Consider the following 138,664-nt stretch of genomic DNA (forward strand, 5'->3'; position numbering starts at 1 on the left):
CATCAGACCACCACCATCAAACACATAACCAGCCACCACATACCCAATCGAACCATCACCATCACCCAATTAGTCAATCAAACCATCATAACCAGCCACCACATACCCAGTTAAACCACCAGCACTACCCAATCGAACCACCACAACCATTAATTAGTGGAACTAGAGAGAGAGAGAGAGAGAGAGAGAGAGGGTGAGTTGATGGTTGAATCTGTAGTGGCATGAAGAGAGAGTCAGAAGGAGGGAAGGAAGAAGAAAAGATAAAGGAAAGAATATGAAGAATGAAACAAAGAAAAACAGAAATGGCCTGGGAATGGAAAGAAGAAGAGAGGATGAAGGAAGGAAAAAAAAAAAAGGGGCTTGGGAAGAAAAGACAGAGGAGAGAAGATGAAGGAAGAAATGGGGGAAAAAAGGGGCAGAGAAGAAAAGAAATAAGAAAAGACAAAGAAGAAAAGAAATCAGAAAAGATAAAGAAGAAAAAACAAAGGAGAGAAGAGTATGGATGAAGAAAAATAAAAAGAAATGTGACAGTTTCAGCCTTTCAAAAATATTAGAATTTTATTTATTTTTAGGCTAAAATTCTTAATTAAAATTTAAAATTTTAAAAAATTATTATTTTTAGTCCAACACAACACCAAACATAAGTCTTCACTATTTTCACAATCCAGTTTTTTAGTCCAACGCAACACCAAACGTAGGTCAGTACTTAATCCAGCTTAATCCAATCCGAGCTAATCCAAGACAGTCCTAGGATTTAGTCCGGTCCATAACAGTCCGCCGTACCAAACGACCCCTTGTTATTTTAAAAAAAGAAAACTGAAAACTAAACACAAGATGTTTGGTAACTGATTTTAATTTTCAGTTTTCAATTTTATCTGAAACTTGGAAATGGAAGTTTTTGGAGTCCAATTTTGAATTTGGGATCATATTCAAAATTGAGCGAACGGGTCCAAGTCGGGAGGTCCCAAATACCAAATTTTGATAACTGGAGTGCATTTCATGTGTCGTGATGTAAAATTAATGAATGAATGAGCACCCAAAAAAAAAAATAAAAAAATCCAAAAACTGAAAATACTTTCAAGTTGTCTTCAAAAATAAGGGTGATTTTGAAAACTAGATTTCATTTTTCTGAAAACTGAAAACAAAATCTGTTACCAAACATGCTTTCAGTTTTCAGTTTTCAAAAAAGTAAAAATGAAAAATGAAAAGTGAGAATGAAATGGTTATCAAATAACCCCTAAGGCTTTTAAAAAACAAAGGGAAATGAAGTGCAAATGAACAAGTGGGAAATATAATTAAAGCAGAGAGCATAGATGTTGAAAGCTAGTGGCAAAGACTAAAAAGAATGGTCGATGAAGTCAAGTCTCGCCACCACCAGCTTTTATAACAAGTTTTTTAGACCCTTCTGTATTAAAGTTTTCCTAAACGTTGCCGATAACAGTCGTGCAGGTTTTGCTTTAACCCAGTGCACATTACTTTTTGACAAAAAAACCAGTGCTTTCCTAACTTCACGTAGCTTTTTTGGCCTTTTGTTTTGCTTTAATAAAGTGACTGCATTATTGATGCAAATCTTTTCTTCGCGTATCATTTATCTCCCTATTCATAATGGAATGCTATATGCTTTTCTGGTAGGAATTGGGATGCTTCTGGAAGAAGATAATGAAGGCATTGCCTATGTGGATCATCTGCCACAGTCTGCATTTCGTGTGCTACCCTGTAAGATTGGTATTTTAATCTTTATCTCCTCTCCTTGGTTTTTCCCTGATCCTAAACTACGGCCTCAAAAATGTAATTTAAGAAAGAAGGCCTCTCTTAGTCAGATTATACACTTCGTTTTCATGTTTTTCAAAATATTACCAATATTTTTACTTTCCAATATCTAAATCATATCCACTGTACTAGAAAGAATCTCTCTCTTCTCAACCCAAATTCTCAATAGAGAATCCCCAATTACACCCATGACTCACAAGTTCACAAGTCCTAAACCATACACCCTAAACGTAGGGGAAAAAAAACAAGTGTATATCCACTCAATTGGATTTTCTGCAGAATGTTCCTTGGCACTTTTCTTGAGCTGATTAAGCACATCCATGACTGAGCAAACTAACTTCTTTTTTATTTTTTACAAAAGTGAGCAAATCAACTCCACATGCTCCTCTTGATTGAGATGCAATGATCCCATCCTAGCACAGTTTGCAAAAATTTGAAGGTGCCTTAAAAAACTGAAGTAATTTCCACTTAATAGAGTCTCCATAACAAAAATGTAGTTGCTTTATAAGGCCAAGTTGATGAGAAATTCAATTGGAGCTGAGACACACCGGAAGAATTGAAAACTATTTTGAATATGATTACAAAATTTGAACCTGCAGATTATATCAAAATTATAAAAAATTTGGTTCGATTTAATGCTCATGTGTTTTTGTTCTATTTATGTTCCTCTATTTGATTGTCAGGGTTAGGCGTTATCCACTTCTTTGCACGCTGGCTAGCCTTCTGAGCCTGCAAAATTGATCCAACAGTATAAATATTGGATGGGAGAATAACTAGACTTGGGCTAGCAAGCATTCAGAACAAGGACAAGTAAATACAAATTCTTATACCTCCTTTTCCCAATCATGTCGTATTAGCACGATGCCCAAAATCACCGTTTGCACAGCAGTTCCACCAAAGATCATCCCACCCCATATACCCTGTTTTATAATAATTTGCGCAAGTCAATCAATTATTTAAATTTAACTAGCCACTTTAATAAGTCTACTCCAATCATACTCTATACTTCTTTGAACATTTAATTATTATTATTTTTTTAATAAGACTGAATCATTATTTAGAAAACTAAAATTTACTTATGGATAGCTAGCATGGTGGATGATTTTTATTTTTATTTTTTATTTTTATTTATATTTTGGGGGGGTGAATTTGGGTATAAAAAACAAACCTAGAAAGGGTTTAGCTAATCTATTGAAGATGCTCTTAATTGGCGCAATAACAAAGAGAAACATAGCGAAATGTACCGAAACACCCAAGTGGCGGATCCATCCCATTACAAGCGCAAGTGGGAGCCCAATGATATAGTAGCAAAAAAGATTAATGTATGCAACCCATGCTTGCAATCCTGTGCCCACAACTATTCCTGTGAATACAAAGACAATTGTTTTACTGATTTAATACAAGGGAACACACCAATGTTATGTTTGACAGTGATTTCAGAAGGGATAAAATGCTTTCAAACAACTAAAACCACTTCTAACATCGTTTCACATAAAAAAGTTTAATGTGTTTTTGGGTTACAAAAATATTTTTTAGTCATTTTGGGCAATGGTAGGTGCATTTTCAGGTTTTTCACGAAGCACTTGTATTTGCAATAGAACTTTAAAACAGTTATGAGTAAAAATAAAATTTTGGGTAAAGTACTAGCACCTCGTAGAACCAATATTAAGGTTCTACTATGACTAATTTGTTGTTAATTAGGAGCTTCATGAATTTTCAAAATTAACCTGTCAGGACTGGTTGAATACTGTTAAGTAGAATTGCCATTGCCAAGAGATACGACATCTGACCAACTTCTCGGATGAGATCAGTGCTGGATGTGAATATGTATGCAAACTTGTCATGGAGTATGATAGTAATTACACATATGCATAAACCGATGAAGACAGATTCTGCCATAGAAACCTTGGCTGCAAATTTAGTTGCCTTCCAGTTTCCAGCCCCCAACTCATTTGCCACTCTTACTCTGTGAATTTCATCACAAGATTTTCAAAAGGCCGGTAAAGAATTAATTAGAAAGAATTAAGGTGTTGAAACCTTAGTTAGTAAATTCACGTGTAATACGCCTATAACATGCATATGTACATATTTTTCAGAAGAAGATAAAGAGGTCAAAAAAATATGGTACCCTGTTCCAACCAAGAAGGCCCAATGAATCATGAGCTCCCACCCACTTATAGTCATGCTGCAAAATGGAATCCAAGTAATATCAGAAGGAAAAGTTAAAAACTTAAACCTAATTAGGTGTGGATTTTAAAAGATAAATCCAAGCAATATATAGTCCCGTTCACAGTCCCGACGGAGAGGTCTTGTACCAAATTGTCAAGGCATCCACAGCAAGAGTTGCTTTCTCTAAGGATCCAGTCATTATAATTAGGATTCTATAGCTCCAGAATTCCAAACTGCAGAAATCAAAAGGTAGCACTATATGTACATATAAAAATAGCTGAAAACTCATTTACACTACTAAAATAAATAAATTCAATGGACATTGGGTATTGGTGTCCACAAAAGAAGTTTGTATTGACATTTGTATCCATAATATAGCTAGAAATTAATATACATCTTATAGTTGTATCGACATTAATTTCCTCAAGTACCTACCCTCAATCTATTTAAATTTTACTAAACTATCTTAAAGTTAGAGGGTATAGTTGGAATCTTCCAAAAAGTGGTTAATAAACCATCTTTTCTTAAAGAACTAGCCTTTTCGAACGCGTTTTCGCGACTGTGATAGACTTTTTTTTATAAAAAAATTTAAAATTTATTTTAGAATTAAAAAAATAATGAGTAGTTGTGTTCCATAAAAATAGGATCCATTATCTGATTTTTCTTTTAATTTAATTTTATTTCAATATGAAAAAGTGTGAATTTACCATATTATCCTCATTTAATTAATAATTTCAATTCTTAGTGTTTGCATTAACCAAAGGTATTTTCTGGCATTTTGAATGTTTCACCACTCTCTGCCTTTTGCTTTATATATATAGATGATATAGCTAGAAATGTACATAAATTTATACATAAAAATTTAAAAAAATAAAGCAAAGGAAGAGATTCAATACCAGCGCATGACCCCAGAAGCAGCAGAAAATTTGACAAATTCCCAAAGCCCAGAAAAGGCCTGCATGGAGAAACCAGCCCAACTCTGCGGACATCTACCAGACGAAACATACCAAAATAGGCCGATCCCCCAAACCCACCATGAAATATCCAGAGCCATGGCCACACCCGCAACCCCAAAATCCAATTCATACACCAAAACCCAACTCGTCACTGCATGAAGCACCAAAACCGCCAATGAAAACCACAATGTCACTAAGTTCTTGAGCTGGCTCTGCAAGAACCTCTGCAATGGGAACTGAAACGCATAGCTGAATTGCAAGGGTATAAGCCACAGAGCCACCACGCCGGACTGCTCTGCCACATCATCGGACTGTCCCATTAGTTTTAGAATCGGGGAGGCGAATATGTACACAGGCAATAGGAGAATGCAGCAGCAGAACAGCACAATCCATGACCTTTGCATGTACGTCCCCAACATGTGGTACCTTTTAGCTCCAAAGGCCTGCCCACATAGCGTCTCTAGGGCGCTTGCCATTCCTAACTAATTGATTGTCAAAACAAAACAAAAATGAAAAGAGTCATTAGTTATAGTTTGACATAGAAATGACTCATTAAACATATAAAATGAAAAGAATTTGTGCATTGTGGTTTATTTCTTAGGAAGAAATTGTCTCCTCACAATTTTTCTTTTGAAATTTCAATTGGGCCAATATTTTATGTTTGTAAGTTTGGTATACATTATTGGTCCATGTCCTTTCTGTGACAGCTTAAGCTTTTGGAGATGATAATTGTCTAATATGGTATCAGAGCTTTTCTTTGCAAGTGATCTTAAGTTCGACTCTTGTTCCCCACTTCTTTGTCGGTTTACAGGGTGTAGGGCGGCTATATCTATATGATTGTCTCTCTTTTCTTATTTGTCACATATGGCCAAATTGAACACCAAAATTGCAATCGACTGAAAACCCTAGACGAATGTAATTGGCCTAACAAAGATACATGCAAAATGTCAAGAGTGAAAATCAACCAAATACATATTAGAGTGAGTTGAGAGATTGAGGTATGCTAAACTAAATGTATAATTACCAAGAGAGCAAAACCGAAGCCAACAATGATATTGGTGGCAATGGAAATGGAAGCAAGTTCAACGTTGCCAAGGTGGCCAGCAAAGGCTTGGGTAATGACGGTCATGGAGTAGCCAGCCAAGCGGTTGATGATATTAGGACCTACTATGCGCCATAGCTTCTTGGACTCTATCCACACTCTTAATAAAAGTTCTTCATTTTCTTCATCTTCTGAATAATTAGTGTTTTTGCTCGACGATTCTTCCATGTGGATGCTTCCCTGCGTAGAAAAAATGTCTTGTCTAATGGCCTAACAAATGCGGAACATTTGCAATACGGTGTAGAATCATCAGTCAGAGTTTGAGTTATAGGATGTTTATTTATTTGGAACTGGTATTAGAATTATTCAAATTCCTGATTTTCCGTGTGTTCATTAACACATGGGTATCGTAGTTATTCCTACGTTTATTAAAACATAACGAATGAAAAATTATGTAGGTTTCACATTAAAATTTATAATCTAATGCTCGAAAAAATCTTAAATTAGATTAATTAGGGAGAGTAATTGATCTCATATCTAAATATTCTAATTTAGTTTTTTTCGTCTCAGATTAGTTAACCACCTAGATTTATGTTTTGATAATTGAGGACAACTATGTATAAGATTGAGTATAAACAAGATTTTCTCAACACGTCCGTCCTTTAAGAAAGAACAAGCGTGGTGCAAAGTGAATCAAAATATATGAATAACCAAAATGTCAGATATTTACATATGTATGGTATCCCCGAACTTCAAATTAATTAACCGAAAATAAATTCACACCTTTGTTTGAATCTCATGAGTTGCGCACCTTTCTTTGAAGCCGTTCATTGTAAGCAAATTGAGAGGATTCAGTCAGTAGGATAAAGACTCATTATTTAAGAGCAAAGGATAAACGGAAGAAGCGTTCTTCTTCGTAAAAGAGCAGTTGGGCTGGTCTTATTAATGAGCTAAACGTCTCTTTTAAGATTAGTTTAATTATGGGTACTTTAAGGGATCTTTCGTTCCTTCTAACATTTAAAACATCTACTTGTAACTCAAATGGTTTTATATTGCAGGATTTAGTTATCATTTAATTATGGGATTTTTGTAGACATGTTACTTGAACTTATACCTCAATTTCAATTTGTCACCTTAAAGAAAAATTTAAGAGAAATGTCACCGTAATTTTTCAAAATTCATGATTTGTCATATGACTTTAACGCAATCCAATTTTCGATCCATTTTAAGGGTATTTTAGTCTTTTCAATTTTCAAGGGTATTTTAAAAATGGAAAAATCATTATAAAAAAATTTATACATGGTCAGAGAGAGAGAGAGAGAGAGAGAGAGAGAGAGAGAAGAGGGGGGGACGGGGGCTCCTGTGCAATGTGTTTTGGGGGCGGGCGAGGTTGGGGTGGGGGAGAAAGGGAGAGAGAGGTCTATTTTTTCTCTTTTTTTTAAAAAAAAAATGGAAAGACTAAAATAGCATTCAAAATGAATGGAAAATTGGATGGTGTTAAAGTAAGATGACAAATCATGGAATTTGAAAAATTAAGGTGACATTTCCCTTAAATTTTTCTTTAAGGTGACAAATTGAAACTCATGTATAAGTTCAAGCGACATTTCGTACGTACAACTGAGATTTCCCCAGTTACCACTAAGGCTGACTTTCGTACGTACAACTGAAATTTTGTTCTCGAGTTGCACTTGCAGAAATGTTGATGGTCATGAGAGGAGATTTATATGCAATGCACCGTTTCCTGAACCGGTGAAGACAAAAACCAGAGGCAGATTCCTGATGGCAGTCCCAGAGTCACTATCTCTTCCCCACGGAAATCACTGCAGCCTTGGCAGCATCCAAGGACAGATACATATAAGATGCACCCAATAGGAGGAACGGTGTCGAATATCCAAGACTTAAGTACCCTTGAAAAAGAAAAGAATGAATGAAAGAATGAGAAAAAGTGAAAGAAGGTTTTTAAAAATAAATAATAAAAAAAGGTAAATGAAAAAACCCACGCAGGAAGTCGATAAATCCTGCCCTATCAGCATTCTTTCCAAATGAAAGTAGTCTCTTTTCCCTTCATCATACAGGGACACCCTTTCAGCTAGGATATGCACACCAGAGACAATGATAAACTGGTAATGAAGCAAAACAGATTTTTATAAATCACTGCCCTGCTCATAAAATATGAAAATGCAAACAAGACTAGACCTTGTCCAAGAGTAGCATGGTTTCCTTCTGAGCCTTGTGAGTGTGAGAGAAAAAAGGCATAGGCTATATCAGGAAGAATGATCCCCACCTGCACCAGAGGTCCAAAGTCAAAATATTGTGTCTATAAATTGGTGATCCACTGACATACTTGATGTTATATTATGTTGAAAGCCAAGCAGACAAGAATGTAAACAAAATAGCACCTTTGGCTTTTTGATGCCCAGGATGTGATCGCATTGGGATAAATCCTCAGAGAGTTCACATCCAACATCCTCACACATTGCCAGTCCCGGCCCTCCCATTTTTCTGCTTGAAATGAAAAGAAAGCTGCTCGACAACCTTCAGCTTTACGGTCAAAGACCTCCCAACACATCCGTCGACATCTCTTGCACAATTGTATTCCTCAGCCACTCCACATTTTTGCCAATTTATAATCCATGGGTTTAATTTCCAAAGCAACAACTTCATGTAAAAGTAGTGAAATAAGAACATTTTAGTACTTTTACATGAAGTACAAAGTTTTAACAAAAGACCATTTCTTACAAGCCAATGTATAAAAAAGGTGAGAAAGATGCACCTGGTACTAAAGTATTGCATACGTATATCTGACAATGTATGGTTTTGGAATCTTTCAGATTGATAGGAAAGTGGTGAAGTAGACTTTAATGACTTCAGTATATGGTGTTACTTATGCTGGGGCACGCGAACAAATAAAAAGAAGATTAGACAGACTACTATTCACTGCGGCTTGCTATGCTGCTAAAGTAAGTGAACAACCTCCTAAGTGTTCCAGCCACCAAATTTCAACCTTATATATGAGAATCAAGAATTAACTGCAGAAATTTCTTGGTTTTATCATTTGGATTATTAGCTAAAATTAAAAAACGTCCTTCAACATTTGTTATTAAATCTAGATTATCTTTGCCACAGGTTACTCTGACTGCCCTCGGAGAGGTATTCCAAGCTGCGCGTGGCATAATGAGCTGGCTTGGTGATTGTGCTAAGGTATGTAATTTTGTGGTCATGTTTGTTTCAGACACTAAATGATAGGCTGGACTGCTTGGTAGATCTGAGAGTTAAGTTGTGTTATGAAACTTTTGCAAGTAATTGCTTCAGAAAATCAACCTATGCGTTGGACTAATCCTCTAGCATAGGTCTTCCTGTAGTGACGTTGGCCTACGTTTTGCAGGTTTGTCTCAGTATAAAGACTAAAATACCATTCAAAATTAATGGAAAATTGAATGGTGTTAAAGTAAGATGACAAATCATGGAATTTGAAAAATTAAGGTGACATTTCTCTTAAATTTTTCTTTAAAGTGACAAATTGAAACTGAGGTATAAGTTCAGGTGACATTTCGACAATTATCCTTTGAATTATATAACGGAGTAAAATGAACTGCAAATTACACTAAATAATCAATTAACCGCATCACCTCTCTATCTTGTTTTGTTTTGTTTTGTTTTATTTTGTTTTTTCTTTCTTCAGTGGTTGAAAAAGTAGCCTCAGAATTCAAGCGAAAAATAATGGACACTCAGAAGCACAAACACATGAAAAATTCCAAAGTTTGCAGCTAATGGACTTGTTCTTCTGATTGATTGTCTGGTTTAGGGGTTGACCACTGCAATACACGCTGGTTGGCTTTCTCAGCCTGCAAAATTCAAGCACCAATTTTGTGTTTGTATGAGCACGAGTTTGAAAATGACCAACAAGGAGAGGGTGACTGACCATACCACAATTCAAGAGGTAGAAGTATAATTATTGTGTTCAATATCAATCGTACCTCTTTTTCCCAATCACGTCGTATTGTGATGATGGCCAATATCAATGTTTGAATACCAGTCCCACCAAAGATCATCCCACCCCAAATACCCTGTTTTTCATCAATTGAACAATAAATGTCAAGATATTGTCATTAATCCTAACAATGTTGGGTGGAAAATACAAAAATAACACTTTTAATGCTAACAATGTGACACCAAAATTTGTCTCCATCATGTGACAAAACCAGCTAATATGATGATAGAATTGGTACAATCAGCGGATTTTTGGTACTATAAAGGACTAAAACTTCCCCATTACGAATTTGATCACATAATAGGCCACATGACGAGAGAAATAAAAACGCCAGGAGAAATAGACAAAAATAAGTTACATACACATTACAGAATAGTGTAGATGCAGGGAGAGAGATATTTATGAGCAAAACTTACCCCAATACTCAAGTTGAAGACCCATCCCATTAGAAACCCAAGTGGGAGCCCAACTATGTAGTAGCAGAAAAGATTTATATATGCCACCCAAGCTTGCCATCCCGAGCCCACAGCTACTCCTGTAGATTGTAAACCCACGAAACTCGAGTGAGAAATATAATCAGTAAATTATACACCCTCCTAGAACAAAATTATTGTTCAAGTTCATTGCTAAAATATGAAATGTGTACAACCACTTTTCTAATAGAAGCGAGACACACTTAAATTGATGGATCAAATTTTTATTAGAATAACGGCTAAAAAGATGGTTTGTAAATGTGTTACAAATGAATAAAATGAAAAACAAACCTGATAAAACAGGTTGAACGCTATTAAGTAAAATTGTGACGGCCAAGAGATAAGCCATCTCATCAACTGCTTCGAGGACAGCACTACTGGAGGTGAATATGTATGCGATTTTGTCGTGGACTGCCATTATAAGTACACAAAAAAAGACACCAATCACGGTGGATTCTACCACAGAAACCTTCGTTGCAAATTTCGCTCCCTTCCAGTTTCCAGCTCCTAGCTCATTTGCCACCCTTACCCTGTGAGTTTCATCACAAGAATTACACCACATTTGCCATAGAGTACAAAAGAGCATTAAAATGCCTTTTTGGTGACAAAGAAGTTGTTTTCATGTTGGGTTTTTCATGCTTTTTGGCTGAAGTGAGAAAAAAGCAGCACATGAAAAGAGTACTTTTGTTTTCATTATATTGCCGCATATATTCAAGTAATTTGACTGAAATGGGAGGTTTGAGAACCTACCTAACAATCAAACATGTCTTGCCTCTCTCTCTCTCTCTCTCTCTCTCTCTCTCTCTCCACTTGCCAAGGCTGCTCACTAACTCTCATCGGCATTTGCTAGCTACCCATTTTAATACGAAAGTGATAATATGAAGTGATAAGATTATCAACAAGCATTTGCTAGCTACCTCATAATTTTACATGAAAAGTAATGGTACCCTGTTAATATAATTTTAGGTTTATTTCTAAATGATCAGTTTTATTATAAAAGTGAGAAAGTTAGAAAGAGGGTTAAGAATGGTACCCTGTTCCAGCAAAGAAGGCTAGAGGAATCATGAGCTCCCATCCATTAATAGTCATGCTGCATGATAAAGTCCATTAATACAGTAAAGGAAAAGGGATTAGCTAAACCAGTGATTATTAAATCCTACCAAACTGAAACATAGAATCTCATACCAAACTGACAAGGCATCCACAGCAATAGTTGCATTTTTCAAGTTTCCAGTCATCAATATCAGAATTCTGTAATACCAATTCTCCAAGCTGCATAAATAAATTAGAAACCACCCACAGAAAATCAGCAAAAACCCAACAAAATAAAAATACTGAAAATAGAAAATACACGTACCAGAGCATAACACCAGAAGCAGCAGAAAGTTTGATAAATTCCCAGAGCCCAGAAAAGGCTTGCATAGAGAAACCAGTCCAAGTCTGAGGGCACCAACCGCAAGCAGCATACACATAGAGCCCAAAAACCAAAAACCACCAGGAAATATCCAAAGCAATGGCAGCACCAACAACCCCATAATCCAATACATAGATGAAAAGCCAACTCACCAATGCATTAACCAATAAACCCGTTAAAGAAACCCAAGCAATAACAATGTTCTTAAGCTGGCACTGCAAGAACCTCTGCAATGGGAACTGAAACGCAAAGCTGAAGTGCAGGGGAAGGAGCCACAGAGCCACCACCCCCGACAGCTCTGCCACGTCATCGGTCTGCCCCAGCAGCTTCAGAATTGGAGTTGCAAACACGTAAACAGGGGTCAGGAGAAAGCAGCAGAGGAACAGCACAATCCATGACCTTTGCAAGTATATCCCAAGCATATGGTACCTTTTGGCTCCGAAGGCCTGCCCACACAGGGTTTCTAATGCGCTTGCCATTCCTAACTAATGGGCACATAAGCAAATTGTAGAACAGTTAGAGATCACAAACTCAAATTCCGGGTAATGTTCTCTTGCCAGATAAAAGGCATTTCAAATAATTTTTTTAATTTAAATTGACAGTTCAACAGGGTAACATTTGTACAGAAAGTATTTGATATATTAATTACGTACCAATAGCCCAAAATTGAAGCCGACGATGACAGTGTTGGCAATGGAAATGGAAGCCAATTGGACCTCACCGAGGTGGCCAGCGAAGGCTTGCGTAATGACATTCATGGTGTAAGAAGCGAGCCTGCTGAAGATGGCAGGACCCACGATTTGCCATAGCTTCTTGGTCTCTATCCAAACCCTTATTGAAAGGCTCTCATCTTTGTTCTCATGATCACCATTTTGGGGCAATGGTTCAGGCAAAAGCGATAGGGTAAGGTCATCGCTTTCGTCCCTGTAGTTGCTGCTTGCCATTAGAGAAAAAGAAAGAAAGAGTGTCTATAATTATTGGCCTGCTGCTGCCTCTACTGGTCTATGAGAGAGATTGAGAGCTTGGGTTTTGGTGACATTTGAAGACCAAAAGAGTGTAGTGAAGAGAGAAAATTGTTACATACGGGTACATACCAATAGAGTGAACGAATAGAGGGGTTGAGATCACAGGCTTGTGGGGCTACAGACTAGAGGGTTGGCCAATTCTTTCTCAAAGAAGTTGCCAACCAAATTGAATTCTTGTTTGAAAAATTGGTGAGCTGCAAAAAAAAATTAAAGAACCCGCAGCCATCTACGTGTGTGACGGCCAGGAGAGGTCTAAAGAAATTGATATATATATATCATTTTCAGTCTTGTATAATATAATTGTGGGCTTTCATTGAGGGCTTATTGAAGATGATCTGAGCCACACACTGTTAAGCAATATTTAGATCCTACTTGTAGAATTGTCCTGCCAAAAACCCAGTCTAATAGAAAACTATTTAACTATATTTGATTATCACCAAACTTATTTTAAGATTTACTCGTTGTTCATTTATTTATTTGACCACAATTAAACGTTTTATTGTTTTTTGACTTGTTTAAATATTTCCAAGGATCGACGATTCTTGATTGTAGACTTGAAAATCTGACAATTCATATCATTGAATTGGAATACGAAATAGGCCTACAATGTGTCCCTCAAATAACCCTATGTAACCGACTATAACAATAGAAATTAACTGAATATGCTGTCAATCACTAAATCGAAATAATGTTTTAACTGATTATGTCGTGAATATTTTAATTTTTAATCAAACTTGCGTGACAAACCATAGCAAGCAAAGCAAGATTAGAAGCCAAAATAGATACTAATTTTTTTTTTCTTTTTTTTGAGAGGAAGAAGGTACTAAATATTTACGAACATAATATTGTAGGGTTTTCAAACATAACGGGTGTAAATAATATATTGAAGGGCTGAACATAAAAATATTAACGAACTTTGCATCAGGTCTTATTTTATTTGCAAGGTCAAAGATTAATTAGAGTTGTAGTTGGTAACGCCACCAAAAGATACATAAAAGTCAGACTGAATAAATATTTCAAAGTACCTTGGAGTTGCATATTACAATTAGTAAATTATGTTGTCGTACAAACAAGATGTTGGGATGCCAAAAGAAGACTGCGATCTGGATTTTAGCTTTCGAAAGGAGGATGCTAAAAGATAATTCTAATGACTTGACTTATATGTTTGTCCTTATCAGAATATTTAAGTAATTTCTATCGAATTACCTCGTTATTAGTTGATTTGGCCTCTATGCTTATTCTAATTGGAGCATCTGAATTAAACAATTTCATTACAGGAGACTATATTGTATTTTAAAGTAAATGTGGTATAAATATTAATTAAATATATATACATTATTAATTGAATATGCATGCAAATTTGAGAATGGTCATTTAAAGAAAAATACAATATACGATCACGATCCACTCATGTTATAATATAGAGATATTTAGTGATATATCCATTTCTAGTACTAATATTATAAATAAATCCTACACAATTGAATTCCTATAAACAAACCCAAAAAAAACCCAAAAAATGATAGCTAGCCTTATTGAATTTAATATTGATTATTAAATTACTTTGATGCCCTATTGAGTGCTTTGGGTATTTTTATGAGATTTTTGGGTTGGGCTTGTTTTAAGAAATTGATGGCAGTTTTGTAATTTATAAGAAGTTAAAAGCTTTTTTGTTATGTTGTAAATGGGTTTTGGGTGTGTTTCTAAAGTCCATTTTATATAGGGTATTTTTATAATTTGGGCCCCCATATTGGGTATAATAGTGAATCTCCCTATAATATATATATATATATTTATTAATACAATATACTATACTCTTGAAATATTAGCAATAAAATTATAATATGTGGACTCATAACAACATGTGGTGGTGTGTGTGACTATACAATAGAAAATTTATCCCAAGGTGTGGCTGAAAGGTGGGATTGAGCAGGGAGAGAGGGTCGGCTGGGTAGGAGGTACGGGAAGAGAGCGGAGATATTTTTTAAAATTTTAATGATTTTAATGTGATTTAAACGAGTCTGTAAAGTGAAAGGTCAAAAAATATTAAAATATTAAAAACTTATTTAATAATGTGACATAATCAACTCAACAATCACATCAATCAATACACAAATACACAAATATGATATAAATATATGGTCTCTCTAGCATTACCAAGAAGTCAAGAACGATTGCCATAAATGATCCAACTGCTAAAGTTGATTAATATTTTGGCAGCAATAGTCACCTTCACCTTTGGCTTGGCTTTTGTTTTATTCGTGCATATTAAAAGTTTTAGTTTCTTCAAAATAAAAATAAAAAACAACATTGGTAATGTTGAAAACTAGGTGGTAATTGCCCGCGTTTTTTGTAGTGTGAGGACAAGTAAAATGATTTCAGTCTTGTGTATAGTTTGATTTTGTGATCATTTGAGAAGTTGGAGTTCAAAAATTTATAGGTTACTTTTCCCTCGTGGAAGGAATATGGCACTGACAAGAATGTAATCTTTTATCATTCCATGTTACTGGAACCGGAATTGAAGCTCCTGGCATCATTGGCATGGGCGACTTTGACTGGTAGTTGGATGTTTCCGTGTTGTAAATGACCATGCCCATTGTCATCGTTTTTGTCCCATGCCGCTGATCACTTACCTTGTCGACGGTGGCAATAATGGTGCTTTTACGTTGGCAAATTACAAACCTATTGCAACTAAAGGACAAATATCGAAACAGACTCCTAAGTCATGGAAATTCTTAATTGTCGTGTCGGTCCTCCACAATTGCATTGAACATCTAAAAAAATAGATAAAAGGAGCTCATATCTTCAATATAAAAGGAGCTCATATTGTCAATCAAGGGGAGCTCCACGAAAAGGGTGAGTTGATTTGGGGCCATTGACTGCGTGGGGGATTCAATGGATTGTTCACAAAAAACAACCCTAAATTCCAAAAATATATTTTTCATTCCCCTCCTTTTAACTCCATATATGTCTCTTTGACTGTTAGTTGGGGTTTTGTTCAAGCCCTCATGTATGTTATATTTTCTTTGGTATTTATTTCTCAAGCCCTCATGTATGTTGACTCCATTTGTGTCTTCTTGTTTTATTTTCTGATGGGAATCAGTTCGCCACGAGTACAAAATAAAGACTTGGAAGTGAACGATATGTCTTTGTCAGGTTGTGCAAGGGAAATTGAATGAAAGAATGTCATGTCTTCTTCGAATATACAAAGAATAGTGATGACGACGACGTACCCGAACTTGATAGGGTGGCCCATCAGCCATGCAATTTATATCATATTAATTAACCAGCTTATATCCAGAGTTTGGGTGGCACGTACACAGTATAAAGTAGACGTGTTATTTGGACTGACTCTTCCAAGTAATCTTGCGTTCAAGTCCCAATAATATCCCTGCGCGAATTTCTACCCTCCCCATTCTAACTTCGGCCAAAAGAAAGCTTCAGGTTCATTAGCCAAAACAAGACTGATAGGATTGGTTCTCTTTCTTTCATTTTTTTTTTGGGTTAGAAAGGTTTGGAATGCCAGTAAACAGCTCCCTTCTTTAATTAAGGAAAGAAACACCAACAAAATTATAAATATTTGAATCCATGTACAAGGTAAAACTAATTTGTTTTATTATAAAATTATGATAATAAGTAAATTCAGTAAAAGAAAGAAAACAACCACCATCAGGCAGAAATTGGGATAGCCAAAAGAGAAAATGCATACAAGCAGGGCAACAGGCCCAACACAAGAAGGCCAACATCAGCATCAAAGGCCAGGAGAAACAAACTAATAGCAAAAAGAAACCTGAGCCATATTACATCAACAACTCACAATCAGACTAACAAGGAAGGAACATATACTAGCAAAAAGCAGAGGTAGCCAATAGCAGCAAGTGGAAGAAGCCTTCAAACCACTGGAAGGCAATGGAAACCGCCAAAGAAAGCAGAAGAGACCTCCAGCAAAACTGGAGCCAACAATTACCAATCTATGTTCATTTAGTATCTCTGTTCAACACACTAACAAAATTTCTGGTATCGCTATATCCATATCATGTCGTAACTCTTGTTCTGTACCAGCTCACTAGAGATAATCAGGCAACCATCATATTCTGATACCTCTGTGGCACTGTTGTCACTTCTCATTACCTGATAATAAGAAATTGCACATCAGTCTCCAAGTCTAAATTGATTGAAACTATCATTTTATAATTCAAATTAGACATGAGATAGTTGGACAAAGAAATCACTAACACTTTGAATGGAAAAGTGGCAAACGATTACTGTTGAGCTGAGATCCTTGGTTTGGAAGTTGCCTCCTTTGCTATTTGAATTTGAGCTCTCTGTGCCTGTTCACAAAAAAGTTCAATTACACAGAAAGTGCCAAAAGGACTGTCTTTCACAGGATCACCATTTGAACTATATATTACCTCTTTTTCCCAATCCAATCTCATGGTGATAATGACTAATATCAAGGTTTGAACCACAGTTCCACTGATCATTCCAGTCCACAATCCCTACTTATTCGTTTAAACCACATGCAAGATCAAGAAATCAGATTAGATTCTCAATTTTGCATAACATTTAGAGCAATAAGTGAGAAATTTCTCACTTAAACTTAACTATGCAGTTAAAACATGCCATAATTGCAGTTTATTCAACAATAATGAGCCACCATGTACATTTCTAACTTTCTACAGTTTAATTAAAACCATGATAATTGAAAATCTGAAGCATGTGTCCCTTCAGATACTCAAATCAACACACATGTCCAAATGCGGTGGTATGTTCAGGATAGGTATATACCTTAAAACCAAACAACAGCAACCACCCCAAAACAACACCAACAGGAACTCCTACAAGGTAGTAGCTACCTATATTTATAGTAGCTACTATTGCTTGCCAACCAGATCCGACTGCTACGCCTGTAGAGCAACATATGATCACAAATGCTTCAGTCAGATACTAGACATGAATTTCAAACCACAGAAATCTATATATACTGCTTCTTTCTAGTTTCTCACCTGAGAGCACTGGTTGAATGCAATTAAGGAGAATGGTAAATGCCAACAAGACTGATAATTCATTGACCATTGTGATAACAGGACTACTTGAGGTAAAGATCATTGCAAGCTTCTCATTAAAGGCTCTAATTATTAACCAAAATAGAAGTCCCACAGCTAGGGAGGTTAAGACTGCAACAGTGGTTGCAAATTTTGCAGCTTTTGTATTGCCTGCACCAAGTTCATTTGCTACGCGCAGTCTGGAACAATAAGGGAAAAGTAATTTAGATTTCTTGCATGGGTGCAATAATATGTAAAAGAAACATGTATATATGCAGGTTTATATACTGATATAACTGTTCTGATAATCATAAAGGTTCTTTTAGTAGATCATAACAACATTATCAATCAGGAAAGTACCAGTGTAGTGTCAGAGTTGCAAAGAAAAACTTCATGTATAACATTATTTGCTTGATACTCTTGTTCCGAAAGTGTAAAGTGAAAGGGGGTAAATCCTATCTGGAACATTCAAAATATTATGAGGCCAAATGTAGACCACAGAAAAGTACAGAAAGATCCATCTCATTCACTTCCATAGCTTTTAACTAATTCCTAAGTCCAAAGAGACTTCCAACCAGTAACATACCCAGTTGCCGCCAAAAATCCCAGCGGAATCATGGATTCCCAAGCATAGATAGTCATGCTGCAAAAAGAGAATAATGGAATTTACAGAAAAGTAATACACAATTAGTATTGTATATTGATTTAAACAATAAAAAAATAATTTGAAGCACGTTATAGAAAGTTAGAAACACTAACCAGATGGAAAGGGCATCAACTCCAATCTCAGTATTGTTGAAATATCCAGAAACTATCACCAAAACTCTATAATAGAAATTCTCCAACCTGAAACATAGCATGAATATATTTAAATTCAACCAGTTATTAAATATATGAATATACCTGCATAGGGAGAGAGAGAGAGAGAGAGAACACATACAAGAGCATGACCCCAGAAGCCAGAGACAGCTTAAAGAAATCCCAGAGCCCAAAAAACGCTTGAGTTGAAAAACCGGTCCAAGTTTCAGAGCATCCACCAGAAACAGTGTATGCAAAAAATGCCACAACCGATGCCCACCAAGCAAAACCAATGGTAAGAGTAGTCCCCACGATCCCAATCCCCAGCTTGTATACAAAAAACCAACTTACAAACACATGGAGTGCCAAAACCCCTCCACACACCCAAGCTATTACCCCCATCTTCAGCTGGCTCTGCAAGAATCTCTGCAAGGTCAGCTGAAATGGGAAGCTCAAGTGAAACGGAATCGACCACAACGCCACCAAACCAGTCCGCTCGGCCACCGCCTCCGACTGTCCCATGAGCTTCAACAATGGCGTAGCGAACACAAACAAGGGCAATAGCAACAAAGAGCAGAGAAACAAAACTACCCAAGAACGCTGCATGTATATGCCCAGCATATGGTACTGCTTAGCCCCATAGGCCTGGCCGCACAGTGTCTCAAGCGCACTTGCCATGCCTAGCTAGACAAAACCCAACAAAGCAAAACATATTTAAACAAACAAAAATGCGAAATTGGGTTCTGATATTTCACATTTGTAGCGTTAAGTGGCGTTACCATGAACCCGAAGGTGATGGCGATGATAACGGTGTTGACGATGGAGATGGCGGCGAGGTCGAGGCCACTGAGGTGGCCGGCGAAGGACTGGGTGATGACGGTGACGGAGAACAGGGCAATGCGGCTGAAGATGGACGGGGCTGCTACTTGCCATAGCCTCTTTGACTCCAGCCATGTCCGTTTGATCAGATTGCCGTCTTCTTCTGCGTCTTCTTGTTGGTGTTGGTGGGGAGAGAGTAACAGAGTGAAAGGGTGCTCCTCTCCCTCTCTCTCTGCTCTCATTGTCGGGACCCTCTCCCTCTCTCTCTGCTCTCCTTAATGTAGCCGACCCATTAAATTATGCCACGTGTTATATTAATTAAACCATGGTTAACTTACCTTTGGTGTAAGGAGTGGCTCACTAACTAACTTTTGTTGTGGAGAGGTTTTCCCTCCCAACTTTTGTTGGGTTTTGTCTACTCTTTGCTGTTGCAAGGGTTTGGTTCTTCCCTCTTTTCTTGAAGGTTAGTTTCCCAGTCTTTTGGGGCTAGTTTTTGGCTGATTTTGCTAGATTTGCTACTTGTGTGGTAGATCTAGTATCGATCTCTCTGTTTTGGAGGTGGAGCTATTGATTTTGGTGGATCTACTACTTTATTGTGCTTGGGGTTCAAGGAGGATTAGGAGATGCTGTGATATTCTTTGGAATATCCTTGTGGAAGTTAAGCGGTAATGCCCTCCACTCTTGGGGTATTTATTGTCCCATGAAGTTTGAGAATTTGTTCTTTGTCTTGATCTCTCTTAAGCACTGGTTGCTGCAAAAATAGGATCCTCATCATATGTAATTCCTTGTTAGCTGGGTTTAAAGTTGTATATTTGTTTTCTAACTATCTTGTAATACTTGAGCTTAGTTGGTGTTGTTGTTACAATCTGTATTGCAAGAACCTCCTTCCAGGGCTGTGTTCTTATTGTTGTAATATGGGTTTATGCCCCGTTTCTTCAATTGAATTGCTACTATTTCACACACACAAAATTAACTACTCTAATCCACGTATACGAAAGTATGAAAATTAACGATCAATTAGCCTAACTCATATATGATAATTAAGGAGGGAAAAGTGAGGCTACAATAGAGTTAGGGAGTGTTGCTTTCATGAGTTTAAAATATCCTTGTCCTTAATTATTTAACTAGAACCAGGGTAAATGGTCAAAATATATATTTAATTAAATGGTCAAAATAAAAATTCAATTCAACACATAAGTTTAATGAAAATTATTAAAACTTATCAAATGTTAGAAAATAAAAATTACCACATTTGTATACTACATTCTCATACTATTTTATATGGCAGATGAGGTGAACAACTACGTCAATTAAAATTAATTTAATATTTTATTTTATTTTATAATTTATTAACACTTTTTAATTGACGTGGTTGTCTACTTCATGTGCCACATAAGATAGTATGAGAATGTAATATACAAATGTGATAAGAGTAGCGTTACTCAAGAATAAAATGCATAAAGTCCAAAACGTCACTATAATTCTACAGGGGTGAGAGGTGCCAGAAAGAATCCCAGCCGTTGAATTAACGTATTATAATCCAACGAATGCAATGAGTTCGATATGCACAACTATAAGATGGTGCTCAAGATATTTGGCAATTCGTGTCTAAGCTGAAGTTCATCTTGACCATTTAGGAATATAGGGAGCCACTTAGCAGACTGTTTGGGAATGCGCTTAAGATTGTCTTTGTGGTCAACGTAATAAAGGCCGAACTTTTGCGTATAGCCCATCCCCCATTCAAAATTATCAAATGGGGTCCAACAAAAATACCCCTTTACATTCACACCCTTCTCCATTGCCTTGTTGATCCAGAATAAATGCCTAAGAACACTTTGAATTCTATGAGGATCCCTTAGTGCTCCATCAAGCCCATTCTCCTCTTCCTCCACCTCACTGATTCCGTTTTCGGAAATGTAAATCTTAGGGTTCTGGTAGTTTTGCTTCATGAACACCAAAAGTTTCTCCAAACCTTGTGGATAACTATAGATCATGAAGCTTCCTTTAGCCGGAGGACCAATTTGATCTCCATCTATATTTTCAACCAATGACAAAGCCAAAGCATCATTGCGGTAGCACATTGCCTTGTTTGGACTTATTGGGTCGTGTTTAGCATACCTTGCGGTATAATAATTGATCCCAATAAAATCAAAGGATCCATTGATCAATTTCTTCTCTTCCTTGGTGAATTTGGGTAGCCTTTCCTTGACCAAAACTCTCATACTCCTCGGATATTGGCCCGACACCAATGGTTCCATGTACCATCCAAGTTGGAAGTCCAAAACTCTTATTGCTGCTTCTCTGTCTAGGAGTGATTCTGAATGAGGCTCAGCATATTGCCCTACAAGACTAATTCCAATTTGTCCACCTTGCCTTTCTTGAAACTTTTCTCTGTAGAGCCTAACCGCTGTGGCATGGGCAAGAAGAAGGTTATGGGTCACAATGTAAGGCTCAGTAGAAGAATTCCCACTTGTACATGGAAATAAGGATGGTACAGAACACCTCCCTGGTGGAGAAACCCCGCTATCATACCCCATTACGGCAATAATATACGGTTCATTGATTGTAATCCAATTCTTGACCCTATCTCCAAATGTTTTAAAACAAATTTCACAATAGTCCTTGAAATCGTTCACAATTGAGCGATTCAAGAAGCCTCCATACTTGTCCTCCAAGGCTTGTGGTGCATCAAAGTGGTATATGGTCACATAGGGTGTGAGGCCATTTTTGATTACTTCATCAATCAGGTTATTGTAGTAATCAATACCCTCTTGGTTTATTCCTCCACTCAAGGTTCCGTTAGGAAGAATCCTAGTCCAGGAGATGGAGAATCTGTACGAATCGACTCCGAGGTCTTTCACAGCCTTCACATCTTCCTTGTATCGTTTATACGAATCGATGGCTGTGAACAAGTTAGAGTGGTCACATATTATTTCTGGATTTTTCTCAATGAAGTGGTCCCAAACACTTGGTCCTCTTCCTCCTCCTTTTGTTGAGCCTTCTATTTGTGCAGCAGAAGTGGAGACTCCAAACGCAAAATCTCTAGGGAAGTGAGACCTCTTGACTTGCAATTCTTTAGGATTCAATGCATTGAGCAAATATTCCTCAAGATCAGCATTCACAGAAACTAACTGTGACAAAAAGGCAATCAAAACAATGGCACACATACCATGTGAAACTCTTAAAAATGTCATGACTTTTGATCAATATTGTGAAACAACCATTTGAAGCAATTGCTACATAGCAACAAGGATATACTTCCTCTTTAACAAGAAACAAGACAACAATTTTTGTGCAAAATGAGATCATGTTTTTGATGGATCAGCACTATAATAGGAGGCAGGTATGTGGGCGGTCCTGGGAAATCCCCCGGTGTGGCTGGGCTGCATGGTGTGCATGGGAGGTGACTATATTAGGCTATATTTGTATAATGAGCCCTTAAATTGATGAGTGGTGTTCAAGACTAAGGGACATTTAATTTCATGGTTAATCTTTCTTCGGCCTCAAACAATCCACATGTTATTAATTAATTCTTGAGCATAAAAGTTTGGGAGATTTTGAAAAAGGCCAAAAGAGAGAGAAATTTTTTAAAAGAAGCCAAAATTGACAAAATTGACCTATTTATTTTTGGATTCCCTAAGGAATCCTTTACATTTGCATGTATTTGGTTTGAAAGTTGAGAGGTTTTTCTGTCTTTTTTGTTTTTTTCAAAAGTGAAAGTTTTTCTGTGGCTAAAACTTAAATTTACTTAAAAGTTTTGCCCCTCGGTAACTAGGTTTCAAAGTGGGCTGGGCTGGAGCTTGAGAAGATGGGCTTGAATTGAGAATTAGTTACAAAGTTATTTGAATTCATGGAGAAATAGACAATTTCATTAGATAAATTGCAATAATACAGTGAATAGTCCAAAAATGTAAAATTAAAGCGGAGAAAAGCCACACAAACAATTACGAAAACCTATGCCAAACCCAAAATATTTAAAGATGTTGATATTTGAGAAGGTATCTATTCACCTAGTTACTTACCACGGCCCAGAGCACATGCTGGTCAACCATGGTCGATGAATTCGTTAATCATAATCAAGCAATAAATTAAAACAATAGTTTTTTAATTACAACTGGCACATGGCCATCAGTAGAAACGATTAAATCATTATTAATCATCCTTCGATCGATGCTTTGTGTTATGCAAATGCAGAAGAGCAACCAGCAGAATGATTTTAGTGGTCAAACTAATCTCTTTATTTAACTAAATTATATGTTCCATTAGCTGCCAAATCTGCCATTGATAATTTGATATTGGTAATTAGGGGTGTACAAGATTCAATCTAATTCGTTTAAACCAATCAATCTAATTTAATCTAATTTAATTTTAATCGGTTTTAAAGATTTGATAGATTGGATTGGATCTGTAATTTTCAAAACCGACATGATTGGATCGGATGACGGATTTTCTTATGAGAATCCAATCCAATCAAGTTAGTTTTATGCTTATCTTGCTCTTGTAGGTATTTGTGGTTGGAAATGTTATGAATATTTTAAGTCATTTAATGGAGTTATGTTTAATATATTATTAGCCTCTCAAGCGCTTCCGCGAAAGGCTTTTATTAAAAAATGTAAAATTTATTTTAGAATTAAAAAAAAGATAATGGATAGTTGTGTTTCATAAAAATTGGATCCATTATCTGATTTTTCTTTTAATTTTAAATGTTTTACCATTCTCTGCATTTTAATTTTAAATGTTTTACCATTCTCTGCCATTTTATGGTATTTTGAATGTTTTACCATTCTCTGCCTTTTGCTTTATATATATATAATCAAAACAATTTTCTCTAATATTTTATTTATATTTTGCATTCTATTAATATGTTTGATTATATTAAAAAGAATAAATGTTTAATATTTCATTATGTCTTTTTCTATTATCAAAATTGATCATCCAATCTAATCTAATCTAATATCAATTGAATTCGATGGAACTGGATTTAAACATTTAATATGAATGGATCAAATTGAAAAAATACGGTCTAATCTATATTGAATTAAATACAAATTGATTAAATTGTATTGATTTCGAACCGAGGTTCACCTTATTGGTAATTACTCATACATTAATGTAAATTTAGTTATTACAATGTGTACGTTATGGAAATTTAGTGCATGTTGGCAGAATAAATAAATAAGCTATAGGATGTGATATCATTAGTTGGCCTGCTTTTTATTTTCTTTGGTCAGATCATTAGTTGGCTTATCCAGGCGAAACATCAGGTGCATATATCTTTCACATTTCTTTTCCCACCTTCTTTATCAAAGTTTTGTTTGTTCAGTTCAGAGCAATTTATTATTTTGTTTTTCTGAATTATATCTTTCTTTAGTCGGTGATGATTGATTGTTTTTTATTTTGGTCAACGATGATGGTTGGTTGTTATATACTAATTATATTAAGGATGTATGCATGGTAGTGGTGCGCAAGAAAAAATATTATGTTTATCTTCCATTTTCTCTGTGTAGTAGAGCCAAAAATCGTTCAAATCGTTCAAACTGGCTAAATTAAATTAATTTGAGCGGTTTGGTCGAAATTAATTTTGTATTTGGTTGGTATTTTAGTATTATTTAGGATTCACTATGTAAGGGGCAAACCACCCGATGTCACTTTTGTTTGGGAACTGACGTATGGTTTTATTGTGGTTGATATTTGCGTTTAATGTTTAAGGGTTTGATTTGGATTGGTTTGGTTTATTCCTTCGCAAGCCAATGTTTTTGTCTCATTACATTTTTTTTTTCTTGTAAGATTTTAAAGAGGCAGTTTTTGTGCATCCAACACCATTATTCTTACACATATACATTTACCATATTGAAGAGCATCTTTAGCAGAGTTGCAATACTTTGCTCTTTAGTTATTTTGGCTAGAATGAGGGCAAAACGCAGCTTCAGTAGACTTGCTATCTGGCTCTCTATTTTGGGAAACTCCCTACTTAAGTTTGATAACTCTCTACATTTAGAGAGGAGGAAAGAGAAATTGAGGGTTCTCCATTTCTTTCTCTTCTCTCTCCCAAGGCTCACAAGCACAACCCTCTCTCACCTCTTACTTTTTGTTTTTTTTAATGAACTTTTAATTTAGAGAGGAGAAAGAAATAATAAAATATTAGAGATTAGCCAAAATAGAGAATATTACTGTAGAAAAATTTGCTATAATAACTTTCTAACCATTTTAGCTACAATTTAGAGACTCTCTTGAAGATGCTATATTGTATTTTTTAATGACAATATTTTGGCTATGCTTATTTTACTATTAGGCGGAGTCTAAGGGAAAGGATTGTAAATGCATGCATATGCTATGTAGATGGGCACCATACCTTCCACCTTTGGATTTTCTTTGTTTTTGTTTCTCTTTTGTTTTCAATACTAAATGCATGTAATCTGTGATAACTTGCAAACGCATGTAACTCGTGACTTTTAATTTTCTTTCCTTATTATAAGTCTATATATAAAAAATGGGTTTTGCCAACATGACATATATAAAATTAAAAGTAAATTTTAATTATATACTCTATTTTCCTCTCTCTCTACTTTTCAATCCCAACTTTAGCAAGAGTTGCTTCTTTTTTTATCAGCAAACAAAGAAAAAAGAAGAAAAAAAAACACAGAGTAGGTAGGTTTTTATTATTATTATTTTTTCTGGTCTCATAGTGACACTCTGGCCCCAATTAATGCCATGTGGATGTTGAGGGATAATATGAGTTGTTCCGAAACCATCATTCATGAACGGCAACCTCAGAAGAAGAAAAATTATTCAACGTACAAGTGGATTACTGGATATATATGTTAAGCTACGTACCATAAGTAGGTCCAAGCGGTCGCTGTTGAATTTCATAATATATGATTATTCCCTTACATATAAAAATGTCCAAAACCTCCTACTTGCTGTAATTTTATAAATTCAATAGGGGGTTTAAGTATATGTCTCTTTCAATTTTTTAAAAAAGAGACCAATGATGTGATGTTGCGATCACAAATGCGTGTATACTTAAGAATTTGAGATCTCAACATTATAATTCAGAAGAAGAATGTTAGGTTTTATTGCCACGTTTCAGCATTGTCGAATACATAGCTATTGGGGATACTTTTTTTATTACAGTTTTAAAAAAAATGTGAAAAAACACTTAGCTATTGGGGACATAACCAAGTGATTAACAGGTACTTAAGGCTAATATTTACGTTAATGTGAGCCTAGTGCTACATGTCCTCTATGCCTTCCCTTCAAAGTTCAGCAATTGACTTCACCTTTATAGTCTTTTAGGGTATTTGCTATATATTTAAGCGGTTCTATGTCTTTGTTTTGTTGGGCTTGACTTTATTTGTTGACCGAAGATATACCAAAGGAGCAAGCAAACTTGTTTGGTTCAACACACCCAAACAGATGCTCAAAAAAAAATTTATGAGATTAATTTGTTGCAAACTTCATTTTGATCACAATCAAAGACTTATAAGGGCACAGTTCTTTTTCATGAAGTTGAGAAATATATAGTTGAAAAAATGTGAACAATATAGATTACAGAAGAAGGAATTGAGAAAATGTAAATTAAAAGTTTCAGGAAATTATGTTCTGACAAATATGAACCTTTTTTTTTCTTTTCCATAAATGAGAATATTTATATACTATTTTTAAAATGAGTCAATACATTCACAAATATACATCGTCATCGCCGTTTGTGTGAGTCGAATCTAAAATCTTGCCCAACTAAAGTTAAACAAATACTACTAACCAAAGGCCTAGTTAGTAGTACAAATTTATACTTGACTAACCTCCTTAAATCACATGGGGTTAAGTAAGATATGCGAAGGAATGATGCGATAGCGTCAAAACATGACAATCTGCTGTGGGAAAGGTTGCTAGTTGCTTAATTTATATTATATATTTCATAGAACAGCAATAGAGCACTAGAATGCAAAAATAAAAGAAATTTCCGCCGATGATGGCTTGCAAAAGTGGATAATTTTTGCTCATTTTCGTCATGTGATTATATATTATAAAGGTGGTTGCCCAATAATGTATGATTGGTGGTGGTGAGCATCCAGTGTGGACTCATCACCCCAATAAAAAAAACCCAAAGAAAAGAGACCCCAAGACTTGTAGGTTTGCAGCCTTTGCATTCAAAAGTCGCTAATCAATATTTTTTTAAGTAATTAATGACAACTCAAAGAATTTACTTTAGAGCTCTCAAGTTCAATTATTATGTCACTGCCAAAGTTGAAAATATTTTAATAAAGACTTGGAAACTTGCAAGAGCTTCTTGGTTCCTTCATTTACTAGTACAAATATAGGCTGCCTGTCCTTCATTCTATCCATCTGTTGGGTAGCATTTGCTCCAAGAGAGAGTGAGAGAGAGTCATAGGGCACATTTGTTCGAATCCCCATAACAAGGATGAGTTACCCCTACTACTCTCCTCCACCACCTTCACCACCTCTGCCATGCTCTCCTCCACCACCACCGCCACCTGCCCCATGTAACCCTGTAAGCTCACCACCGCCACCTCATCACCACCACCACCATCACCACCATCCACCAAAACACTACAATAGCCATCCACCGCCACCACCACCGCTACCTCCGCCGCCTCACCACCACCATGATTATCCGAAGCCACCAACTCCGTCACCACCACACCACCACCATGACTATCCAAAGCCACCACTTCCCTCACCTTCTCCACCACTTCCACCCCCACACCACCATGACTATCCAAAGCCACCAACTGCGTCACCACCACCACCGCACCATCATGACTATCCTAAACCTCCACCTCCCTCTCCTACACCCCCACATCACCATGACTATCCTAAACCACCACCTCCTTGTCCTCCACCACCACATCACCATGACTATCCTAAACCTCCAACTTATTCACCACCTCAAGCAGTACCACCCTCAGTTCCAGCACAACCACCAACCAAACATGAGGCTCCACCACCTGAACATGTACATCCACCAAAGCCCAGCCCAACTATTCCACCACCACAATCACCTCCGAAAGCTTATCCACCAAAGAGCAACCAACCTCCAGTCCACCCTCCAAAATCATCACCACCAAGCCACCCTCCAAAGCCATACCCTCCAAAAGCATCACCACCAAGCCACCCTCCAAAGCCATACCCTCCCAAATCCTCACCACCAAAAAGTCAACCTCCAGTCCACCCTCCAAAGCCCTACCCTCCCAAATCATCACCGCCACAAAGCAGCCACCCTCCAGTACAACCACCAAAGCCATACCCTCCAAAATCATCACCACCAAAGCCCAGTCACCCTCCAAAATCATCACCTCCCAAATCATCGCCTCCCAAAGCATCACCTCCAAAAAGCACCTACCCTCCAAAGGCAGCGCCACCAAAATCCGCATACCCACCAAAGGGTGCGACCCCACCTGCATTCCCTCCTGGTTACTACACTCCTCCTACCCCTTTCAACGCTGTCCCGCCTTCATCTGAAATCGTGGCACCGCCACCGGGGAAAAACCACACCACTGTCATCGCTGTGTGCGTCTCCCTGGGTGGTGCCTTCTTCCTTGCCTTCCTCTTAGTCGGCCTCTTCTGCTTCGCCAAGAAGAAGAAGAAGAGAGTGATGGTTCCTGCAGCAGTTCCTTGTATTGAGGAAGAAGAACATCAACCAGAAGCAGTGCCAGCAGTAGGAGGAGGCGCATATGGTGCTGCGCCACCTCCAGTAGCGGTTCCTGTAGAGCAACACGGATATGGTGGCGGTGCAGCTGAGATCGGGCCTTCTGGGGCGACAGCTTATGCTCCTCCTGGTCATCATCCAAGTTATTGATAATGCCACGTCATTCTCGGTTGCAATATTCGTACACGTTCAGTGTGATTTCATTGCATTATTCTTTAGGGTTTGTAATAAAGTTTGGTCGATTTGTTGATTTTTTTTTAGATTGTATTTATTCATGTTGTGTGGATCGTCAAAGGAGAGGAATGTGGTGGCCATTGGCCAGCTAATAAGAAGGGGTGTCCTATGATTCTATGAAGGCAAAGGCCAAATTTGTTCATGTGAAGTGCTATATATATTGTGGATTATAATAAGTTCATTATCAACAATCATTACAGTGAGTCAGTGACAGACAAGAAGTGCATGTGTTATTAATTGAAATTATATGCTACACTTGCTTGCTCTCAATTAACTTTAATTTGCACTATTATATGATTTATGCATTTGATGTGTGTCATTGGACATACGTCGCATTTAGGGCTTATTTGTTAATGCCAAAAACACTTTCAGATAATTGAAAGCATTTTTATATTATTTAGCTGAATTACACAAAAAATGTCTATTGAATTTGTACAAGTGTTTGTACGATTTTGTAAAGAAACAATTTATAGATGCTCATAAGATGCTTCTTGAAGAAACGCTTTTAAAGAATCGTACGTAATCAGTAGTTGAATTTCAAATAAATTTATTATTTTATATTTATGCAAGCATTACTAACAAAAGTCTTACATATATAAACACTTTTACACTAATTTTGAAGTAGCATAAAATGAGATTGTGAATAACCTCATAGAATAAGACCATAAGCATTAAGATAAAGACAAGAGCAGTTTTCCTGCCAAATTAAATTATTCCTTCGCTGTAATCGATTAGGGTTAAGACAAAAAAAGTAGTTAAAAAGAGCACGTAAATCTGAGGCAAAAAATTGTTTTAGGGGATATCACTTGATGTTGGCAGTCGTAATTGGCGTGGAATTTATTATATTTTGCTGGAGATTTGCAAAAGAATATTATAAGTTAATGAAGTTTTCATTGAAAATTCTCTTGCAATCATAGCTTAGGCGGCCTAATGTATACAGTAAAAAAAATAAAAATAAAAATGAAAATAAAAGATAAAACTAAGAAAAGGATAATATGCCTGCACAGCTAGATATCGAGATGTACATACAGAATTTGGTAAGATCATGTCAAAAAAAGTCTAGTTCTTTTTCTAAGTATGGCTTTTTTTTTTCAACTCTCTCATGAGCACATTTGACGTACATACATGCACTTGACTTTTCTTTTTTTTTCTTTTTTTAAAACAAGGAAAAAGGAAATTGCACGTGGATTTTTTTTACTTTTTTGTATCATAAAGGTTTTAATATCCCGCTCTATCTAAAATTGCTAAAAACATCTTCAACTAATATGTCAATTTGTAACTTCGAACATATAATTAAAGGTAATATCCTTCTTCATGATGATGAAGATCTTGTAATTTTTTTTTTCTTCATTATTATTCTGTATTTATTGAGATTTTAGATGAGTTTTTTTATCTGAACAATATTGGAGGGTGGATGATCAAACAAACAGATTCAGATGCAAAATGATGATTACTCTTGACCAATTAAACTCGGACCAGAGGCTGATAATATAGAGTTAGGACACTTGTCATCATGAAATATTGACAAGTGTCATTCTGTGATTAGTTGCTTGTTTATATAAGTCTGTTAGAGAGTTAGTTGTAATAATTAGTTTAGTGAGCCGGTAAGAGCACATTAAACTCTATTTAACAGAAACAAGAAAAATCAAGAGCTAAGCTTCTTCTTCTACAAGTCTCTTTTGTAATTCTTTTTTGTTTTCAGATGCGTGCCTGGAATTGGCGGTTGCGTTGGGCGGAGGATGGTTTATCTGGGACGTTTTTGGAAACAAAATTATGTTAAGTTATTAACGACAGATATTAGGGGGGAAAAGAAATTCCCATTTGGCTGAGCATGGCCTGCCGGTGACAAACTGTTAATCAATTTATTATGGCTTGAATTCACGGACTCAACTTTTATAATATATGTCTAGCAGGTTGATTGCTTGTCTTCATGATTTTTTATTATTATCAAATGTCTCCATGATTTTAATTTTGATAAAGTGTTACACATTTAAATTGCATTTAGCGGTTTCATTATAAATAAATAAATAATTACATTTGGTGGGTTTTTTTTTTTTATTTTTTATAATTAATTGAGGAGGGAGATTTAGACTTGAGATTTTTTTTTTCTTCTTTGATACAAGCGATATTGAGGAAAGAGAGAATCAAATTTAAGATATCGGGTGCATGAGTAAATACTCTTAACCATTTGAGTTTTTTTGTATTATAAACTTGGAGATATTTTTGAACATTGTGAAGAGAAGTACCACTTAAAAACTAGTTAGTGTATTTGAGGTTGAAATATTGAAAGGTTTATTATTAACATTGTTACTGTGCAATTACATGTAACTTGCTCAAATTCAGTCCTCTACTTGTGCAATTACATGTACCTTGCACCCCCAAGTAAGTTCGTGTTCTTTTTACTTATGTTTTTGGGTGCAAGGGGGGCAGAAGCCCAACAGGAGGAAAAAATAAACAGAGAAGGCCCTGCTCAATAAAGTCTCAAAGCATCATTAGTGTAGAAAATTAATGTCCAAATCCAAGTTAAAGCCCATCTTGGAAAGTCGATCAGCAACACCAACACACAGATACTTTGATTGGAGATGGGGAATTAGTTAGTTGTTCCAAGGCCTGGCTCTCCAACTCCAATATAAGTGTTGATTGATGACAGATTTTGCCTTGATGGTTTCTCACAAACAACAAATTAAGCCCAATGGTTCTAGACGTGTCGATCGACCAACCCAGATCACAGGTTACTATCATATGCAGATAAAGACAACAGAAAAGCATTCTGAAAACATAATCCACGACAAATGATCTCCTGTTCATGATGAGAATCACATAGGGTAAACTGTTAACAGTTATTTTCAATTGGCATTAGCTAAATCCCAATTAGTTAGGGTCTTTGATTCATAATAATATTTTGACAAAGCCAAAAGGATGTGCCACGTGCCCACCTCTCGCATTTGGGGGAGGCGGTATGAGTTTTTGTTTTTGTTTTTTTATCTTTTAGTTATGGGCAATAAATCGAAAAGCATCTTTCCATACCCACAAGGCAAGTGACTTATAGGTCAAGTAATTAAGAATATTTATTATTGTACCCGAGATCTTAAATTTGATTCTCCCTCTAATGTTATACTTTTTGGTATTGACTGAGCATGGTTTCTACTATAGGATCCAGATCCTCTGTTATGATTTTCTCTACCATGATCGGCTTTATTTTCTTTCTCCACATGACACTTCATTAAAATTTAATCTAAGGAATTTAAATTGGACACATCATCCACAAAATTAAAACCCAATTTACTCTTAATTAAAAATAGAAAAAAAAAAAAAAAAAACCTAACTTGACTAACTCCAACTTAACATCAAATTTTTTTTTTTTTTTTTCTTCTTCTTCCTTCCTTCTCTGTGCATCCTTCCCCACACCCAAGCCTTGTAACTTTCTTAGAAATTGAAGCAAATGATTCGGAATTTGTGGGAGGTCAAATAACAACAAAGTTTTTTCTCCCGCCGTATGCTCCAAAAGATAATTAAAGAAAGCTCAGGATTTCTTTGCTATGTTTGGTTTCTTTTATGTTTTTATCCAATTCATTTAATTTAATTTTCCTGTTGGGTTTTGGGTAAGGTTGGCATTCATAACTCTTTTCGTTTTTCTTGGATTGCTTGAAGTTGTTTGGGTGCTCTGATCTTATTTGTCTGAAGTTCAATCATATCTTATCTCGACCTATTTTCATGGTTAATATCTTAATATTTAACACCAAACAACAAATGTAAAAAGAGTTTTAGTACAAAAACAAGACAGTCTCGTAAATTGTAGAAGGAAAATTAGAGAGAGAAAAAGAATTAGGGGAGGAACATATGGACGTTCACTCAAATTTTGGGGAGAACGTACAGAGAAGGGAAAAGAAGAAGGAAAAAAGAACAGTTGGACATGTCAGAGATGTTAAGTTGGAGTAATTGGAGTTAGTCAACTTAGGGTGATTTATTTTTATTTTTTAATTAAGTGTAAATTGGGTTTTTATTTTGTGAATGATGTGTCCGGCTTACATTCCTTAAATTAAATTTTAATGAGGTATTATGTGGAGAATGAAAATAAAACATATCATGGCAGAAAAAATCATAACAAAAGATCCGAATCCTCTACTATATTAATACCGAGAAAAGAATTTAAGGTTATTTATTGGCAAAAACACAAGTAGGTCCGGACAGGACAGTGGGGAAAGTGGAAAGTGGAAAGTTGAAATTTTGGTGTAAACTATATTGGAAGATATGATATCTTATATGAGTTGACAATTCTTGACCTAAAATTTATAAAATTAAAACATCTAGAGGTAACCAAAAAACAATATTATCTCTTTAATAAAATAAACACAATTCCAACAGAGCAGTCCAACTACACGACCAAAGAACCCCGCGAACTAAAATCATAATAATATTTACATCCTGATTCATTTATCCATACTTTGATGTAATTTTTCGCCTTCCATATATATATTTTTCTTTTATTTTTAACTCAAGGTCGCCTTCCATCTTGTTAGTGGTCGATCAAAATCAAAACCCATTTTGCACTACTAGTGGAGGATCAAATTTATACATTAATATATCAAAACCAGGAGATATTTATTGGTTATCTGCAACCAGATATAAATAAAAAACAAGAAAGAGGGGGACTAGCCAACAACTAGGCATGACACAATCAGTCAGTGCATGATTGACCGTTTATATGAAACATGCGTGACACAATCAAGCACAAAACATATCCAGTCATATCCAAAAATACCACTTCTTTTGGTTGGAATGTTAGACTTGAAGAAGGGACCATATAAAACGTTGGAAGGTAGCATTTGACATGTGAAGATATTGAAAGTATATATGCAAAGATATTTTTTTTTGGATCTTTAGCCTCTGCATTTAGATATGATGCATTTACTGCATTTCATAAAATTTAAACCATTCAAATAATTCAATGTTTATGAATATTCCACATCACCTACAATAAATTTGTTTCCCTTTTTATAAAACTAATGCCGTTACCTCTATCTTCCTCTCCCCTCTCCCCTCTCTCAACTCTTCTATCTCGGTTCTTCCTCTGTTCTTTTTAATCTTCTTTTTTTTCGGGCTTCTTATTCTAGTTTAATGTATAGTAATTAAAGATGGGTTTTGTAAACCCCCATTCCTCAATCAGAATATAGCAATCAGTTGGGTAATTTTCTAATCAATTTCGGCTGATGACTACATATTGCATTACCAATCAATTGTTGCAGTGTATTTAGAATTTGACTACAGATTGCAATAGCAATCAATTGCAGGAGCAGAAAATTCAAGCTTCATCTTTGCAGGAGCAGCAAATTATAGGTACTATATTTTGGCATGTGTTAGAGATGAGATTCTCAATAGGGTAACATTAGTCAACATGCGCAAACAACAATATGCTGGCTGGCTATATAATATGTATAACAAAGTGCATATGCAGAGACTTTGAATATCCAATAATCGACTCTTGCCGTGGTTTTGATAATTAAGTATATCCATTGCCTTAACTCTTGCTTTTGTCACCCTTTTGTGTCGTTATTTACATTGCTATTCCATCACACACAGTCCAGCCGTTTGCTCTCCTAGCTACCTGTACTAATTAATCCTCAATATTTATGTACACACATCCATCATTCTATTAAGGTTGTATTAATTAACGTACATATATATTGCTAACAAGGTCTAGTTCAATAAAAAATATTTTTAATTTGCAGACTAATTGTGTCTTATGTTTGAAATCCCATATAACCCTATAGATTATCGCTTGCATTCCAAAAAAGAAAAAACATGCATTCCTACATTAGTATGACATGTCAACCAAAATCTTAAAATTTGGTTAGTTGGCCAGTCTTGCATTTCATTCTACTTCTTTTGATAAAAATAAAGAGATATTTAGTGATATACCCATTTCTAGCACTAATATTATAAATAAACCCTACACAATTGAATTCCTATAAACAAACTCAAAAAAAAACCCAAAAAATGATAGCTAGCCTTATTGAATTTAATATTGATTATTAAATTACTTTGATGCCCTATTGAGTGCTTTGGGTATTTTTATGAGATTTTGGGGTTGGGCTTGTTTTAAGAAATTGATGGCAGTTTTGTAATTTATAAGAAGTTAAAAGTTTTTTTGTTATGTTGTAAATGGACTTTGGGTGTGTTTTTCTAAAGTCCATTTTATATAGGGTATTTTTATAATTTGGGCCCCCATATTGGGTATAATAGTGAATCTCCCAAAAATAAATTACTTCAAATTTGAATAGAATTATTTTTACCATCAATGACGGTAAGTTTTCAGTTCAAATAACTTTCAAACATGGAACCAAAATGACCTTTTTTTCGTGCAAGGTGCACATTTGCATGATCTCAAATTAACGAATAGCATACAGAATCCCTCTAACTTGAATTTATAAAAAGTGTGAACAATTGACTATTCAATAATCTTACCCAACAGATTTGACGACTCCTATACTTTTGATATGCCTAGTTTGTCTTTTCATCCGTTGCCTGTATAGCCCCCCCAATCGAGTTATTGGTCACCGTTGTCTTTTACTAGTTATAGGCAACGGAGAATCTATCTCAGATGTGTATTCCGTTTACGACATCAGTTTAGATTAAAATACCGATGTTTATGAGGCTTTCTTGTATGCAAATCGCGATGGATATTGACTTCCGATGCCAAAAAACATCAAGGGTGTCAATTGTAACGTAACAACGGATGCTTTTGTTGTCTTATTACATCATTATATTTGAAAGTACCAATGTGATTTATGATATAACATCCATTTTTATGCAAGCGTTGACGCATATTGTGGTTATAGGCATCATTTTTACTAGATTTTATGTTGTGGTTTTATATATTCAACATCAATTTTTTTAATTAGTCAATTTCCGGATTGATCCAATTAAATACAACAATATATTTCTTCATTTATGAGCCTTGGCATTTGAGTACAAAATAGAAATATAGTATAGCATACCAGATAAAAGTATTTTTTTTAAACCCTTTATTAAAATTATCATAATTAATTCTATTCTATGCATTCATTATACTTCTTTTGATACAAATAAATTACTTCATATTTGAATAAAATTCTTTGTATCATCTCAAATGACGGTGAGTTTTTAGTTCTACCAATAATTTTCAAACATGAAATCAAAATGACCCTTTTTTCTGCAAGGTACGCATTTGCATGATCCCAAATTAACCAATAAAAAACAGAATTCCTCTAACTTGGATCACTCTTAAATTTATTTTTAAAGGGGTGAAAAAAAAAACGTAATTGAGAACACATTTTTTTTTTCTGAATATTAAACTATAAAAGAAAGAAAAAGTTTTTCACATACACACTACCAAAATTAAAAGAGTTCAAACTTAAAACCACCTAGTCTCCAAATCAAAATCATTTTTCACTATGCTATATCTCATCGGTGAGAACCTCTTTTCAATACGGCAAACGTGCACGCATGGAATATTCAATAATCTCACCCCACAGATTTGACGATTCCACTTTTAATATGCATATATAGTTTGTCTTTTCCAATTTTGTCATACTCCTATGTCACTGTCAACAGCTCCATTATTTCACTCCTACAAAGCCAGACCACTTCTTGCTCTCCCCTACCTCCTGAAACATACGAAAATCCATCAATTATTGCTAAATTACCATAAAAATGGAAGCCAGTCATGAAGAAAAACGCAACGCCTCCTTGAAGAGAGCCCTTCTCATACTAAGCTGCGTACTCTTATCAATAGGCACATGCGGAGGCCCTTTGATAATGCGCCTCTACTTCATCCATGGAGGTAAACGTGTCTGGCTTTCCAGCTGGCTGGAAACCGGCGGCTGGCCAATCATCTTCATCCCCATAGCCCTAGCTTATTACCACCGCCGCACCACTGAAGGCCCTTCGACAAAACTCTTCTTCATCAAGCTCCCACTCTTCATAGCTTCCGCCGTCATCGGCCTAATTACCGGCCTTGACGACTACCTCTATGCCTACGGAGTGGCTCGCCTTCCGGTCTCCACGTCATCCCTAATCATCGCTGCCCAGCTGGCTTTCACTGCCCTTTTTGCATTTCTTCTTGTGAAGCAGAAGTTCACTTCTTACTCCACAAACGCCGTGGTCTTATTGACTATTGGCGCGGCCGTTTTGGGGTTGAACACCAGCGCCGATCGGCCAAAGGGTGAGTCGGATAAGGAGTATATTGCCGGGTTTTTTATGACAGTGGCGGCGGCGGCTTTGTATGGGTTTGTGTTGCCGTTGGTGGAGTTGACATACAAGAAGGCCAAGCAGACCATTACTTATGCTTTGGTTCTTGAGATTCAAATGGTTATGTGTTTGTTTGCTACTATTTTCTGCACTGTGGGGATGCTTATCAACAATGACTTCAAGGTTAGTGTTAATAGTCATCGTACATTCTAACTCTACTTGATTGATTCTAAATTTCACAAGACAAGGTTTCTCTCATACTTCAATATTGTTGTAATAATGTAAAATTTTATTAATTTTTAATTACAGTAAAGAGCCTAGCCTAATATAGCCAAAAGGTACAAAGTTATAAAGTGACTTTTAGAAGTTTAGAACTGCGAGAGGAGATAAGCTTTTTGTTTTTTTTGGTAATGTAGGCGGCAAAGTCCAAACCAAAGAGCTTACACAGAAACGAATCTAGGCCTCAAGAGATGATTCTTATCATCATCTAAAATAGACTGCAAGAGGAGATAAGCTTTGGCTAGCTAGCTTGCAGGTTTAAGTGAAACAAAAACCCACAAGTTCTCCTTTTGGCCTTTTCCTTGGAGTATATCGCAAAAGGTAAAAAATAGAATGTTGTAATGGATGATGATAATAATAATGATAGAAACAAAAAAAAAATAGATTGCTTCAGAATCAAATAAATCTAAAATTATAAGTACCAACTGATGAATACCATTTATTTTGAACAAATTGTCATGTCATCTGTCCCATTATAATAGAGAAATTTTTCTAATGCCTTGTATATTTTCTAATAAATGGTCTTATATATTGATTGTTTTTAGGTTATTCCAAGAGAAGCAAGAAATTTCGGGCTTGGGGAAGGCACCTACTATGTGGTGCTTGTATTGAGTGCAATAGTTTGGCAAACTTTCTTTCTGGGAGCCATTGGAATCATCTTCTGTGCCTCATCCTTACTCTCTGGTATTGTAATTGCGGTTCTGCTCCCAATTACAGAGATTCTAGCTGTCATTTTTTACCACGAAAAATTTCAAGCAGAAAAAGGGGTTGCTCTCGCACTTTCTCTGTGGGGTTTTGTCTCATATTTCTATGGTGAGATAAAATACAGCAAGCAAAGAGAAAATGAAAAGAAAAAAGAAAAAGAAAAAGAAAAAGAAATAGAAATAGAAACGAAAGACACCCCAGAAACAGCAGACGTTTCTCAACTCGATCCCTAGGCCATGAAAGCGCAAGCTGTTGTTTCATGTCTTCTTCTTTGTTTGAGTTTCTGAAGGAGGGAAAAGGGATGCATCTTCTGTCATTTGGACTATATAAATTCTGAACAGTTTGGACGGCAACACTCAATTTATCATTTACGTACTGTTTGTTTTATATTGTTATTTTTCCGATGATATTCATATCTTTGTCGAGTTGAAAATTATTAATTAGTAATTAAAGATTGTATGTACATAGAAAAGGAAACACGCGTCGTCATCCTCTTAAGCTTTAATAATTGTACATATGTTTGATTATGAAAACAAATCTCAGCCATCCCAATACTTTATCAAAACAGCAGGCCATGCCTCACCAACTCATTACTCATGTACTTAAGGAATGAGAAAAGAGGAGAGAGAGAGAGTGTGTATGCGCGTGCGTGTGCTTATAAAACGTTAAAACTTAAGTTTTCCTCTCAATTCTGACTATGATTAAGGTCAAATAGTAATCCAAAATTATCAAAACTAATCTACTTCATTGACAGTTTATGACAGTTCAGTTTATCCGATTTGACCCCGCAAAAAATAGAAGACAGTTTATGAGAATTTGTACTTAAATGAAAAGGTTAAATTGAGAATATGCATTGTCATATGTATATATATATATATATATATATATATATACACATGCTACTAGTGCACTTGATCACACCAAATTGTCGCTTCAAATGTATTAGGAAAATAAATCGAATATCCAGGATTTGAGAGATATTCCAAGGGGGAGAGGTTTTCAAGTAAAATATAGACGAGGAAGGGGAAAATGTACCGACAGCTGGTCGGAAGAGGATGTTTAACAACATAGTCTAACTAAGCCAAAAGAAACAAGAAAGAAACCACTCTGTCTAAAAAGCTGGCCGTAGATTCTAAGTCAAAATCCAGCCAACATACTTAGATGTTCTAATAAAACTAAAATTGTCTATGGATGCATGGCAAAAAGCCTCGTACAATCCCCCAAAGAGTAATACATAAAGAACCTTTTCCTTTGTTTTGCTATAAAATACAAAAACACATATAGTTGCTTAGGGAATGAAAATGATTATAAAATATGAAATATATAATGCAAATAACCAATGTCCCTTGCGACAAGGAATAGAGTATTTGTCTAAAGCGACTTTTTGTACCACCGTGGAGATTTGTCTAAAGAGCAGTGCTAGAGTCAGTTGCACATGCTTGTGAACTGATCTGGTCGTTAATACTTGTAAACGGCCAGCCTAACCCTAGCTTCCTACTTTGTCTAAAAGATCAGTTGTTTGGGCCAAGCACAAAATGCTAGGCTCTAAAAAAGTAGGTGTGAGACCCAAAAAGTATAAATATTCATAGAGTGCTCTGTGAAGAGTGCGAGACCCTCATCATGAATTAATCAAACCAACCACTCAAGATGAGTCGTATCTTAGAAAATCCAAGGGGGGGCACACAAGAAATTCTACATTTATGGACTCTGAAACACTATTATCAACCAACACAATTTTATAATCTAGACAGCTGCAATCAATTAAGCATTAAAATGAGCACGTGCATCACATGTGCACGTTGCCATAGTGCACACAGTGTACCCATCTCGTTCAACAAGTTATTTTCCACAAGGTCTCATATATTAGTCCCAAATAAAAAGTGCAAGATATGTTTTTGGACGTCAAACATTTAAAATATGGCATATAATTTGAATTGTAAAATTACCAAAAGATTTTGCAATGTACAATATTTTCCTTCCTGTAAAGCCTCAATGACTCTAATTAACCTGTATCGACTTTCATCCTGCAAAAAGAAAGAAAAAAAAAATTAAGTTAAGGATCCACCAGACGTTGAACTTTTACTAAGAAGAAGACATTAAGTTGAAGTCTACAGCTAGGTTTGAGGATGGATTGACTGACGTGCAGTGCCAATGGAAGTGTAAGGAAGAGTGCGAATGTCCAAACAACTTGTGACCAATTCATACTAGATGCATTTCATCTCATATTGTGTTACTCACGAGTACTCAATGTAGCTTTTAAAACGGTATACAAATGCTCGGCTAAAGGCAATTCGTCCGACAAACATGCCCTTTGACTGATGATGACACCGTAAATCAGGGATCCATCGACTCTAACAAAACAATGAAGATACCACCTACTTGATGATTCTAGCCAAATTGGCATAGGGGAAACTGGTTCCAAAACCCATTTTAAGCTTAAGCATATTACCAATACCAATACCAAAATGTCTTAAATAGCATGAGCTCATTATCTAGCTTCATAATTACAACATATGTAAGCAGCAAAAAACTATCATATATACAATAAAAGTTAACAACTAAATGACAAATTGAGTGTGAAGATTTGAAAAGAATGAGATTCAACAATTGGACAACCATGAGTTTCAATTTTTTTATAATTGGACAAATGCCACTTCTGTACAACCAGTTAAACAAGTAAAATTAGAGGACTGCAGAAAAAGCAATAAACAGACATGGGATTCCTGCCAATAACTTCAGGGGTGAGGCAATATACTGCCTGGTCGTGAGAAGATTGGTACCTTTAATTAACAGAACTGCGACAAATGGAAAAGGCAGCAGTCTCTATATCACTGACAATTGGTCTATGTATCTTGATCAAAATTGCCAGGAGCCAGCATTCAGCCCATGGATTTGTTCAGCAACAAAAGGAGCAATATGAATACCGAGAGTTCAAGCATAAACCAAGGCTCTGAAACATGTTCAAGCATTCGCTGAAACCTGTAAGTTCAACCAGTAGATAGCTGCTGATAAAGCCTGTTATCCATTTAAAGATAATCACCACTATCAGAAAAGTGACTAATAGATACACTTATATTTAGTCGATAATTCAGCTGATTGATGAATGCTCATTTGACTTCAATTTCTAATAATCTGTAGGCAAAATTTCAAACTGTCTATGCACTAGGCCATGTATTAGAATATAGGTTAGGGTACACTTTTCCCCAAATGTTATAAAGGTTCGTTTGGTAACACTTATTTTATTTTATTTTTATTTTTTTTGAAACCCAGAACTCCACTTTGTCAGCTTTGCTGACGCAGCTTCCAAACTGCGGTAGATTATTAATATGGTTTTTGGTTTTTGGTATATATTTTTCTTTACAGATAGAGAAGCAAAAATAAGACAATAGTGAGAAGCGACATGATAGCTGTCAGGAAAGGGGTATAAAATGTACATGGAATGATTTATAGAATAAAAAATAAAACCGAAAACTATAATAAAAGGCTTTCTTTCTTCTTCTTTTTCTTTTTAAAAATTTGGTTTTATGTTTTCTTCCTCACATTTTTCATACTCATCTCCCTCTTTTCTCCCATATGCTTTCCCCCTCTCTTTAGCTAAGAAGCAACTAAAATCTAAAGACATGAACATTATCAAACAGAACTTAAATATGTTACTAATTTCCCTAGTAGGATGATAAATGTTTCAGTTTCATCCTCTAATCTGACCATGTTCAACATCATAGTTTAGAATGTGTAATATGAACCCTCCATCCATATTCGTTAAATGTAACTGGTGGAAAACAATATCACATAATGCTAACTCGTTCTTCCTTGTTGGGTGCAGCAGGAGTAATCAGAGCACCATGCTGAACATCAGCCTCAAATAGGGGACTTTTTTCCTTGTCATCTTCCCCACTGCCACATTGAAGGTTACCAACACAGACTTCCTAAAGACTGCTGACCTTATCCTCCACTTAAATAGAGTATTAAGTGACTGGCTGTGACTTGCTTTTCAACAGAGTCGAAAAGTCACAGCCAGAACTTTTTACCAGAGTTCTGGTATCTTATTTAATTTCAGGGAATACTGTGTAATAACCTTGATTTCCAGATCAGGAAGGTCTTCCAACTCGTAAAGGGGAGGAGGTGGAAGATCTGGCCCCCCAAACTTCTCATGCCACAGAGCAGATACCGCAGCTGCCTAGCCTGGGCTTGAAAATTTTCCGGTCCAGGCTGAGACAGGTGAAGCAAAATCCTGGAAAAGCAGTGACCTCCAACCAAATTTGAGTTACTTAGCTAAGCCCAGTTCAATGTGGTAATGTGGAGCAACTGGCAAGGGAGGAGCTGAGCTTGGCGGAGAATTCAGTGTCAAAAATTTTGAGGTATTCCATGTCAACGAGGTATTAGGGGTCTCCCTGTAATCGATTTCGTTTTGAACAATGAAAACATCATTCCTCAGTCACAAGCCAAGCATGTTATGAAGCCTTCCACCAGTAACATTTAACGAACACGAATGGAGGATTCAGATTTAAAGAAAATTAAAAACATGAGGTTAACATTCTTCAATTAGAAAAGCAAGAACATCAGAACATTTAAGAAACTACAGGGGCGAAAGGTGTAATCTACCCTATAAGTTAGTAACTGGCCTGTACAATATCACATTACACCTAGCACCCAAGTGGTATTATGGATATTTATGTTTCTGAGAAGATGAGAAAAAGCATCATATAACCGACATTTTTGGACGTAAAAGGCTTACCAATCTCTTTTATTGGAAGTGCTGGTTCCATGCATAATTTCCTCCCTTGCAAACTCTTCTAATATAGCATGTTGGCGTTCATTTATTTCACTTTATCAAAAGGAAAAAAACACAAATCAGATTAAAAGATTCTCCTGGATCATAAGTGTATAAGTAATTACAACATGAAGAAAAACCAATAATATTAAATCATTCACGAAGGAAGTAAAATGGAGGCACTAATCTACAGCTTTTATCAAGTGAGGCAGAGCCAGGTAGCTGATATCAGTTCAACTTAGGTGGATTCTTGAGCACAGGAGTTAAAAAGCAAGCATCGCAGTTCTCACTTGATTAGTAGGCCAGTGCCAACACGCATTTTCAGAAATATCAGTTCGGTTTCTTCAAACAATTTTCTTAGAAAATATTGACATATTATACCTATAACCACATGCAACCAAAAGTAATAAAGAAAGCTTACGTGGGAAATATAACTCGGAAGCGCACATATTGATCTCCATGGCTAACTAGAAAACCATGTTTTGGCAGTCCTGAAAAACATAGAGTCTTAGAAAATTTCAAGAAAGCGAGGTACTAACTTTTGAGTCATGAAAGTTAATGATTTACTAACCTTTGCCTCTTAGTACAATATGTTGTCCAGGCTGAACCCCCTTTGGTATCTGAGAGATCCATAATTACAAGGAAGAGTCAGTCTGATGTAGAATCAAGAAGATGATGGAAGAGAGAGAAATAGGAAGAGAACAAGAGCAGAAAGAAAAAGTAGGGACACTTCATCTCTAAACAATTCCATAGGCAAAACCGAAATCCAATCACAAGGATGGGCCAGTCTAAATAGGTAGTCAGCAAAAAAATCCCATAAGGAAACAATAATTAAACCCTAATAAAACAAAACTAGCCTAATAAACACTCTTTCATAATAGGAAGGTCACCACAATGATCGCCTCACCATTGAAGTGTCAACTGGGCTGTGGTAAGATTACGCCAGACATGGATGAAACATCATTGGACAATTTATCTATCCAACTACAGATGTTTCTAATAACATTCGGCATATTAGGTTAACCTCTCATTCTTTAGTATTTATTGTAGTACTTAAATACTTGTATAAAATTAATAAATACATTTCTGAAGAAACAACAAACACAAAAATAATGCTCAGCCTGACAAACAACACATTAGATTCCTGACCTTAAAAATTAAAATTTTAAAAGTTTCAGGCAGGGGAAACTCCAGAGCTACAAATTGCATCTTATATCCAGCTTTATACCATATTATACACATCCATGGATCCAATTCAACTAAGACCCCTCATCCCCAAACACATGCCATAGAGTTGACCGCATTTAATAAAAGTGTTTAAATTGCCCAACAGAACTAAAAGCGTCCACTTATTAGAGTGGTTACATAAAAAAAGAAAATATTGGGGACAAAATTTTCAAGTTAATTAGATAATAAAGGTTTAGCACAAAGAGAAAACTCTTACTTTTACTTCTATCTTCCCAGACAAAGTTGGTACCTCAACCTTACCACCAAGAATAGCCTGAAACATTCAAACTTTCAGCATCAACATTAATATTTTAGGTTTTGAGAAATGAATATTTAGACGGGACAATAGGACAAGGAAATTGCCTTCAATTCCGACTCGAGAGAAGAACTACTTGCATTAGATACTTTACTGATGAATTTAAGGAAATGAAGTTGACAGAAGAAACTATTAAGTTTTTAGAACAAGAAAATTAATAATAACAGGGATGCCAAACGTAAGTTTGGAAAAGAAGAAAACACAAAGTAAAATGGAGAGATGATATGATATGGCAACTAAGTGGAAAGCACCATAAGTTGCCAAAAGAAAATATTATATCATATGGAAACGAGGTAACTATTTAGAGATATGAATCAATGTATGGAATCGTTCTCACTTGCGTAAAGCTAATATTAGAGTTCACATAAACATCTGCACCATCTCTAGCAAAGATAGGATCTTCAGCAACCTACACCAAAAAGAAACCAAATTTGAGAAGGCATATCAGGATACATATTCACAACCACACTAGCTTCTACACAATAAGTCACTGAAATGCAAGTCTTCATTTGATCAAGTTCAATTATAATCACAGCATGTGCTTAGATGACATCTCATCCAACTAAGCATACAATTCCAGCTTATCCTCTTTTTTACAGGTAATGCAAGGAATTAAGTCTTCCAAAACACTCATTATCATTTAAAACATGATTAAAACATGCAAGAAAAGAGAGTAAAGTCGTACCTTTAGTTTAATGTAAAAACAGCCTGGTTGACCTCCTCGTACCCCACTATTCCCAGCCTCCGGAATACGGATTGTATCTCCAGAATCCACACCTATAGCCATAAGAGAGAGAGAGAGAGAGAGAGAGAGAGAGAGAGAGAGAGAGAGAGAGAGAGAGAGAGAGAGATGTTAGATAATGAAAAAATAATAATAAAGTTCAATTCAGAATTCACAAGTAACATATGATAATTTCTAGACATTAAAGATACATCATGTACAAAGAGAAGCTTCTTGTAATGACTCGAAATTACACTCTGTTAATCCTATAGGGCACTCAGTTTCACATTAAGAGCACTAAGTATGTTTGTTGATAATTTATACCATTTTCGTACAGGAGATTGAGTAAGCCAAATATTATTAAACATAATGCCAAACAAGGAAAGCAAATGTAGCTACTATAAACTCTCTGCATGATCTTCATGTTTCCTGAACATGTATCCAATGGAATTTTTAACATGCCTCCAGTAACATACAATACAAGATTTGAAGAGCCAAATGATAGTTATGTCACACACATATCAAAAAACCCACATTGCGACCTTCCTTCATCAAATCAAACAATCTATTACCAACCTGCTGGTATCGAAACTTTAACCTCTCTAGTGCCTTCAACAACCCCTAACCCTCCACATGAGATGCAAGATTCCTGCAACAGATAAATAAACGCCAACAATATTATTTCACACAATTCAATACAATGAATTTTTTTCATTGGAAGTCACATTAAACCTTGATTATTTTGCCCGCCCCTTTACAAGTACCGCATGTTGATGTGAATGGAGGAACTGTAACCTGGTAGGAGATTAAACATCAGAACAGACAATTTAATAATTTGTCACTCTTGTAGGATGATAGAAAAGAAAAAATAATAATAATTATCCTCACAAACTGACTCCTTTCAGAAGAAATATCTCCATAACCATCATCAGTGTAGATCTTTAAAACTTACTCTCCCAATACCTCTGCAAGTAGGACAAACTTTGGTCTTGGCATTTAGTGGAGAGCCACGCCCATCTGCATCATGAAATATTAGGGACAACCATATTATATTGCTAAAGTATTTTATTTGGGAACTTAAGATCAGATTGTGAATTTTTGGAAGGAACATTAAAATGATCCATAGAAAAAAAAAATCTCACCCACCAAGATAGGTGCTATTCCCAAATCCGAAGACAAACTTCAGACTCTGACCAAACCCAGACCTCGAGCTTCAAACCCCCCCAACCACATACCCCTGACCCCGGACTCTGAACTCCCAGAGCCAAACATCGAAACCATATGCCGAACCCTGACATTCGGACAGATACACATATTCTAGACCCAGTATGGACTCTGTGCCCAGACCAAATATCAAAGTCACACATAATGGGAAATATCAGAGTCCAAAAAGTAGTTCCTTCTACAACAGCGCTCACTTAGCAACAGAACATATGCAAAATATTAGTCTTCACTCTTATGCAATCAAATTATAAATAAAATAAAAAACGAACTGAAAAAAAAATCCTTTCCCATATAAAAGAGTAAACAAATAAATGGACATCTATGTTGTGGTGAAAGGTTTTCAAAAGAAACGATGATATAAATATTTGAGATCCATGTTATAATTACAAAATCTCCTATCAGAAAGGAAAAAAAAGTAAAAAGTAATGGAATCTTAAAATATTTATTCGACTCACAGCAAGAATCACAGGGAACATGTGCATTGACAGAGAGATGCTTTATGCATCCTTTAGCAGCTTCAAAGAAAGAGAGTGACAGCTCCACCTACGAAACACAGACAACATCAATCATTTCAGCTTGTAAATACAGAAGGAAAACCACACAAAAAGTGTAACCTATGTGAATCAAGTTTACCTCAATATCAGCTGCAACTTGATCGAACTCATGTTCAAAGATCTGCAGTATCAAATCACTGTCAGAGTAAAGAAATTTGAGATTTCAACAAGCTGCAGCAACAGACTGCCTTAAGATCAACGATAGAACACGCACTGAAATACCTCGGAGAATATTTTATGGAATGAACTGGAAAAATGAGTTTGAAAACCATATCTAAACCCTTCTGCACCAGCAGCACCATGAGTTTGATTATCATATCTGAACCCCTCTGCATCCCCAGCAGCATACCCTACGTTTTCTGACCCGCTTGAGCGCTTCTTCATTGGAAATTTTTTTTTTAAAAAAAAAAGACAAAAAGAACAGATAAGTAAGATCTAAAAATGGTCTATGGCGTTCAGGATTTTGATTGCAGAAAAACTATTAAACTTTTAATCAAAATACATAGAGGGAACACAATCACAAATGAAGACGTACACCAAAGAGAGAGACAGAGACAGATGCAGAGTTATTACCTTGTCATATTGTGCCCTCTTTTCAGGATCTTGCAAAGTCTGCAATTAACAATAAATAAATAAAAAGATAATTATGTAAATGTTACACATAAAAATTAAGGAAAGCATAAAAACTATTCAAAATTTTGGTAATTATTTGATAAGAACATAACGAGGGGACAACTCTGAAAAATTCATAAAGTTAGGTAAATTAAGTCAGACCTCATAGGCATCTTTTATTTCTTGAAATTTTCTCTTAGAAGAAGGATTGTCCTTATTTGCATCTGGATGGTACTTCTTGGCAAGCTGCAAAAATATCCAGCGTCAACAGATCAAAAAGAGAAGATTTGCTAAAGTTGTGGAACAAGACAAGAGTATTCATTCAATCAAGAATTTTGCATGGCTTCAATGGTGTATAATAGAGAAACAATTTATGGCATGGCTTCAATAGAGTATAATAGGGAAAGTTTATGGACAGATCATACTTGATAATCCTAAATTCATATCCCATTCGACTCAGCATTATGCAAATAAAGATTTTCCCACTTGCCTAATAAAAAGGAGGGGAAAGAAACATGAAAAGCAAAAGGAAGATATCAAGAAAGAAACATCACCAGCATTATGCAAATTTTACATTTCAACTTAGTACTTAGTATAAAATTCATTCTAGTCAAAAAATTTCCTCCACCACATACAATCCCCTTTCAAATAACCAGACACATTTTTAAAAGGAACTACGCTGAAATAACATCCCAAGATCTTAACATTGTTTCTGCAATGTACATGCTAAATGCAATACAATTGCTTTCCCCATGAACGCCATTACTTCTATATAAACCACACTTCAAGTCACACAAACCAATTCCAGAAACTACATGCAATTGACAATTTGTATACTGACCACACGAAAAGCCTTTTTAATCTCATCTCGGCTTGCGCGTTTCGAAACACCGAGAGTTTCATAGTAGTCTCTTTCAGGTGCGCAGCAAAACCCTGCAAAGATCATCAACTTCAAGCCTTGAACCCAAAAGTTCTGTCACTCACTGTTAGAGAGAGAGAGAGAGAGAGAGAGAGAGAGAGAGAGAGAGAGAGAGAGACAAACCTGAGGCATGGAAATAACGATTTCCCAATGAGGTAGCGAAACCAGCTACAGAACCACAAGAGGGCGAACCTAAGTTTGAAAGCATCGACATTAACAAAGATTCTGAGTTCTCGTAACCACAAAGCAATCAGGCATGAGAAGTAAAACAAGGAGCCGAGGAGCTAACCATGTGTTCGATACAATGCCTCGCTCAATGACGAAAGCCTCCGTGGCCAATCAACTTGATCAACAGTCGACTCTGCAGCCAACGACGACACCAAACGCCTCCGAAGCTGCATTTCAGTACATATAAATTCTAAGAATAAAGCAAAATTGATGAAGAAAACAGAATGAATCTTTGAGCTTCGTCTTCCTCACCAGACCAAGCAAGCTCAATTTTCGCATTTTAGAGGTGTTTGGCTACTGTGAACGATGAAGCTCCAGAACTTGGGTTTGGGATTTTCGTTTAGAATTGTGACGGTCCAATTCGGTAATTTCACCCGCCGACCGTGTTTTGTGTTTTAGGGCGCGACTTCAACAACACGTTGCGTGGCGGGGGGTTAAGAACATCAAAACGCTGTCGTTTCGGCAACATATTTACTTTCTGCCTTTCAGACATTCTGGTCCCGACACGTACGGTCGCCCCCTGATCTTTCTTCAACTAACGAAGAGGACCTGTGAGCTCTGCAGTTTGGACTTCCGTGGCGACTAGCTGTGGGCTCCCCACCGGTCTGAGACGGTGCGCCCCACAGTTCACTACAAACTCAGTCAGGTGGAGGAGGCAGCTGTCGTCGCTCCGCTCACGACCAAGAGTTTGGGATCAAAAAACAGGGTCGATTCCCCTCTCCCCCAATATAGCTATAAAAAAGACAGAATGCATGCAGACACATATTCTGATGGTTGTAAACGGGACAATGGTGCCAGCCAAAAAAACACGGAGAATGAGATTCTGATGATTGTAAACGGGATTAATTAAGTTCAATCTCTATCCAATGCATCATGTTTCATTTCCAGAAACGGCTGTTCTCTTCCCGCTATATTTTTTCCCTTACAATGTAAAGAAGCAATAAGAAAGAAGAGATTAAAACATCCACAGAATAATTTATTGACAAGCATGACATTTATTACTCACAAGGTTTACATTAAAAGATCTCTCTCTCTCTCTCTCTCTCTCTGAGAAACAGAGCAGAACAAAGCAAAAACAGAGGAAACACAAAACACAAGCATAAATTACAGATCATAGGGAGGTTTGTTGTTCAATATGACTGATTGTTTGCTTCTTACGATTTTCAACATTTTTATCACACTTAATTTGTTACTCAAAACATAATACAAAATTAGTCACTGTATAATAAATTAGTTAGACATAGCAATACACACTTTGTTTGCTGGATCCGAATCCCAGTAATCAACCCTTTGCCGCCACCGATCTTTGTCTACACGCTTGTCTCCACAAATGTAACGTCGTGGCGAGCCAATATAAGGAGAGTACTAAAAAAGAAGATAAGAAAATATGAAAAAGGAGGACCAGCCAACAACTAGGCGTGGCACAATCAGTCAGTGCATTATTGACCATTAACAGGCGTGACACAATCAAGCACAAAGCATCCAGTCATATGTATAAATACCAAATTACAACGGTTGAGAAAATAGCATAATTTTTCTCGAATTTTATTATGATTAGTAGTGTTTTGCACGTGAAGGCATGACTAGTTAATTGCTAACCAATATACATAGCACATTTATATTTAAGGTTAGTAATTAGTCATGCACCCACATACTTGCACATGTTAGTTCGGAGCTTAGAGCCGGACATAGCATAGTTGGCCGTTTTGATAAGCACTTCCTTAGCACCAAGAGAGAGAGAATGTTCTGGCCATCCATTAATTCTCGATAATACATTTTCCTCCGTACTTCTTTAAAGTTTAAACGCCTGCTTCTTTAGTGCACCAAAATCAGTATTTATGCTAAGATATTTTCCAAAAGCTTCTCTCTTCAGAATATGCAAAAGTCATTTCTATACAGTTGTTTGGAACTGCTTATGCTCATAAGTGTTTTTAACAAAAACACTGTTATTATAAAATTGTTGCAAAAAAATCATTGAGTGGCCTTTATTGGAAATGAGATTCATCTCAATATTTATGTACACGCATCCATCGATCTATTAAAGTTGTATTATATGTACATTGCTAATGAATTCTATATATCATTTGAATTCATAGTCTTTGCATTTCATTCTATTTCCTTTGATAAAAATAAATTACTTCAAATTTGAATAGAATTATTTTTATCATCAATGACGAATAAAATACAGAATCCCTCTAACTTGGATCACTCTCATTTTCAATACGGCAAAGCTGTACACATTGACTATTCAATAATCTCACCCGGCACATTTGACTCCTCCTATACTTTTGATAAGCGTAGTTTATCTTTTCCAATTTTGTCACTCCTGTCACCATCAACAGCTCCATTATTTCACTCCCACAAAGCCAGACCACTTCTTGCTCTCCCCTACCTCCAACACTCCATTTCTGAAACACACCAAACCCATCAATTCTTGCTAAATTACCATGCACATGGAAGCCAATCATGAGGAAAAACGCAACGCCGCCTTGAAGAGAGCCCTTCTCATACTAAGCTGCGTACTCTTATCAATAGGCGCATGCGGAGGCCCTTTGATAATGCGCCTCTACTTCATCCATGGAGGTAAACGTGTCTGGCTTTCCAGCTGGCTCGAAACCGGCGGCTGGCCAATCATCTTCATCCCCATAGCCCTAGCTTATTACCACCGCCGCACCACTGAAGGCCCTTCAACAAAACTCTTCTTCATGAAGCTCCCGCTCTTCATAGCCTCCGCCGTCATCGGCCTCCTCACGGGCCTCGACGACTACCTCTACGCCTACGGCGTGGCCCGCCTTCCTGTCTCCACGGCAGCCCTAATCACCGCTGCCCATCTGGTTTTCACTGCCCTTTTTGCATTTCTTCTCGTGAAGCAGAAGTTCACTTCTTACTCTATAAACTGCGTCTTCTTATTGACTATTGGAGCGGCTGTTTTGGGGCTGAACACTAGCGCTGATCGGCCAAAGGGAGAGTCGGATAAGCAGTATATTGCCGGGTTTATGATGACGTTGTCGTCAGCGGCTTTGTACGGGTTTGTGTTGCCGTTGGTGGAGTTGACATACAAGAAGGCCAAGCAGACCATTACTTATGCTTTGGTTCTTGAGATTCAATTGGTTATGTGTTTGTTTGCTACTATTTTCTGCACCGTGGGGATGCTTATCAACAATGACTTCAAGGTTAGTGGTAATCCTAACCTCTCCTTCATCATCATCCAATCATTTATAGTTGTTGGAGATTATACTTTAATCTTGATCATAATCATAATCATCGCCTTAATTATATTCATCGTTTCTGAACCGCACATTCTAACTCTACTTGATTAATAATAATATAGATTCTCAATTTCACAATACAAGGTTTCTCTCATACTTCAATATTGTTGTAATAATGTGAAATTTTATTAATTTTTAATTACTGTAAAGAGCCTATAGCCATAAAAAAATAATATTACTACATATATATATACACACAGACGCTTAATTTAGGGTGGAACTAGTAGGTAGAAAGTTATAAAGTGACTTTTAAAACTGCGAGGATAAGCTTTGGTTAACTAGCTTGCAAGTTGCATGTTTAAGTCAACAAAAACCCACAAGTTATCCTTTTTGTATTTTCCATGGAGTATACAACAGAGTGTGATTTCTCAGTCGCCTACGGCAACTGCGATTAGAATTGCTCATGTTGTAATGGATGATGATGATGATGATGATTTAGAGGAATAATTGCTTCAGAATTAAATAAATCTAAAATATTAGAAGTACCAACTGACGAATGTGGGCATTATTAACAAATTGTCATGTCATCAGTTCCGTTATAATTGATAAATTTTTGCAAATGAGAATGACTCACTAGTGTAGTGGTTTAGAGAGCAATTGCTCTCCAGGAAAGGTCGTGGAGATTAGAGTCTCAGCATCTGTGTAATTGATAAATTTTTCTGATGCCTAGGATATTACTAATATGAGTTATCATATTCTCTAATGAATGGTCTTATACATTGATTTAAACCTTTTTAGGTTATTCCAAGAGAAGCAAGAAACTTCGAGCTTGGGGAAAGAAGATACTATGTGGTGCTTGTATTTAGTGCAATAGTTTGGCAGGGTTTCTTTCTGGGAGCCATAGGAATTATCTTCTGTGCCTCATCCTTGCTCTCTGGTATTGTAATTGCTGTTCTGCTCCCAGTTACGGAGATTCTAGCTGTTATTTTTTACCACGAGAAGTTTCAAGCAGAAAAGGGGGTTGCTCTTGCACTCTCTCTGTGGGGTTTTGTCTCATATTTCTATGGGGAGAGAAAATACAGCAAGCAAAAAGGAAGTGAGATGAAAAATGAAAAAGAAAAAGAAGTAGAAATAGGAAAGAAAGATACCCCAGAAACGGCAGAAGTTTCTCAACTCGATCCCTAGGCCATGAAAGCGCAAGCTGTTGTTTCATGTCTTCTTCTCTGTTGGAGTTTCCGATCCGAAGGAGGGAAAGGCCGCATCTTCTGTCATTTGTCATATATTCTTAACATTTCGGATGTTAGAACTTACTTTTCCTCTCAAATATTATTAGTATGATTAAGGTCAAATAGTAAACCAAAATTGACAAACTGATCTATTTTAATTGGCAGTTTATGTGAATTTGTACTTGAATGAAAAGGTTCAATTGAGAATACACATTGTCATATATGCTACTGGTGCACCTAATCTCACCAAATTGTTTGAAAGGCATTCACATGAACAAAAATTCTGATTCTCTTGACCACAAAGCAATCAGGCATGAGAAGTAAAACGAGGAGCCGAGGAGCTCACCATGTGTTCGATACAGTGCCTCGCTCAGCGAGGAAAGCCTACGAGGCCAATCAACTTGATCAACGGTCCAACGACGACCAAACGCCTCCGAAGCTGCATTTCAGTAGATATAAATTCCAAGCGTAAAGCGAAATTGATGAAGAAAACAGAATGAGTCGTTGAGCTTCGTCTTCCTCACCGGACCAAGTAAGCACAATTTTCGCATTTTAGAGGTGTTTGGCTACTGTGAAGGATGAAGCTCCTCAAATTGTTGTGATTGGAAGCTCTGGAAATTCGAGAGAAGAAGAATCGAGAAACGAATAATCGGCGCGACTACAACACGTTGCGTGGTGGGGTTAAGTAGATGAAAACGGTGTCGTTGGGCAACATATTTACTTACTGACTTTCAGATTTTCTGGTCCCGACACGTACGGACGCCCCTGATCTTTCTTCAACCAACCAAGAGGATCGGTGAGCTCTGCAGTTTGGACTTCCATGGCGACTAGCTGTGGGCTCTTCACCGGTCTGAGACGGTGCGCCCCACACTTCGCGAACTCAGTCAGGTGGAGGAGGCAGCTGTCGTCGCTCTGCTCTTCGTCTTCGCCAGTTGAAAGGCGCAAGGACGACCAGCTCAAGAGCAAGATTTTTGGGCAAAAAAATCCGGGTCGGAGCGCAACCACTGTGATTCAGAAATGGGTCGACCGAGGCAACAAGGTCTCTGTTCTCGAACTCCGTCGCATTTCCATTCAACTCTTGAAATCTAAGCGCTTCGACCACGCTCTCCAGGTTTCAATTCTTCGTTTGTTTGCACAAAATGTGCTTAAAGCTTGAAGATTAGGATATTTTGTAGAGTTTTTCAATCGAAATTTCTTCCTTTTCAAGATGAAAATTTGGAAAAATTGTCACTTTAGAAAAAGTAAGAATAAAATTTTCACAATGGTTGAATGGTGTTTGTTTTTTGAACTTTTACATTGTTTTTCTGTGGATATCAGATACTAGCATGGATGGAGGCTCAAAGCGATTTTCGACTGTCGCCGGGTGATCATGCCATGAGGTTGGAATTAATCATAAAAGTGAAGGGTATGTTGAAAGCTGAAGAGTATTTTGAGAATTTAGCTGCCACTGCTTCAAAAAAAGCTGCTTGTCTTCCTCTTCTTCATGGCTATGTTGTGGAAAAGGACACAGAGAAAGCAGAGGCTCTGATGCTGAAGCTTGGTGGGTTGGGGCTGATTGTGAGCCCTCATCCCTATAATGAGATGATGAAGTTGTATATGGGCACATGTCAATTTAGGATAGTGCCCCTTGTTGTAGTTCAAATGAAGAAAAACAAGATACCATTAACTGTTTTGTCCTACAACCTCTGGATGAATGCATGTGCCAAGCTATCCGGGGTTGCTTCAGTAGAGATGGTTTACAAAGAAATGGTGAATGATGAGAATGTTCAGGTTGGATGGAGCACTTTGTCTACTTTAGCCAATGTCTATATGAAAGCAGGCCTTGTTGACAAAGCCAGTTTGGCCCTAAGAAGGGCTGAAGAGAAGCTGTCTGACTGTAACCGCCTTGGTTATTTTTTTCTCATTACGCAATATACTTCTTTAAAGATGAAAGAGGACGTCCTGCGTTTATGGGAAGCTAGTAAGGCGGTACCTGGGAGGATTCCATGTACTAATTACATGCATATACTGTTGTGTTTGGTGAAGCTAGGTGATATTGTGGAAGCAGAGAGGATTTTTATGGAGTGGGAGTCCACCTGCTTTAGGTACGATGTTCGAATCTCCAATGTCCTTCTAGGTGCATACATGCGGAATGGAATGGTAGAGAAAGCTGAGTCGTTGCATCTGCACACATTGCAGAGAGGCGGTCACCCGAATTATAAGACATGGGAGATCCTTATGGAAGGATGGCTGAAAAGCCAATACATTGATAAAGCCATTGAAGCGATGCAAAGAGGGTTCAGTATGTTGCAAGATTGTCATTGGAGGCCATCGGATGATACTATAATGGCCTTTGCTGGTTATTTCGAAAGGCATGGGAATATTGAGGACGCAAATTGGTATGTCAGAGTTATCCATGATTTGGGTTGTGCAAGTTTGCCATTATACAAATCAGTGCTTAGACTGCACCTTTCTGCTCAGAGATCAGCCTCTGACATCCTTAAGATGATGGAGAAGGACATGATTGAGATGGATGATGAGACTTCTGCCCTTGTTCAAGCCTTCGAGGTGTGACTTTATAATCTGTGCTGTACAGTAAGTTCTAGTCGCTTCCTGTGAAGGCTCATGGGGAACAATTTATGCTTCTCTGACTGTTTGTTCGTGAATCAAAGACAATGGTGAAATGGTTCATAAAAATATGGAGAGTATAACATTTGAACATCGAAAGCATAATAGCTCAAGTGCCACATGTAGAGGTCCCTTGATTCAGGGAAGTTGCTTCTTTGTTAGTTAAGGTGGAGAAAAAGATAGATCAGATGGTCTCTCTAGTTTCCTTATTTGAACAGAAACAAAGAGATGGAGCCCTTGTTGTAGATTGTTAGGGAAGATGGCTTCTTGGATCCTTTTCCTTCAGTCAAACAATTAAAATATTTGGTCATGATTCTTAAGGTATTAATGTTCTTGGCAATTATCTCATTTATAAAAAAAGAATTGTTCTCGGCAATTATTTCATTTAAATGCTTATGAAAGTGCAAAAATGTTTTCACATGTGTTTTACCAAGTTATTTATATATGATATCATGAATTGAGCTGAAGCCCATTTTATTCCTCGTACATAAATGGTTCCTATATTAACCATTTTTGTGAATGAAATGATGATAAAATATGCAGGAACCAGTCAGAGATGGTGGCAAAGACTTCAACTCGATGCTGCAGTCAAAATCTTGTGAAAGCCTCGGTTGTGCTCCAGCAATATATCTTGAGGTGGCAGGCATTCTTTAAGAATGGGAAACTCAAGAACTCTTCCAAACCAAGCGTTGAGCAGTGGCATGGTCTCGGTATCAATCAGGTTTACCTCTGCAATCTCCTCGACTATTCTAGCCCACAATCCAATCCACCCAGCGGCTATGTCCACAAAGCCTATGCTTTCACCTCCGAAAAACTGCTTTCCCCCAAGTCCACTTTCCAGGATCTTAAGATTCTCTCTTGCTTCTTTTGCACCCTTCTCTTTCTCCTCCCCTTTCTTGGTGAATGCACTCATAATTGATGGCACACACTGAAATGAAGAACAATAAATGGGATATAGTTTCTAAATTGGTTATCCAAATTTTTTATATATATTGTAAAAATTGCTCAATAGTTCACTCCATCTATCGACCAGAAATTTTTGCAGTATTTGCTGTTATGTGAGAAATGCACTGGTAATGCATGAATAGAACATAGTTACTTCTTGTTGATCCCAGATCGTTCATGGAAACTAAAGTCAAGTGGTAATAGTATTACAGTATAGCTTGTTCTATTACCTTTTCTTCAACAAATTTTGCCCAGAAGCGCGCCTGGGCTCGTTCGTAGGGATCTTCTGGCAGGATTGGATTTTGCATCCATGTTTCTTCAATGTATTCGAGTATAATCAGCGACTCCGCCACCGGCTTACCATCATGCACAAGAACTGGTATTTTTTTGTGCACAGGGTTGTAGTGCAAGAGCAGGGGACTTTTGTTTGGGAGGTCTTCTTCAACATACTGGTACTCAATTTCTTTCAGTTTTAGAGTCCACTTGACTCTGAGAGCAGCAGGACTTGCCCAATACCCAAGCAGCTTCACAGAGTCTGCAGACATGGTTAGATTTTTATGGGACCATATACCCAACTAAACATGGCAATTTATAGGCTCAAATCTTCGCTTGGCATAGCTCGTTAACCAAGCCAATAACGTCATTGCTGATGTCAAAACCAAAGACTATAGAGCTTTTATTTTATTTTATCAAGAAGACTAAAGAGCTTGGGGTGGAAGCAATATGAAGACTTATAGAAGGGTCCGATATGGAGACATCATGACGTGTATGCAACCAGTAATATAACCAAAATGTTTCGAGTCTTTTCCCCTTTTTTTTTTTGACCTGCAATGTTTTAATTGGGCCAGACGAATTCTCGCACACACTTTTGACTTTAGTCATCCTTTAGTTAAAGTTTAAAAAATAATAATTTAAAACTCAAATATTTTTGCCAGATACTCAATTAGAAATTGAATAATATGTCATTACTAAATTATTCTTAATTCCAATTATCAAAATTGTTTGAAGATAATAAAAGGATATTTAACATCAGTTTCGATCTCTTGGACTATAGGGGTTTAAGAGATTTGTGATCACTCACCGTTGGATGTAAATTCAACGGTTCACCAACTCTTGCATTCTTTTTAAGAAACTTTTTTGAACCATTGGATGTTGCATCCAACGGTAGGTGACTACAGTCTCTTGGAATGTGGTCCAAGAGATTGAGGCTGTATTTAACATTTTTCATAGTGAGATATATAAAAACACAAATTTTTTTTTTTTTTAGCTCTCCATAAAAAAGTTATTAAGTGTTATAAATTAGTTAGATTATTATAGATGCCCAACATACATCTTTTGCCCACAATTCCTACCACTATATTTGTGCCTACTATGATGTAATTGTAATCTATCTTATGGTCAGCAATTACAAACTATGAGAGCAATGATCCACTTAGAGCATTTTCACCCAGCAGCCTAAACCATGCAAAATGCCCCCTATGCCTCAAAAACCATTTTCAACGCAGCAATCCCGTCCTGGCAGATGGTGCGCGCCACCAAGCCTAGGCAAACCCGAAACAAGAACAGTCCGAGTTGTTGCCTAAGGGTGATGACATCATCAACGTAAAAATATTTTAACAAATATTTCCAAAAAAATTCAGAAATATTTTCCTTAATACATACCTAGCAAATTTTTTGTACATATAAATAAAATTAATCCTATATGAATAGTAATTGCCCTTAGGTTGCCATGGCAACGCGTGGAAAAGTAAAATAAAAAAGGGTATGACAATCACTATTCACATAAATAATGTCTGCCCTTACTTGCCCTTGCCCTTTGTCATGGCACCATGGGCTCTTAAAAGGAAGCTTACTCCTTTTTTTTTTTTTAATAAGTAGAAGAGCCAACAAATAATAAGCATAAAACATTTTTGCTTAATTATTATACCCAATTATCCATCTCATTATTTGATACAAGCCACTGGTTAACCCCCATACCAGAGACATTTTCTTGAAACAAGACACCAAAGTTCATCCTAAGATTAACTATCCATCATTTCTGATAATTTTTGGGTAAAGTCAATTCCAATACAAAATTGTGCTTCATACTATGAAGTTACGTAAGAGATGATAACGCCCGTGCAACATTTCGAGATATCCGATCATGTATTGGCTCCTGAACGAAAAGCCAAATTATGTCACAATAATCTATACATAATAATAATATATCAATTATAACAAGTTCTTTTTTTTATTACCTCTGTGGAGGGCAGCTTGAATTCTGATTTTGTTATTGTCTCATACAAGAAAATATATCTGTCATCGTAGAGTAATGTCAGTTCTGCTAGTGGTAGATGCAAAAACTTGAAACTTACACACTTCAGTATGGAGTTGATCAAACAATAACACACCAAGCAGAGTGATTCTATTCAGACACAAGGGGCCAGTGGAGAGAGGGGAGGAGGAGGAAGGGGGGGCGGGAAGCAAGGGAAAAGAAAGAGACTGCCCGAGCAATCTTCTAGGTTTAAATAGAATCATCCTAAAAGACAACACAAGCAGAAACATGTGATCACAAAGAACTTGACTAGCAATTTGTACTTATACATAGAATCATTAGCTAGCTTTCTGCTGATCACCTTATGTGTAAAAATCAACGAAGCAATTGCAAAGAAACTGAGGGAAAAGTGAGAGAAAAGCAAGGGAAAAGAAAGAGACTGCCCGAGCAATCTTCTAGGTTTAAATAGAATCATCCTAAAAGACAACACAAGCAGAAACATGTGATCACAAAGAACTTGACTAGCAATTTGTACTTATACATAGAATCATTAGCTAGCTTTCTGCTGATCACCTTATGTGTAAAAATCAACGAAGCAATTGCAAAGAAACTGAGGGAAAAGTGAGAGAAAAGCAAGGGAAAAGAAAGAGACTGCCCGAGCAATCTTCTAGGTTTAAATAGAATCATCCTAAAAGACAACACAAGCAGAAACATGATGATCACAAAGAACTTGACTAGCAATTTGTAGTTTAACACTTATGCATAGAATCATTAGCTATGCTTTCTGCTGACCACTTTATGTGTAAAAATCAACAAAGCAATTGCAAACACAGCCATAATCACAATAACAGTAAAATCATTGGAAAGAAATGGATCTTAGCATCCAAGAAGCATGTAGAAGACATTATTATATAATATAAATTATGATAAAGCACAATAAAGAAGTGGCATACCGCCAAGATAGCTCACGAACGAGTTCCTCAGGAGCATCAGGGAGGACCTAAGTTGTTGTACTGTCAGAGTGAGATTTGATGTTTCACATTCTCAAACCCAAAAAGGAAACATAATTGGGGTTTATGTGACTACCTCATCTTCATAAGGATTGCAATGATCTTTGAACCACAACCTCAAGAACTCCTTAGAATCAAAAGATTTAAACGTCAGCAACTTACTGATAAAATGTAATTCGTCTAAGATCAAAAGAACAAAAAAGCAAAAGGAACATGAAGTATAAAATACATCGCATACTTTATCAACATTTTCAGGTTCAAGGCCATTCTTAAACCGCTCCTCATAAGTATGTGCAATCCAATATCTGCTTGAATCAGGTGTATGCACCTAGAATGGCAAGTGGAGGAAAAAATAAAATTTAACTCTCGTTACATTATCTGAATATGTGTATTGTGATTGAGAAAGAACTACTAGAACTTTGAACAAGACAATGTTAAACCTCATCAATCAAAAGAATGGAACCATCTTGGCCCTTTCCAAATTCATATTTTGTGTCCACCAATATCAAGCCATGTTCCAGAGCCACGCGCTGCAACATGAAAGAAATGGTAAAACTGGTTAGTGTGGCTGACATCTATTATTTAGATAACAAATTGATTCGGTCAGTATCTAAAGTCAATTATGATCATTCCCACCAGCATACACCGTTGAGTACCTTGGCCAGTATACTTACTTGGACTGATCAGTAGTATAATGCTCAATAAACTTACACACAAGCATGCGCGCACACAAAATTCTTGCTATTGTCCAGGCATAAGGACACTGAATACAACGTTCTTCAAGTCAGAGATCAAAGCTTATGACACAAACTTCTGAGCCCACATGTTTAATATGGAACCAGTAAAAATTGAAACAAAAGGAAGAACAAAAAATCAAAGACAGTAGAAACTGATCAAAAGAATTTGTTCATGCTTGCTCTTCCAACTTTTCCTCATTGTAGCCTTTCTTCTATTCTACTTTTTGTGTGAAAATAGAAAGTCCATAATACAATCTCATTCAGAAAACCTATAATCCCATTATGTTTTCAGATCGTTAAATTTTAAAAGGTTCATAACAGTAAGATGATAACAAGAAAGGCAAGTTACCTGTCCATACTCGAACAAGCTTAATGCTTTCCTACTTACTTCATCATACTCGGCTTGAGTCATTAGTCCACGTTCAACGATCTGGAAGAAAATTGCATCAAGTTAACTGAACTGAAGTGTATAGAGGAGAACAAATGAAGACCCACATGTAACACATTATATATAGGCACATGTATGTTATATTAATACATTCCATTCCGAAAGAAAATCCAGCAGAACATCCCATAATGACTTGGTTTCATCTCCAACACAAATCGACTTATCAGTTATTAGGTTTACAGCTTAATATCCCTAATCTACCCAGATTTCTTCTCCTTCCCCCCTTTTTCCCTTTTAGGTAACAAATGATTTCAAAGAGAGACCAAACCTCATCTGGGGTAACAGGAACGTCATGATCTGCCGCCTTAGTTGTTGGTGTGAGTATATTTGCAGGAAGCTTTTGGCTTTTTGCCAAGCCTATAATATCAATAAACCATCAGACTTAAAATTTTTGTTTGAAAATAAAGCAATGCATTGATTAGAAAGCGCACCATCTGGGAGTGCATTGCCACAGTAATTCCGAACACCATTATTGTAGACTGTCCATAGTGACGTATCAGTACTTCCCGTCACGAAACCTCTGACTACAAAATTAGAAGCAAAAGTAGTGTAAAGATAGCTTAATTTATGTATGTATGGTGCACGTACTCGTATTCAAATCAAGCCAAGTTGTTTGGGGATTATATACTTTTCCTTCATGATTATGAGAAGAAAAAATATCTAAAACCTCTATATAGTTGTTTCCTCTCACAACTTCGACGTGTATGTTTATATTGTTTTGTTATCCTCTCAAAACACTATGTATATGCATAAATAGCTAATTTTATACAAATGGAGCAAATAGTGCAGGTAACAGCAAAAGAGCTGCCAAAACAGAAATTCTAAAGGTAAAATGGAGGCTTCCAACACCAAAGTTCAAAAATAAGACACATATGGATGAATACTTTTTTTTAAAGAAATTTGAATCCATAATCCTATTCCTCAAATACAAGTGTGCTGGGACATTAAGCAATCCAGGATACTAACCACTTAAAAAGAATTTATATTGATACAGAATGAGTATATCGGAAAGTCCATTTTCCTCCAGTTCTTCTTTTTTTCAACCAATGCCTTGAATATGTAACATCTTTAACACAAAATTTTACTTTTACTAAAACTTGCATTTTCCCTCACTCAGAATAGAAAGAAACTTCAAGCACAAAAACAATGAAGTAGCTCACTAGCCAATTAAAAAGTGCTAAACACTATGATTATAACATCTTACCCACAAATTCAACAGGAAAAACAGAACATTTCTTTGCAATTGTTACATTTTCATCTGGAGCCGAAACAACTGCGTTTGAAGTTATGTGTCGAGTTTTGTCAAACCACCACAAACTTGTCTCATTGAGAACCTGAAATCACAGAACCAAAGAAATTCAGATACTGCTACTAATTATCCATAAACCATGTAGTGAGTATTTTAATTAGCATGCTTTCTGACTGTTCTTTTTTCTCTTTCCATAAAAAATTCAACTAAATTTAATACAGAAAATTCACATATAAGAAATTCATTTCTTCGGGGTCACAACTAAGAACAGACCTGGCCTTTGAAAGGAATGGAAGCAAGAATTCTGTCAAATGCACTTTGCCTATCCGTGGTGACCATAACTAGATAATCCCCACTGTCATAAACATCTCTAACCTGGAAAACAGAGAATTAGTCTCTTTTTCCATCAAGTCAAAAGCCCAAAAGCTAGTTGCTTGAAAAGCAAAAGCCTAAGTTGTTTATTCAGCGCAATTCACTAGAGGCATTGAAATAAACAAAATAAAGCAAAAAGAATAAAAGATTTGTTCTTTTCCTTTGGGTTTTATACCTTGCCTCTAGTTTTGGATTTGAGGCCGGGAACTGTGAGATGCAGGTTGGTTTCGGAGAGGCAGTGAGACGACGAATTCTTGATAGCACCAATTACCTCTTCCTTGCGAGCACTGTTGATCAGAACGTCTAAGGACGGTGGTTTCTGGTGCTGCTGTTGATTTTGGCCCGCCGTCACTGACATGGAGATTGTTGAGAAGTTTTTGGATTTGGGTTTTGGGGTTCTGAAGGTTGAGATGGAAGAGAAAGAAGGGTTGGGGTTTGGGAGCTTGGGGATGAGGGTCTTGGGAGGGTTTAAGGTTGGAGCATACTGAGCCATTTTCACAGTTGAAGTTTTGGAGTCTCGCGGTGGCTGATTGTGCCGTTGGCGCCTCTTATATACTGTGGTTTTGTTAAAGGCCGCGCTTCCAACTTTTTGATTGCGTGAAACATCTCTGCAACTTAGCCCAAAATAAAAAAAATAAAAAAATAGGCCAGCAAAAATGAATAAAACGAACGGATTAATCCGAGGCTAGTGTGTCCAATATTTGTGACATAAAAGAAAAAAAAAATGTTATTCTTCAGTTCAACATCTTCTTTCCCAACCCCAAAAAAAAAAAAAAAAAAAAAGTTCAACATAGTCGACTAGGAGTTTCATTAAACAAAAACAAAAGTTGATTTATATTTCTTCTTATAATTAGATATTAAGATTTTTTTTTTACTTTAAATGTTAACTTTTTTTTTACAAACTTCTGTATAATAGAGGAAAATCCATGCCAAATGTCATGCCTAGTTAAGAATTTATGTAATTAAGAGATCCAGCTTTTATGATGGGTTTTGTGTTCCCTCATTTTCTTCCTATCTAGTTCTTTTGGACTGGTTTTTCTGAATCTTTTATATTGTAGAGATAGAGTTGCTAGATCTAAATGGATATTTCATTATTGGATGATGTGAGATTATGTGGAATGTTGAAGGTGTTGACTGGGTGAGTGTTGAGCAGTAATGCCTTTTGACTTTTAGTGCTTATGGTTTCATGTTCAACTAGAATATGTTGTTCTCATGATCTCTCTTATGCACTAATGCTGCAAGGACTCTTCTTGATCATCTATCTATTAACTCTCAGTGAGTTGGGCTTCATCTGTAATATTTGTCCCTCACAGTCATGTTGGATTTATTTTTCCAGATTTGTTGTAAACAAAAACCTCCATTTTGGAGTGTGTTCTTCTTTTACATTCCTTGTTTTTGCCCTTATATTAATGAAATTATGTTTGTTCTAAAAATAAATAAAAAATATATGTCATATCTAGTTCGGGTCTATTTTGTGCTCATGTCATATCATACCTATTAGGCTAAAAACTTCGACCCAACCTAATCCATGGACTTTGCCATGGCACAATACGTTCAACACCTCTATTAGACAAGTAGAGGCCGTTGCAAAACAAGTAGAATTTTAAAAATGATTAATTTTACTTTACCATTGTTTATATTAGAATTTAGCTGTCATGACCGCTTTTAAACCTGCCAATATTATACACAACTCATTAAAAACATGGGTTTTATTTAAATTTTTTAATTGTTTGTGATTATAGTCATGGGTGCTACTTCAAACTTGTTCTTTTTCTCATTAACTTTTTATATATATCTCAAGTCTCATATATTTGTGTGTAAATATTTAAGACATTTTATCAATAATTTTAGCTTTTGTTTGGAACTTTGACAAATGTTTATTATTGATCTTTTTTAGGTATGTATGGCTGAAAGATGTTTTATTTAGTGATTTCAATTTTATTTTTATTATTGTCTAATACGACGTGTTTTTATCTATATATATAAAACAAAAGGCAGAGAATGGTGAAACATTCAAAATACCAGAAAATGCCCTTGGTTAATGCAAACATTACAAATTGAAATTATTAATTAAATGAGGATAATATGGTAAATTCATAATTTTTCGTATTAAAAAAATTAAAAATAAAAGAAAATTCAGATAATGGATCATATTTTTATGGAACACAACTATCCATTATCTTTTTTAATTCTAAAATAAATTTAATTTTTTTTTAAAAAGCCTCTTGCAGGCGCGGAAGCGCGTGCAGAGAGGCTAGTTTAACACTATATTAAGAAATATAGTTTATTTTCTAAATAAGTCATGTAAGTTAAAATGGGTGAAACATGTCATGTAGGTTAAAACGAGTAATTATTCTTTTTATTTTAAATACAATTAATAGTGTAAACTACAAAGGATATGAGAAATTTGTTCACACAAACTACCATGATGAAAAAAAGCAACCCACTATTCTTAACGAGTGAAATAAATCATATCATATTATTCGTTATTTTAACTGATTGTGTTCGTGTCAACTGTTTAAAAAACAATCATGAATACAAAAAACCTGACTTATTAAGTTAATGCTGGAAAGTTTTGTCAACTATTATTGAACTTACGTTGTAAATCTCTTTTTGATGTAAGTGGGGGAATATATAATATTTGCTTAAGTACATATTAACTGAAAGTAGATTGGTTTAGTCCAAGTATACTACTAATTTCAGACATAAACCCAACCAATTAATATAACATTGATACATTACAATGTCCAAACCCAACCAAATTAGACAAGATAAGGGTTCGCAATCCGTACCAAATAACATGTCCCCATCGATAAAGCATGAAATAGTATTCTACATTATTCAGGCTCACGGCTCCCACGTGTCGCCTGGCGCCCATGTGAAATGACATATCACATCACATGCGTCAAAAGCTCACTGCCAGTCTTTCCCAAAGTAAAACACGCAGCTGCCCCCAAATCCCCGTGTCGTCAAAGTCGCACCAAATTCCACCGCCCGATTTCATCGCCTCGCACGCAGCCGCACCCTAGTACCGCCCGCACCAGATCACCCCACTCCACACTCCCATCCCAATTAGACTCGGATTCTGAAACCTGTCGTATAAAAAGCGGACACGTCGGCACAGGTAAAAAGGCGCAAAAGACTAAAACCCCAAACCTTTGGCGTCAATTCTTATATATTGTTTTCTTTACCGTGATAAAATTCGTCCCTGTTTCCTCATCAAATCTTGTAATCGGAAATTTCTAGGGTTTCTGTTTCGATCAATCTCTCTCTCACAGTCCAGGGTTCGCTGATACTCGTTGACCAACGACGCTGACTGTTTATGGGTTTCGCTCTGATCTCTTTCGTCAGCTCTGAAATGTGAATGTATTGGGTGAGTTCAAAGGTTCTTTCTTTTCCCAATTTTTAAAAGTTTTTCGCTTCTTTTCTCGGTCGTATTCACTGATTCAATCCTAGTGATGGGTTTGGGTTTTTGATTTATTTTCCGAGATTTTGAAAGAAAAAGAAAATTGTTTTTCTGCTTTGTTTAATTCAATGTCGTTTCTTTAATTTACTGGGTATAATGTAGTTGTGCAGTTTTCCGAGTCAAATTGTTCGTCTGTTTTCACTCGAAATTCCGTTGTAAAATAAAGGAACTCTTTTGTTCTTGATTTTTTTTTTCTTTTCTGGGAAACAAAAAGAAAAGGCGTATTTAATTGATTACACTGAATTTTGTTTTGAGAAAAAAATAATTTTTTGTTATATAGGAACAACAGAACCCAGAAGTGTGAATTGCAATTTCAATGTACTGATAGTGTGCTTCTGGGTAAAAGTAGTGTTTACTCTGACTTGATGAGGAAGAAGAGGAAAGGTGGCGAGGCTGACCCATGCCTAGATCTACCGGAAGATGTGACATCAAAGGCGTGCAATTCAAGATCATCGATCCTTACATCACATTATTCACTAGAGGATTATACAAGGTTGAAGAAGCGGTGCAAAGAAGATGATGATGATGATGATGGAGGCACTGAACCTGTGGTGTCGCATAAAAGTAGGCTTGCAGGCATTGCCACTGCTCCGCCATGTGGGACTTCGTCTTTGGTTGCTCCAGGAAGAGGTATCAAGAGGAAGATAGGGTGTATAGATGTTGCTACCCAGATGGGTAGGAAGAATAAGATTGAGGAAGATTATGTTTCAGGTGAAACGCTTGGCCATGGAAAGTTTGGGTCGGTTTGGTTGTGTCAGTCCCGGATTAGTGGTGCTGAGTATGCATGTAAGACTCTGAAAAAAGGGGAGGAGACGGTTCATAGGGAGGTGGAGATAATGCAGCATTTGTCTGGTCATCCGGGGGTTGTGACATTGCAGGCTGTGTATGAGGAGTCAAATTGTTTTCATCTTGTGATGGAGTTGTGCTCTGGAGGGCGCCTGATTGATCAGATGGTTCAGGAGGTTCAGTATTCAGAGCACCGGGCTGCCAATATATTCAAGGAAGTGATGCTAGTTATCAAGTATTGTCATGATATGGGGGTTGTACACAGAGACATAAAGCCTGAGAACATTCTTCTCACAAAAGCAGGAAAGATAAAGCTTGCAGATTTTGGGCTGGCCATGAGAATATCAAATGGTGAGCACCTTACCTCTTCTTTCAAGGATTTTATCTACATTTTTAGTATATGTTTTTTTTCCCGACAGTAGGGGATCTTGAGTTTGAAGAAAGTATTTTAAAGGCTTTTTCATACCATCAACAACTATCACAAGCACAGATTGTAGGGGTGTGAGGAAAGGTCGCAGTATGATCTCCATGGAAGAGTAAAAATAAATAAATCCAGCATTCTTTGTAAGATAGCTTTTAAGTTGCATTTAGCATAAGGCATAATGACTATATTAAACCATGACATCCATCCTTCCTGAGGATAAACTCAACTACAATCTCTATGTAAGAAGTATTTGTTCAGATTTCTCTATGGCTATAGTTGAGCTTCCCATATTAGTCTTGAGCATCTATATGCAAGATCCTAAACTGCTTGGGTCAGCCGTATGGCTGTATCACGGAAGACTAAGAAACTGTGTCAGACTTTTTAAGTTCTGATGCTCTTAAGATGAGTTCGTATCTTCTTCCGAGGTTAGACTGTTTGAGGGATGTTTTGATTATAACCATAGATACTGTCAATTCTATGCAGGAAATATGTTCTGGCATTATTATTATCCTTTGGCTGGGTGTCTGGGTCCATCATTATGAAATTGATAGTGTTCAGAGTTCTGTTTTAGATTGCATTTCTGAAGTTAGTTTATATTAAACCTTTAAGCTTATGTACCTCGAATGCAACATTGACATCGTAACATGTTCTCTCTGTTTGGTTCTTCCACCCAGGTGAACATTATATCTGTCATCTGTCATCATTTTATTGGGATTCCCTTTCAATTTTTTATTTATAAATTTATTAACAAGATGTGCTGATATATATGATTTTACGATTCCTGGCTTCATTCCATGATTTCTGTTGATACTGCATTCTGTGCTGTCGAGAACGTTTAGTATATTCTGTCTCTTTTTTCTTTAAATTTGAGGTACTTAAAATTATTAAACCTAACTGCACTGCGCTTGTAACTTCTGTTTTTTTTTTTTTTTCCGTCAAATTTCTGTGTGATGTGATATGGAGTTTGATAGTGATAAGTGGGGAGAACATGTCTCTATTGTCAAAAAATTTAATGAACATTATGTGTATTTAGTTGTAGACAAGATTGTAATTTTTATTGCAATTTTTGTAAGCTGTTGGCATATTTCTGGAAGTGTTAATCATACTTTTTATTCCTCTCTTTTATATGGATTAGTTAAGTGAAAGGTTTTCTCATGCTTACTGCAGGGCAAAATCTGACTGGTTTGGCTGGAAGTCCGGCTTATGTTGCACCAGATGTTTTGTTAGGAAAGTATTCTGAGAAGGTGGATATCTGGAGTGCTGGTGTCCTCCTACACGCGCTCTTGGTTGGTGTCCTTCCATTTCAAGGAGACTCCTTAGAAGCAGTTTTTGAAGCAATCAAGACTGTGAAGCTTGATTTCCATACGGGGATATGGGAATCAATTTCGAAGCCTGCGCGGGATCTTATTGGGAGAATGCTGACAAGGGATGTTTCAGTACGGATCACAGCAGATGAAGTATTGAGTAAGTTTCTGGTTCTGTCAAATATGGGAATTTTTAAGCATATGCACCCCCTTTTATTAGGTATATGCAATCCATTCTCCTTTTTGGAAAAACTTACATTTTCTTTCTCTGGGATTAGGCTTATTTGAGAGGTCTTTTGTGTCAAGGGGAAAGTACGACTAAAGGTTTACTTCAATAACTTGTCATACATTTTCTCCAATTAAGATGCTTTTGCTTATATACGTGTCAGCTAATATGTTTTTAAAATGTCTAAAGATGCCTTTCTTTCCACCCCTATTTTGTCACAGCCACACAAATTGTTGGTTGATCAACTACCGTTGGACTTTTGAAATTTTGAGGGAACGACTACCTAGCCCAAAATGTTAATTAACCCTTGATTACTGAACGTTCTTTGCTTTGCCGCCCTTGTTTCCTTGTATTTCTTGACATTGTCACAAAGTGTGTGCATGCTCCTTCCAACCAATTTCTGCATTTTAGTATTGGTTTTTCTGATGATCATTGAACTAAGGATTTCTTTTGCAAGTTTTATAGCTCCAAGCAACTGACATTTATTTGGCGTTTTAACAGGGCATCCATGGATATTGTTTTATACTGAGCGAACACTAAAGGCACTTCCCATTAAATCAAGATTGAAGAACCAAGCGGGAGCGCCTTGCCCCCAACTTGCCATTCCACCCAGACTAAAAGCATGTCTAAACAAGTCAGTAGATGGCTCTCTCAGTGAAACTTCAGGTCCTCTTTCGTCATCTGATAGTTGCAAGTCAGAAGAAGACCAGGATGATTGTGGTTTAGTGGATGCACTTGCCACTGCAGTTTCGCACGTGAGAATTTCCGAGCCAAAAAGGAGCCGACTATGTGGTCCCAAAGGTCGTCCAATTGAGCAGCAGTGTTCATCTAACATGAAAGCTAACAACCTCTGTAAAGCATTTTGATCCTGCTGACAAACTGACACCATCGATATCTCCATTATCTCACTCCTCTTTTAAGCTGGGGAATTGAAAATAACCTGCCCTGGTGATTTTCAGTGAGCAAAAGATAACAAGTTGACATATACCGGACCAAGACGGTAATTTGGGTTGTCATTTTAGCATTGTCTGTGAAATCATCCCTCTTCAACTCATTCTTTCTCTCTCCTTCATATTTCCTTACTTTAATCTAATAATAATTGTAAACTGATGAACTGAGAGAATCCATTGTACAGAATGTGTAAATAGAATGCCGCACTGTATTATGATATGTTTTCTGTGTCACTTGTATCATTGATAAATATAGTGTTGGTATAATTTTCTGAAGCAGGATTGGTTATATTGTTATTAGGTCTTTCCATCCCCTTTCCATCTTGCAATTCAACAGTCTTTTGGCCTTTCGGTTGCTGGATGTTTGACTGATAGAGTTTGGAGTAAATCAACTCTAAATTCTTTGTAATAGTGATGCCATATGTAACAATGAGGGAACCGAAATATATAAATTTCGTTCCCATTCTTTAATTTAAGCACATGATGTATGCTTCTCTGCCGTTGACCTAAACAGTATAATCTTTGTTCAACATTGGCTTGAAAAAATTAATTGGAAGTGAGCATGTTTTCAAAATGCTCACTTCCAATTAATTTTTTCATTCAAAATGCTCACTTCCAATTAATTTTTTCAACTTTGATAACATGGTTGGTCTTCATTTAGACTCTAAACTTTAGGTTTTTCGTCCTAGACTAGTTAATCTAGACTTTAGGTTTAATACTTAAAATTGCACTTAATTCATTTTTGGTTGCGGCAGGTTTGATTGGATTGTTTTTAGGCCTCTCCAACCCCTTTTCCTCTTGCAACTCAACTGTGTTCTGTTGTTACTGTAATGGCTCTTCGGTTGCTGGATGTTTGACCGATGAAAGCTAGAAAAATTCTAGTCTAACATGTTTTCGTAAAAGTGATGCGATAGATAAACAACAATGGGAAAACCATAATACATATATTTCGTTCCCATCCATTAATATGAAGCACATTATGCTGCTCTGCCGTTGACCTAAACAGCATATTGACAATAATTTGTTGGTTTCCTTAATATTCGAGGTCAAAGGTGAAATCTCTATACAAAGCTTTCGAGGTCTGGCAATGCCTGCCACAACCTGAAATTCTGGTACAGCTGCTGCTGTTGGTTTCCTTAATAATTTGTTGCTAATTAACGCTGCTGGTCTGCCTTGACTATGTTTGCTCAACGAGAACTTCAAAATCTTCCTCGTATACTAAATGGAACCCACACTCGATCACTTCCATCGTTGAGCCAATGAATCCAAATGAAGCTTCAATATTAGAGTAAATATCCTCACACCAAAAATAGAAATAGCATTCATGAGGTGGGAGATAGCATAACCAAAGATGGTTCGACATAGCAGGAAGAAGGGATTCCAATGCATAATTCACTGACGGAGTCCCGACTTCTCCATTGATGCTCAGTTTGCACAAAAAATTATCAAGATCTTCTTCTGAGCCATACAGCTGGTGTTCAGGGACAGCGAAAACAACACACAGCGCAAATCCGATCCACTAGCTTATGATCAGTAAGCCAACCCGGATCCAGCTCTGCACTGACTGATGGAGACCCCACACTTTTATGATTCACCCACTCTGGAATTTCATTCCCAGGAACAACAAATTCACACCTTGACCTAGGTGGGAATAAAATCCACATTCATGCAGCCTTGCTTCTCCACATGTTGGAAAAGGGTATGTTTAATCATGTCTAAAGGAGATGTTTCCAGTGAACTACAATTATAAGCGTAAAAATAGCGGACCAAGTGGAAGCCCTTGCAATGTTTGAAGCCTGTTGCAATCATGCACGTCAAGAGATACAAGCCCAGAAAGTTGACGGATGCTCCAGAGGAGGTTAACAAGGGGATTTCTACTTAAATCTAAATGTGTTAATGAGGAAAGGAAGCCGACGCCATGGGGAATTGCTTCGTCCAATATTATTAAGATCTTCTTCTGAGCCATACATCTGGTGTTCAGGGACAGCAAAAACTAAAGGATAATTGACTGTCCACGTTATCAAACATTCCATACAACTCAAAAGCTCTCTTGATATAGGATTTAATATTCTGATCCTTCTATATAAAAACAATCTCGTTGTAACCATTTGAAATCATTGAATTGAATAAGAAGGCATTTTCGAGAAATTCTTCATGGTATCAAGAGCTTAAGACTTACTGTCTCTTCTTCATTATTAATTTTTTTTTTTTTTTCTCTCTGCTTCCAGTCATGGCTTCTTCGACCTCTACTACAGCTGCTCCTCTCTCTGATTCTTCTTTGTTTCCAATTTCATTTCTGTGAAGCTTGACCGCAAAAACTATTCATGTTGGCTTGCTCAGATTGTTCCGGTCAAGCTTCACAGAAATGAAATTGGAAACACTTGAGAAAGAAGAATCAGAGAGAGGAGCAGCTGTAGTAGAAGTCGAAGAAGCCGTGATAGGAAGCAGAGAGAAAAATAATAATAATGAAGAAGAGACAGTAAGTCTTAATCTCTTGAAAGGCGCCTTTCTCCAGAGCTGGATCCGGATCAACCTCATGCAACCTTTCACAACCTTCAAGAATCAGATGCACAAGGAATGGAATACTTCTGAAGTCTGGGGTCTTGACAAGACTCAAAGAGTAACGGAGATCAATCCTTTTCAAATTGTGTAACGGCTGACATTAAGTGAAAACGTAGCAAAATTAGCTTTCATATAATTCAAAAAGTACTATAGGTAAGAAAGATGAATAAGAGAGAAGATACCTTTACTTCCCTCCAAAGATATTCAAGGTCACTATGACACATGCTAAGTTCTCGTAGATGCTCATGCTCGGGATAGAAAGATGATGGGAAAGATTTTAGGGAAAATTCAGACCATTCAAGAATCCGTAGACTATTGGGAAGATATTCGAGCCCGTTGGAGAGGTCCACACCCATTAGCTTAAGGTATCTGAGTTTGTTCATCTTTGAAAAGGATTTAGAGTTCACGTGGACAACTCCTAGGTATTCGACGTCCACCATTATACCTTCAATTGTTTCTGTTCCCTAATCAACATGAATATATAAATGTGAAGCTCATAACATAAGAGAAAAGTGTTATATGATATACTAGCCAATAGCAATTAAACTCATTCTTGTACTAAATTCTCTTACTGTATTTTGGCACAAGACATAATTGACTTCTTTACGGTTCCACAACCTGTTACGCCTGCCTGGCTCATCAGGAGATTCTCGGCGGACAACTTCCTGACCCTTTTCTTGGAGCAAATCATGCATCCGTAGAAACCCATATGAATCAATACCTAGAAGAGCTTTCTCAACAAGGATATCTATTCCAATATCTGCATAAAAACCGCAACCGTCCAGTGCTTCTCTTGCATGATCTTTGTGTCTCATGTTAAAGAAGCATGCAATGTCTAGAAAAAAATTCCTCTCATTATATTCTAGATCATCATAACTTATTTTAAGTTTCTCCAAAATATCCGAATTACCAACTTCAAAGTATGGAGTAATTAAGGCATCCAATCTCACCAACCAGAGTGCAACTGCAGCTGTCGTTTGGGGCATACATGCAAAGGACGCAGTCAGTTCTTCACTAAACTTACAAGAACCTTGCACTATATTGCACTCATATAATCAGTTCTTTAATAAAAAGAGTGTAGCCGCGCGGCAATGCAACGGTTTTTTATTATTAAAACTAGTATAGCCCGGCGGGCTATACTAGTTTTGAGTTTTGACATGTACGGGCGCCTGGCTCCAGGTGGGGGCTCTTTTTTTATAGTATAGCCGTGCGGCTATACTCTGGGGTTTTTTTTAAAAAAAAAATAAAAAAGAGTATATTTTTATTTAAAAAAGGTAGTATAGCCGCGCGGCTTTACGGTGGTCCTTTTTTATAAATATTTTTTATAAACAGTATAGTCGCACGACTTGACTTCACCGTTAGCAAAACCCATGTCAACAGAAAAATCTCTAGCATCAGGGTTGGTTTTTCTTTAATTAGAAATCTCTAGCATATGGTTTTTATCATATAAAAAAATAGTATAGTCGAAGGACTATACTGTTGTTGACACGTGGCAGCATGGCGCTAGGCGACAGGCCGTCCTTATCTTAGTATAGCCGCGCTACTCGTGGTTTTTAATAAAAAGAGTATAGCCGGGCGACTATACTATTTTGACACGTGGTGAAATGGGCGCTAGGCGACAGGCCGGTCCTTCTTTTATATAAATTTTTTGTAAAATAAAAAGAGTATAGCCGGACGGCTATACTACGGTTTTTAGTTTAAAAAATTGTATAGCCGACCGCTATACGATTTTTGACACGTCGGCTATACTACGGTTTTTTAACGGCTATACTTTGGATTTTTTTTATTATAAAAAGAGTATAGCCGGGCGGCTTTATAGGTGTCGTTTTTATATAAGTCCAAAATTCTTAGCCGTTATTGGGTTTAGTCCACACCTTTTTTGCTGTAGATTTGGGTCCATTGACTTTTATTAATTTTTTCATGTGTCAAATTTACCCTTTAAGATAAATAAGGAAAGAACAGTAATTGAAAATCCAAATTAATGTATCGATTCTTTCCTTCTAAATAGATTTTGGATTTTAAATTTGGAATCCTTCTATTGACGTCATGACATAAAAGAAGTTCATATAAAACAATGAAAGTAGAAGAATTATTGATGATATCTTCCGAACAAATATTTACATGACTACTAGGTAAATATGATATAATATACCTGATTCTTAGGTAAATATAAGATAATGTACCTACTAGGTAAATATAACATAATGTACCTAAAGACTAGGTAAATATAAAATAATGTACCTAATTACTAGGTAAATATAACATAATATACCTAACACATAAGTAGTATACTCTACTATACCTGATAAACATGTAGATTTTAGATAAAATGTGTGTGGATTTGAGTGATACAACCAATAATCGTAAAACGCCACAACAAATACATGAAAAAAATAGGAAAAATTGGAAGATAATTGACTATCAAAAAACAAAGGAATCAAAAATGATGTTGGGGGAAAACACAAAACCCACATGTGTTAATGGTTAATTGTATCTTAATTAAAGATATTAGGTGGGAATTAACTTTCCAGCAACCAAAGTTATGAAGAAAAAAAAGTGAGCAAAACAAAATAAAACGTAAAACAATGAGAGTATATTAGTGAGGAATTGTATTTTCAAATATGAATACATTTGAAGCTCAATGTGAAAATATATTTGAAGCCATTGAATTACTTTAATTAAGGTCTTGAAGGGCTTAATGAATACATTTAGAGACCTCGACGGTTACGTATTATACATGTACGTACATGTTTTTCATGTTTAACACACGTATACACTCACATATTATTGAATAAAAATAATATATATTTAAAAAATACAGTGTAGTGGCCGAACTTTTAAGTTGTAATGTGCCAAGATATTGCCGAATCAAACACATACGTATTTAATTCGCATTTTTTTCCCTTCCGTATTTCACTAACTATGAATGAATGTGAGAGCTTACTTGTTCTAACAAAAATGCAAGATATATATTAAGTAATATCATTTATGAAGTCAATTAAAATATTTGATACCAATCATTCACTAGATAAATAATAGTTAGAACATAATTAATAATTCAAGTAATTAAATCAGGCCAAGATATTGTTTAATCACTAAAAATAACCTTTTTTTAAAAAAACATTATTGACCCTTTTTAAAATATAAAAATAGTATAGCCGTACGGCTATACTCGCTTTTAACCTTTCTTTTTTCAAATTTTAAAAACAGTACAGCCGCATGGTTTGACACGTGGCGCCTAGGTGCTGGCTGGATCCCTATTATGTATATAAATCGTATAGCCGCCCGGCTATACTAGATTTTTTAAATGTTTTCTAAAAATAATATAGCCGCGCGGCTATACTCGCTTTTAACCCTTTTTTTTTTTTTTTTAAATGTTCAAAACAGTACAGCCGCATGGTTTGACACGTGGCGCCTAGGTGCTGGCGGGATCCCTATTATGTATATAAATAGTACAGCCCGGCTATACTAGATTTTTAAAATTTTTTTTAAAAATAGTATAGCCGCGCGGCTATACTCGCTTTTAAACCTTTTTTTTTAATTTAAAAATGTTCAGAACAGTACAGCCGCATGGTTTGACACGTGGCGCCTAGGTGTTGGCTGGATCCCTATTATGTATACAAATCGTATAGCCGCCCGGCTATACTAGATTTTTAAAATGTTTTTTAAAACTAGTATAGCCGCGCGGCTATACTCGCTTTTAACCCCTTTTTTTTAAAAAAAAAAATGTTCAGAACAGTACCGCCGCATGGTTTGACACGTGGCGCCTAGGAGCTGGCTGGATCCCTATTATGTATATAAATAGTAGGGAGATTCACTATTATACCCAATATGGGGGCCCAAATTATAAAAATACCCTATATAAAATGGACTTTAGAAACACACCAAAAACCCATTTATAACATAACAAAAAAGCTTTTAACTTCTTATAAATTACAAAACTGCCATCCATTTCTTAAAACAAGCCCAACCCCAAAATATCATAAAAATACCCAAAGCACTCAATAGGGCATCAAAGTAATTTAATAATTAATATTAAATTCAATAAGGCTAGCTATCATTTTTTGGGTTTTTTTTGGGTTTGTTTATAGGAATTCAATTGTGTAGGGTTTATTTATAATATTAGTGCTAGAAATGGGTATATCACTAAATATCTCTAAATGGTATGGCCGCCCAGCTATACTAGATTTTTTAAATGTTTTTTAAAAATAGTATAGCTAAGCGGCTGTACTCGCTTTTAACCCTTTTTTTTTTTTTTTTAAATAAATGTTCAGAACAGTGCAGCCGCATGGTTTGACACGTGGCGCCTAGGAGCTGGCTGGATCCCTAGTATGTATATAAATAGTATAGCCGCTCGGCTATACTAGATTTTCTTAAATTTTTTTTAGAAATAGTATAGCCGCGCGGCTGTACCTTGCCAACCTGGCGAATTTTGAAAATATAGAAACAGTTTCTTTACTTTTGAATTTTTTTGCCAACTTCTTTAATTTCATATATGTAATTAATTTATATCTTAGCCTTTTTGAATTACTTTTATTAGTAAGTACTTGAAGTTCAATGTGAAAATATATTTGAAGCCCTTGAATTACTTTAATTAAGGTCTTGAAGGGCTTAATGAATACATTTAGAGACCTCGAAGGTTACGTATTATACATGTACGTACGTGTTTTTCATGTTTAACACACGTATACACTCACATATTATTGAATAAAAATAATATATATTTAAAAAATACAGTATAGTGCCCGAACCTTTAAGTTGTAATGTGCCAAGATATTGCCGAATCAAACACATACGTATTTAATTCGCATTTTTTTCCCTTCCGTATTTCACTAACTATGAATGAATGTGAGAGCTTACTTGTTCTAACAAAAATGCAAGATATATATTAAGTAATATCATTTATGAAGTCAATTAAAATATTTGATACCAATCATTCACTAGATAAATAATAGTTAGAACATAATTAATAATTCAAGTAATTAAATCAGGCCAAGATATTGTTTAATTACTAAAAATAACCTTTTAAGAAAAAAACATTATTGACCCTTTTTAAAATATAAAAATAGTATAGCCGCACGGCTATACTCGCTTTTAACCTTTCTTTTTTGAAATTTTAAAAACAGTACAGCCGCATGGTTTGACACGTGGCGCCTAGGTGCTGGCTGGATCCCTATTATGTATATAAATAGTATAGCCGCCCGGCTATACTAGATTTTTAAAATGTTTTCTAAAAATAGTATCGCCGCGCTGCTATACTCGCTTTTAACCCTTTTTTTAAAAAAATGTTCAGAACAGTACTGCCGCATGGTTTGACACGTGGCGCCTAGGTGCTGGCTGGATCCTTATTATGTATATAAATCCTATAGCCGCCCGGCTATACTAGATTTTTAATTGTTTTTAAAAATAGTATAGCCGCGCCGCTATACTCGCTTTTAACCCTTTTTTTTTTTTTTTAAATGTTCAGAACAGTACAGCTGCATGGTTTGACACGTGGCGACTAGGTGCTGGCTGGATCCCTATTATGTCTATAAATAGTATAGCCGCCCGGCTATACTAGGTTTTTTAAATGTTTTTTAAAAATAGTATAGCCGCCCGGCTGTACCCGATTTTAACCCTTTTTTTTTTTAAATGTTCAGAACAGTGCAGCCGCATGGTTTGACACGTGGTGCCTAGGTGCTGGCTGGATCTCTATTATGTATATAAATAGTATAGCCGCCCGGCTATACTAGATTTTCTGAAAATTTTTTTAGAAATGGTATAGCCGCTCGGCTGTACCCTGGTAACCTAGCGAATTTTGAAAATATAAAATTAGTTTCTTTACTTTTGATTTTTTTTTTTGCCAACTTCTTTAATTTCATATATGTAATTAATTTATATCTTAGCCTTTTTGAATTACTTTAATTAGTAAGTACTTGAAGTTCAATGTGAAAATATATTTGAAGCCCTTGAATTACTTTAATTAAGGTCTTGAAGGGCTTAATGATTTCATTTAGAGACCTCGACGGTTACGTATTATACATGTACGTACGTGTTTTTCATGTTTAACACACGTATACACTCACATATTATTGAATAAAAATAATATATATTTAAAAAATACAGTATAGTGGCCGAACTTTTAAGTTGTAATGTGCCAAGATATTGCCGAATCAAACACAAGTTGCCATAGTGCAAGAATACAAAGCCACAACAGAAAGAAAGCCAACATTCATACAGGAGCATGACTGAAATATAATAGCTATTTCAAAAATTATAGGAGATGTGATTTGTTGCCTTATTTAATTATTTCAAAAATATATAGCTAATTATTATGACAAAAATAAATTTCTTACCTCATTTAATTTTTAGGGGCATGATGGGAATAACAAAGTATTTTAAAAATGAAAAAAATAATATGTAAATATCAAAAAATAAAAAAAAGAAATGTAATCATACGTGGCACAAAAGTCAAAGTACTTGTATCAACAACAAAAAATACAAGGATTGCATCCAACTTCTGTTTTCGATTTTGGAGTTATATTGAATTTTCTATAAATATTATAGCCGATCGAAAGACCAGAAAGCCATTGGAGATTCTCAAACTTCATCCAGTACGTAGTAGCTTTTACTCCTGAGTCCTAGACAGCGTAGACTCGAGAGATTTCCCAATTGATGCGGAATTATTCCAGCGAACTTTGAGTCTGAGAGGTTAAGATATCTTAAACTTTTAAGACAACTTAAGAAACTAGGAATCTGTATTCCTCCAAAATCATTGTTGCTTAGATCCAAATAGCTCAGATGCTTTAAATTTAAGTATTTACCTTGCCACCCAAAGAGTTTTCTTGATTCAAACTGTAATTCAAATACTCATCTGAATAATAATTTCCAAGGTGCAGCTCACGGAAATGGTCGGCTAGACTTCCCTTGGGTGTCAAAAATAGCTGTAGAAAAGAAACTTACTGGTCTTTTATACAGAATTGTTTTATTTTTATATGCACTGTTTAAGCACATAGCAAGAACATCCTCTCAGACAAAGCTATACGGCCACAACTAACAAAAGGGATCAGGGAAATTAGTAATTGCTTGTATATATGGCTTCCACCTTCCATTCCACCCATATAAAATCACACTATTTCCTCGCATCGTGCAAAGCCACATGGTAAAGTCAATTTGCCTGCTTGCTCAGTCACAAAGCAGAACAACTTTGTACAACAAAAATAACTTCAGTATTATAGCTCTACCTCTACCATTATTTTCAAATATGACAAAACCTACGTATATCCCTGCCTAGCCTAGCGTAATATTATACCTTGCCGTATATGTTTTGCATGACAGGGCTCTACTGCATGATCAGGCAGGCTGCAAATTTCATTAAGCCAAAAGCAATCGTAGGGCAACTCTTCTTTGGCAGGTCAATGAAAGTGATTGTACATTTGTAGCTGCATCAGTCACCAGTGCCTGCCAAGAAAGAGGAGCCCTATGACTGCTTTGCTTATTTGAAAAGTATACTTCTTCTAGTATGTATAGGTGCTTCTGCTTGTGTTTCAATGATGGCCCCGCACAAGTTATATAAGGGCTCAAAGACTTCAAGAGATGGAATAAACCAGTAAGCACAAATGGCATATCCTGAGGATTATGCTGTGAACATCCATCAAGGGCTGCTTTTCAGGGATTTTGTTGGGGCCAGGCTCATTCTGCTGCTAGATTTTTCTCCTCCTTATCCGAGCCTTGAAAGCGCTCTTTCCTAGCAAATGAGATTCTTCCACTCTCTGTGTCCATGAAAATGTGCAATGAAGTTGAAGCAGGAAAAAAGTAGATGAAAGGAGATGCCTCCCCATATTATTATAAGGGGCTGAGAAAGAAGGGCTAACAGCATATCCTAATCTTATTCGTCTTCTTTTCTTTTTTGCCTACATCTGTATATTAGTAATCTTTGTCTTGAATACAAAAGAGTCTCACTTTTATGGTGAGCCATCATTATAGGATCTCCAAATTAGTTTGACTTTAGTTAATCTGCTGCACTTTCAGTCCTTCTGTGGGTATCTCTTTCTAACCATGCCATGATTGTGCGCAATGCCTCATTCGTTAATTTGGTAATAATTTTTCAAATCTTTCTTTTGCGAACGATGTACAAAAAAATCATGACAACTAAAGAAAAATAAGGCCTACCTGAAGGACTTCATGAAGTTAGAGCAGCCCATGTGATCAAAAGTTCTGAAAGTGCTTGCAGTTGTGTTGTGTCATCATCACCTCCTTACTAGTTTCCTTCCTCATTACGCTCTTAACAAAAACTAACTAATTATTTTTAGAGCTAATTTAGATTTAATAGTAAGGCATATATTTAATCACCGGAAGGCTAATCTAGTCAAGCTGAGTACAGAAAGTTTTGCTTGAACCATACCAGATCTGATCAATTCAACACCAAATGTGATGATAGGTAAATAAACATGACATCAACTATATAGATTTTAAAATTTTACATTCCAATCTCTACAGTATTAATCAAATGTCTCAGAGACATATATTCCAGTAATCACTAATCGGCTTTATGTTTGGGAAACATAAGTGACCAGATCAATTTTTCATTTTTGATCCATGGACTAATCTGTCATGCAGAATCCTTTGTCCCATGTACCTGCACCACATGCACAAAAAAGGAAACCAAATTGCAGGTTTAATCAGCAATTTGTACAAGATTTTCGTGAAGATTATGTATATATGATATGTTTTCCAAGTATACTCAAGCATCATGACAGTAGCTTGAGGACTAGCATCCGGGGTGTGATAAAACGTTGAACCATCAATAATCCTCAGAGAATCAATACCAAGAACTCTATATCCTTTATCAACAACCCTCCCAACTTGACACCCTCCATGATAGTGCCATATGGTCTGTTGGAAATTTTGGTTTATGGATACTACTTTTCCAGCAAAGCATCACAGAAATATATATTAGAAAATTGTAATTTACATTGATATAGTAGATTAAATAATATCAATGAAATTACATCAAGATACTTATCTTTTGGGATGTAAAAGTTGGTCCATTGATACTTGAGTAGAATAATAGTTTTAGTTTGAGGCAGTAACATATATTATTAAAGCCTTAAGTTCTAGTCTCTCTGCAAAATACGTACAGTTTAGGAAATTCTTGCAACGAATCTAGATGGGAATTCTGAATTTCCACAATCATCATACCTTTGGTGAAAATAAACTATCAGATAGAAAATAGGGGGCAGAATCTTCAAAACAATAACAAAAAAGGAATCTTGGGTGGGAATCACATACAACGATTGCAAAAAATGGGCAGCCCAGCGCCTAGGCCCATTTTTCCACTGTTTAAAACTCCTACAAACTATTTCAGTTGTTCTCAATGATCCATAACTCTAATTAACAAGCACAAAATGACATACATATGGGAATCACTGACAACGATGGCGAAAAATCGGCCACCGAGCGCCTAGGCGGGCAGATTTTCCCAACATTGTTTAAAACTCCCACAAACTATTTCAGCTGTTCTCAAATGATCCATAACTCTAATTAACAAGCACAAAATGACACACATATGGGAATCACTGACAACGATTGCGAAAAATCGGCCGCCGAGCGCCTAGTCGCCGCCTAGGCGGGCAGATTTTTCCAACATTGTTTAAAACTCCCACAAACTATTTCAGCTGTTCTCAAATCACATATAACGATTGCGGAAAATGGGACGCTGTGAGCAGCCGATTTTTCCAACACTGTTTAAAACTCCCACAAACTATTTCAGCTGTTCTCAAATGATCCATAACTCTAATTAACAAGCACAAAATGACACACATATGGGAATCACTGACAACGATTGCGAAAAATCGGCCGCCGAGCGCCTAGTCGCCGCCTAGGCGGGCAGATTTTTCCAACATTGTTTAAAACTCCCACAAACTATTTCAGCTGTTCTCAAATCACATATAACGATTGCGGAAAATGGGACGCTGTGAGCAGCCGATTTTTCCAACACTGTTTAAAACTCCCACAAACTATTTCAGCTGTTCTCAAATGATCCATAACTCTAATTAACAAGCACAAAATGACACACACACACACACACAAACATATATATATATATATATAATATGCATAGTTCGAGTATGAAATTACCAAAATGGCATCGATGTCATCGTCAGGTGAGAGCTTCTGGTCTCTCTGCGAGCAATCTTTTCCTCAGCTTTCGCTGCTTTCTCTTTGCCTTATTCCTGGATTCTTCGTCTTCTTCCCCATGTCTGGAAACACAGCCAAAAAGGCTCAGACTCGGCTCAAGGGAGAAGAGACATTTATCTGGACGACACTAATAATGACTGTGTTGCTTTAAGCGCGATGTCGATTATTGGTAGCTTTAGTATAGCCGCACGGCTATACTCTGGTCTCTTAATAAAATGAGTCTCTTAATAAAATGAGTATAGCCGGCTATACTAGGGTTTTTATTGTTAAAAAATAGTATAAACGCTCGGCTATACTATATGTGACGCATGGAGAAATGTGTGCTAACGCTAGGCGGGTCCTCTTTTTATAAATAGTATAGCCGCGTGGCGAAATGTACCCTAGGCGGGTTTTGGGTCCTTTTTTTTTTTTTTCTTACCGCTATTTTTTCTTTTGTGGAAGTAGATGCTCCATAAAAATAAAATAAAAAAAATTACATTTAAGTGTATATGTAGCTTTCTATAATATAGGTAGTAACATGCCTTCTATAAGCCAATTAATGATCACCTTTGATTCTCAATGTGTAAGAAAATAAATAAATAAACACCGAAAGATAACTTATGTCTAACAAAGAGACGTACTATTTTTCACTTCTCATTGATTTTTAATTAGTAAAATAGGTTCCAACAAAAATTTTATAAAAAAAAATTAGTAAAATAGGTGGCCAAAAAAGTCACTATACACACAACATAAAATAAATTTCTTAAGTACATTTTATATATTTATTCAACTTTAAAACAAAATATACCAACCTCTCAAAACAAGTTGTAAAAGCTAGCAATGGAGATAACTCATTTGAGATTATTCAAGGTGATAATTATGTTGGGATTGGTAGCTTTCATCAAAGCCTCAGTGCAAGATAAAGATATTTCTTCCTCTCCATATTTATTTCCTTCTCTGCATCATCCCTCTCAGTTTCTTCTTTCTTCTTCAACTGATAATTTTAAGGTTAAAATGGCCACAAAGACTGAGGCATATACAAAGTGTGTTGCTCAAGGCACTGAGACTTGTTACCGAAACCCAGAAGGCGGCTTCGAGGAATGCATGGAGTTTTTCATGAAATTATGCCGCAACTATTATCTTAAAAAACGCCATAGAAAAAGTACGGCCAAACCCTAAACGTTTTATTTATCTTGTGCTATTTCTTGTGTAATATAATTCGAGCATACTTGGTGAATGTTTATTTTTTTACCAATCAATAGCTATGAAATCCACAATGAAGAAACACAAATTTCAATAAACCAACAAATCTTTGGCAACAAACTGTGAGGTCGAGGATATTCAACTACAATAAACATTGTTCTAGCTAACAAAGATTATCACAAAGACGACTTTTAGATCTTCTATTTTTTTTTTAAAGAGTATTTTGTTTTTCTTTACAACAATGTACATTTGACAACATTTTATTCCTGATTTTAAAAAACTAGAACAATCAAACATGAACAAAATCTGAATCTCTTGAATCTAAAAGAACTTGAATATAGGATAAACGTGAGGATATTTCTCTGGAGCAGGCTTCAGTGATAAGGAACTCTTGAATCTATTAAACGTCCAACTTTCCCTAATGCTGTACATCTAAACGACACAAGCAACTAAAGAGAGAACTTGAAGCATAGCTTCATACAAAGTACCGCAGTTTCAAAGCCCGCAACAGTTCCACTGATCTGGTAGTACAATGGACACATAAATGCTCCTCAATCTGTCAAAAAAATGTGGGATTGAATTTGGCTAATCTACCGAAAAAAGGTGGTGCTATTGCTTTGGAGCATGCTTCCTTGAATTAAAAGAAGCTTCTAAGATGGCGAAAATTTGAACAGCTATGAAAACAATTAAGAAGTCACTCAATTGTCAAGCACCAATCTACATTATATTCAATCATTACCTCTGACACTAATTTCCAGCCTTTTCTGAGAATGGGCTCTTTCCAAGTATGAAGCAATTAAGGCATCCAATCTCACCAGCCCGAGTGCAACTGCAGATGTTGTTTGGGGCATACATGCAAAGGACGCAATCAGTTCTTCACTAAAATTACGAGAACCTTGCACTATATTGCACTCACATAATTGGTCCTCGTTGATGGCACAACAAAATCACCAAGAACCTGCACGAGTAAACAATAAAGAAACTGATGGTTCTTACTAGAAAATAAACAAAAAATAGATAGTGTGAAAGCGGAAAATAGAAAACCTGTAAAAGCTCAGCCAAAGATGAGGTACGTCTTAGTCGTTTCACCCATAGCTTATGAGCAGATTTTTTTGAAGCACCCAACAAAGCATCTTCTGGCATGACTGACTGCACAAAGCAGAGGGAAGTGGAGATCAATATAGCATGGAAAAACATTAAAAAGTTTGGGGCGAATAGAAATGTCTTCGATATATAACCTAGAAAACCTGTTTTAAGCATCAGACAATCAAAAGGTTCAGGCCCCAAAATCCAACTAAACTAATCCCACTATTTAGGGTTAGCTACCAGAAGCCCGAACTAATCAGATAGGGCAGGTGGATACTAATCAATCATTCTGCTCCATTTTCATCAATCCCTTCTCAGTAACACATGCTAAATTCCTCTTTTGGCCTCGTTTTCCCGCCATCCCGCATCCCTTCATCTAAAATCTTATTGCACTTCACAGATTTTCTCTTTTTATTTTTATTTTTTTTAATACATAAAAGCTATCGGATTTGATTGCACATAAATCTCAAAGTCACATTCTAATTATCCAAACCATGAACACTTAACTCATTCCTAGGTTGATCCTCAACTGAAGTCCTATTCTCCTCCAGTCTATCAAAGATATGTGTAGCTGGAAATCTTTTTAACTGGAGGACATCTTCAATACTATAACAAACATATATCACAAAATGCAAAGCCAAAATCCAAATGATGGGTTACCTCAATTGCTTGCATCGCAGCTTTTAGTGATTGGATCTGTGATGAGAGGGCCTATGCTTAGAAAAGTATCACTCGCTTCTTTCTCCCTACATGTGGCTACATGGATGGCATACCTTTCTTCCAGATCACAATGAAGCTCAAATGTTGTATGGCAAATCCTGCAGTGCTTCTCATCTCTCCAATACAAATCATGAAAACTTTCACTTCTAGTAAGTGTATCAAAATAGGATCGTTTACCATGTTTGACAGCATTCAGATCTAGGTAAAAGGAATTCCATAACCATGATCAAATGCTTGGATCCGGCTCCATTTCTGTTTCTGTTGTTCTCCTTTCTTTCTAACTTCAAGAACCATAACTCCAGATGAAGGCAGAGAATCATTTGCAATTCCAGATAAGTTGTTGTCTACATCAGATACTGGTGAATAAGTGTCTTCTCTAACACTATCCAGCTCAGATTGATCAGATTGCACCAAGTTGTGAATTCTATCCCTCTTTACCATTCTACTTGACATCGCTTGGCACAGAAACACTATTCTTTTCTCCAGGGATTCAATAAGAAGAGCCTCTCGTTTACTCCTGTCATCCAAAACTGACAACAAAGCACACAGGCCTGCATTTGATTTAAGAAAAAGCAAGTAAATATTATAACTTATACAAGGTCAAGCAATATCTACTACAATCACATTGATCGTATAACAAAAGTTCAGCAGATTCTTCTGTATCGATCACCTCCCAGTGACCATCTTCTGAAGATTCGAAATAAGTCAGCTTTTTAATTTTGGAATTTCCTGAATTGCACCCAGAATCATCATCACAGCTACATGTACCATTGTCACCGAGGTCATCATCAACTGCTCCAGAGTCTTCGGTATCTGATTGGGATTCCTCCACTTCCTTTTCAGAAGAATTAATACGTACACGATATGTGGATGATGAAATCTTTTCAAATAATATCACTTGAAAGAGTTGAACCAATTAAAGACTCTAGTTCCTCTATGCCACTCGAAAGGTTCAATTCAGAAATCTGCAAAACAAAAACAAAGTCCATCACTAATTCAAGTGGAATGCTGTGCTTGGCTGGTATCAACTTAATGATTAAAACATGAGAGATTATGATAACAATATTTTCAAGAAAACTTCGCCAACTCAGAAACTTTCAACCCATGAATTCCTTGCTCTAGCAGAACTCTAAACAATTCACCCTTCAAAGTACCAGGACGTAAACCATACTTCACCATAAGGCTCATTTCCTAGATAACAGAAGATTCAATTTGAAAAACCAAATTTCACATTTATAGATAGGTTTATGCAACAATAGATAAAGCTTATCAATTGTAGAACATAAATAAAACCACCATAAGAAAGTAAATAAGGCTCCTGTGCATGTCTGGTCATTAAAGCAAATAATTCCAGAGACAGGCAGAAACAAATAAGCATATGCTCAACAGATGTTATTTAGGAATGCATGATAATGCCAACAAACAAAACTGAAGAAACTATTTCCTTTAACATTCAATCACTACATGTTATATTACATGTAAAACCTAAAATTTCAGATTTTGGTCCTTTAGTATGGAAAATGAATCTATCCAACTGGGGCTCTGCCTCAAGGTAGAAACAGATTATTCGGCGTAATGACAGATCTTAAATGACTATTGCCAATACGGCTTTGAATGCTCAAGGTTTTGGGTGATGAACACATTTACTAGATGTGTTGATAATTATTGGGCGTCTATAGCACTTAACTTGTAGAATACAGATGTGTTGATAATTAAATACATTTACTAGAGAGGAAATGGAGCTTGGAAAAATCAATTGCAACTATGGGAGTTAAATTAGAAGACCTTGCTAAGGGCATCCCTTCGCATTGCACCTTGCTTTGAACCAAAACCAGCGGCAACCAGTACTTGACTCTGTATTTCTGTCCATGTTAAAGGGTTTAGCGATCTCTTCCAGAATTCCAAGGTTTATAGGTCGTATAATCATGAATAAGAAAACAGACCTCATAAATAAGAAAAGGCAAATGCAATACAGATGGAGTGTATGACATCTTTCACGAAGGATGAACTATATTTGCAAAATAACTTAACAAAATCAGCCCACAAACAGTTTGAAATTCACATACCTTGAACAGTTTCTTGACAATCTCTGGAGAAGAATCCCAAGGTTGCATACAGAGTGGCTGCTTCATCTTCATAGAATTTGGAGGAAACTTGGCCAGCAAATCTGAAATCACAAAAATTCCTTATCCACAGCTCAAAATACCATACATGCAGACACATACATATTACAGCATTTCATTTTAGAGTGGAAAATTTGTTCCGTTCTTCCTTCAAACCAACCTTTGCAAAGTGAACTAGCATCAGGATCGGTTGCTCGCCAGACCGTCACCAAACCTTTTCCAAATCGGGAGTATAGCCGTGCGGCTATATTATTATATTATATAAAAATAGTACAGCCGCGCGATACTTTTTTGACACGTGGCCAAATGGCGCTAGGCGACAGGCCTAGCCGCGCGGCTCGACTCGTGGTTTTTTTAATAAAAAGGGTATAGCCGGACGGCTATACTACAGGTTTTGTTAAAAATAGTATAGCCGCCCGGCTATACTATTTTTTACACGTGGCGAATATTATAGCCGCGCGGCTATACTATGGATTTTGTTTTTTTGCGCTCGGCTTTACAGACGTCGTTTTTATATAAATATATTTTATAAATATTATAGCCAATCGGCCATACTCTTTGCATAAGACACCGTGCACTTGTTAACATTTTGAGTTGACCAATAGTTTTTTTGTGTGGAAGAGTTCCATTAAAATGATTTTCAGAAATGCTTGCCTCTTCAAGGAATGACAGATTTCAAGAGGACACTGGAATTGGACATGATATTGAATTACTCGAAAGAGCAAGGAGGCGTAAATGTCTGAAATTTCCTAGCTGATCGGATAGTGGACCTAAAAAATCATTTGTTGACAGCTTCAGTGACTCCATTGGACCTGAACTACACCTTGACAAGCTTCCCAATATTTCTGATACGCTTCCACTGAAATAGTTCCTTGACAGATCAAGAACCGTCAACTTACAAAGATTTCCCAATGAGCTTGGCATTTTCCCTTCAAGTTGATTAGGAGACAAGTCAAGATTGACAATGGCTGTCAAGTTTCCAGTGGAACTTGAAATTTCACCTCGCAAGAGATTCAAATAAAGGGATAGGGACTCAAGATTGCTACAAGTGTACAACCATTGAGGTATGGTACCCCAGATGATGTTCCACCTGAGATTAAGAACTTCAAGCCTTGTCATGTTTGCAACACCAACTGGTATTTGATTGAGTTCACAACAGGACATATGCAACTCTACCAGCATAGAGGAGGGGAGTGTGTTTGTCACCTGAAACCAATCAGATGCTTTGCTAAGATCTACACGACTCATGTCCAGGTTCTGCCAACTCGAAAGACCAGAAAGCCATTGGAGATTCTCAAACTTCATCCAGTACGTAGTAGCTTTTACTCCGGAGTGCTAGAGAGCGTAGACTCGAGAGATTTCCCAATTGATTTGGAATAGGTTAAGATATCTTGAATTTTTAAGAGAACCTAATAAGCTAGGAATCTGTATTCCTCCAAAATCATTGTTGCTTAGATCTAAGTAGCTCAGATGCTTTAAATTTAGTAGAGAAGTATTTACCTTGCCACCCAAAGAGTTGTCTTGATACAAACTGTAATTCAAATACTCATCTGAATAATAATTTCCAAGGTGCAGCTCACGGACATGACCGGTTAAATTGTCGCAGACAACTCCGGTCCAATTGCAACAATCTCCCTCACCAACCCAAGATAAAAGCCTATTGGAAGGATCCTTAAGATCTTGCTTGAACATTAGAAGTGCCTGTCTCTCATTTTGTTTACAAGGCATACCCAAATTTCCATTGCATAAGCTAATGGTAATGGTTGCAATGCATAGAAATCTGAAAACTGAAACAATTCTCATGGCTTTGTCCATGAGGTTATATCTTAATAGGTGATTTGTGTGAGTAATATAACTCATTTAGAATGGTGCAGTATATACACATACTACTACACTATAACTGAGAGTTGTTTGAAATGTGAAGCAATTACCAAGAACACTCCAACTCATCATGCAATTCTCTACAACAAATAATGCATGTAGTAACAAAATTTAGTAGCACTCAAGAGAACGAGGTAGACCAAAGGCAAACATTCCCACCAAAAAAGAAGAAAAAAAATATTGAACTCTCAAATTGATTTATCGTGTAATTTCTCTCTCTTCAATATATGCTTTGGAGATATTGAAACAAGCAAATTAATATCTATAAAGTATAAACTAATGCAACTAGAAGGGTCTTTTTTATTATTAATAAATAGTATAGCCGTGCGGCTATAATCTTATTAAATATAATATACTTAAAACATATAGCCGCGCGGCCATACGACGGTTTTTTATTAAAAAATAGTATAGTCACGCGAATATACTTTTTTTTTGGCGGGCGCTAGGTACCAGGCGGGTCCTTTTTAATTATAAATAGTATAGCCGCGCGGCTATACATGGGTCTTTTTAAATTTATAAAAGTATAGCCACTCGGCTATACGGGTTTTTTTTTTAATAAAAAGAGTATAGCCACGTGGCGGCACTACGGTTTTTATTATAAAAATATCAAAAGCCTCGCTGCCAAACCCTGAAATCATAGCTGTCCATGCCAAAGTATACTTGTTGGGCATTTCCTGAAAGACCTCATACGCTTTGTCCACACATCCGCACAATGACCACATCACTCTCCAGGCCATTTCTCCATGGGTACCCATGCACCCATATCCCATGATCAAATGCACCAAGATGAGCACAAGCTGCAAGGACACTGGCAATTGTGATCTTATAATTATCCGGTCTAACCACTGGTGATCTGGCCTCAGTTGGCCGACCACCTTGAACAAACCCAGTAATCAAGGAATTCGAAGTAATAATGCTTCTCTTGTTCATCTTCCCGTACAGATTCAATGCCTCATCAAGATTCCCACTTCTCAAATACCCCTTAATCATCGAGTTTCACGAAACATCCCTTTCCAACATTTCATCAAACAATGTACGTGCACTATTCAGAAACCCGCATGCAGAGTACATACCAATCAACAAATTTTGAACAAAAACATCATGCCGAGCCCATACTTAACGACTTGTTCATGGAAGCTGCGGCCTGTGCCGCCATCAACCCTACTCGTGCATTATTTTATAGGGAACAGAAAAGTGAGACAATTAGGGGAAATGCCATCGCAGAGCATTTGCTTATACAGCAACAATCACCCAAACGAAGAAAGAGTTTCATCCGCAGCACTGATTTTTGTGCACGCATATGCTCTAATCATCACGTTATAGACGTAGGTTTTCTTTAAAGTCAGGGGGGAAAAAAATTAAAAGACCTAGGCGCAGTGCCCAGGCGGGTTTAGGTTCCTTTTTTTTTTTTTTTTTCTTACCGTTATTATTATTATTTTTTTTTTGTAGAAGCATATGCTCCATAAAGATACTTAACCGTTAATTGAAGAGTGATTTTTAACTTACATTTAAGCTCCAACTAAAAAAAAACTTGTTTAGTTGACGACTGCAAACTGTTACTAGCGCAGCAGGACTATACATTATTACAACATGTGATGAAGGAGGCTAATGAAGTGGCTGCAAGACTTGCTAGGATAGCATTACACTCTCATGGAGCGGCTGAGTGGTTCTGGAACCCCCCGATAGTTTTGCATGATGCTTTAGTGGCAGACTCTTTTTAATTCCCTTGTTCTAGGAATTTTATATTGTACGGCTGGCATGGGTGGTACCCTTTCCTAACCCGAGGTTTTATCCCGCTTGATTTTCCTCAGGAAGGTTTTAACGAGGCCACCTTAACATCCTTTTGTACTATTTACAGTTGAATGGAATGAAACCCATCGCTTTTCCCCTCCAAAAAAAAAAAACTTACATTTAAGTGTATATACAGCATTCTATAATATAGGTAGTGACATGCCTTCTATAAGCCAATTCTTTATCACCTTTAATCCTTAATGCGCAAGGCAAAAAAGAAACACGCCCTGCATGTCCTTTCTCAATCTCTCGAGGCTAAATCTTTTGTTTAACATTCAAAAGTCGCAAATGTGCCTCTTTCTTGCCATTCATTCACTTCAACAGAACAAACTATGGAAGTGAAAAGCAGGGCCAAGGCATTTACCAAAAACAAGAGCTTTAGTCACTTAACCATTCTCATCAGCATTGGCCTTTTTTCTCTGTTTCTGATTCTCATCCTATTTCATGCACAGGCCTCTCCTTTTGGGTTTACTTCATTGTCCACATCTTCTGCTTCATGGGATTTCTTCAAGAAATGGAGAGGAACAGAAATGGATGCCAATCTTAGCTCGAAACTCCAAGACTTGGTCACGTTTCTTCCTCTCAAAGACATAAGGTTTGCTAAGACTGCAGTGGAGGGGAACACTTGGTTTATGAACTCTTTGATTGACACATATGAAGAAAATGAATCCCAGTATCTCTATTTGCCCTCAGAAGCATCCAAGGGAAGGCTGCTGTGCCTCAAAGGGAATGACAAAAGAGATGGCACCAAAAACTCATATGCCTTAGCATGGCCTGAAGGTCTACCAAACTCAACCACACTCTTGAAGGGCCTCACTTTTGTGTCTGATACATTCTGTGACTATAAAAACTTGTGGCATGGGCTAACTGCAATGTTTCCTTTTGTGGGTTGGTCTATGAAAAAAGGATGCTCAAAGCCATCAAGGTTGGTACTTTTTCCACTGGGGAGAGCTCAGAGACCAAATGGGATGGTGGATTCAGAATGTCATGCAAGCAAGTTTTGGGCAGGTGCCAGTTGAAGTACTTGAAAAAGGAGATGATGGGCCTTACTGTTTTGAGAAGGCAGTTGTGATGAGGCACAATGTTGGGAAAATAGGGAAGCTCAGGAAGCTTCAGGTCTCTGACTTGTTGAGATGTAAAGCAAGAGAATTTTGTGGCATAAACCCTGCAGGTAGGAGGAAGGAGGTGAATGTGAGAGGGCAGCCAAGTATAAGGTTGACATTGCTGATGACGAGAGGTTCAAGATCATTCAAGGATCCAACGGCTGGGATTAATGTATTCTCAAGGCAGTGTGCAATGGTGGACGGGTGCATGTTAGAGGTGGTTCAGTCTGAAGATCTGAATTTCTGTGATCAGGTTTGCTCTCTCTCTTTTCCTTTAATTAATTCACGTTTCACCTTCCCATTTGATCAAGAGCCAAAGTTCCTAGTATTAGACATGTTGTGTTGACCAAAGAAAATAGACACGTTGTGTTGACCAAAGAAAAAAGAGACGCTTGCAACTGTATACAACTGGATCAGTTGTAGCCAACAATTACGCGTTATAGAGTTTAGAGCACCGTGCATTAAAACTGTTCCCTTAGTAATGCATGATTTATACTTGGTGATTTTAAAACAAGTTAAGCTAATGTAATGACCAACACAGACATCCTTGCATCCCCACATGGAGCACAGCTAACAAACATGCTCTTCATGAATGGAAACAGTAGCATAATGGAGTTTTTCTCCAGAGGATGGTTGAAGCTTGCCAGGGTCGGCCAGAATGTTTATCATTGGATGGCAGACCAATCCGGCATGAAGCACAGATGTGCATGGTGGGACCCCCACACCGACAAGGAATGCCCAGACCCTACAAAACAACTAGAATGCTTTCTCCTTTACAAAGACAGCCAGCTTGGCCACACTGAAACCTACTTTGCAGAGTGGGCAAGAACAGTCCTCAAACAAGTAAGAACAAGCAAGCAAGAACAAACCATCCAAAGTTCTCAGTGATATTCAAATGTTAGCCTGTGCTAACTAGCTAAACCAGTCATTCATTTACAAACTTTGTAAGCATATATATATATATATATATATATATGTGTGTGTGTGTTTAACAAGCATTTGACGAATAGAATTGCATCATTTCATTCTCCACATAAAAATTGATAATAGTATAGAAAAATCAAGATCATAAAGACCTCACATCCGACAAAAAAAATTGGGAGACTCATGCTGCTGAAAAGATTTGTGGGGATTTTTCACAATGACATAAAGTTTCTTTCTTACATAGATCACTTCTTCAAGAGTCAAGCTTTAAGCACAAAATTTTGAGATACTTGAGGATGTTCAACTAGTTTTCTAATAGGAGGATGAGGATGGCTTTACAATGAAACTAGTATTTGTGTACCCCAGAACCCTGTTTTAGCCTTGAACAAAAGAGTTTGGAAGGCATGAAGTACCTTTGAAATCTTCATCTAAACATTTTGGACCAAAGGTATACCATAAAGAAACAAATTAGCGCAAAAACCACTACATGGACAACATGGTTTGCTCCACTCTGGACGATGCTCTTGTTCAATCTCCTGACATTGTTCTTCAACCCTGCTTGACCTTTCATCAGCGTCATATGCTGTAATGAACCAGACACATATAATGGTTTCAGAAAGCTGTACCATCTCCACACACACACATACACAAATAAAGTCAAACTGATGGAGACCTATAATCCATCAATTTTAACAAAAATTGTTGAATGTAGAATGTAAAGTAATCCATTTCATCCTTCCCAGGCAGTTCAAAATAAAGTGAATTATGCAAGTAGCAATGTCTAGAGTTGATGGTATACCAGTTGATTGAGAAATTCATTCTGGAATTTTGCTTCCGCCTCTATATCTTGCGCTACCTGCCCCAGAATACGAGAACAAGATTAAACGCTATCTATAACTTGGTTGTAATCAAATTGCTGAAATAAACAATTTTACAAGGCAAAAGATGAAATTCCAAGAAAACTCATATAGTCCTAATAGACAAGATAGTAAAAGCCTGAGTCTGCAGACAGGCGTCAGCCACTATCTCCATTATATATCCATAAGTTCCAAGCAAAGAAATACAATGCAAGCACATATCCACCAAAACCAACATTTACAAGCAAACCAATAAGACAAAATAGAACTGTACACAGAATAAATAAACTTCTAGAGAAATTTTGAGAGAGCACAAATATAACATATATAACTAAAACATTAGGACAGAATCCATATTCAGAAGAGTAATGCATGGCAATGAAGAGTAAAGGAAATATGTAACAAGTAGAAATGTAGTAATTAACCATGGATTTACTAGCTAGTAACATTATCACATTTAGCAAGCATCAATATATTCAAGACCACAACAACAGGTGCAATGCAAGTGAGTAATTACGACTGAGAATTCAAATGAGAAACATATGGCTCACTTCAAGCATTACATCCTATAGCTAATAGAAACAAAATAGTTAAAGTGAAGCGTCCAATCTTTGAAAAGGTCAAGTATAATTCATTTAATTTTGACCTGTCTCTAAACCATCAAGCAATACGCATGCACTGAGAACAATGTAACAGAACTGCCAATATATAACAATTATGGGACCAATATACATACATACAAAGAAAAAATAAAAAAGAAGATAAAAGATAAATGGAGTGCATACATTTCTCAATCTTCTCACTTGGGATCGGAGACCAGTGATCTCATCATCCAAATCGGCATGCATTGGATCAATCCTCAATTGGATTTCATCAGAGCTAGCTGCTGGTCTTGTGCTAAGACCCTCCCTGAAGAACCATCATTCATTTATCAACATCAAACAAAATCAAACAAAATAGAAACATTGCATAGTGTAAAGAATACCTTGATCTGTATGGAGCAGCATTGCCATAGGCCGCCATTGGAGAGACAAGAGTTTGTGTTTGGTGAACTGGCCTGACTTGGCTTCTACGAACAATCGTATTTTATTTCAAATTGAATTGGTGATGATGTTGTCTTGATGATTGCCCACCGTTAGTTTTTGAATCTCAAATATCTGACCATGCATGGACTTTTGTTATAAACCATAATTTGAAGGAGATGGACTACCACAAAACATAAGTAAATTTTACATGTACTTAAGAGATGTAGAATAAGCCAGAAATATAAAATATTCACAAAGAATTTATCTGAGGATATCATGCACAATACAGCTTCAACCACAAAACTAGTGCCCGAGTTTGAAGAAACAATAAAATAAATTCAAGAACCACTCAATGGGGAAGATAATATTCTACTAGAGCACACTCCTTCAACACAAAATTCACATTGTACATCAGTACATCACAAGGCCCGGGTCGGCAGACTCCGGCTTGAGGTTGCTGATCAGACCCATTCTACATGCCATCATTAGGATTTAGGCCCTAAAGAGAATACCAATTTAAATTGCTACCCTGCCTGCTAAACCCAATTTGGCAGACAAAAAACCCAATTTTGATGACTGAAAACATATGATCTCCATCCGAAACCCTTATTCCAATTTATTAGCCAAAATAATTAGGGCTCTGTTTCAATTGCATGTCCCCCCAATCTCTTGATGCAAACCAAACAAAAGGATTCTAACGAATTCCAACATATATAATCATTTTGATAATCAATCACAGATGAATTTCGAATTCTGAAACTGGTAAATCAAATCTGATCAAGAAAAAAAAGCATATTATTTGAAAAGAAATAAAAAGAGAAAAGATGTCAATGGCAATACCTTCGTCGTAGATGAACAACACAGGGGATTCGAACGGTGACAACAGCAAGGCCCCTGACAAAAGTTAGAGAGAAGTAGCAGAAATGGAAACCTCGCGCGTAAGACGAAGGAGGATAGAAGCTGTTATTTTGAGGAAAGAGTCAAGGTATTTCAAATATTTCGTTAAAATGAAACAAAACAAACTTCTTCGTTTTCTACGTTTTTGGACAACATTGTTTTGCCCAAATTACCGAAGTGGCCCGTACAGTTTTCCTCCATTTTCATTAAGGTCCGTATATTTTCCATTTTAACCCTAGATATCTTTTATTTTATTTTATTTTCTATACAAGTGATATTGGAGGAGGAGGGAATTAAATCTAGGATATCGAATGCAAAATAAATGTTCTTAACTAATTGAACTACAAGCCATTTTACTAGATATCTTTTGTCTTAAGCATGAAGCAAGAAGTTAACTCCACAAGGAAAAAAAACATGTCTTTAGAGCTATGTAAGGAACTAAGGGGATTCATATTGAAAAGGAGGCTTGGGTATGGGAAATCAATTGCTTTCCCATGTTTGGTAAGTCCATGCATAGGAAATCGTTGCCTTGAACATTGAAAAATATGGGGGAAAGTGAAGCCCTCCTCCCCCATTGTGTTTTGTTTTCCTCCTCATGGAAAAATTTGGGAAAATGAGCCAACATTAAATACATATTTTTCATGATCATATTGTACCCATTAATAATTTAAAATTACAATATAGCATTAAATGCATTCTTTTTTTATTTGATTTCATATGGGTATAATTGAAAATTTAAACAAAGTTTGTTTTACATTCCTACACAAACCAAACATGTGAAAGGAAATAAAGTGGTATTTCTTGGTTACTTTCTCAGGATTACCGAACATAGGAAATGAATATCCATTTTCCATCTCTTGAGAAATGATATGGGAAGTGATTTTTCCTCAAATCTGTTCCGTGAACCAAATGATATAATTGAAATAGATGTGAGCATTTCTTTTTCTTTTTTTTCAATCGCATGTAGATACTTTTTTTTTTTTTTCTAGTGTTTGCAGTTGTTATATATTTTTATATTAGTATGTCTTTTTTTTTTTGGTAAATTCAAGCTTGTGTAAGCATCCCAGTAATATAATCATCAATTTTAAAGCCCATGGGGTTAGCTAAATGGAGGTTAGGTGGATAAATATATTAGAATTACGGTTCACTAAATGGTTAAATTTACTTCCATTGTTGAGAAAAGGAAAAAAATACTTTGAATTCTGAAAGAGATTTTCCTTTCATAGTGAATAACGCAAAACTTAGCCCCACCCCAAGTGGAAATTAACATTGTCCGTAAATCAAATATAAATATAAATAAATTGAATATAAATTTAACAGACAACGTGATGGAAGAGAACGCGGGTCAAAACTTGCGTTCTCCTTCCATTTGAATCCACCATTGGTTTCTTTCTCTCGTGTGACTTGATGTCACTTCCCACATCATCCACCGTCGATTGAAAAACGCACGCCCCTTCATCTACCATCCATATCTACCATCCCCCCACGCACACGGTACACGCGGCTCTATTAAATCAGATGATGATATCTCAATTTCGTTGGTCCGCTGCCGTTCACATTGAACGAGGCAGATTCCCACACGACGTCGTTCCAGTCAACAATAATTGCCTTGAACCTTCGCCTTTTAAATTCAGCCACCAGGCCACTCAAATTCAATGCACATTTCATTCCTCCCACACTAGCGGAACTGAAAAGAAGAAGAAGAAGAAAAAACTCATCCACCCATTGGCATATTCTTCTTCTTATTATTATTACAGAAAAACCCCAGAAAAACTAAGAAATTACATGGGTAGCCAGGGAAGCGAAGAAGGAGGGTCGTTGTTGAAGAAACCCAGATTTCTCTGCCTCCATGGATTCAGAACCAGTGGAGAAATCATGAAGAAACAAGTGGGTAAGTGGCCTGAATCTGTGCTGCAGAAGCTCGACCTTGTTTATCTTGATGGGCCTTTTCCGGCCCTAGGTAAATCTGACGTTGAGGGCATTTTTGATCCTCCTTATTATGAGTGGTTCCAATTCAACAAGGTAAAAGAAAAGAAAAAAGAATTTCCCGGATTCATCCTTCCCATTCTGATTTGCTGTTTTTTGTTTTTCTGTAGAAGGGTAAGTTTTTATTTTATTTTATTTTTACGCAGGAATTTTCTGAGTACACAAACTTTGACAAGTGTTTGGAATACATAGAAGATTACATTATAAAGCAGGGACCATTTGATGGGCTAGTTGGTTTTTCCCAGGTATTTATCTTACCACTTTTAAAATCCTTTTATGGTTTTTTTTTTCATGAATCGAGAGCAGAAATTCGAATTTGTGACCCCTTTTAATATTTGGATTTAATTTTAGCAATATGTGTATATTTTTCATTTCTAGTAAATGCAATTTGGAAATGAGATATTGAAAATCACAAAATGATGGTATTGCATTCCTAAAGAAAGAAATTGTGTCCAAATCAAAAGCCCTATAAAATGCCCTCCTTTTTAAACTCTTTTTTTGTTGTGTTTACAATCTTTTGATCACTAGTTAGTTGGAAATGAATAAATGCAGGGTGCAATATTGTCAGCTGCGCTGCCGGGGCTACAAACGAAGGTATATACAGAAGCTATAATGTAACAAGTTTTAAATTGTGGGGACTGTTGTTTTGTTTTGGCTTATATTTTTATTTTAAATTTATAATAAAATTTTGATTTGTTTTGCGTTACTTTTTATGCTTTGCTCGTAGGGGGTGGCATTGACTAAAGTACCTAAAATTAAATTCCTCATCATAATTGGAGGGGCCAAATTCAAGTCCCCAGCAGTAGCTGTCGATGCTTATGCTTCTCCCATTGAATGCCCGTCCCTACACTTTTTAGGTAATTTCTGTTTTTTTTATTTGGTCAAAGTTCCAAATGCACAAAGAAAATGGGATTCTACATTGATGACGTATTTCAATCAATGATTTAGAGTGGTTTATGCATGTGAACGGTTCGTCGGTTTGTTGGGTTTTTTTTATTGCAGGACTACTTTATTTAATATTGTCTATGCACGTGTGTGAACACTGTTTGTTCTTGAATTTTGTAGGATAAATTATTTAAATGGTCCTCAAATTTATACTCGATTTACATTTTAGTCCCTCAATTAAATTATTCATTCAAATGGTCCATCAACTCTATATTATTCGCTCCATTGGTCTTACCATTACATTCTGTTAATATTTCCGTTAAATATGAGGGCAAATTAGTCATTATTTACCCTAAAATTAGGTTAAATTTAACAAAAAATTAGACGGTAGGACTACTAGAGCGAATAATATAGAGTTGATGGATCATTTGAACGAATAATTTAGTTCGTGACCAAAATATAAATCAGGTATAAGTTTGAGGATCATTTGAGTAATTTGCCAAATTTTATATTACAAGACCCATTTCAATCAACGATTCATAATCATTTAACTTTAGTTAGTGATTATTGATCAAAGTGTGTTATACATTCCCAGGAGAGACGGACTTCTTGAAGCCATATGGACTTGAGCTGTTGGAACACTGTGTAGAACCTACAATCATTCATCATCCCAAGGGTCATACAGTCCCTAGGCTTGATGAAAAGGGTTTAGAGACCATGATGAGCTTCATTGACAAGATTCAAAAGGCATTGACTGAGAAAGACCAACAGTAACAATAATGCAGCATTTGAAGATTCATTCTGGCCATGACCCTTAAATCTTTTTTTTTTTTCTTCAATATGTTGGTGCCATTTAAAACCACATTTACTTCCCATGTTGTGTCAAATTTAATTTCATAAGAACAATGCATAGAGTTTTTCTGGAATTATATTTGGATACTCCTCAGTTAGGATCTTCCCATCCTCATGCATTGTGAATCATCGATGCCGTATGCACTTTAGGGTTGAGTCTGCAACTCTATTGTGCATTTCCGCTCAGCTAAGGACCCAAAAATGAAAAAATGAAAACTCATAGACACCAAACATATATTAAGTTAAGATATATGCAACCAAAGTATATGACAACGTAAAGACACAACCAATTGTACCAGACGTTAACTCTGATTCTAGTAAAATCTGATAAATCATGGTGTTAATTTTTGGAACCACACGCCAATATCCCGCTTGATCACAAGTTAGAGTTAGAGAGATAATGGGATTGATGAGGGAGTAAACCAATGTGAACTTGCGGGAAAAAAGAGTTCTCCATATAAAATATAAAATGGGCATTGATCCCACCAAATGGGTTTCGCCTTCTACGTTTGGATAATATTTTGGTTGGATCTGATTAAACATAATCCTGCAGTCAGATGAATGTGGTGTTCATAGGTTATAATTTTTAGGTCATTTGGTCTGCGGATTTAGCTGGTAAATGTTGTGCTTCTTTGAAGGAACCCGTCATTCATCTCTCCACCAATGTGGTAATGTATAAATTATAATCTTCAAACTTACCTCCACATCACTGGTGTAAAGTTAGGAGTGACAATTTTTATTAGGGCTTCTTAGATCTAGGTTCAAAACGATTAGTTATCATTGGGTTTAGTCTGCGTGTTTTTGGTTTTAGATGCAGGTCCTTTGACATTTATTACTTTTTTTGTTGTGTCGATTTTACCCTTTGAGGTAAATAAGGAAAACACATTTAAAATCTAAATTTAATGCATTATTTCCTTATAATTGAATTTCTTAATTTAAATTTTGAATTTTGAATTTTTTCCTTGATAATATTTACCTAATATATGCATAAAATACAATTTAATCAATGAAAAGTAAAGACCCACATATTATACCAATCGATTGGACAAACACCCACATGAATTTATGTACCTGACGTATAGGTAAATAGTGTTATTATTAGCAACGAAAAAAACGTAGTGATAAATCGTGTTACCTATAAGTTAGGAACCTAAATTAAAAGACTGCATATAAGTTAGGAACATAAATTAAAAGACTACCAATAAGGTAGATACAAAAATAGACAAATAAAAATTGTATGTTACCTATAAAAAATATGTAAATAAATACTATTATACATTGTCGAAAATATGAAAAAACACATATATATACCTATGCAATAGGCAATAGAACAATATACCTACACTATAGGATTTCTACTATATATATCTACAAGAGTATGTAATATACCTCTACCATAGTGTGAACAAAAATAAAAATTGTTACCTATAACTCAAGTACTAAACGATGTGTTTGCAAATTGATCTGGTTTTTCCTTGCATGCTTCAAATGATCTGGTTTTCCTTGCATGCTTCGATTGGAAACCGCAAAAATGCGTAGGTAGTTGTTTTAGAGGGAAATGCCGTTTTGGATCATTATTGATCCTTTGTGTCTTACAATATAAATTTAGCAAATGAATGCCATTATCCATCACTACCTCTCTTTGATCTGCTCTTGCATGTGATGTATGTTTCCGTGTGCATACAGAGGTACGAAAAGTTCCACAATCAAATGCTTTGGTCGACAATGTATAATAGTTTGTAACAACGTAATTTTGGGATATGTTTGTGATTTTTTTCCTTTTTTATTCAATGACAAACGTTATAAATGGCTAACTATTATCACATAAATTACTATTACCCAATTCAAAGCATAAGGGGCAACATTGGAACAAAAAATGATTTTAAAAAATTAAAAATAAAAAGATTACGTCATAAAAGATTAAAAAAGAAATGTAATCCTATGTGGCACAAAAGTTAAAGAACTTGTATCAAGTCACAAAATTCGAGGATTAAACCCAACTTTTCAATAGAGATTTGGATCTATATCAACTTTTCTATTTTTATTAACGGATCATGTTCGTGTTTGATAGTAATCAATATTAATTGAACTCATTTTATTAACTGTGCTGAATGACTCATTACTAAACTATCCCGTATATAATTGTATCATGTTCACATTGATTCACATATATTGTGAAATGAAAGCTACCTTAATTATGATACTTACAAAACTATAAGGAAAAGCCTACAATCATACCATTACTCATACACATGAGAAAATAAATAATTCTATTAACCTAATACTAGTTTAAAAAGCTTATCTTGTCAAAATCGAAATTTTTGTGTTCGATATTAACCCAATTCATCTATTATTCATATTAACATGTGTTAAATCGAGAATCTCACTAATTTTGTGTCAAATTTGAATCTTGTCATGTCAAAAATTACCACCTGAAACATGTGGTAGAGTTTTGCTATGGTCTACTGGTGGGAAGAAATATTGTTCACATGTGATAATTGCTAATTACATATCAACAATAAAAAAATCATCACATTCTTAGAAAAAAAATATAATAAAAAAGGTGGTTTCTTTTGAATGACTAAACACTTCACCGTAAGCCACAAGAACTTTGCCTAGTCTATGTGCAAGTTGTGGTCGGTCGTTTGCAGCTTAATGCTAAAAGGCAACGTCACTACACCTAAAGCCAGAAACTTTAGAAATCAAAACAAACACTTGGGCCATCACAAATTCACAATTCACTATCAGAAAGAAGTGGAAGAAGAAGCGATGCAAAGGAAGCAAACGCTGCTGCTCGACCAATGTGGCCATTGGCAAGCAGAAGCAGAAAAATGACACGTCTCCTCTTCTTGACCCAATCACTCTCTTCCAATCCCAAACCCATTTCTCATTCTCACACTTACTACAATTACAGTGTCTCTCGCTCTTTCCACAACTCTATCTCCAATCTCTCCTTGGTAAGCTACTAAGCCTTCTCAATAAAAATCTATTCTTACCATAACCAGCAATTCAATGAATTCATATCGTATGTTCATCTTCTAGGCTTTTCTTCATCCAATTCGAAGCCCTGCAATTTGTGCTTTTTGTTCAAAACCCAGTAGCGCGGTGGGAGTTGGGTCACTACCCAGCATGACTGAGGATATATCGTATCTGACGCAGCGTGAAGCTGCTGAGATTGATGAGATTCTCATGGGTCCTCTCGGCTTCAGTGTCGACCAGTTAATGGTCAGTCTCTTTTTTGGTTTTTTAAGCAACTTTTTATCGTGGGTTCGGTTAATAGTTAATTATTTCACAATCCTAATCATGGGTTCGCATAAAGTTTCGTTTTGATTGACTTTGCAGGAATTGGCTGGTTTGAGCGTGGCCACTTCCATAGCAGAGGTAATGCTTTTCTGTTCTCTTCTCTCTGTCTATTGAGATTAATTGAATATGAGCTCATTGTCTTTGCAGTTTGTTATGCTATTGTTTCCTTGCTTTTGGACTTTTTGATTGGTCCTGTTCTTGATGATGATCATGCATATTCACGAATTCAACTTGTAATCTTTAATTTGCTAATAGAAGATGTGTTATAACTTTTCCTTGTCATTATGACTGAATGGTGTGATAAATCTAGCATTCTGTTGAGATGCAATGAGATTATTTCATCTAAGTATTCTGCAATACGCTACTACTTACTGCAATGTTCATTTAGTGGGATTGAGGAACTTCATTCATGTGATATGACGTTTTATTTTTGTTGCTTGATTTATTTGACAGGTCTATAAACCGAGCGAGTATAATCGTGTCCTTGCAATTTGTGGCCCTGGAAACAATGGTGGTGATGGTCTTGTGGCTGCTCGTCACCTGCATCACTTTGGATACAAACCTTCTGTTTGTTATCCAAAGCGTACTGCTAAGCCTCTTTATACTGGTCTGGTTACTCAAGTATGGAATAGAACTCAAAGTTGAAAACTCTTTGAATGCGGGGTTATATTATACATATATATGGGGGCTGTTGGATTTTCTGTGGAGACTTGTTTTAGAAGATATTCTTATTTGATGGAGTAATTTTGCAGCTGGAATCACTGTCAGTCCCATTCATCTCAGTGGAAGATCTACCTTTGGACTTGTCAAAGGACTTTGATATTATTGTAGACGCAATGTTTGGTTTCTCATTCCATGGTAATTACTAAATTTTTGTTTTGGAATTTTTTTTTTTTTTTTCTCTATGTAGTCACCATGCCAATACAGTTTTTTTTTTTTTTTTTTGGACACAACCACTCTGATTCTCATTCGATTATTGTCTTGTGTGTAAAAGAGCTATCTTGATAAGTAGGAAATACTTTACATTTATCTAAAAACTCTGTGAACATATGAACAGTGGATGCCTGAAATTGCCAGGCAATCTCTCAAAATAATGTCTGGGTTGTTATTTCTCCCCGGTGCTGAATTTACTTGTTCTACAGCTTGATGAGATCTCAATTTTTTTCCCTTTTGGACCATAGATTGGAATTCAACTTAGGTAATTCTCAACGCATTCATATTGGACCTAGTAAATTCCCACATATTCAGTTCATTCATGTTTAAATTGACAGGTTGCTATACACGAACTTCATAAGAATTCAGTGCAGAAGATAGTTCTGGTGTTTTCATAGGATTAACTTTGACATGCTCAATTTTCTTAGATAAGCCATTGCCCTTTGAAAAACTCTCAATTCAGATTTATGGGTCTGTACTCTTTTTTGTTCATGTAGACCCTGACATCTGACCACTTGATAAGTCTCATCCAGATTATAAATTCTTCACTCTTGATGGTTGTGTTGTTTATTTAACTGTCTACATGATATATCTAACTGCTTTCATTTGTAATGCTTCAGGTTCCCCAAGGCCCCCATTTGATAATCTGATCCAAAAGCTTGTTTGTATAAATAACTATGATCAAACACGCCAAAAGTCCTCCGCTGTTGTCTCCATAGATATTCCATCTGGGTGGCATGTTGAAGGGGATGGTGGTGCTGAAGGCATCAAACCTGACATGTTGGTATGTTCTTGAGGAACACCTCAACTACACATCATTGCATTTTGAGTTTTGTTTAGAAAATTTGACGTGTATTTACATGTACATGTATATTGTTTTATTTGTGATGAACATTGTTGATGAAAACTTGCTACCTTCCAGGTTTCTCTGACTGCTCCGAAGTTGTGTGCAAAGAAATTTTTTGGTCCACACCATTTTCTGGGTGGTAGATTTGTCCCACCATCTATTGCTGATAAATATAAGCTTCGTCTTCCACCATATCCTGGAACTTCTATGTGTGTTCGAATTGGAAGGCCAGCACAAGTTGATATATCAGCTCTAAGAGAGAACTATGTTTCTCCTGAGTTTCTCGAGGAACAGGTGGAGGCTGATCCTTTTGATCAGGTACAGATTATTTAAATGCGTAGTTGATTATCATATTTAGTTGCAAAGGGTATGGATTAGTTAAACGCGCACTTGATTTTGATTTTGTCACATTTAGTTGCAAAGCTTCCCCTCATGTTTCAAGCCTTTAACTATTTTACAGTTCGGCAAATGGTTCGACGATGTAGTGGCTGCTGGCTTGAGGGAACCAAATGCTATGGCCTTGTCAACTGCTAGCAAGAATGGAAAACCGTAATATCTGTTTCCTTCGTTACTATGTATCTTTTATTAATACTCTTGCATGTTAGATGAAATTTTATTGGTTTCACTATAGTTTCTAAATTTCTTTCTTTGCAATTATCATTTTGGATTTTAATTTGATTTTTCTTATTCTATATATGATCTGTTGATTTTTTATTAGTTTTTTTTTTGTCGAATATTTTATTTTATTTTATTAGTTTTCTCAACATAATTTAGTTTTTTTTTTTACAGCTCATCTCGCATGGTATTGCTCAAAGGATTTGATAAGAATGGTTTTGTCTGGTTAGTATCTGTCTGTTTATGGCCGTACATACATCAACAATGTCGTGAATGGTGTTTTTCATTAAATGATTGTAATATTCTTAATTCAATGCTATTAATGTATGCAGGTACACCAACTATGAAAGTCGAAAGGCACATGAATTGTCTGAAAATCCTCATGCATCTCTTCTGTTCCACTGGGATGGTCTTAATCGGCAGGTAAGCCATGTTTTTCACTTTAAGACTAGTTATTTTAGAATGTTGGGCATATAGTGCTGGTGTGCATGGGTTACACCTACTTATTTGTTTTGGCCTGATGTAGGTTGTACCTCCTTGGTGCTTTTTCAATAAATGCTTTAAATACTGATACTAGAAAAACTGGGTGAGTGAGGTCATTTTTGTTTACATATCCATTCCCTTTGCAAAGTAGAAGAATGGTAATTTTCTGGGTAAAAGAAAACCACATTAGTGCACATACACCTGATCTCGAAGCATGTATGCCATATCCTTCTTTGGGCTCTCGCGATGAGATATTTTGTGTTGATTGTGCTATGCACTCCTCTAAACAAGTTCAAATGACATTATCATAAATTATCATGATGTTATTGTTTCTCTCAAAAAATCATGATGTTATTGTTTGTATTCCTCTTAACTTAGGAGCTACAAATAACCTCCCGAAAAGAGAGAGAGAGAGAGAGAGAGAGTATGTATATCTTTCGAACTTTTGAAAGTTGATAATTGTGTTGTCAATGATAGAATGCCTGCTGGAAGGGTTTCTTTTGCATGGTTTACTTCAGAACTGAGTTTGGCCTTGGCATGTGGTTTAAAAAAAAAAAAAAAAAAAAAAAAATCACAATTGCATCCCCCCATGCTAATTGCTTTTGAAGTTTCAGTAACTCTGATGTTACTCGCTCTGTAAATTTGGAATACAGATAGTAAACTTAAGTATTTTGTTGATAGTACTGCTGCTTATTTTCTCATTCCTTTTAATGCAATTATTCTTTCTTTAATTTCCTTTTTTTTTGGGGGGGGGGGGGGTTCCTTGTATTAAAAAAAGGGTTATCTAGGTGCCTTTTCTGGATTGTGAATGTTTGCTTCTTTTTCTTATTTCTATGCATAATTAGGTGCCTTCTCTGGATTATGAGTCCTGTTACTTTTGGATGGTCACCCTCAATTAATAGTGCAGTTTGGATGTGATCCTATATTCTGGCCCACCTTGACCACCTTGAGCATTAGAAGTGATTCGGGGATTTCATCCTGGACTTTAAGGAATATAGTGTTGATTTACTGAACTACCAACGTTTGATCTAGAAGCAGATGTTTGTTTTCATGCCTTTGCACTACTGGGGCTTTGCTCTTTGATGATGTTTGTGGATGAAGATCATGTCTTAACATTATCGATGATTTGTAGGTACGAGTGGAAGGTTCTGTACAGAAAATTTCTGATGAGGAATCTGATCAGTACTTCCATAGCCGCCCTCGAGGAAGTCAGATTGGAGCAATAGTTAGTAAGCAGGTTTGTTTGTTTCAAATTTCTCTGATATCCTGAACACTAGCGTGACAGAATACATTCATTCTTGATTGTTGCATAAATTTTGAAGCTCGCAAGTTTTCTTTAAGAATCAGTAAAAAATGTGAGAAAATTTAAACTAATATTATTTGATCAATAAGGGAGATGATTAACTTCATTTGGCGAATCTTCAACTCTTTCTTTCCAATTTTATCAAACCAAATTTAGTGCAATTGCACTGCCACAGACTGTATTTCGTCAAAATTTAAACCTACCACCAAAAAATAAATTACAAAAATTTAAAATGTAAAACAAAGATTACACAGTAAATGGGAAGATAAATGTCAAAGATTTTGGATGACTGGGTGGTTCAGTTGGTAAAGGTAGTTTTGTATTATTAATTTTACTATTATTCCATTTTTCATTCTCAATTTTACTGATACTTTTAATTTTCTATAATAATATAAATAATTTGCATCTTCTTCCTCCAGAGCACTGTAGTTCCTGGAAGGCATGTTTTGTATGACCAATACAAAGAGCTAGAGGAAAAGTTCTCTGATGGGTAAGTCATTGGCCCAATCCCCTGCAACCATCTTATATGCCGTGGACTATGGGTGTAATCTTTGTAACGTGTTCACTTTCCTATCAGAACAACCTTTAAGTAAAATGAAACAGATTTGCATTCTTTGTATGCAATATGAAATTAAATTCCACTTGTTTTTTCTGTGTGCAGAAGTATAATTCCTAAACCTAAAAACTGGGGAGGGTACAGACTTAAGCCAGAGCTGTTTGAGTTTTGGCAAGGCCAAAAGTCTCGCTTGCATGACAGGTGGTTTCTATCCCCTTTATGATGGGTGGTTCTTATTGCATTGCTTTTTCTATTGTATCTACAGATGGCTTGTAACAAATTAATGGAGCAGATATGTGCCTAAAACATCAAAATATTTTGGTGTCTGTATCGTGGATACTTGAAACTTAAATAGAATTTATTCTTTCTCTGGCTTGGATATGAACTGTTACTCTGATATAAGTTGAGTTGGGTTGGTCCAAACCATTTTGATGGATTGAGTTCATTCTAGCAAACCTTCGGGTTTTGATACTGTTAGTTGATTTCAAAAAAGTTATCTTAAATCCTGTTATCTTGGATACTCTTACTTATTTAAAAGATTTTTCTTTTCTGTGGTGGTCTTAAATGGAAATCTTATTATTTTATGATTTGTTTATCATATTGTTGGAATCTGAATACTTACATATAATGATCGTATGTTGTTGCCCCCTGCCACAGAAAAAAAACAAAACAAAAGAACAGCGTGTAGTTAGCTCAAAATTCTCAGAGTAAATTATGTTTTCTTGATAGGCTGCAATATTCTCCCGAGGAGATCAATGGACAACAAGTGTGGAAAATTGAGCGGTTGGCTCCTTGATGAGTATTTTCAGCATCTTCATTGTGAAGTTCCTTCAGGGTATTGTCTACTATATCATTACGGCCCCTATTATTTTTTTCATTGTTCTCTTTCTTCTATTAGCAACCAACATCCATGTGTAATGTAATGGCAGGTAAGTTACGAGCACGTACATTTAGAATGGTGTTGGTCTTATTCTGAAGGCACACTCTATGTTAAAATTTGTTGTTGGCCCTATGAATAGGCATCAAATGTCATAAAATAAAACAATTGAATATATAACATGAACTTTGTTGGGTTGGAAAATTTTTTGCCAAGATGGAGCATATGTCCTCACTTACAATGCACAATCATTCAATCATCCATATGGTATTGAATTCTTTTGCCATTTTCTACTGTGCTCTAGTACTGTTTCCAATGAATGGAACATTTTAGACTAGTTATAAACGATTTGGTGAATCAGGTAGCCATGAATAGTGAAATACATTGTTAAGGGTATACGGAGATCTGTGCCAAAAGTTTGGAACTGTACCATTGCCTTGGTGATTAGTTAGTGTCAAAATTGCCACCGGAAGATTGGACTTGGGTTTTAGAGTTCCATGAATCAGCCAGTCATACCTAAAAGACCTATTCCTCCAGTTGTACTGGCAGTCTTCCATCTAGCCCCCATAATCTAGTCACACTGCCTGTTCTACCTCTTTTTCTAATACTTTCGATCAGCTAAGTCTTAGCTCAACTTTTGTTCCTTTGATATGAAAATTTTGGAGGAATCACCTGGGCTTGAATGCTGGAAGGGTATTTGAATTTAGGTAAACTTTTCTTTTTATGTAGAGGAGGTCAAGAGGGGCAGATGAGGTACGAAGTTACGAACTTCGACCCAAGTATGGGGCAAATGCTCACTATGGCTGGAGTTATCGGAACTATAAACTGTGATGAATTTTGGGAGATTTTGTCACGGTGTCTTCTGTAGCAAAAGTTATAGGATAGGGTGATCATATACTCGTGAGGGTGATTGTGATAGGTTTAAATGTGATGACCATCATTGAACACAGCCACACTTCATGGGAGCTTGGCTGCAGTTCTATATTTGGAGTTAGAAGTGTGACAGTTTGTCACATGCTTAGATGGAAATTGCTTTTGCTAGTGGATCCAAAAGTTAACACTGTTTCTATTCAAATATCATAATTGACTAACAAGTATTTGCCTTTGATGACCACAAGAAATACATAATTAATAAATTTTATAATTTTAAAATCACAGTGGCCCAAAAATTAAACAGAAAGAAAGGAGAAATTCTTTTTGCTCTTAAGAATATTTAAAGCCCTCGCTAAAATCTTAAGCTTTTGGAGGTTTGTTTAATGCATGCTTCTTGTCAATTGTGTTTGATTATGCTTTACTAAAGTTGGGGGACTAAATTTTTGCAGACTTTTATGGGAGCATGATAGTCTGTGAAATGGTGGACAAAGAATTATTGAGTTTGTTTAAGTTTAAACTCTCCAAATTGCTTAAAGCCTACTGTCTTTGTTTTTGGAGGCTTCCTAATATTAATATTGCTTATATTTGAGTGTTGTGGTAGTATGATCATGATTTATGACCAGAATTTGGCTCCACCATGAAAATAAATATATACTTAAAAAAACTCAACCAAAAAAAAAAAAAATTTATTTTCAAGGATCTTTTGACCAGCTGAGAAACTGAAGGCTGACACTTACTTTATATCATTCAAAGGCCAATTTGATGCAAGCTGACCACACCATTCACTTTTTCTTTTGAAGAAGAGAGGTGGGTTGGGTTGTTGATTTTCCTCCTTCTTTATACATGAATGGAAGAGAAGAGTAAAAATATTCAAAGGGGACTCTGACTGTGCCATGTTTACACATCACCCACAATATCACAAAGATCCTAAAGAAGAAGGAGAAGAGGTGGGGAATTTTTTTGAAAAGAATTCTAGAGGAGAAATTATTAGAAGATTCTCTCTCTCTCTCTCTCTCTCTCTCTCTCTCAAATCATGCATCTAAAAAGGCCTGGGCCTCTTTTAATATATTCCACAAGTGGGCAAAGTTGTTTTATCAAAACCACAAGAGCATTTTTCTGATATATCAATATTTCTACTCTGCCAATTGCTAATGGATATAGTTGAAGGCCATTGACCCCCCCTGAGAATGTCTCTTTGAATGACCCCTCAGCAGCCAATTTGTTTTGCGAGTGGCCACGTCCTTAACTAATAGTTGATAATTCATTGGAATTTCTAATTGCTAAGGATGATAATGTGTGTAAGCAAGCACCTATGGGCTGTATGGATAAACCCTCTTTGTTTTTTTAATTTCTATTTGTAAGCGTTTTCAGATAATTAAAAACTAATAATGTACAAAAGTAACCGCTTTTAATCATTTGAGATATAAATCCTTTTCTAGTATTCTTTGAGTTAGAGAAGGCATTTTTGAAAGAAAAAAGAATTAGAAAACATTTTTTTATTTATGAATATGTATAAACACTTGAGCTTCTAATGAATGTTTTCTTATGTGCTTAGGGAACCAAAGAATAACCTTCTCTTTAAATTTACAGAATTGCATCCCACTAATTCGGCGCCTTGATCAACAAAATTAAGAAATATTATTTGTGAAGAACGAGAATCACCCCAAATTTTCAGAGAATCTTTTGTCGTTAGTCCAAAATTCATATTATACCAACATTTTGCTATTATTTTATAGTGAAAACGACTGCCATAAAATTAGGATGACGCAGTAATAGAAAAACAAAAAACAAAAAACTTGGATTCTGGCAAAGAAAACAAATGTGAAAATTACTGACATAAAAATTGGTGAGAAGGAATGGTTTTTATGATTAATATATGGAAAGCTGATTTGAAATTCAGATGGTAGTGCCCAATAGCTTAAATCATCATTGTGGGGGTGTGGATTGTGGATTGGTGTACCATTTTCTTGAGCTTTCAAATGAGTTGAAACTTTTTTTTTCCTTTCAAACGACTTTTGAATGTACAAAACAGACATCCAAAGTGGGGTTCAATCTTATCTCCAGTAGGAAATTATGGTGCCCCTCAGCAAACACAAAAACGAAAAAAAAAATTGAAGAGGTGAGGGAGGACCCATTATTCTAGAATCCATGAGAGAGTGCCCCGTATGCCCCCACACAGTCTCCTCCAAAGGGGGGCACTTTGTGTTGTGAGAGACTGACCCACTTTCCTATGTATTATGACTTTTGGGTGAGCATTAAAGGAATATTAACGGTTTACTATATGACTTGGTTGTGTCTTTTTAGGAATTACATGGGGCATGCTGTGAATTATTGGCGATTCTCACACTCTTTTGATACAAATGATGGTTCCTAGAGGGCCATTGCGGTTTAGTTTAGTAAAAAAGTGTCTTAATTTATAGATTAGTGTCTCATATTTTAATATTCAAAACCCTCTCAGTCTTATCTTTATTAAACATCTAATTATAGTACTCTAATGGGATTTGCTTGCTTGTTTTGTTTTCTTTTACTACAATTGAAAACTTCTTTCTCTTTTAGTTTAGACTATCGCTTCAATAAATAAAACAAATGATAATTCATAGAGAAAAATTGAATATCGAGCTTCGAATGTAAGTGAATATTTTTAACAATTTGAGTTACAAGCTCTTGCATGGCAACATGAATTCAATTAAGAAAATGGGTCATTTTTGACAAAATATAAGTATAGTTTAACCCCTAATAATACCCATCCATTTTCTTCTTTTTCTCAAAAATCTAAACTTTAGTCAACTGTCTAACCTTCTTTAAATGATGCTTCAACTCCCTTTGAATATCAAATTTGGCTAAAGTTGCACTCGAAGCCCCATTTGATAAGAACAAAACTTTATCAAATGGCCCAATTGAAGCAACCTCTTTTTAACTCACTTTAGGATTATGAGAATTTCATTCTTTCAAATTAAGGAACACACGATATTATTATTTTTTGTCCAACAATAGATATCTTCGACTTTATCATTCTCTCTTTTTATTAATGAAATTCTAAATGTATAACGTCTGAATTTACAGTTCGTTTTATACTCATCTTTTCATCTTTAAATTAGCGATCGGGATCAAAGTGTGCATATAGGTGCATGGAATTAATGCAAGTGATAAGATAATCATATGTTTATGATCATAATCAAGTATTTTGCATCCTCCATCAGTCCATCCAAGTGGAAGCCATATATTAGGTTTAAGTATAAACATAAAATTTGTTTGTATGTGAAGGTTGTGCCCACAACTTCCAAGAGAAATGGGTATACATCTTTTCTTCAACCTTGGAGTTTGGAATTGGCTTCGATCGGCCTGTTAGCATATGCCATGTTTGGCCACTGTCTCACTGGCTTTGCCAATTTATAAATTTATATACATGTTGCACGTGAATAGAAATTAATATGCCAAGCTTAATTAAGATACCAAACACCATTTCAATAATATTTATAGTTTATATTATAAGTTCAATTATATGATTTAAAATTAATAACCGAGTTTTCTGTTCGGCTAAAATGTCGGCAACCTAATGTTAATATTAAAATGTAATATGGTCACCTCCATGATCGGATCCAAAGTTTTCTTTATACTTATGCTAAGAACAACCCAGAACTAAATTATATAGTAAAACCCTAGCAGACATGCGTGCTTAAAAGTTATATTGCCATACTTGTACTTAAGAAATATTATATGTTAAGGACGGGACATGACTAATCACAAACATTAACTTCATGATAAACATGTTGAATCATAATGTATCGAAATTATTGTAAACGATAATTGAAATATTCGAGATACATAATTTAATGATATTTAACTTCCTCCTATAAGTTACATATGCACATAAGTCGCATATGAGTCAAATAATTATCGAACCAAACCACACCAAACTTGAAATTTTAAAAATAAAAAAAAAGTTTGAATAAAGTAAGAGAAGACGTGAGATTATTAATTACAAAATTTATATAGAAGATTTTTTGTGGCTTGAAAACTAGAGAAAGAAAAGTATGCTGGGAAAGAGTGCAAAGTAGAGAAAAATAAAAACAAAAAACAAGATTTGTTAAAAATGAAAGGAAGGGCCATACTTTAGTGGTTGACCTCGTGCTTAGTTCAGCCATGAATGTGCTTAACAGACAAAAGTTTAAATAAAAAAATTAAATAAAAAGCCAAAAAACCGTAACCCTTTTGGCTTCACCGACTTTTGTTTTTCCTTTTTTTGGTGGTTTTTCCACCACACCACAAGCACAAGCAGCACCCACTATCCACCACTTGAGTCTTCTCTGGACTTAAACACCAGCCAGTGCCATTTGGATGGTTTCTGTTGTTTGTTTGTTTGTATTAGATTTTAAATATAATTTAAATTTGAACTCTGTACGTTAGCTTCTTCTCTGCTCTCTCTCTCTCTCTCTCTCTCTCTCTCTCTCTCTGCATTACTTTAATAACAACAACAATGATATTATTGTTAATAAAAGCATGATTATTTATAATTAAAGGGTGTAACTTTCATATTTTAATGCTAATTTTAATTAATAAAATAATAATTAATGGCATCCCCCAGCTAGCTCTCATGCCGTACACGTGACCCACATACTCAATGATCACTTTGGTGGGCCACACCTTGATTTGGGTCTTCTTCTTCACCAATCAACCACCTCCAAACAAAGCTCTCTCAACTTTTATTATTATTATTATTATTGTTATTGTTATTAAATATTAATTAATAATGTATTTAATGTGTTAATGTGTTAATGTGTTTGCTTAGCAAACAGTATAAGCATGTGCTAAGCAAATGGGGGTTGATGGGTTTGATGGGGTGGGGTGGGGGGCTGTGTGCTTATTTCATCCAGGACCATTTAATTTGGTGAAGTTTTTATCTAAAAAATGATGGGTGGATGTGTGTAAGTTGGTGAGATGGCTCAATCACAAGGGGTCGTTTAATGTATTGGACGGCTGAGATTGATTGATGTATCACTCCTCGTCCTTGTGTAAGGTCCCCATCAGTTTTTTTGTTTTTCTTTTGCCCCACTTTTTCTCTGGGGACAAGGACGGTTGCTCGAAAAGAGAAAAAGAGAAAAAAAAAAGAAGAAAAAAAAGAAGAAGCAAACTTAGAAGGAATGATACAATCAAAAAGCAAAGGCTATCATTCTTTCATTCTTTGGCAATGGTCACCCAAGAGACTATTCCCACCATATGCAATGTGGATAAGCAAAAGTACTTGAAAAAACTTGATGTTCTTTTATCGTTTCTATTGAACGCGCGTGCACACATATACACACCCTTATCCGTAAGCAAATCAAACTTCAATTCAAGATCTTCGTGGATCGTGGTCATGACGATCCAAGATACATGGATGAGAGGGAGAGAGAGAGATGAGAGAGATACCAATCCTTCGGTTTTCACCCAACATTAAGTTGAGCTTCCAATGGCTCGACGAGAAAGTAAAACAAGCTTTGCTTGAATTGAAACAACTTTTTTTTCTTTTTAATTTTTTTTTATGTCTAAACCCTTTGTGTTCCAAATCACTTGATCAATTGCACAGTCAGATCCCACTCTGATGATAAGTTTGCTTTTACCATCTTGCTAAATGGAATACCAACGAAGGCAGATAGATTTTTCTCTTCTAATTATGAGAGCTAGAGAGCTAGAGAGCTAGAGAGAGATAGTGAGTATTGGACTTGGCTGCTTTATAACGCAATCACGGGGGTGTGACAAGTCATCAAACTAAAGGGTCCCACTCCTAACTATATACAGGTCACACCAAAATCAATAATGCAATTCAACAGCAAATCGTAGGAGCAACCAATCCTGTAAAAGCCAGTTTTTTTATTCATCCCAAATGGTTTTCTCCATTGACCAGAAATCTTGTGTAAGCATGGTGATTTATATTGATCAGAAGGTTCTTTTTTTCTTTTGGCCAAGAGATTAGAGGAGATGATGCATTCAATTTATCATTCCACATTCAAGGGGGAGAAAAAAAAAAGAGCAAAGATGCAGACCTATCAAGTATATATATGGTATATGGTCCATGCATATTTTGGCATTTATTACCCATATCACATTGGCTAACAATAACAATAATAAATTCAACAGTCAGGTGCTACAACAACACATCTGAAAGAAACAAACACTTTGAAAGAGAAAGAGAAAGAGAAAGAAAGAGAGAATGAGATTGATGTATCAGTTTAGGCATTTAAATCTCACCAGCTACAGCTTAAACACTAAACTACCATTTGAATAAAAACTAAACAGACTAAGCTCTCTTCCTTTACTTCTCTACTGGTGGCACACAAGAGGCTAGAAACGTGGAAATTCAACCTGTTCCGAATATCCACTCCAAGAACTATCTCCATTTCCTGGACAAAAGATAAACAATATGGTTCCTTTGAAGATGGATAAATTATCAGTCTCTAATCAGCTCGCAAAACCCTCCCTCCGTTCGCCTCTGGCAGCCTTTGTTTATGATCAAATGAATATGGAAGCAAAAACAAACATTAAATTTAGAAGCGTACCAATACAACATTCGATAATCCAATACCTCGCAGAGGCATCCGCACCCCTCCTCCGATTTCTCTTGAAGAACCAAAGCAAATAACTGTAGTCTACGGTGCTCCTTTGAATGCCATTGCACATGTGGTGCCTGATTGTCACTGCAAAAGCCCAGCCCAGGATCAGAAGTTGTTTAATCATTTTTGTGCAACAGCCACCTCGCGGGATATATAAAAATCACCCGCACAACACTTCTTCCCCCCCACCCCGAAAACAAGGGTTAACTTGCTCAGATGCCGCCATAATACAATTTGAAACAACTTCTAAGTGCAAAGTTTATAGGATCTCAACAAACTTTGGAATATCATCCCTGGCTCCCTCAAGGGATCGATACATGTATAGTATATCGACATTCTCAGGCTCACCCGTGTCTTCCTCTTGTTCATTTTTCATTACTTCCACCACTAGGCCGGGAAGTTCTCGAGCAATCTCACGACAACCTTGGCGAGTTAATGTACACGAAGACATCCAGAGGAATCTCATATTGTAATAGTGATGCAAACCAGAGCGCAATGCTGTATCCCCAAAAGGGCTATCCCTGATTTCAAGCTTCTGCAAATTAGAGCAGCCCTCAAGCACATGTTTTAACCCTGTGTCACTGTCACCGGCAAAGGCAACTGAGAGAGTTCGAACCAATTTTCCATATTTTCCAATGTAACTGAAAGCTCCATCAGTCAGTAAACCAGAGACAGCAAGGCGGGTGAGCTTCTTGCAGTTCATAACAATTGCTCCAAAACCTTCATCCATGGACTCACCGGTAACATGGTCAGGCCGGTGGCGCCCCATTATACAGAGACGAAACACCACAAGATCCGAGCAATTCTTTGACATGGCTATCACAGCTGCATTTGTCATACGTTGGCAGAAATATAAAATAGATCGCAGTTTTCTACAACCCTCAGAAATTGCTTGGAGACCCACCTCGGAAACAGGACCCTCAATATCCTCCTGAGCATTAACTGGGAAAACCCGGAGCTCACGCAGGTCCTTGCAAGTTCGAGCTACTGCCTTAAGTCCTTCATCGCATATTGAATCGAGTACCTGCATGAAGATACAAAAAGTAAGCTCCACAAGCCAAAGTTCTCCAAAATGCTTTAAAATAAGTATATAGAACACATACCCAGAAGGTCTGGAGTTTGTGGCAGTGGCATATGACTGATTTAAGTTGTTCTGCATTGATATTCGCATAGCTGAAATTCAGAGTGGTGAGATTACCACAAACAGGGTTAATTGCAGGTAAGTAATCCAGCAAGATTTCCCTGAACCCAGATAGATACACTAGGGATTTGCAAGCAGCAAAAGCAGAGCGATAATCCAGTTCTTGATCACCCTGAGCCATGACCTCTGATGTATTGAATGAACCCGTTCCTAAGTGTGTGAGTTGGGGCGCTTGAACCATCAGACGGTATAGCTGCCCAATTGAAACAAAGCGGTTCAAGCTTAGTTTCTTCAGGGAAGGTGACCTAGCCACCAGCTTCTCCAATGCCTCGAAATTTATGAGGCATTCTACACATTCGAACATCAGAGACTCGAGACAGGTTTGACTCTCCGGAAAACAACATATCCAATCCACATCATCGTCCATAACATCAGATTCAGTCAGATCAAGCACTCTAAGCTGTCTGCAAAATACAACATTATTAACCTCAGTATTGGATCCCCATTGCAATATCACAATATCTTAGGCACCTGATTGACAGTGGGTATTCAATTATTTCATGCAGAGGAGAAAAAAGCATTACTTCGGAGATTCAAATACTTAACAAGGGGAAATAGAAAACCATTACTATCCACACAAATCCTCAAAACCGTAATAGATCTAAAAACACTAATCAGATCCAAACAATACCCATTAAAGCTTCAGCCTTTCAACTCCAAATCCAAAACCCATTTCACGGATCTAATCAACGACTGTTTACGCTAACCAAAACCCATGAATTTAACCTGAAACTAATTAAGAAATTAGCAAAGTACCTGCACTTGCTAGCGACCACGGCGAGCCCACTGGTCCCAAACCCATCGCAGCAAACAAGAACAAGCTCTTTAAACCCAGGAAACGACTCAGCCAAGAGGGCAAGATCGTCATCCGTCACAGACATGCGCTTAAGGAAAAGCTTCTCGAGCCAAGGGTAAGCCTTGGCCATGGAAGAGACCCAGGGCGCCAAGTGGGCCCCCCAATGGGCCGGCATGAGATTGAAATCGGCGAACCGGGGCTTCCCCTTGATTGTCACGGCCCGGACCCGGGTGAAGCGGGCCGTGGCCCGGCGTGGAGAGACCGCATAGCAGTTGCCGATGAAGAGCTCGGATCGGGTGAGGGCCTCCGCACGGTACCACGACTTGCAGACCAATGAGGCGGCGTTGCGGTCGCTGCGAGAGGTCAGGAAGCATAGCACGTTTTCGAGAACGTTCTCGAGGACTTGGTCCGAGTAGGGGACGCTGTACTCGATGGAGTTTCCGCCCGACCCGGATGACCCGGATACTCCGGAGCAGTTCCGGGCCTTGTTGGAGGCGATTTGACCGTCGATGAGATCAAACGGCGGTGATCGGTCGTCGTCCTCGGACATTTGGGATGAAGAGGATGAAGGGATTGAAGGGTCCTCCCCCATAAGCCCTTCTCTCACTCTTTTTCGTCTCAGTTTCGCTATCAGTCTCTGAATTTGGGATGATCTGAGTCTGGGTGTTTGATCAAATAGAAATATCAAAAACAAAAATCGAATCTTTTCTCTCTTTCTTTGCTGCTGTTTTGAATTTTTAATTCAGATCATGTTATGGGCTCTTGGAGAGTGAATTGGATTTGGGGGCTTTGAGGAGAGAGAGAGAGAGAGAGAGAGAGGTGGGTGTGATATGCAGAAATGGAGATGTGGGTTGGGATTATTTTAATTGGTCACAAGGGAGAGTGAACAGTAGGGCTCTGCTGTCTGTGTCTCAGTGTCTCTGAGCATTGGGATTCTCCATGCCATCTCTTCTTACACACACACACACTCTCTCTCTTCTCTCTCTTCTCTCTCTTTCATCTGTATTATCCAATGGCTCTCCACACTTCTCCTCCATTATTTGGGGGTTTTCCCCTTTACAAACCTTGTCTTTTTTCCCTTTCTTTATTTATATCATTTGGCTTCTCTTTTTTCTTTATTTCTTCCTCTCTTTTTCTGTTCTCTTCTTTTCTTTTCTTGTATTAACTATTTGGCTAAAATGTAGCAATGGTCTATGAATGACCAGACTTTTACTACGTTGGGTAACTTGTCCCATCCCCCCTCTTTTGCTATATGAGAAAAATCCAAAAGATCCCTAGCCGCCCCCGACTCTTCTTAGAGCTATTCCAACAGACGGGCCGAGCCCGAAGCGAGGGGGGAAAGAAAAAAAAAAATTCGTTCCACCGCCTAGCTTAAGCTCGAGGGGATTGTGGGATCCACCAATTCAGGCCAGCCCGAAGGCGAGATGAGCCCGAGCTTCAGCCCGCGGGCGCTGACGTCAGCAAGCGCGTTCAAATTTTTTTTACCGTTAGCGCGCTGACGTCAGCGCAACGCCAGCTCAAACGGAAAGTTGCCACGTGTCGCACCCTCAGCCCTCCGATCAGCATATCCGAATCCAATCCTACGGCTGAGCTTTTTTGGGCCAAAAAAATATGAAAAAAAATCGAAAAATGTTTTTAAAATTCTAAAAAATTCAAATTTTTTTTCTTCTATAAATACCTATCAATACCCTTCACTTTCAACACCAATCCTCATACATTTCATTATACTTCTACTATTATTCACTCTTTACTCAACATTTTCCTCTTTTTCATCTTGTATTTTGATTTCATATTTTTATGGCTTCTTCTATCGAAACTGGAGGAGCTTGGAGCACCATGGAAGATGTTTCCTTGTGTGAGGCTTGGCTCCAAATTTGTCATTGTCCCATGTCCGATAATGAGATGAAATTTTTTCATATTTGGAAAAAAATTCATGCCGAATTTTGTGAAAAAATTCCGGGGTCTACTCATACGGAGATGTCATTATCCAGTAGGTGAAAAATTCTCAATAAAGAGTTGGGAAAATGGAGAGCTGCCCTAGCAAAAGCGATGGACAACTATAGAAGCGGGGAAAATCGTATTAACGAGGTAAGTATTTTATAATTTGTGTTTTATTAAGTTTAATCTCCTAATATATATATTTTGTTAATATTGCTTGCATTTTCAATATTTTGTTAATATTTCTTGCATTTTCAATATTTTGTTCATATTTCTTGCAATATCAATATTTTGTTAATATTTCTTGCATTTTAAATATTTTGTTCATATTTCTTGCAATATCAATATGTTGTTAATATTTCTTGCATTTTAAATATTTTGTTCATATTTCTTGCATTATCAATATTTTGTTAATATTTCTTCCATTTTAAATATTTTGTTCATATTTCTTGCATTTTAAATATTTTGTTCATATTTCTTGCATTTCCATTTTTTTGTTAAATAGATGATTCAAGCACAAATGTGGTTCGGTGCAACCGGGGGTGGCAAAAAAAGTTTCAACCATCATGAATGTTGGGAGGTGGTGAAATATTGCAAACGCTTCATAATTATTCCGACGGGTCCCGCCGGTGTGTTAAACGAGATGCCACTCCGTGATTCAATGACATTGGATTCACCTCTCGATTCTCCTATGAGTGAAGACTCACCCATTGAAAAGGAGCCGAGGCCCATTGGTCGAAAGGCGCGAAGGCAAAGAAAGCGGGTAATTCAAGCAATAATAATTCAAAATTTTTGGAGGAAATTGCAAGGCAAAACAGCATAAGAATAGAAATGGAGCAAAATGCCAAGATAACGAGTTGGCCCTTCAAGCTGAGTATGCACGAGAAAGGGAGTATTTGCGCAAAAAAGATATGGACAAGACGGATCGGGAAACCATGGCGATGGATACAAGTCATATGTCCCCTGAAACAAAACAATTTTGGAAGCTAGAACGAAGGGATGTTATGAGAAGAAGACTTTTTCGGGATGATGGGCCTAGCAACACGGATTGGTTAAATGATGGAAACCATTAAATTAGTTAGCATACCTTTTATGTATTTGTATTTTTTATGTTTTCTATTAAAGTTGTTGTAATTCATGTATTTTATTTTAATAGTAGTAATTCGTAATGACTTGTATTACATTTCGTTATTTAATAAACAAAGCATTCAATAAATTACCTTTTTATTCAACATATTCCATACTTCAAACAAAACAAAATTAAAATAAAAAAACTACAAACAAGGCACAATAGTAATAACAAACCATAACCAAACCATAATAAATAAAAATACAACACAACCTAACCATAACTAAATAAAACATAACCAAAGTATCTATGCTCTATCATTCATCTTCATTGCCTTTCACCGCCCATAGATGCTCCATCAAGTGAACTTGACGCATTTCATGAATATACGAAGATTGCATCTCTGTATATCGATCTATCATTCGGGTCATCAAATGACCATCCCTCACCAACGGTTCCGGCTCAAACGGTTCTCCATTTAGCCCCATAGGCCTTTCATAAATCCGTGTCAAAGCCGTGTTCATTGGATCCGGTTCATAGACCTCTAAAGCATCATAATCGTACTCATCCTCCACAATCATATTATGGAGGATGATGCAAGTCATCATAATACTTCTGAGGATCTCCTCATCAAACATACGGGTCGCACCTCGAATAATCAACCACCGAGCTTGAAGGATGCCAAAACACCTTTCGACATCTTTTCTGTATCCCTCTTGATAGGTAGCAAATAATTTTTGCTTCTGGGATCGGGGATTCGGAATGAATTTGACAAAAGTGGTCCACCTCGGGTAGATGCCGTCAGCTAGATAATACCCCGTCTGGTACACTGTATTGTTGACTTGATAGGTGATATTGGGGCCTTGGCCTCTCAATACATCGTTGAAGACCGGGGATTGACCCAGCACGTTGAGGTCATTTTGGGATCCTGCAACTCTAAAGAAGGCATGCCAAACCCATGTGTCGAAGCCAGTAACGGCTTCAAGAATGATACTTTTTTGACCTTTTCTATTTCAGTAATCACCTTGCCAGGCAGTTGGGCAATTCTTCCATTGCCAGTGCATGCAGTCGATGCTACCAATCATTCCTGAAAATCCTCGAGCTTTGGCTTTTTGTAGAAGCCGTTGGAGGTCCCTGGGAGTAGGTCTACGCAGATAGTCCTTAATGTACAGAGTTTCAACTGCTTGACAAAATCTTATCAAAGTCTCCAACGTAGTGGACTTTCCCATCCGGGCAATCTCATCCACCTGATCAGCAGATGCTCCATACGCCAACATTCGTATAACAGCTGTAAGCTTTTGCTCCGAAAGAAGCCCCAAAACCCCAGTAGCATCACACTTTTGAACAAAGTATGCATCATAATTGCAAATATCATGCATGACTTTATTGAACAAATGAGGTTGCATTCTAAATCTCTTTCGAAAATCAACATCAGAGTACAAAGAAGTTGGGATAAAAAAATCTTCCAAAAGATTCTTACCCCGAGAATGCCTATGTCTTTCCACATTCCGGCGGCGGCCGACTTGTGAACCACGGCGGCGACCTTGGTTCTCTTGATCTTGCAAAGCCACTACTATGAGAACTTGTTCATCAACTTGTCTCTGCAACTCATTGATTTCATCTGCTCTACGGTTTCTCTCATTTGTTTCTCGCTCTTGCCTCTCCAAGCATCTCCTAAAATCTTTCATTGAGAATGAATGAAGTATGAATTCTAAACTCTGAGAAATGAAAATATAGAAAGATGTGGTGTGAGAGGTATGAGCTGAGCCTCTGGTTTTATAGAAAATTTTGGCAAGATAGACATGCCACGTGGCTTGATTTGATTGGATAAAAATCTTATCTGAAATTTGAAATTCATCCGAAATTTGAACCCTAATTTGTATGAATTTTGAATTTTGAAATTCATCTGAAATTTGAACCCAAATTTATCTGAATTTTGAATTTTGAAATTCATTCGAAATTTGAACCCAAAAATTTATCTGAATTTTGAAATTTATCCGAAATTTGAATCCAAAAATCTTATCCGAAAATTTTATCCGATTATGAATAGTCTTGACACGTAGGAACCCAGAAATCTTATCTGAAAATATTATCCAAATTAATTATTTTCATTAAAAAATAGGGGAAAAAACAAAAAAATGAATAGTAATTGCCCTTAGCCATGACAATGGGTGGAAACACAAAATACTATTTGCAAGGGCAACCACTATTCACGTGAATAGTGGCTGACCTAGCTCCCCCCTTGCCATGGCTAAGGGCAAATGGGTGGAGTTGCTCTTACTCCGTCCCATTTTTTCTCCTCTTATCACCTTTCATTTGGATTCAGAAAAATTCCTAGCCGCTCCTTACTCTTCTTACTCCCTCCCTCCCATTTTTTCTCCTCTCATCACCTTTCATCTGGATTCTTTTTCTCTCTGAATTCTTTGTTTTTTGTTTTATTTTCTGCATGATATAGTTGTCATCTTTTGGCCCACGCATGCAAGGATTTGGCCTCAAGTTGTCAACTTTCGATGCGGAAGCTACGAAGAGGGGATGATTTCAGATTCGGGATTAGCTGGTGCAAAATTATGGGTTTAGTCGGTATGATGTTATGGCTCTCATTAGGTTGCCTGAGAGGATGTGGAGCAGTGGTATTGTTCCTTAGTTTGTTTTAGTCTAATAATTCTCATGAACTTTTTAAGAGTTTGATGTAGTTTGATTTTTTGTTTAAGATATTTTATTTTATTTTAGCTTTCGATACGGATTTGTCTTTACGTCATTGCGCGGCAAATCTTTATTGCATATTTGAGTACATGTACATCTGGCTGCTAATTCGGAGATTTTAATCATTTTTTGGGTTGTGCATATTCTCTCCAGATAAATTCAACTTATTGTTGTGTTTGGTCATTGAATAAGTTGCATTCATATTGGGTAGGACTTGGGCTATGGGTTTACAACCCAAGCCCAATCCACGACTTGATCCGTTTGAGTCCGATGTGGCTCGATCCATCTAGCCTGCCGAAGCAACCCATATTATTCATTATATTTAGTCAAAATTGTAATATATTTAATTTAAGATATATTATATTTAGTCCACAATATGCAATATAATTTAGTATCAATAAATTAAAAAATGTACTTTCAGCAGGCGGGCTCGACCTAATCAATCTTGAAAAGACCTGACCCACATGGATGAGCTTGGGCTAGCTTGGGCCGAAGCATTGAAACCTAACATCAACTAGGCTCGGTCTAGTATAATGTCTACGCTTGAAATGGCTCGATCCAAACTCAACTCAAGCCAAAAAATATTAGAAAAAATAATCATAACCAGCAAAATTGAAAACACATATTTAGAATACAAGTTCCTTGCATCCAATCATGGGAGCTTGTTAACCTATGAAATTATATGCTAAAACTTAATCTATTTTTGAATAGATTATAATTTTAAGGCTTATTATCACAAAACGTCCCTAAGGTTTACGAAACTATCAGATTGCATCCTTAATGTTTTTTTGTGTCATTCGTGGTCCTCAAGTTTAGTATGCATTATTACAAATGGTCCATGCCATTAGGCTCCGTCAAAAACTCCGTTAGTTTGCTGACGTGGCACATATATATATATATCACAAAACATCCCTAAGGTTCACGCACCTATCACAAATGGTCCTTACGAAAATTTTTAATTTTTTAAATTTAAAATTCATAACATTTTTGTTTTCTTTTTAAAATTTTATGATTTTAAATTATTTTAAAATATATATATTATATTTTTAATACATGTGACACTATATTATTGTAGATGTGGGCTCCATATATATGCCACATCAACAAACTAATGGAGTTTTTAAAAAATAATTTAAAATTTATAAAATTTAAAAATGACAAAACTAAGGGTTTAGGGTTCATAAATGGTCCTCAAGATTAAAATCCTTATGGAAATCGTTTTTTCATTTATAAATCATTTTAAAAAGAAAACCAAAATTTTATGAATTTTAAATAAATAAAAAAAATTTCATATGGACCATTTGTGATAGGTGTGTGAACCTCATGGATGTTTTGTGATACATATATATGCCACGTCAGCAAACTAACAGAGTTTTTTACAGAATCTAATAGCAGGGACCATTTGTGATTTCACATACTAACCTTGAAGACCATGAGTGACAAAAAAAAAACTTTAAGGATGCAATATGATAGTTTCCTAAACCTTAGGGACGTTTTGTGATAATAAGCCTAATTTTTATGACATGTTTACTTACCAAAGAATGTGAAAATACCTGTAGGATATCTATAAATGCCTGGAGAAGGTTAAACAAGCATATTCGGATTTTTTACAATAAATAATGATCAACCTTTAAAGCAGGATTGATATGAGTTATCAATCCTGAGATGTGCAAAGCTTAAAATAAAAGAACACGCAGATATTTATTTTACGTGGTAAAACCCCACCTCTGGGGAAAATCCACGGGACTCCTTAGTCCAGAACGAATCCACTATAGAATTGAGATTACAAGAAGTACGCACACACACACTTGTCCTAGACTCAATCTAGACAATGTTTACCGACTTCTTCGGAACTCAGCTTCTGTCACGGGATGATCTTCAACACTCCTTATGTTGAATGCAATACTGGTCGCGATTGCTTCAAGCTCACCGGAGGATAAACACACAAGGTGTCTTGGTGTACTTAACCATATGAGACACCAACATGCATATGTATGAAGTATGAATGATGAATGAATTCAATTAATCACTAAGCAAATGAAGCACTTGATGATTTACCAAGTCAACTAGGTACGGCAGCTTTTCCAAAATATATTCAATGTTCACCTATCATGCCAGACGTTGGAAAAGCTAAATATCACAAGAAGGCAAGACATCTTTTATACAAAGCAAGTTTCTCACAGAAGAGAAACTTGCGAGACTTCCAAAACCAATATAACTCTAAGACCAATTGAATTAAAACTCTTTGAACCTGGTGCAATATAATCTCCTCAATGAGACGCCACACCAAGGCCAAACTCTTATCAGATTAACAATATAAATTATGATTCAATAAAAATACAAAGTCTAATTCATTAAGGACTCTTAAAGATGTAACCAACCGACTCATATTTTAATTTCAATTACAAAGACTCAAAACAAAACTTCAACTATAAGTCCTATCATGAATGCATGATATGTCATGATTTACCTGTTGTCAAGTTTCTCATATGGTCAGGTTATGCCTCGGAGGTATGAGATTGAAAGAGTAGTGCCAAAACTTCCAGTAGCAATTTCTCACAAACTAATTTTCAACCTATACTACAGTCTAGGAAATGCCAATTACGATTTTCGTACTAACAGAATGAGAGAAGTAAGGAATCATGGAATTTAAGAATGTAATGAATTGGTACGGGAAGAAGTCTTTCTCATTAAGTTGTTTATTAACCATATGGAATCAACACATAAATGTGAATCGTAAAGTTGTAAGGTTGTTTTTGGAAGGCAATAAGGAAGAACATGAATGGGATATGATCAATTGCCCCCCTTTAGTTGATCTGATTCATAATTTTGAGAGTGTGTGATTATCAATTTTAAGATGGACCCTTTTTTTTTTTTTTCATTCCTTATTACTAGTAAATATAGAAAAAGTCAGAAATTGAAATCAATTCCCTTCTTCCCATTCCCATTATTTGTAAGTAAATATAGGGGTGAACAAAAATACTCTCTCTGTAAATAGAGACACAAAAACCACATGTATCTTTAGTTAACAGTTTGATTATACAAATTACAAATAGCTTTTTTCTCTACACTCGACCAAACAGAAAAAGAAAAAAAAGGAAAAAAAGAATTTTGTCTGTAAGCTTTCTCTAAAGAAAGTGAAAGCACTGCCCAATCAAAAAGGAGCAAATAGTTGTTTTTCATTGGAGATTCAGGGGCTTCCTTGAGAGAAGGCTGACTAAAGATGAAGCAAGATAGCAGGCTGTGCTTGGCGCTACATGCACGCGCAGTATATTCGCGTCAGAACAACCTCCCTCTACCTTTTTCCCTCCACTTTTGTATTTATTTTATTTTATACTTTTTTAAGCAGCAAGATAAATAAATAACTAAATAAAAATAAAAGAGTTGATGCAAATTGCAAATGAAATGAGCCCATCAGTCTCTTGCTCTTTTAAGTTTGAACCATCATTTGCCCTTTTTACTCGGATCTTTTCTGTAACATCTTTTGCCTATTATTTGTTTATTTATCTTCTTCTTTTTTTCTTTTATCTTTTTTTTATCTGATCTTCTGTGCTTTTTTCAAATTGGTTAAAAAGATTTGAGTTGCTTAATTGATTTTTATGGTAAGGAATTTCACTTCTAATCATAGGTGGGAAGAGTCTTCACGTAGCTTTTTGGTTAAATCTGGCATCTCATCACCTAGTTGTCATTTACCCTTTTGGGTTAAGTTCAAAAGGTGACTGCATAATTACAAGGTTCATTTTTTCTTTTTCTTTTTTTCAGGGGGAATTTTTTTCAATTTCCCTAACCTTCTTGGATGTAATATATTTGTATCACATTTTCTAACACTTTACGCATTATATTTCAGTACAGAGTGCACCCGAAGAGTCGAGGGCTAGTTCTCAATACAATCACTAAGGAACTTAATTATATCTCTTGATGCATCAAGTTTACAAGTTACAACAACTTAATTAACGCTAGAAATATAAAGACTTTGCAGTCTCCTTTTGTTATGATGTTGATATAAGCATGTTCAAGTTTGTGATGGGCCATGTAGACATTGGCTGTATTTGTACAAGAGCAGCGTGTTTGTAGATCGATGTTTCCAATTTGACAAATGTCAAATGCTAGCAAGATATGCAAATTGATCTCCATGACGCAAATAACAACTTGAAGAATAACTTCAAGCCATGCATGCTCATAATTATCCGATTACTATTTATAGTTGACAAAAAGCTAAAAAACAAATTTGTCATTTTACATCTAATGAGATGATAAAGTCACTGCATAATCTTGTTCTCAATCTTTGTTTTGGGAAAATTTGAGAAAACCCATGTGTGGTTAGCAGCCAAATCTGACTTTCCTAACTATTAGCATGCTTTCTTAGTTCGGATAAATGGATCGTGGGAAGAAAATTTTGGAGATTTTATCTGCTAGCTAGTTGTACTTCTTTGAAAGGAGGTTCGAATCTCTTTCCTTAATGTCAATGATAATGTAGTTTGGTGATATTAGTCTCTATTTTAGGTTCAAATTCTATGGATAAGAATTTTATACCGACTTTTAGAGTATGCTAGGGTCGGCAATCTGGTTACTACAATTTTGTGTTACCAAATCATGTTTCTAGAGTTACATTTTTCCCAATTTGAGCTCAATTGTTACTCCAAACGCAAATTTTTTTTTTTTTTTGCCAAAGTTACCATGGGGACTTGGATCGAGGATCACTTGGGAGCACACCAAAGGTTTAGGCCAATCCAACTAACACCTCATTGGTCAAACTTAAACAAAGTTGATGACCGTAATATTATGAGTTATTTAATTGCTTAATTTATTTGTAGAAAGATTATTTATGTATATATAATGTATAGTTATATGTGTGAGCAGGAATAATCATTCTTAAGCTTATGGCACCCTAGCCACCAATAAATATTTTTGCAAAAGTTACATGTTCACATGAATAAATAGTGCAAAGTTATATTTTGACATGAATATATAGTGCAAAATTACACTTAGACACGAAGATATAACACTACACTAATGAATAGAAAAAATCATTCTTCATCCCCTTAGTACTTTTGTAGGTAAATAGTTCTTTATCAGGTTTATACCATCGTGCTTTGTGTCTTATAATTTAGCCACTCAGATATAAAATTCTAACTCCGCCTCTAATATACCCCATATTTTAGGAACTCAAAATACCATCATGCAATGCTTTCAAAAACCAATATGTATCTCCCCAAATTTTGTAATTAGTATTAATTTGAAAAAATAAAGAAAGAAAGAATAAAATAAAATCTCAAAATCTCAAATTTTGAATTAAGAAACTTTTTTTGGAGTGTCATTGTTCCTAATGGCAATATAGAAGAGGGGAGCCTCATCAATAGATACTTCAGAACAAAAGGAATCTTTAAAAAAAAACAAAAATAAGAGAAAAGTAAGAAAACAGATTGGAAAAGGAAAAAGGCAAGAAAGAAAATTGGAAAAGAATGAGTTGTGGTTCCTATGCCTCCTCCTTAAATTAGCTTTTTCCAATCAATGTTGTTCTAACATCGTTTTCCCCTCTAAGCAAATTACCCTTTTTTCCCTGAGAACAAAGTTTAGAAAGAGAGAAAGAGAAGAGCCCCATCTTTCTTTTTCTCTCATCCATCACAATTCACAAAGTAGCTATCTGGAAGATCGATCTAGGCCCCCACCCACCCCCCCACCCAAAATGACACAATTCATACGTACAAGTACAACCGTATATAAATTTCAGTTCATCCTCCTCAATTATTCTCAATGCATTTTGAATTTTACTAGCATCGATCACATGTGAGCGAAATTTAACCGTTGACGGTCGTTAATTATCCGTGACTCATGCATTTTGTTGTTGACACTAAATTTTGAATTTTTCTACATACATAGGCCAAATATATGACCCCTGATTCATAAGAAGTACAGGGTTTGTATTTAGGAAATCTATTTAAATAGGAGCCCATCATTTTTGGATCTAGATAAAAATTCATTGAATTTTGTGCTAAAAGTAATGAAGGATGAAGCTAACTGCTAAACGACGGAAGAGGCAACCACTAAACAGCCCATGTGGTGTGGGGAAAGCACTGCAGCCGCTGCTGCAACCCAAAGTCAAAATTTAGAAATACGTATGGGGCTGATTTTTGCATGAGAAGTGAATTAATTTCACCTTCAGGCTTCAGCTGTTGATTTGAAAACAAGACTGCGTGTAGAAAAACCTGCAATGGTAACTTCGTTTTAACCTAAGGATTAAAATTAAAGCACACACTTCAACTCTTTCGACTCAACAGTTTTTACTCCAATTTGAAATTTACTTACTTCAGACCAAATCTACATGGATTTTGGAAAGGATTATAATTTATAAGTCTAAATCAGCTAAGTTGGGTTTACAACTCCTACCTAAACAAGACCCTTTGCACCGTTATATAACCATTCTCATGAACAATTTAAGATACACAATCATCATAGCTCTAGCCTACTATAATTTGAATTCGTTGTTTGTAAGGTTATTGACTTCGCGTTATAGGTCCTTGGTCAGTACTACACATGTACCCTCTTACCTTTGAAGCTCTTCTTTGTTTTTCTCCATATTTTCGTACATTTATCAATCTTGGAAATCACGCTCGAACAATTACTAAACATTTCAATGAGAATCAACTTTGTTCATCCAAATTGCATATCTTTCATTGGAGTGCCATACATTTCGATTCATTTTCGTTTAGATTCATTCTCATTTGATTCTAGGTTCGTAATAATGTACATCTTCTTTAACTTGAAAGATAAAACTTCTATCATACATTTTAGATCCTGGTAGATCTTTTCTGGAGATATTCTCCACTAGCAAAATTTTTTGTTTTTAATTTGTTCCAAAAAAGACTGCATTTTTCTGGTGTGGATGGCAGACAAGCTTGCATATCTTGGGTTGAACAAGATTGCTCGTGAGCCTTTTCTCTGTACTGCTATTGATTGGACTGGACAAAACCCAAGAAGGTAACCCCTTTTATCATCCCTGAGAATTATTGAAGCAGCCATTGAAAATCGAAATTGCAAATAAGACAGCTAATTTTCTTAGTGCTCAATTTGCTATGTTGTCTGGGGAAGCATTGTCCTAGTCAATAATTCCAGTAGGCACACACCAACATGCAAAAGAGATTTCTGTTCTTGGTTTTTTTAACTTCTACTGGTCTATTTGGATTTACATTGGGCAAAAAGTCATGCTTATCAATCAGACCGCAGAATGGCATTGCTTTTAAACTGAACTTTTGGTGTAGGCTTTTTAGCTATGTCCAGTAAATGACAGAAGCTATATATATATGCTGTCAAGTTCTGGAAATCAGGAAAGGAAAAAAAAAAAACTTCCATGGTTTTGTGGGTTGGCCTGCATTTTGACAATCGACATAACCGAGGCACATAGGACATGCATAGCCCTAGTGGCTCTAAAGTCCATGGGCCTCAGTCTCTTTTCTTTTCCAACAGTGCATGGCTGCAAGATATGAATGGTACATGAAATTCTTATCCTAACATGTTGATAGTCGTTTTCCCTTATCTCACCAACATTTTTTTCCAAGTTATATTAGTTGTGTTTTTTATCGTCAATCCACTCTATTCGTAGTTATGATGACTAAGAAGAACCCATTAAGATTTATGAAAAATATTAAAGACTACACAAACCACAACCTAATCTTCCGAGTTGATAAATAGAATTAACAATATCAAAGAATTTGAATATTCGTATCTAAGCTACATTGTAGTTCTAGTAAAAAGAGATTAGTTCATTAAGGACTTAATGGAAAACATGATGATTGATGAAGACATGAGAAGCATTGAATTCTTGAAGTAGAATGTCAAGGTTGCACGAGCTTTGTTCTTGTTCTCCTTAGGGTGTTTTAGCTATGACTATGAGTATGATATGAAGGAATTTGATGGTGTTGGATTATATTTTTACAGTAGTGGCCGAATCCCCCTATATATAGTAGCCCTAGAAATCCTACATAACTAAGATATAATTACAGTTATTACAAGAATAGGATTCCTACTATAATCTAGGATTTTTTTTTAATTTCTCCTTATTTGACTTGATGAGACTTTGAACCATCTTAAACTAAGAATGACGACATTCCTTGTGACACAAGAAATGATTTCTCCTTATTTGAAGAACCGCTAGATTTTCTTCTTGTTGTTTTGTATGAGGGCTGTAACAAATAGTTTTTACGGACATGATCTTTGGGAGACGAGGGTACTGGTACTCTATAAGAGGCAAGGTTCCTTCTCCAGTTTTCAATTGAAAAGGTAAGGCTACGTAATTAAATTGACGATTAAGCCTGTATGTATAGAAGAACTCGTATATTCCCTGACGACATAGCCCAATTTTTATACTCATTGCTTATCCTCCTATCAATAAAATAATATCGCTTAACTTTATAAATTTAAAACAAAAACAAAAACCAATCCTCCACTAGAAATTTACACAAACGAATATTAAAGCCAGTGTTGAATTGTTTCTTCATGCATTTGGGCCTTGAGATTTATATGTATATAGAAGTTGGCCCAAAGCCAATGTTGAATTCCCATTTACAGACAAGTTCATTGCCGAATCCAAAAATCCCCAATAAAACGCTTCTTCCCCTCAAATCTAGTTGCCCCAGGTGTCCTCTCTTCTCGTAGGCTCCGCCCCAATCGAGCCGTTTGAATTTCACAGCAACAACAGCAATCAGACAAAGATTCCATTTTCAATCACAAGAATAAAATGAGCGACCACAAGACCGCAGCAGCAGCTGCAGCTGCAGCACCCGATCACCACCCACCATCTCAGACCACGAAGCCTCTTCCTCACTCCGAAGACTACGCTCCCTACCCTAAGCTCGACCCCAACGACGTCGTGCCGCCTCCCCAGCCCGAAACTTGGACCTCTGTCTCTATCGCCTCTGAACCGCCGCCGAAATTGGAATCACCGTCAGCGCCGCCGCCTCCAGTCGCTGATCCTCCGGTTCACGTCGAGGCTCGAGCGCCGATTGCCGGCGAAGCTGCCACCTCCATGCCGACGGAGTCCAATCCCTACGTCGCCACTCCTGCTCCGGCTCCCTCCTCCTCCGTCAAGAGTGAGTATCAGTAGCCAACCAGCGCTCTCATTTGTTTTCAATTATGTGTGTACATTTATATATATATTTGTATATGTTAGGGTTTTGTTGAGGAAATGATGAATTTGGGAGTGTTACTGTGGATGTTGGAAATGACTGTTTATTTGTTGTGTTATTTAGATAAGATGGATTCAGTGAAAGATGTTCTTGGAAAATGGGGAAAGAAGGCTGCGGAGGCCACCAAGAAGGCCGAGGATCTTGCTGGCAACATGTGGCAGCACTGTAAGTTTTCAATTCCAGTGAATTAAGCTGTTCTTTTGAGTGTTTTCAATTAAGTGAAAGATGTTAATTTTCCATGGTAATTGTCCTTTGCATCACTAATATTAGGTATAAAGCCAATGCAATCAATTTCCATTCACAAATGCTTTGTTTAGTATGCTGTAAAACTGGGTTCTTTGTTTTTTCTTAAATGATTAAGCAATTGCATGGCCTTTCTATGTGGGAGCATTCTGGTTTTTGCATGGAAGAATGGTGCCAATATGTGTGCTGGGAGTTGGAATTCAGAAATGCCATCAATATATGCGCTTTTAGATTGCAATGGATCTTAGGGTTATGGATTTTGCCTCTTGATTACTTTTTTCACTTACTTCTTTCTTGCCCCATTGTGATCCCGTTCCTCATTTTTATGACTTTAATTACTCTGTTATTTAGTTATAGTTTCAGAGGTTGTGGTAGGAACCGTGAATCCTTGATGATTTCTGGGTTTAAAAATTAAAATCATTGCTTGATTTCATAGTAAATTCTGTGCTGTTTTATTTGTGAGACATAAATCATGTACTGCTGTTTCCCTTGAACTAGTGAAAACGGGACCTAGTTTTGCTGATGCTGCTGTGGCAAGAATTGCACAGAGCACTAAGGTACTTGCAGAAGGTGGTTATGAGAAGATCTTTCGACAAAATTTTGAGACTGTCCCAGAGGAGCAACTTCAGAAGACATATGCTTGCTACCTATCCACATCTGCTGGCCCAGTAATGGGAATTTTATATTTGTCAACGGCAAAGCTTGCATTTTGCAGTGACGATCCCCTTTCATACAAAAATGGCGACCAGACTGAATGGAGCTATTATAAGGTATAGTGGATTAGTATTGTTTGCGTATTGCCATTGAACCATTTGCCACCTTTCTTGCTTGAATTATGACTTAGGAGCCATTCATGCTTGCCAATTGTGATAGTGAAATTTGAATTTCTTTCAAATTTTTTCTGTTTTAGAAATTATACTAATCTCGTGTCATGTTATCAGTGCTGAACGCACAGTATTAATACTGAGGAGGTAGATTTTAATTGAAAATATAAATTTCATTTTACTGATGAGTGTTTAGAATGATAATAAGGCATATATTAAATTTGTTAATTCATTTGTACGTATGAAAGATACAGATACGATGATGAATATGCCAGTGATCAACTTTGTTCGTAGATCTTTCTAAGATTTACCATGACAAGGGAGATAAATTTAATTCTCCATATAAGAGGGAGGCTTTGGTAATTGCACTTAACCTCAGGGGAGGTACATGTAATTTACCTATAATCTTCAAGTTTCTTGTTATGTAGTAATCGCCTCCAGTTATGCACTCCACTTGTAATTGCCTAATTCTTGGTTCATGAATTTTGTGGTGATTGGTGCAACCATCGATATCACCTTCTTTTGATAGCTAAACAATTTCAAGTGGAATGACTTGGTGTTTCTTCTATTTATGATAAGTTAAGTTCCAAGAAGTGTCAACACATTTCCAATTAGGTGTCGCCCACATTTTCAACTCTTTCCCAGTGTCTGTTCAACCATGCATGTCAATGTCCCTTCATTTGTATTATCTATATATCAGTATAAAGCCAAACCTTCTGAGTGTTGAAATCTCTTAAGCACAGAAAAATGCCCTTTGTTCATTTTACCCTTTTATTTTCCTTCTGGTATGGTGCTTTCTTACTTAAAGGGTTACAAGCAATGAAATCAAAACTCATATATTTTCCCCATTTGAAGATCTATTGTGATCCCATTAGTCAATTTTACTTTTTTGCTTTCTTCCGATAAATTTTTTTTGGGGATGAATTTCTTCCGATAATTTTCAATGGTCTAGATCTAGAAGTAGTATTTATATGTTGAAATCTCTCTATTAGCTATGGACATAATCCGGTATGATTCCCTTCTCGTATGTAGGTCGTTATTCCATTGCACCAGCTGAAGGCGGTCAATCCATCAACAAGCAAAGTCAAATCAGCTGAAAAATACATCCAGGTGGTCTCTGTTGACAACCATGAATTCTGGTTTATGAGCTTTGTACACTATGACAGTGCTGTGAAACATCTTCAAGAAATATTGCACCCCACCCAGCCCCAGCCCCACAGTTTGTGATGAATATAACTCCAAACCTTTGCCATGTTACAGCAGAGGCATCATGTTGGCAAGACGTCTACGTAGACGAAATCATGCGGGATATGGAATATATCAGCTATAATGTAGATGTATGTTCTTTGATTTGTGAAATTGCTGTGATGTATTTGTTATTAGAACCCAGAGACTGATTTTTACTCTTCGGGTATAGTGATACATTTGGGATGAGGTAAGTTTCAGTCGAGTCTATATTTGTTGTAAATGACATTTGTGATTATATACATCGTATTTTCAGCCTATCACCTTATTGTTAAAATATGGATTAAAACATGTATATTCCTCTGATTGTTGGCAACTTTCTGTAGAACTACAAGTGAGGAAGGATACTGTCAGGGATGAAGCCTATAACCACTATAGACGATACCTTGCCTTTCATATTATCTATGGAATTCAAATCCGAACCTGCTACGAAGAAATTTTTTACCTAAAGGAGATGATTTTGGCACTTCTGAAGTCATTTTTCACTCTTTCTATGACAAGTGTGTTGCTTGAGATTGTCTTTGGATTGTCTAAATCATTACCTAAGTTGGAGTCTGGTCTATGAGGTCGATTATTTGAAAGCCACTAATGGATTGACCCAGGCCTACACCTGCAAGGCTTAAGCTTTGGTCAAGCTCAAGCCCATTGCTTCGTTGGAATGAGAGCAACCAGACAGAAACCATTAGAAAAAGGAAAAAAGAAAAAACAACCTTTGCTTGACACTATTTAGAAAGCAGAGAAAAAAGAAACAGAGAGTGAGTGGGTGTCTTCTCTCCAAACGCCGACAGTCACGGATTATGGAGGCATGTTACGTTGTCAGTCCAAATGAGGAAAATAAGGGGATTGTACACTGACTTGAAACACAAGCTACTTTTTGGCCCTCATATCATATCAAATGAAAAATGGGCCATTTTTCTATTTGGCCCCCAACGACTCACGCCCACACATTTCCTCACTAGGTTTTATATCAATCTTGTGACAAAAACTTAGGAGCAATTGGTATTTTTCTAATTGCCAAGGGGTTAGTGGTAAAAGCATTTGCATGTATATTAGACATTTTAAGTAGGAACAGAGTTAGAATTGTAAAGTTAGAAAATCGAAGTAGAAAATACAAGTACATAAAACACTTAAGTATTCAATAATTACATATTTATAGATAAATATTTATAATTTAATAACGTCTAATTTGTTTTAAAGAGAACTATAATTTAAATTATAAATTATTTATTACAAATTCTATATGTTTCATATAATATAATGGAGGAGAGAAAAAAATATGGGGGGCCAGACCACTCCAGGCCTAGAACGTGTGAACTTATGAATTCTATTTAAAATTAGGAGTTGACAAAAATATGGGAGGGCCAAAGCCACTCCAGACCTAAAAATTAGGTTCCAACCCCAATCATACCTCCTTTCTCCCTTTCAAATTTTGGCAAAAAAAATTAAAATAATGATGTATATACATTAAACACCCAACATGTTAACTTATGAATTCTATTTAAAATTAGAGGTCGACAAAAAACCACATGAACCTTCAAATCAGACAAATCAAACCGATCTGAGCATTAGGTTTCTGCACTAAAAACAAATGTAATCATGAACCGAATCGAACTAAAATGTAATTAGTTTGGCTTAAGTCGGTTTGATTTCGCTTAGGTAGGTGTGGTTTGGGCTATTTAGAAACTGTCTAGACCGAACCAAACCACTTCTTGGCATTTGGCATTTGGCATTTTCTTGTTGGTATTATTATATTTCATCTCACACATTGCTGTTAGGATGTTGGAGATTTAGAAATTAGAATAGTGACTGCCATGTTTGAGTCCGACACTCCACCTGCACCCCCACCCTATCCCCCATCTCCCCTTCCCGCATCCTTCCAAATCCGAGGCCGGAAAAGTCATCGGTCTCTCCTCTCTCACCGTCGCGATGAGAGAGTGAGAGACTTTCATGGGTGTTTAGTCGGCGGAACGTTGGCATGAGCTGATGCTGACGACAGTGGCAGCGAGCGGACCAGAAGTTTTTCTTTTCATCTTGAGCTTTTCTTGGTCGTAGAAAGGTAAATGTTGGAAGATGGGGAGGAATATATGCTGACTTCACAAACAAAATGCAATGATGCTACTCATTTATTTAAGCAGATATAATAGCTGTAATGTCAGTCCAATTTGTATTTTGTGGTCAGTCTTTTCCTTGGATAGAGAGAGGCATAGAGAGATAGAGCCCACCTGTTTAGAATAAAGCAGCAACAAGTCGATCCAACTTCACATCGTTTTTTCCAACACCTTCAAACACTCCACTGGCTATAATTTGTATTCTTTACGACTTTCACCAATGTATATCCCTGCATGCTTAACGTGTTGGAAAAACTAGCTCTTCAACAAAAACAACTTTTCGCAAACTAGGCTGCGTTTACACCAATGGCCAATGGCTTCACATATATAGACAGAGACCTGCTTTAAGCAATCGAAGGATATATATTGTTGTTAGAGCTAGCTTGTCGGGGATGTAAATTTATGGTCTAAATCATTCTCGGATTGCAAAGCTCGGTAGGGCTTGTATGAAGGTGTTAAATATTAATACAAACTTGTGTGATAAAACTTGAAAATTTTAGAATAATTAAGAGAATTAT

The 138,664-nt window shown here is 36.4% G+C and overlaps 18 protein-coding genes and 1 pseudogene across 27 annotated transcripts; 9 read left to right on the top strand and 10 right to left on the bottom strand.

Annotated features, from left to right (window-relative positions):
* Positions 1-2,424: 2,424 nt before the first annotated feature.
* LOC117619848 (protein DETOXIFICATION 27-like) lies at positions 2,425-8,435 on the bottom strand. Its single transcript, XM_034349897.1, has 11 exons — positions 8,337-8,435; positions 8,124-8,221; positions 7,673-7,844; positions 5,920-6,177; positions 4,836-5,377; positions 4,086-4,172; positions 3,899-3,955; positions 3,498-3,736; positions 3,015-3,133; positions 2,601-2,690; positions 2,425-2,499 (listed from the first exon to the last, which is right to left on the bottom strand). Exons 1-11 carry the CDS (start codon positions 8,433-8,435, stop codon positions 2,425-2,427), a joined length of 1,836 nt encoding a protein of 611 aa, XP_034205788.1.
* Positions 8,436-9,546: 1,111 nt separating this feature from the next.
* Positions 9,547-12,842, bottom strand: LOC117614728 (protein DETOXIFICATION 27-like). The gene is made up of 8 exons (XM_034343626.1): positions 12,469-12,842; positions 11,759-12,300; positions 11,587-11,673; positions 11,435-11,491; positions 10,693-10,931; positions 10,345-10,463; positions 9,915-10,004; positions 9,547-9,782 (listed from the first exon to the last, which is right to left on the bottom strand). The coding sequence occupies exons 1-8, from the start codon at positions 12,757-12,759 to the stop codon at positions 9,705-9,707; spliced, it is 1,503 nt and encodes a 500-aa protein (XP_034199517.1). The 5' UTR covers positions 12,760-12,842; the 3' UTR covers positions 9,547-9,704.
* Positions 12,843-16,495: 3,653 nt separating this feature from the next.
* Positions 16,496-19,754, bottom strand: LOC117637580 (protein DETOXIFICATION 27-like). 3 transcript variants are annotated; one of them, XM_034372512.1, is made up of 9 exons: positions 19,463-19,754; positions 18,826-19,367; positions 18,645-18,731; positions 18,472-18,528; positions 17,847-18,085; positions 17,629-17,747; positions 17,253-17,339; positions 17,077-17,171; positions 16,496-16,971 (listed from the first exon to the last, which is right to left on the bottom strand). In XM_034372512.1, the coding sequence occupies exons 1-8, from the start codon at positions 19,742-19,744 to the stop codon at positions 17,103-17,105; spliced, it is 1,482 nt and encodes a 493-aa protein (XP_034228403.1). In that variant the 5' UTR covers positions 19,745-19,754; the 3' UTR covers positions 16,496-16,971; positions 17,077-17,102. The 3 variants fall into 3 exon arrangements, with proteins under 3 accessions (XP_034228403.1, XP_034228411.1, XP_034228416.1); XM_034372520.1 differs by having other exon boundaries at positions 18,826-19,363; positions 19,463-19,744; XM_034372525.1 differs by lacking the exons at positions 16,496-16,971; positions 17,077-17,171 and having other exon boundaries at positions 17,254-17,342.
* A 1,106-nt stretch (positions 19,755-20,860) lies between these two features.
* On the bottom strand, positions 20,861-22,857 carry LOC117614263 (beta-glucosidase 24-like). Its single transcript, XM_034343013.1, has one exon. It carries the CDS (start codon positions 22,694-22,696, stop codon positions 21,074-21,076), a length of 1,623 nt encoding a protein of 540 aa, XP_034198904.1. The 5' UTR covers positions 22,697-22,857; the 3' UTR covers positions 20,861-21,073.
* Positions 22,858-27,866: 5,009 nt separating this feature from the next.
* LOC117615408 (extensin-like) lies at positions 27,867-29,554 on the top strand. The gene has a single exon (XM_034344487.1). It carries the CDS (start codon positions 27,925-27,927, stop codon positions 29,320-29,322), a length of 1,398 nt encoding a protein of 465 aa, XP_034200378.1. The 5' UTR covers positions 27,867-27,924; the 3' UTR covers positions 29,323-29,554.
* A 7,436-nt stretch (positions 29,555-36,990) lies between these two features.
* On the top strand, positions 36,991-39,086 carry LOC117614269 (purine permease 3-like). The gene is made up of 2 exons (XM_034343019.1): positions 36,991-37,818; positions 38,460-39,086. Exons 1-2 carry the CDS (start codon positions 37,099-37,101, stop codon positions 38,850-38,852), a joined length of 1,113 nt encoding a protein of 370 aa, XP_034198910.1. The 5' UTR covers positions 36,991-37,098; the 3' UTR covers positions 38,853-39,086.
* A 1,294-nt stretch (positions 39,087-40,380) lies between these two features.
* Positions 40,381-50,315, bottom strand: LOC117616019 (chaperone protein dnaJ 1, mitochondrial). Of its 3 annotated transcripts, none has more exons than XM_034345217.1 (20): positions 49,444-50,314; positions 49,253-49,358; positions 49,087-49,155; positions 48,886-48,977; positions 48,207-48,290; positions 48,006-48,044; positions 47,655-47,810; positions 47,512-47,553; positions 47,334-47,421; positions 46,607-46,671; positions 46,387-46,449; positions 46,231-46,303; positions 45,619-45,710; positions 45,271-45,342; positions 44,835-44,891; positions 43,962-44,010; positions 43,812-43,881; positions 43,355-43,444; positions 41,400-41,598; positions 40,381-40,643 (listed from the first exon to the last, which is right to left on the bottom strand). In XM_034345217.1, exons 1-19 carry the CDS (start codon positions 49,468-49,470, stop codon positions 41,499-41,501), a joined length of 1,434 nt encoding a protein of 477 aa, XP_034201108.1. In that variant the 5' UTR covers positions 49,471-50,314; the 3' UTR covers positions 40,381-40,643; positions 41,400-41,498. The 3 variants fall into 3 exon arrangements, with proteins under 3 accessions (XP_034201108.1, XP_034201109.1, XP_034201110.1); XM_034345218.1 differs by having other exon boundaries at positions 47,655-47,807; positions 49,444-50,313; XM_034345219.1 differs by lacking the exon at positions 40,381-40,643 and having other exon boundaries at positions 41,481-41,634; positions 49,444-50,315.
* A 1,215-nt stretch (positions 50,316-51,530) lies between these two features.
* Positions 51,531-53,847, top strand: LOC117627187 (purine permease 3-like). Its single transcript, XM_034359135.1, has 2 exons — positions 51,531-52,364; positions 53,199-53,847. Exons 1-2 carry the CDS (start codon positions 51,639-51,641, stop codon positions 53,583-53,585), a joined length of 1,113 nt encoding a protein of 370 aa, XP_034215026.1. The 5' UTR covers positions 51,531-51,638; the 3' UTR covers positions 53,586-53,847.
* A 559-nt stretch (positions 53,848-54,406) lies between these two features.
* LOC117627173 (pentatricopeptide repeat-containing protein At5g27460) lies at positions 54,407-57,342 on the top strand. 2 transcript variants are annotated; one of them, XM_034359115.1, is made up of 3 exons: positions 54,407-54,737; positions 54,944-56,554; positions 56,777-57,342. In XM_034359115.1, the coding sequence occupies exons 1-2, from the start codon at positions 54,447-54,449 to the stop codon at positions 56,177-56,179; spliced, it is 1,527 nt and encodes a 508-aa protein (XP_034215006.1). In that variant the 5' UTR covers positions 54,407-54,446; the 3' UTR covers positions 56,180-56,554; positions 56,777-57,342. The 2 variants fall into 2 exon arrangements, with proteins under 2 accessions (XP_034215006.1, XP_034215015.1); XM_034359124.1 differs by having other exon boundaries at positions 54,416-54,665.
* On the bottom strand, positions 56,654-57,771 carry LOC117627195 (glutathione transferase GST 23-like). The gene is made up of 2 exons (XM_034359147.1): positions 57,409-57,771; positions 56,654-57,161 (listed from the first exon to the last, which is right to left on the bottom strand). The coding sequence occupies exons 1-2, from the start codon at positions 57,721-57,723 to the stop codon at positions 56,805-56,807; spliced, it is 672 nt and encodes a 223-aa protein (XP_034215038.1). The 5' UTR covers positions 57,724-57,771; the 3' UTR covers positions 56,654-56,804.
* A 1,301-nt stretch (positions 57,772-59,072) lies between these two features.
* On the bottom strand, positions 59,073-63,880 carry LOC117616577 (phosphoribosylaminoimidazole-succinocarboxamide synthase, chloroplastic). Its single transcript, XM_034345934.1, has 12 exons — positions 63,424-63,880; positions 63,150-63,251; positions 62,832-62,961; positions 62,059-62,151; positions 61,896-61,984; positions 61,529-61,609; positions 60,883-60,972; positions 60,681-60,770; positions 60,519-60,569; positions 60,386-60,432; positions 59,416-59,473; positions 59,073-59,333 (listed from the first exon to the last, which is right to left on the bottom strand). Exons 1-12 carry the CDS (start codon positions 63,739-63,741, stop codon positions 59,274-59,276), a joined length of 1,209 nt encoding a protein of 402 aa, XP_034201825.1. The 5' UTR covers positions 63,742-63,880; the 3' UTR covers positions 59,073-59,273.
* Positions 63,881-66,412: 2,532 nt separating this feature from the next.
* Positions 66,413-70,701, top strand: LOC117613948 (serine/threonine-protein kinase PEPKR2). 3 transcript variants are annotated; one of them, XM_034342570.1, is made up of 4 exons: positions 66,413-66,621; positions 66,995-67,851; positions 69,092-69,388; positions 69,956-70,701. In XM_034342570.1, the coding sequence occupies exons 2-4, from the start codon at positions 67,080-67,082 to the stop codon at positions 70,318-70,320; spliced, it is 1,434 nt and encodes a 477-aa protein (XP_034198461.1). In that variant the 5' UTR covers positions 66,413-66,621; positions 66,995-67,079; the 3' UTR covers positions 70,321-70,701. The 3 variants fall into 3 exon arrangements, with proteins under 3 accessions (XP_034198461.1, XP_034198463.1, XP_034198462.1); XM_034342572.1 differs by having other exon boundaries at positions 67,061-67,851; positions 69,956-70,520; XM_034342571.1 differs by having other exon boundaries at positions 67,064-67,851; positions 69,956-70,520.
* Positions 70,702-84,580: 13,879 nt separating this feature from the next.
* LOC117619856 lies at positions 84,581-89,561 on the bottom strand (annotated as a pseudogene).
* A 2,699-nt stretch (positions 89,562-92,260) lies between these two features.
* On the top strand, positions 92,261-93,919 carry LOC117619865. The gene is made up of 3 exons (XM_034349920.1): positions 92,261-92,749; positions 92,835-93,284; positions 93,602-93,919. The coding sequence occupies exons 1-3, from the start codon at positions 92,261-92,263 to the stop codon at positions 93,917-93,919; spliced, it is 1,257 nt and encodes a 418-aa protein (XP_034205811.1).
* A 208-nt stretch (positions 93,920-94,127) lies between these two features.
* Positions 94,128-96,850, bottom strand: LOC117613831 (bet1-like protein At4g14600). The gene is made up of 5 exons (XM_034342421.1): positions 96,678-96,850; positions 95,798-95,969; positions 95,598-95,721; positions 94,755-94,811; positions 94,128-94,538 (listed from the first exon to the last, which is right to left on the bottom strand). The coding sequence occupies exons 2-5, from the start codon at positions 95,833-95,835 to the stop codon at positions 94,380-94,382; spliced, it is 378 nt and encodes a 125-aa protein (XP_034198312.1). The 5' UTR covers positions 95,836-95,969; positions 96,678-96,850; the 3' UTR covers positions 94,128-94,379.
* A 1,444-nt stretch (positions 96,851-98,294) lies between these two features.
* Positions 98,295-100,560, top strand: LOC117616795 (dihydrofolate reductase). Its single transcript, XM_034346211.1, has 5 exons — positions 98,295-98,756; positions 98,867-98,965; positions 99,273-99,314; positions 99,448-99,577; positions 100,201-100,560. Exons 1-5 carry the CDS (start codon positions 98,520-98,522, stop codon positions 100,377-100,379), a joined length of 687 nt encoding a protein of 228 aa, XP_034202102.1. The 5' UTR covers positions 98,295-98,519; the 3' UTR covers positions 100,380-100,560.
* Positions 100,561-103,122: 2,562 nt separating this feature from the next.
* LOC117615065 (pyridoxine/pyridoxamine 5'-phosphate oxidase 1, chloroplastic) lies at positions 103,123-110,781 on the top strand. 3 transcript variants are annotated; one of them, XM_034344058.1, is made up of 15 exons: positions 103,129-103,414; positions 103,500-103,682; positions 103,800-103,838; positions 104,214-104,381; positions 104,513-104,618; positions 105,314-105,477; positions 105,616-105,858; positions 106,001-106,089; positions 106,330-106,380; positions 106,488-106,578; positions 107,771-107,875; positions 108,361-108,431; positions 108,603-108,698; positions 109,227-109,332; positions 110,697-110,781. In XM_034344058.1, exons 1-14 carry the CDS (start codon positions 103,259-103,261, stop codon positions 109,291-109,293), a joined length of 1,629 nt encoding a protein of 542 aa, XP_034199949.1. In that variant the 5' UTR covers positions 103,129-103,258; the 3' UTR covers positions 109,294-109,332; positions 110,697-110,781. The 3 variants fall into 3 exon arrangements, with proteins under 3 accessions (XP_034199950.1, XP_034199949.1, XP_034199948.1); XM_034344057.1 differs by lacking the exon at positions 110,697-110,781 and adding an exon at positions 109,427-109,578; XM_034344059.1 differs by lacking the exon at positions 110,697-110,781 and having other exon boundaries at positions 103,123-103,414; positions 109,227-109,578.
* A 5,546-nt stretch (positions 110,782-116,327) lies between these two features.
* On the bottom strand, positions 116,328-119,897 carry LOC117634613 (transport inhibitor response 1-like protein). The gene is made up of 3 exons (XM_034368793.1): positions 118,795-119,897; positions 117,941-118,442; positions 116,328-117,861 (listed from the first exon to the last, which is right to left on the bottom strand). Exons 1-3 carry the CDS (start codon positions 119,424-119,426, stop codon positions 117,097-117,099), a joined length of 1,899 nt encoding a protein of 632 aa, XP_034224684.1. The 5' UTR covers positions 119,427-119,897; the 3' UTR covers positions 116,328-117,096.
* A 13,103-nt stretch (positions 119,898-133,000) lies between these two features.
* LOC117615199 (GEM-like protein 1) lies at positions 133,001-136,301 on the top strand. The gene is made up of 4 exons (XM_034344238.1): positions 133,001-133,630; positions 133,790-133,891; positions 134,468-134,739; positions 135,826-136,301. The coding sequence occupies exons 1-4, from the start codon at positions 133,279-133,281 to the stop codon at positions 136,018-136,020; spliced, it is 921 nt and encodes a 306-aa protein (XP_034200129.1). The 5' UTR covers positions 133,001-133,278; the 3' UTR covers positions 136,021-136,301.
* Positions 136,302-138,664: the final 2,363 nt, after the last annotated feature.

The sequence above is a fragment of the Prunus dulcis genome, chromosome 1 (genome assembly GCF_902201215.1).
Source record: "Prunus dulcis chromosome 1, ALMONDv2, whole genome shotgun sequence".
Classification (NCBI taxonomy): domain Eukaryota; kingdom Viridiplantae; phylum Streptophyta; class Magnoliopsida; order Rosales; family Rosaceae; genus Prunus; species Prunus dulcis.

What these genes read in the sequence shown, in the direction of transcription:
- LOC117616019 (XM_034345217.1), bottom strand. Translation starts at nt 49,470, where the DNA reads ATGCGAAAATTGAGCTTGCTTGGTCTG. An exon ending in GGCATTGTATCGAACACATG is followed by an intron (nt 49,156 to 49,252) that starts GTTAGCTCCTCG and finishes TTTCAAACTTAG; the next exon opens with GTTCGCCCTCTTGTGGTTCT. An exon ending in TCGTTATTTCCATGCCTCAG is followed by an intron (nt 48,978 to 49,086) that starts GTTTGTCTCTCT and finishes TGATCTTTGCAG; the next exon opens with GGTTTTGCTGCGCACCTGAA.
- LOC117616577 (XM_034345934.1), bottom strand. Translation starts at nt 63,741, where the DNA reads ATGGCTCAGTATGCTCCAACCTTAAACCCTCCCAAGACCCTCATCCCC. An exon ending in TGGCAATGCACTCCCAGATG is followed by an intron (nt 61,985 to 62,058) that starts GTGCGCTTTCTA and finishes TTGATATTATAG; the next exon opens with GCTTGGCAAAAAGCCAAAAG. An exon ending in GTTCGTGAGCTATCTTGGCG is followed by an intron (nt 59,474 to 60,385) that starts GTATGCCACTTC and finishes CTACGATGACAG; the next exon opens with ATATATTTTCTTGTATGAGA.
- LOC117634613 (XM_034368793.1), bottom strand. Translation starts at nt 119,426, where the DNA reads ATGGGGGAGGACCCTTCAATCCCTTCATCCTCTTCATCCCAAATGTCC. An exon ending in GTGGTCGCTAGCAAGTGCAG is followed by an intron (nt 118,443 to 118,794) that starts GTACTTTGCTAA and finishes TGTATTTTGCAG; the next exon opens with ACAGCTTAGAGTGCTTGATC. An exon ending in ACAAACTCCAGACCTTCTGG is followed by an intron (nt 117,862 to 117,940) that starts GTATGTGTTCTA and finishes ATCTTCATGCAG; the next exon opens with GTACTCGATTCAATATGCGA.
- LOC117613831 (XM_034342421.1), bottom strand. Translation starts at nt 95,835, where the DNA reads ATGGCGGCCTATGGCAATGCTGCTCCATACAGATCAAG. An exon ending in GCTGCTCCATACAGATCAAG is followed by an intron (nt 95,722 to 95,797) that starts GTATTCTTTACA and finishes ATGGTTCTTCAG; the next exon opens with GGAGGGTCTTAGCACAAGAC. An exon ending in AAGTGAGAAGATTGAGAAAT is followed by an intron (nt 94,812 to 95,597) that starts GTATGCACTCCA and finishes ATTCTGGGGCAG; the next exon opens with GTAGCGCAAGATATAGAGGC.
- LOC117615199 (XM_034344238.1), top strand. Translation starts at nt 133,279, where the DNA reads ATGAGCGACCACAAGACCGCAGCAGCAGCTGCAGCTGCAGCACCCGAT. An exon ending in TCCCTCCTCCTCCGTCAAGA is followed by an intron (nt 133,631 to 133,789) that starts GTGAGTATCAGT and finishes TGTGTTATTTAG; the next exon opens with ATAAGATGGATTCAGTGAAA. An exon ending in TGGCAACATGTGGCAGCACT is followed by an intron (nt 133,892 to 134,467) that starts GTAAGTTTTCAA and finishes CCCTTGAACTAG; the next exon opens with TGAAAACGGGACCTAGTTTT.
- LOC117615408 (XM_034344487.1), top strand. Translation starts at nt 27,925, where the DNA reads ATGAGTTACCCCTACTACTCTCCTCCACCACCTTCACCACCTCTGCCA.
- LOC117614728 (XM_034343626.1), bottom strand. Translation starts at nt 12,759, where the DNA reads ATGGCAAGCAGCAACTACAGGGACGAAAGCGATGACCTTACCCTATCG. An exon ending in GTGGATGCCTTGTCAGTTTG is followed by an intron (nt 11,492 to 11,586) that starts GTATGAGATTCT and finishes TTTATCATGCAG; the next exon opens with CATGACTATTAATGGATGGG. An exon ending in TCTTCAACTTGAGTATTGGG is followed by an intron (nt 10,005 to 10,344) that starts GTAAGTTTTGCT and finishes GATGAAAAACAG; the next exon opens with GGTATTTGGGGTGGGATGAT.
- LOC117613948 (XM_034342570.1), top strand. Translation starts at nt 67,080, where the DNA reads ATGAGGAAGAAGAGGAAAGGTGGCGAGGCTGACCCATGCCTAGATCTA. An exon ending in GGCCATGAGAATATCAAATG is followed by an intron (nt 67,852 to 69,091) that starts GTGAGCACCTTA and finishes TGCTTACTGCAG; the next exon opens with GGCAAAATCTGACTGGTTTG. An exon ending in CACAGCAGATGAAGTATTGA is followed by an intron (nt 69,389 to 69,955) that starts GTAAGTTTCTGG and finishes GCGTTTTAACAG; the next exon opens with GGCATCCATGGATATTGTTT.
- LOC117619848 (XM_034349897.1), bottom strand. Translation starts at nt 8,435, where the DNA reads ATGGGAGGGCCGGGACTGGCAATGTGTGAGGATGTTGGATGTGAACTC. An exon ending in GCTTCGGTTTTGCTCTCTTG is followed by an intron (nt 5,378 to 5,919) that starts GTAATTATACAT and finishes ACAATCAATTAG; the next exon opens with TTAGGAATGGCAAGCGCCCT. An exon ending in GTGGATGCCTTGACAATTTG is followed by an intron (nt 3,956 to 4,085) that starts GTACAAGACCTC and finishes TCCATTTTGCAG; the next exon opens with CATGACTATAAGTGGGTGGG.
- LOC117627173 (XM_034359115.1), top strand. Translation starts at nt 54,447, where the DNA reads ATGGCGACTAGCTGTGGGCTCTTCACCGGTCTGAGACGGTGCGCCCCA. An exon ending in GCTTCGACCACGCTCTCCAG is followed by an intron (nt 54,738 to 54,943) that starts GTTTCAATTCTT and finishes TGTGGATATCAG; the next exon opens with ATACTAGCATGGATGGAGGC.
- LOC117627195 (XM_034359147.1), bottom strand. Translation starts at nt 57,723, where the DNA reads ATGTCTGCAGACTCTGTGAAGCTGCTTGGGTATTGGGCAAGTCCTGCT. An exon ending in CAAAATTTGTTGAAGAAAAG is followed by an intron (nt 57,162 to 57,408) that starts GTAATAGAACAA and finishes TCTTCATTTCAG; the next exon opens with TGTGTGCCATCAATTATGAG.
- LOC117615065 (XM_034344059.1), top strand. Translation starts at nt 103,259, where the DNA reads ATGTGGCCATTGGCAAGCAGAAGCAGAAAAATGACACGTCTCCTCTTC. An exon ending in TCAGTGTCGACCAGTTAATG is followed by an intron (nt 103,683 to 103,799) that starts GTCAGTCTCTTT and finishes TTGACTTTGCAG; the next exon opens with GAATTGGCTGGTTTGAGCGT. An exon ending in AAGTCTCGCTTGCATGACAG is followed by an intron (nt 108,699 to 109,226) that starts GTGGTTTCTATC and finishes TTTTCTTGATAG; the next exon opens with GCTGCAATATTCTCCCGAGG.
- LOC117627187 (XM_034359135.1), top strand. Translation starts at nt 51,639, where the DNA reads ATGCACATGGAAGCCAATCATGAGGAAAAACGCAACGCCGCCTTGAAG. An exon ending in TTATCAACAATGACTTCAAG is followed by an intron (nt 52,365 to 53,198) that starts GTTAGTGGTAAT and finishes AAACCTTTTTAG; the next exon opens with GTTATTCCAAGAGAAGCAAG.
- LOC117614263 (XM_034343013.1), bottom strand. Translation starts at nt 22,696, where the DNA reads ATGACATTTTTAAGAGTTTCACATGGTATGTGTGCCATTGTTTTGATT.
- LOC117637580 (XM_034372512.1), bottom strand. Translation starts at nt 19,744, where the DNA reads ATGAGAGCAGAGAGAGAGGGAGAGGAGCACCCTTTCACTCTGTTACTC. An exon ending in GTTGATGCCCTTTCCATCTG is followed by an intron (nt 18,529 to 18,644) that starts GTTAGTGTTTCT and finishes CTCTTTTTGCAG; the next exon opens with CATGACTATCTATGCTTGGG. An exon ending in GGATTTTTGGCGGCAACTGG is followed by an intron (nt 18,086 to 18,471) that starts GTATGTTACTGG and finishes TTATTGTTCCAG; the next exon opens with ACTGCGCGTAGCAAATGAAC.
- LOC117614269 (XM_034343019.1), top strand. Translation starts at nt 37,099, where the DNA reads ATGGAAGCCAGTCATGAAGAAAAACGCAACGCCTCCTTGAAGAGAGCC. An exon ending in TTATCAACAATGACTTCAAG is followed by an intron (nt 37,819 to 38,459) that starts GTTAGTGTTAAT and finishes GATTGTTTTTAG; the next exon opens with GTTATTCCAAGAGAAGCAAG.
- LOC117619865 (XM_034349920.1), top strand. Translation starts at nt 92,261, where the DNA reads ATGGAAGTGAAAAGCAGGGCCAAGGCATTTACCAAAAACAAGAGCTTT. An exon ending in TCTTGAAGGGCCTCACTTTT is followed by an intron (nt 92,750 to 92,834) that starts GTGTCTGATACA and finishes CTATGAAAAAAG; the next exon opens with GATGCTCAAAGCCATCAAGG. An exon ending in ATCTGAATTTCTGTGATCAG is followed by an intron (nt 93,285 to 93,601) that starts GTTTGCTCTCTC and finishes CATGGAGCACAG; the next exon opens with CTAACAAACATGCTCTTCAT.
- LOC117616795 (XM_034346211.1), top strand. Translation starts at nt 98,520, where the DNA reads ATGGGTAGCCAGGGAAGCGAAGAAGGAGGGTCGTTGTTGAAGAAACCC. An exon ending in TGCCGGGGCTACAAACGAAG is followed by an intron (nt 99,315 to 99,447) that starts GTATATACAGAA and finishes CTTTGCTCGTAG; the next exon opens with GGGGTGGCATTGACTAAAGT. An exon ending in CCCGTCCCTACACTTTTTAG is followed by an intron (nt 99,578 to 100,200) that starts GTAATTTCTGTT and finishes ATACATTCCCAG; the next exon opens with GAGAGACGGACTTCTTGAAG.